This window comes from Podarcis raffonei, chromosome 7, assembly GCF_027172205.1.
Source record: "Podarcis raffonei isolate rPodRaf1 chromosome 7, rPodRaf1.pri, whole genome shotgun sequence".
Lineage (NCBI taxonomy): Eukaryota > Metazoa > Chordata > Lepidosauria > Squamata > Lacertidae > Podarcis > Podarcis raffonei.
Window position 1 is genome coordinate 90,677,383 of NC_070608.1, and position 144,179 is coordinate 90,821,561.

The following is a 144,179-nucleotide window of genomic DNA, read 5'->3' on the forward strand; positions in this document are numbered from 1 at the left end:
ACAGCTGTTCCTGATGCAGGGAAGGCTGTAATTACGGTGATATATTTCTCTTGCCTGGTGCCTTGTCTAAAAAAGATACAATATTGGGGTCATAGTTGTGTTAATATGTCTCATAGGTTAAAGCAACTTGGTGGTCAACAGTCCTTTCCACACAAGGTGAAAACATAGAGTTGAAACTGGGACAATAGGGATATGGCAGCAATTTCCATTGTGTGCTTAAACAAAACCTGCCGGTTGTAAATTACTGTTGTTAATAAGAGGGAAGCATGAGCTCAGAGAGCAGCTGTCATGTAAAAGCCAATATTTAAAGGCAATATGTTTGCATTACAATTATATTTACCTTTAACATCTTCTGGGCATTATTAATTTCCTGCATTATTGCCCAGTTTCACATTTTATTTTACATAATGAAGCTTTTTACTCCTCAGTGAACCCATAATTGCTAATTGCCACAGACAAAACTTGGTAGTGTGGCTGTGCATAGGAGGATCACAGATGCTGAAGGTTGTATTTCATAAGCTCTTTTTAGATACATTTAATTAAATCAAAAGTATCTAATCCCTTGTGATCCTCACAGGACAAAGTAAAGAGAGACTGGGAAAGAGGACTTGAGGATGACACTTTTAGAATTATAGGACGAGAAAGGATATGTGAGTGATTTCCTAGAGATCTGCATTGACCTTTTTTAGATTCTTGAACCAGCACTGGCTGGTGACGTTCAGGCAAAATTCACCAGACAAATGTGAATTTTTTATTACAAAAACATGGGTTTCAGCAAACTTTAAATTCATAACCAAACTTCATTTAAAGAGTTTTGGGAAGAAGGCTCAATAGAAGCACAAGTACAAACCATATACAGTGGTACCTCGGGTTAAGTACTTAATCCGTTCTAGAGGTCCGTTCTTAACCTGAAACTGTTCTTAACCTGAAGCACCGCTTTAGCTAATGGAGCCTCCTGCTGCCGCCGCACCGCCGGAGCACGATTTCTGTTCTCATCCTGAAGCAAAGTTCTTAACCTGAAGCATTATTTCTGGGTTAGCAGAGTTTGTAACCTGAAGTGTATGTAACCTGAAGCGTATGTAACCCGAGGTACCACTGTACATCCATGGAGGCAGCCCCCACCTGCCTGACCTCTTCCTTACATCTAGTCCAGGGAGTGGCACTGTCTGTCAGCTTCCTCCCCTGTAGTCTCTGTGTTCCCCTTGTTGTAAGTTACTTTGGGTTGCCTTGGGCAAGATAATGTAGCTAACAAATTTTAATAATAATAATAATAATAATAATAGTGACTAAGCAGAGAGGAGAATTAGTTGTCTCTGTCTACCATTGGCATTGACACCTGCGTCCTGTTTGGGCTCCCTGCTTTCTGCTCTTCCAGTCTCAGTGGGCACCATCTACATACATTAAGGAGAAAATGGAGAGAAATGTGAAAAGCAGAAGTGCCCAGTGGATGTGTATGATGATCAAGACTTCCATGCCACAGTCAGATGGACTGATGATTTAGGACTTGTAGATGACATGCTTTCTTGAGGATATTGATTAAAAGTATCAGGCTTTTGGAACTTTGCTTCCTGCAGATCTCAGCTCTTCTCCAGGGGTCAGGGGAGGGCCTTAAATGCATTTCGCTACCCTCTCTTCTCCCCAATGACTAGCAAACACAGAGTAAAATATGCAAGACAGTAAAACATTGCAGAATTAATTAGGCATAATAAAGAATCATGCTAATTGGCTTAATCTGCATAATGTCTACACAGAATTCAGGTTGTCTTGGCACAGAGTTTTGGTTTACTTTTTAATCTCAGAGAGTACACATAGTCTGGGTCTCCATGCCACTGGCAAGCTATTACCCTTTCTCTATGAAGGAGGGAAAGCAAGTTTCCATTGGAAAATGGCAAATGACAATTAATCATTTCCACCTTGTCTACTGGAGGGCTGACACTGTAACTGTTTCTGTGACTAATGCCTTGAGCCTTATTGAAATCTACATTGAATAAATGGCTGATAATGATCCTCTGTCTTCTGTTTGAGATGACCTTTCAGGGGAGGGGGAACCTGGTGAAGAAATGAAGTCCTCCGATCCTTTGCTTGGCACAAACACTTCCCAGGAAATCTCTAAGAACTCCAATCTATCTTCATTTATAGGTTAATTTGCATTAAACAAATGTCCCCGTAAGCAAACGGCAGTTAGCAAAACCATATGGGCATTTGCCTACCAGGGTTATTAATGTTACACATTCCATCTGGAAGCGTCCATTTGGAGAGACAATAAAGATCCAAGGTCACATTAAAACACAAAGTTGATTGCAGACAAGGCTCACAATGTATGGGATGAAGGCCATAAATGTTATGACAATTATAAATGACACAAATGCATAATACATAGCCCTCTTGTAACATGAACGCAAGTAACAAAAGAAAATACTGTTTTTGTTGTCAACTATTTTATTACAAACTCACAGTGAAGGGAATAATTTACTGGGGTCTCTCAAAGATTTGCATTGGATTTATTTGTTAATTGTCTGGAATCAGGAGTGAGCAGTGAAGGATCAAACTATGTGGAGTTACCTAGTGAAATATCAAGCAGACTGTAGGGAGCTCCAAAAACATCTCTCCAAATCAGATGAATAGGCAACAAAATGTAGTTGTGGGATTATGCACATTGGAACAAAGATGCTAGCCACATACAGTCGTGCTTTGGTTGTTGAATGCCTTGGTACTCGGACGTTTTAGCTCCCGAGTGCCGCAAACCCAGAAGTGAGTGTTCTGGTTTGTGAATGTTTTTTGGAGGCTGAACGTCCAACGCAGCTTCTGATTGAGTACAAGAAGCTTCTGCAGCCAATCGGAAGCCACACCTTGGTTTTCGAACCGTTCTGGGAGTCAAACAGACTCCTGAATGGATTAAGTTTAACAACCAAGGTACCACTGTATAAGGGGGTGGTATCTGAACTGGCATTGGCTAGAGATTACTGGAAAGAGATTAGAATCATAGACTCATAGAATCATAGAGTTGGAAGAGACCACAAGGGCCATCGAGTCCAACCCCCTGCCAAGCAGGAAACACCATCAGAGCACTCCTGACATATGGTTGTCAAGCCTCTGCTTAAAGACCTCCAAAGAAGGAGACTCCACCACACTCCTTGGCAGCAAATTCCACTGTCGAACAGCTCTTACTGTCAGGAAGTTCTTCCTAATGTTTAGGTGGAATCTTCTTTCTTGTAGTTTGGAACCATTGCTCCGTGTCCTCTTCTCTGGAGCAGCAGAAAACAACCTTTCTCCCTCCTCTGTGTGACATCCTTTTATCTATTTGAACATGGCTATCATATCACCCCTTAACCTCCTCTTCTCCAGGCTAAACATGCCCAGCTCCCTTAGCTGTTCCTCATAAGGCATCGTTTCCAGGCCTTTGACCATTTTGGTTGCCCTCCTCTGGACACGTTCCAGTTTGTCAGTGTCCTTCTTGAACTGTGGTGCCCAGAACTGGACACAGTACTCCAGGTGAGGTCTGACCAGAGCAGAATACAGTGGCACTATTACTTCCCTTGATCTAGATGCTATACTCCTATTGATGCAGCCCAGAACTGCATTGGCTTTTTTAGCTGCCGCGTCACACTGTTGGCTCATGTCAAGTTTGTGGTCAACCAAGACTCCTAGATCCTTTTCACATGTACTGCTCTCAAGCCAGGTGTCACCCATCTTGTATTTGTGCCTCTCATTTTTTTTTTTGCCCAAGTGCAATACTTTACATTTCTCCCTGTTAAAATTCATCTTGTTTGTTTTGGCCCAGTTCTCTAATCTGTCAAGGTCGTTTTGAAGTGTGATCCTGTCCTCTGGGGTGTTAGCCACCCCTCCCAGTTTGGTGTCATCTGCAAATTTGATCAGGATGCCCTTGAGTCCATCATCCAAGTCCTTGATAAAGATGTTGAATAAGACCGGGCCCAAGACAGAACCCTGTGGCACCCCACTAGTCACTCTTCTCCAGGATGAAGAGGAACCATTGATGAGCACCCTTTGGGTTCGGTCAGTCAGCCAGTTACAAATCCACTGAGTGGTAGCATAGTCAAGACCGCATTTTACCAGCTTCTTTACAAGAATATCATGGGGCACCTTGTCAAATGCCTTGCTGAAATCAAGGTAGGCTACATCCACTGCGTTCCCTTCATCTACCAGGCTTGTAATTCTGTCAAAAAACGAGATCAGGTTAGTCTGACATGACTTATTTTTCAGAAATCCATGCTGACTATTGGTGATCACAGCATTCCTTTCTAGGTGCTCACAGACTGTTTGCTTAATGATGTGCTCCAGAATCTTCCCTGGTATTGATGTCAGACTGACTGGGCGGTAATTATTTGGGTCCTCTCTTTTCCCCTTTTTGAAAATAGGGACAACATTTGCCCTCCTCCAGTCTGCCGGGACTTCGCCTGTTTTCCAGGAATTCTCAAAGATGACTGCCAGTGGTTCTGAGATCACACCTGCCAGTTCTTTTAATACTCTTGGATGCAGTTCATCTGGCCCTGGAGACTTGAATATATCTAGATTAGCCAAGTATTCTTGTACTATCTCCTTAGTTATTCTGGGCTGTGTTTCCTCTGCTGAATCATTTGCTCCAAATTCTTCAGGTCGGGCATTATGGGACCATAGATAACAGTTCTAGGGGTGGCTTCTAATATATATAAAAATATAATTAAACATCAAACATTAAAAATCTCCCCTGTACAGGACTGCCTTCAGATACCTTCAAAAGGTTATATACCGTATTTTTCGCTCGATAACACGCACCTGACCATAACACGCACATAGTTTTTAGAGGAGGAAAACAAGAAAAAAAATTATGAATGAAACAGTGGATGTATCATTTTTGTGCTTCATGCTGTGGCCACAGACATGTGATTTGACAGTGAGTTTGGGGTAGCCCAATGCAAAAATCCTGAGAATCCATGTGGATCTGTGCTTTGTAACCACGTTTTTGCACCATTGCAGCCCCAGGCAACAGTGGGTGCGTGATTTTTTTGGTGCAGGCTGTAGCCATGGACATGCTATGTGATCTGATGGTGAATTTGGGGCGACCCAATGCAAAGATCCTGAGGATCCATGTGGATCCGTGCTTTGTAACCACATTTTAAGTGGGGAGGGAAGGAAAAACATAGAAGGGACAAGGAGCACCGAGAGGGGTGTGTGGAGAAGCAGCTGGCTAAGAATGCAGGAGAGGAGTTTTACCGGAGGGAGGAAAGGAAGGCAAAAGTTCCCCCACCCACGCACCCACCCACCCAAGCTGGCCAGCCAGCTCTCTCTCTCTCTCTCTCCCTCCCCCACCTGCATGTTGCCTGCGAGTCCCTAGACACAGCAGCAGCAGCGCACGGAGAGGAATTAGAAGGAAGGACGCTCTGCTTTCCCCTCTGCTTGTCTGGAGGGGAGGGGTTTTCTCTGCTCTTTGTTCCGTTTGAGCAAACACAGTAAGGAAACAGAAGAGGGTGGGCAGTAACACCCTGAGGCAGAATGCAGGAAAGCAACAGCTTTCTCTCTCGGGAGGGAGGCTGGAACGCACGTGTGGCTGCCTGCAATCAGTTTACCACACCGAGAATGAAGATAAACTGGTAAAATAAGGGGGCTGGGTTAAAGCTAAAGGGAAAACCTCAAAGATCCCTCAAGAACAAGGCAGGGGTTCAGGGCTCCCAAAGCCGAGCTGCAGCCTTAGAAGGGAAAAATGGGGCTTTCGGAGGTGGTTTTTACTGCCCCGCTGCTTCCAATTTTTTAAAGGCAAATTGCAGGAGAAGATGCAGCAGTCAGTCACTCTCTCACTCCCTCCAAGCACCCACGCTAGCGAACAAACACACAGGCAACCACACACTCACAAAGCACACACACTAGCAAACACACAGTCGCGCTGCAGAGTGGCCAAACCTCCTAGCGAGCACTTCCCTGGCTTCTGCTGACCCCAACGAAGACGACCCTCGAAGAAAATGTGTGATGCACTCGGGCCAGTCGGCTCCAGGGACCACACATTCGCTCAATAACACGCATAGACATTTCCCCTTACTTTTTAGGAGAAAAAATCTTATAGAGGGAAAAATACGGTAGTTACTTATTTCCTTGATTCGTGGGTCGCATAACTACACACCCTCCAACATTTATCTGATGAAAATAGGGACGTCCTAAGGGACGTGGGTGGTGCTGTGGGTTAAATCACAGAGCCTAGAACTTGCCGATCAGAAGGTCGGCGTTTCAAATCCCCACAACGGGGTGAACTCTCGTTGCTCGGTCCCTGCTCCTGCCAACCTAGCAGTTCGAAAGCACGTCAAAGTGCAAGTAGATAAATAGGTACCACTCCTGCGGGAAGGTAAATGGTGTTTCCGTGCGCTGCTCTGGTTCGCCAGAAACAGCTTAGTCATGCTGGCCACATGACGCCGGCTTCCTCGGCCAATAAAGCGAGAGGAGTGCTGCAACCCCAGAGTCAGCCACGACTGGACCCAATGGTCAGGGGTCCCTTTACCTTTACCTTTAAGGAAAAGCGAGAAACCAAGATGACTTCTGTAAATCCAGGACTGTTCCCAGAAAATAGACACACTTGGAGGGTCTGCATATTTGTGACTCGTAGCAACAGATATTCGAAAGTCATCATGCCTCTGATACTGGAAGCAGAAGTTAGCCATCATGACTAGTAACCACAAACTCTTTTCTGTCCCAACGCATTTTATACTTCCATGAATTTACGGAGGCTCATACACACAGTTCTGTTAATCTCCTGTTCCCTGGTCAATCAGCTGCCTACCACTCAGCCAGTCTTAATCCAATAGTATAGGAAAGGCAAAGAGGTCGCTTCCATGTGTTTCTGGGCAGAAAAACCACATGACTGATATTTGACTATTAGGAGGACTGAAGGCTTTTAAGCCCCTGATGGTATATTTTGTGTCTGTAAAATAGGGATGTGAAACCTCAGGTCCAGGGGCCAAATGTATCATCCAGGCCTTGTCATCTGGCTCTTGGGACTCTTGCCAGAACACACACATCACCAGCCCTACTTCATGCCCTCACATGTTTTTGTAGTGCATCCTTGAACTCTGATAACAGCTCTTGAGAGCCAGTGTGGTGTAGTGATTAAGAGCGGTAGACTCGTAATCTGGGGAACCGGGTTCGCATCTCTGCTCCTCTGCCTGCAGCTGCTGGGTGACCTTGGGCCAGTCACACTTCTCTGAAGTCTCTCAGCCCCACTCACCTCACAGAGTGTTTGTTGTGGGGGAGGAAGGGAAAGGAGCTTGTGAGCCACTTTGAGACTCCTTAGGGTAGTGAGAAATCCAAACTCCTCTTCTTCTTCTTCTTCTTCTTCTTCTTCTTCTTCTTCTTCTTCTTCTTCGTTCCCTGGATGGAGGGGGGGTGTGTGTGAAAGAGGTGGGGGGAGAGAGAAGAAACTAGCCCACTGTATAAAGGTAAGGTTTCCATTGGTTGTTTTGCTCATTTTTGCCTCTGGCCACACCCATCACTGCAATTTGGCCCCTGGAAGGTTTTTCAGATGGGAATGCGGCCCTCAGTCTGAAAAAAAGGTTCCCCACCCCCACTATAAATGAAACACATAGACAAATAAATTGCACAATGTCCTCTTCCATTACAGTAAACGCCTTGCCCATTTTTCACTGGAATAGGGCAATACAAAATTCTTACCAGTAGCATCGTACATGAAAACAGTGTTTAATCTTGCCCCATATGAGACTTCACCACACTCCTGAAAAAAATGCCAAAATCTTATTGCTCAGTCTCTTAGACGCAACATAGGAAGCTGCCTTATAGCAGATCAGCCCATTTGTCCATCCAGCTCACTACTGTCCATTCTGAAAGGCAGCATCTCTCCACGGTCTCGGGCATAGCACCTTCACATCACCTGCTACCTGAACTTTAGCTGAACATGCTAGGGATTGATCCTGGGACCTTCTGTATACAAAGTACTGAGCTGTGGTTATAGAGAATAAATGGAAGTGAAGCACGCTAGACTGGCTTATCTGTGCACACTATAAAAAAATAGGGATAGGGATTTATTAGGGAAAGAGAGAGGCTGTTGGAGTACAGGGATAGTGCCTCTATTTTGTTTATTTTTAAAGAGGGAAATACCACTCACATTTTTACCACCGTGTTTCAGATACAAGTTAAACCAGGTCATCAGCTTAAATGGCTTCTGTGCAGGTGAGCACAGAAAAGAAAAGCACAAAGCCTCCAAAAGTCTGTCACCAGATCCCTTCTGTTTCCTCAAATTCCTCCAACGTTGTGCTGCATATTTTGATAGAAACTGTGGGGAGATATACAACAAAGAAACCATGCTAGCAGGATGTATTTGGTTTTCACCATTCCCATACCCTCCAACTGTCCTGATTTTCCAGGGACAGTCCTGGAATTATGAAAGCCATCCCAGCTTCTGATTTGATCCTGGAATGTCCCTGTTTTCCCCTCCAGGCCTGCTGCTGCCAGCTCCCTCCCTTGGGCAGCTCATAGCAGCTGCTGGACAGCAGGCAAGGAGGGGAAGAAGAAGCTACAGCCGCCAAGGCCCAGCCAGGTGTGAAGCAGCCGCTCTGAGGGCAGAGGGCAAGGCCGCCGGGGGGGGGGGAGAGAAGTGGAGCAGAGAGCAAGGAATCTTGATTTTTTTTATTTAAAAAATGCTTTGTGTGTTCATGTCTAATCTACTAGAGAATAAAATAAAATCAGGATTAAGGGGTTTTCTCATGACGGTGGAGGGTGTATGTGCTGGATCCCGTTGGTGTACTGGTGATGGCACTCGTCCTTCTTCTGATTGGAAATGCTCTGTGGTGGAGGACAAACAATGGGAGGCTGAGGAGGATCAGTTGGGGTGAGGGAGTGAGAAACGTCCCTCTTTTCACCTGAGGAATGAGGTGCAAGGGGCTACTGAAGAATCCAGGGAGCCTCCCTCTCCTGCTGAGACATGCTGCCCCCCCCCCCCGGTCTCCAATAACACATAGGATAATGAGGAGAGCAGAACAGAGGCTAGACGTGTGTAGACACAGCATGAGACTGCTTGGAAAACATGTGGGAGAGAAGGAGCCTTTGAAATGGTGAAAGGCCAGTCCTGGCAACTGTTCCATAGGGGCAAAACCCACTGGGAAGGGTTGCTGAGTTGTATGGCGTCTCCTTGAATAAAGAGTTAACTTCACTGGCAATGGAGTCCTGTGTATTTCGTGCTGACCTGTGTCTGACTCCAGCCCTGACACTTGAGGTTTTGCAGTAGTTATAAGGTAGACAACATTTTGGCAGAAGTAGCTTATTTATTATTTTATTATTTATTACATTTCTATACCACTTTTTTCTTCCAAGGAACTCAAGGTGGTCTGCATGGTTCTCCTCCTCCACATTTTATCCTCACAACCACCCTGTGAGGTAGATTAGGCTAAGAGATGGTGACTGGCCCAAGGTCCCCCAGGGAGCTTTGTGGCTGAGTGGAGATTCAAACCCTGGTCTCCCAGGTCATAGTCCAACACACTAACGATTATGCCACACATGCAGGGCTGAGGAAAAAACACACCTGTTGAAATGTCCTCTTCTATGAAACCATTAAAAGTTCAGGAGCCCTGTCTCCTTCATATATGGTCACCTCACTCATAAATGATATTCTGTAGAGGTCTAATGAGAGGCTTAGATTGTAGAAGGGGCTGTAATGCCTACTGGGAAGTGAGTGAGACTGAGTCTGTCTATGCCCAGTCTCTGAGGAGTGATGCTCTGTTAGAGGTGATCCTTGTTATACAGCACTCCGTCCTTTCAGTCATAAGTAGGAGGCACTCGCTCCAGGTTTCAGGCTAAAGCAACAGCTGCAGATCCGTTCTGTTGGGGCCTCACAGGCCAGACAGCGAGTGTTCCTCCCCAAGACTTTCTAAGTTGCTTAGGCTGAGTGCCAGCCCCACCAAAAGGCGAGCGCCACACAGCATAGCTGTTCAATGCCACAGGCAGCTGCCCCATGTCTGTGCTGTGTCTGAAGACACAAAGAGCCTAGATGAATGGCCTCAGCCTGAATTTCTTGAGTCGGTCACAAAGCCCTGGAAATGCTGGAGCTGCTATGAAGCTGCGTGGCTTTTGGGAGAGCAGGGGTATTATAGTTCATTACTGAGATAATGTATCTGAAGCACCGTGAATATGGTAACAATCTGTATACACTTTTTATTATTGCTTTCCTTTTTTTCTTTATTTCCACATTCTGAGGCTGGGAAAGAATGCCAAATTTAACACCAGTCACCAACATATAGTTTCACCTTCCTGTTACTATAGGCTGCACCACAGATTTACAGTGTGATCCTGTGTAATGTTCCTTCAGAAGTTAGTCATACTCAGTTCAGTGGTGCTTTTTCATCAGCAACAGTGTTTAGGATTGCAGCCCAAAACTACTTAAATGGACATTCCCTTTCTCTAGGAAACCCTGGAACCTCTGAAGGGGGCCTGCTAAGGATTTTAAAATGGATCTTTTTAGCACCCTCGTGGTACTATATTTCCCAGGATTCTTTGAGGCAATACATGGCAGTTTAGATGGTATAAAGCCATTTAGCAACAGGCTGCCTGTGGGACATATCCTATTGTTCACTATTAATAAGTCCACGTGTTATATGAAGAGGGTGATCAAGGTGATAGGATAGCCGTCTTCAAATATCTGAAGGGCTGTCACATGGAAGATGGAGGAAGCTTATTTTCTCCTGCTCCAAAGGGTAGGACTCGAGGCAATGGATTCAAATTACAATAAAGGAGATTCCAACTCCTTTCTTCCTCCTTGGGAAGAATTCTCTGCTGGGAAGAGCTATTTAACAGTGGAATGAACTCCTTCAGAAGGTGGTGGACTGTCCATCATTGGAGGTTCCTAAGGAGAGGTTGGATGGTCACTTGTCAAAGGATTATTTAGCTGTGATTTCTGAACTGCAAGGGGTTGGACTCGATGACATTTAAGGTCACCTCCAACCCTCCAATTCTATTATTCTTAGGAGAAATGAAGCCATGCAGCTGGCCACACTCCTGAGGTCCATGTGTTAGGTGTCAGGGCTAACTCTTAGAGAAAGGAGGGTGGCAGATGCTGCCTCCAGCAGAAGTTGACTATTCCTCCTGAACCACCTGGTCATTTGTTGGATGACAGAGCTGTGTATGTCACAGTGCCTATCCTGGACCCTCTAAACTATTCTCCTGCCTCAAATGCACTAAAGAAAATGGCCCCATCACCAGTGTTGAAGTAAAATTCAGCTGCCAGTCCAGATGGCTTCAGGTGGCTTGCTTGTCCCTTCAGGCAGCAAAATGTCTAGGGATGGCCCTTTTAGGTGAGGACATTTACATGGATGCTACGTGGGCCCAGTAATGTGTGATGTGGGCTTCTGACTGCTCTTTAATGCTCCAAAGTGGTTGCAATGAATTTGAGTGCATCTGAATCATACACCTACATAAATATACGCATGGCCCTATTTAATTACAGTGCTAGGAAGTCAGAATAATCTTTGAACTTTAGTATCAGTGATAGGAACATAAAAATTTTTAAACTTCTATTGAAACACCTCAAGTGCTTATTTGTAATAATAATGTGAAAACTAAGGTCACAATCCACCTGGAAGTTCTTCTGTGCAAGTCCCAGTGAGGATTACACAGGAGGGATTCCTTGGGTCTTTCCTTCTTGCATAGTTTTGCTTGCATGTTACCCTCTCTCTCTGACTCAAGGAATCAAGTTGGGAGAAAAGACTCCCATTTCATGTACGTTGAGAAGTTACCATATGAACTTAGAATCACTGAAATAATTTCACTTGAGAAGTAGAATGGGGTGGAGGGAACAGCACTCAATTCAGTTTGAGTTTAACGGAAAACACTAAATTAGTTTACCAGCTTTTTTGCAGTGACTAACCCTCCCCCTCCCCATCAGCTGATTTTTAAAAGCAGAAAGTTGTCTATGGGTTTCTTTTCTTTTGGGGAGTGGGGTGAGGATATGTGAATAGCCTAAAGCAGGAGCAAAAAAACGCCTGGCTTGAGACAGTGAGAACTCCAGGAAGCAAAGATAGAGGCAAACAGAGGGGTTAATTTAGCCGAGCATAGCTGCTGCTGTTTATGGTTGTCCCTGACAGCACGGCTGACTCGAAAGCACCTGTGTTTGCTCTCTAGCTTTCCCCAATCTGCTAGAAAATGGCCTGAGCATGTCACATGGCTGCCAGATAGGCCAAGCACCATGGGAATACAAAAGCCGGAGCTTTTAGCAGAGTTAATCATTAATGCGCCTTTTCTTTGTCCCATTCAGGAGTGCTGACAAGCGCTTTGATATTTCATATTTGCCATCAGGTCAATTTCAGTCATAACCAGGTACTAATTGAACACACTGACTCACAGCCCAGTTCTACCTGAACTGGAGGGTTTCTCTCCATCTGGATTCAACAGCTTTATTGCAGGGTGGGGCTTTATGGGGCTTTTAAGCCGACATTTACTTTTATGAATCCTGCACTCAGATCCAAAGTGAGTGCATATCAACATATTTTTTTTAATGATACTTATTTGTTTTGGAAGATGTGTTAGCCTGCTTTCTGTTTTTAAAAAAATCTCAGAGTGGTGTACAAGATTAATTTTTAAGTAATTGTTTATTATCCTTTTTATGATAATTACTTTCTCTCTCTCTCTCTCTCTCTCTCTCTCTCTCTCTCTCTCTCTCACACACACACACACACACACACACATATATATATATAATCAGCTGAATCATCTATGTATAAGAAAGTATTGTTTGAAAAGATAGAATTTGATCCTTGTCTCTATATCATATTACTCTTTAGATTTAATAATCTATCCTAAACTATGTTAATAAAGACCATATAAAGGGGCACAATCCAGCCAAAGTCAAGCACTTTTCAGTCCCATTTACTTCAGTTGAAGATAGTGGAGCACAAGCTTCAGCTTCCCATTCAAACCAATGGGACTTGCAATTGCTTAATTTTGTCTGCCCCAAATCTCAAAGCAGCCATAGCAGAGTTAATACAGAGTGAATCTTCAAATGCTGGGAGAAGAGAATTGTTTTTATGAAACAGCTGCCTAAAATTGGGCAATGTAGGTACTTGGTGGGCCCTTTGGGGGACGGTGTTCTGAAACTAACGCCAAAGCAGCATTATTCTGATCCCCAAAAGCTCCGATTCCCCAAAAGACCAGAATCTTGAGCAAGGCGTCTGTTGCCGGTAGATGCCAAAGTTCTATGAGGTTCCAATGGGAGAATGACATTGCAACAGAATTGCTCAGGGGGGCTGGCCATTTAGGACTATATACAGTAGTTAATGAAGCTTGCATTTTGTAAATATAATTGAATGAAGTTTGGGTCGCTGAAGGAAATTAAGCATCCTTGATGAGTTCAGTGGGGGGGATGAGTGAGATTTCCCCACTTGCACTCCAGTCTCAGACTCATGGCAGGGGCTGAAACACTTTTGGACTCAGAGACTCAGTGCATCTCAAACCCATTGGAATTAATGGGCCTAGGACAGTTGTGGTCTACTCTGAGTATGACTACCATTGGATACAGCCAAGAGAACGAATGTGGCATTCCAGGTTAACCACTAAGCCAAAAACAGCCTTTGCTGATGATCTGGTAATAACAGTGGAAGAACCGCCGGAAAGTTCAAAAGTTGTTTTGGAGGAAGTTGAACAATTTGGTCAAGTGGCAGGGTTTATATTGAATAAGAAAAAAACTAAAATGTTAGCAAAAAATATGGATCAAGGTATGATAGAAACAATGCAACAACAAACAGGGATAGAAGTGGTGAAAAAAGTTAAATACCTGGGAATCTGGTTAACCCCCAAGAGTATTGATTTGTTTCAGAATAATTATGTGCCAGTGTGGAAGGGAATAAAGAAAGATCTAGAGGTGTGGGGCCGAATGAAGTTATCCTTTTGGGGGAGAATTTCAACGATTAAGATGAGTGTGCTATCAAAGATGTTATTCTTATTTCAGACAATTCCAATAATTAAGGGGACAGTGATATTTAAAGAGTGGCAAAGAGCAATTTCAAGATATATCTGACAGGGTAAGAAGCCAAGAATTATGTATAAGTTACTAACGGATGCGAAAGAAAGAGGCGGCTTCGCCCTGCCAGACTTGAAATTATATTATGAAGCTTCATGTCTCTGCTGGTTGAAAGAATGGATAAAGTTAAAAAATACTGAGTTATTGGACTTAGAAGATTTTGATAACAGATTTGGCTGGCACGCATATCTATGGTGTGAGAAAAGAAAGATTCATAAAGGTTTCGAAAACCACATCTATAGAAGATCTCTCATAGAAATATGGGAGAGATATAGAAGTTTATTAGAATCAAGAACTCCCCACTGGCTATCTCCGTTAGAAGTTATGAGTCTTAAGAAAGTCAATATGAGGGGGAACTGGATTACATATAAAGAACTGATTATAAAGGAAGGAGGAAAATGGAAAATGAAATCCTATGAAGAAGTGAAAGAGTATGTGTATGATTGGTTGCATTATTATCATGTTAACGAAATGTTTAGAAAGGACTTAAAAGAAGGAAGTTATGAGGAAAAATAATCGAAATTTCAAATAGAAATAATAAACAATGAAAATAAAATTTTGTCCAAGATGTATAAAATCTTGCTAGAATGGTATACAAAAGTTTAGGAAGTTAAATCAGTTATGATACACTGGGCCAGAGATTTGGGTTATAATATACAGTTTAATGATTGGATAAAACTGTGGAATGAAAGTATAAAATTTACGGCATGTGCTGCATTAAAGGAAAATGTTATGAAAATGATTTATAGATGGTACATCACACCTGTGAAACTGGCAAAAATGTATAAAACATGTAATAAGTGTTGGAAATGTAAAGAAAAAGAAGGAACATTTTATCATATGTGGTGGGACTGTAAGAAGGTGAAGGGCTTCTGGGAAATGATATATAATGAGATGAAAAAGATGTTGAAATATACGTGTGTTAAGAAACCAGGGGCTTTTCTTTTAGGAATAGTAGGAAATGAAATAAATAGAATGGACTGTAAACTTTTGCAATATGCAGTAACAGCAGCGAGAATATTATTGGCCCAAAGATGGAAACAGGAACAACTGCCGACGCTCGAAGAATGGAGAATGAAACTGATGGAGTATGCTGAACTGGACAAACTAACAGGAAAGATCAGATATATACGAGATCAAAAGTTCATTGAAGACTGGGGAAAATTTTCAGACTATCTGAAATGTGTATGTGATGAGCAAATAACGCTAGTGGGATTTCAAGAAGTTCTGTAAATGATAGAGGACTATTGTATTGATGAAAACTAAGTGTGTGAAGGTTTATAAAATGCAATATAAAATTAGGAAATGCATATTTAAAAATTTGAATAATGGATGATTGTCAGAGAGGTTGAAGGAAGTCTAAAAGAGAAAATATGTGATAAATTTAGATTGGATACTATAAATGTATGTTGGAAAAATTTAATAAAAAATTTAAAAACAACAACCACTAAGCCAAAAACAATGATGGTCTTGTACAAAAGGGAAGGGAAACCGAATTCACTCACAGTGCGATGTAGGGGTCAAATGAGGGAATTCAAAGGAAACCTTGTGCTACATCCTCACCCCCCCCCCAGGTGTGGAATTCCTAAGGGCCAGGAGGTGGGGGGTGAATTTCTTCCTCTTCTCTCTGCCCCACAAGTTCCCCATAGCTTCCAACTTGTTTTATATACTTTCTCTCTGTGGAAGTGAGGGGATTTTTATTTTTATGAGTTTTGGAGACATGGTCTGGTTTTACTGCCCTTGTTTTTGTTTTTAAAATCTGTAAACTGCTGTGATATATCTGATGAAATATCATAGAAATAATTTTAAAGAATAATAGATAAACAAAATAGAGCATTGTTGCCATTGGAAAGCAACTTTTATTCTTTTATCTTTTCCTTCTGCTGTTTCTTAGTGTTTTACTGTTATATTATATTTTTTTCAGAAAAAGATATTGTTGGTTGCCTAGAGCTCTGTTGAGGAAATATGAAATATATAAAAATATATATAAATATATATAAATATATATAAATGTCTGCTTATAATAATAATGTGCAAAAAGTGTAATTTGCTTGGGCTATGCTTTTCTGACTGTTGTCAACCTTTCACTCCACTCTTTAGGGAAGACAGCCCACAGAGCGTAGCTTTCTTCTGTTCTTGGTTCTTTCTTCGCTTGCCCCAGAGCTGCCCGGCTATCTCAGCTATATAAAATGCATCTTTGCAGTGTTTGTGCAGCACCTAGCATGCAAAGGCACAGATTTAGCCATTGCATCCAGGGAGACTGCCATAACTTTATTAACAATAATGATCTAGATTGGGAAAAATGAATCATTTGACTCTGGCATTTCAATAACTTGTTGTTAACATGAATATTCAAATGCCATCTGTATTTTGTGCTTATTTGCTTCCCCTCCAGTTTTAATTTCATAGTATGAAAGAGTCCCATTGCAGCCATACAGACAAACACAGAATTCACACCCCCTATAAAAAAGTTTTCCCAGCATTAAACCATTACAGAAGAGGACATTCAAAGTAATAAGTCTTCTTTTAACAATGATACAGTGCCTCATCTCAGATTAATATTTCAGATAAGTAGATAGAGACTCGCTGAAGGAGGACATGGTTTAAACAAAGGTTTCTCTTGAGCAGGAAAAGGTGAAAGACAGATGGGTTGTTAAACATTGCCAGCATACTTTACGGGTGCCATTCAGCGGTCATTGCTAATGTTAACAAGGGGCATTGTACACCGACTCCATTTGCTAATTTCTAGGACTGAGCCAAAACAGAGGGAAGCATGTTTCTCTCCCATGAAAAGTGCTCATTTTAGGCATTTGAGAAGGGAGACAAAGCAGATAAATATTCTCATTGTAACACCACTGCTGTACTCCTCTGCACTTTCTCTGAGGTGACAGCAAGACTCCAAAGTGAGCCTTTTCTCAGCTCTGATCTACTGCCACTTTGACACCATTTCTTTGTTCAACTGTTTTCTTCTTCGGAACAGTAGTGCCATCACAGGGCCAAAGGGGGGGGGACCATAGACAGTCACATTTGGCTACATAGACAGATGTGTCACTGACCGCAGTGGCCTCACTCTGAATGAACTTTATTTCACCTAGTTGAGGTAGCCAAATCTGAATGGCTGCATAACAATATCAGTGTCTGCGAGAAGACCATTTTGAAATTTAAAAATGGCACCTGGCTGGGTGTTGAGATCTTCCAAAGAGGCACTTCTCTGTCTCCACCAACATATGATATGTGTTTTGCGCACCCAGACTTTAGAATTCCCTAACAAGGGATGCGGGTCTAGTCCCTGCATTGATGGCTTGCTATTCACAGGCAAAATCACTTTTATTGAAAATGGGTACTTTGCCTACCCAGTTGTTTTATTATTTTCTGCTGCTCTTTGTTTTATTTTGTACTGTATTTTTAATTTAATTAGGATTTTAACTGGCGGCAATTTTGGGGGCTTTTTATCTGCTCTTATCATGTTCTGATAGTCTTATTGTGTTGCTGCTCTTTCTGAAAAAAATATTGGCTATTTTTAATTGTTAGCCTCACTGGGCATTTTTTTATGGGGAGGTAAGAAATAAAGGTTTAAAATGCATGTCACATCTAGCCCCTAAATAAGCAAATGCCTTCCAGTTTTGCACAGATGAAACAGGAGCCCTCTGTGCTTCTTAACCCCTCTGTGTGCTTCTTAACTGTTCTCACACCAAGGATCATGGCCTGAGCCTCAATGCTCCCATTCTTGTACAACTCTAAGGCTGTTTACCACCTGCTGTTCATTTACTCTGCAATAGCTGTCCTGCTGCGGCTTTTGAAGCAAGCTGTGTTTGTAAACTGATCCTCACAATTAACATTGTCTTTATCACTTGTAGTTTTGACAGAATAGCTGCAACTCAGATACATTGGGCAACATTTACTAGCTGCTGGACACACTATTATAGAAGGAGATTCTATGGTATTCTGTGTTTGGATGTGTGCATCCATCTGCACTATAATCATAAGGCATTCACTGCACCATCATTCAGAGGTTAAGGCTCTGCATACATGCTATGAATTTGAAGCACATTTGAAGCATATCCCCCCCCCCCATGAATTCTGGCCGTTATAGAGAATTGTACCTTTGTGACGGGTAAACTACGGTGTCCAGAATGTTCTTTAAAGGTATTGTGTGCACAAAGTATTAGAGTTCAATCCTGTATCCACTTACTGAAGTGTAAGCCACAGTGATAACAATAGGACTCACTTTTGGGTATACATGGATAGGATTTTGCTGTAAATTTCCATATACACAGAGGCTGGGGGGGGCCCTCTAGTACATAAAGTGGTACCTCAGGTTACATACGCTTCAGGTCACAGACTCCGCTAACCCAGAAATAGTACCTCGGGTTAAGAACTTTGCTTCAGGATGAGAACAGAAATTGTGCTCTGGCGGCGCGGCAGCAGCGGGAGGCCCCAATAGCTAAAGTGGTGCTTCAGTTAAGAACAGTTGCAGGTTAAGAATGGACCTCCGGAATGAATTAAGTATTTAACCCAAGGTACCACTGTACATGAGGGACGCGGGTGGTGCAGTGGGTTAAACCACAGAGCCTAGGACTTGCCGATCAGAAGGTCGGAGGTTCGAATCCCCACGACGGGGTGAACTCCCGTTCCTCAGTCCCTGTTCCTGCCAACCTAGCAGTTTGAAAGCACGTCAAAGTGCAAGTAGATAAATACCGCTCCGGCAGGAAGCTAAACGGCGTTTCCGTGCGCTGCTCTGGTTCGCCAGAAGCGGCTGAGTCATGCTGGCCACATGACCCGGAAGCTGTATGCCGGCTCCTTCTGCCTATAGAGCGAGATGAGCGCCACAACCTCAGAGTCGACCACGACTGGACCTAATGGTCAGGGGTCCCTTTACCTTTACCACTGTACATGAAATATAATATTCTCTCTCTTTCTCTTCAAAGTGTTCATATCTCAGTATGGAGATATGAATTAAATAATCCTTATAGCAACCTTGTAAAATAGGTTGGGATTATTCTTCCCATACAGGAGATAGAAGGCCAGGGCTCAAAGTAGATGTTATATGGAGTTCTGATGTTTCCTCTCCTCTTTAAACCCAAAACAATCTGGGCAAATGGTAGCAGAGCTGAAAAAATGGCAGTCAGGGAGAAGCTGCTCTGTCTCCTCTGATCATTTTGCAGCTCAAAATCACCTTGTCCCAGCTATTCTTTGTTTTTCCTTTTACATATGGTGGAAAGGCGGTGGAGGAAATGCCAGGACACTGCAACACACACACACACACACACACACACACACACACACACACCGCCTTAGGGTGCAGAGGATAATTTTCAGCTGAAAAGGAACAGGAGAGGAAAGGGTTAAGAGCCATGGGACTTTCATGGCTCAAAGTGCTTTGAGTTAAACACATATGTATGTATATGCACATGTACACACATGCAGCCAAACACAGGGAGGCAGAGAGGAAGATTCCCAGAAATTTGTGTAACGTGTAGTTTTGAGGCTAAGATATAAACTCCTAGCCCAAAGTTTAGTCTCTTAGCCACAGTGCTATATCCACTTTTAATGCAAAATAAATGCAGAATTGGGGGGGGGTAGTTGTTTCAGATTAATTAATACAGAATGAAGAGGTGTGACCTGGTGGACAAGCCCTTGTGACAGCTGCCATTTAATGATAAGGGGAGTGGTGGACATGTGCAATTAGGTCTGGGATGAGAACTGTCACTCAGTAATGCAGGAAATGGCCAGAAGATGGATTATTTCTAGCGTTCAGAGTGGGGGCGACGGCTGCCCACCATCCCCTCTCCTTGCTCGCTGCTTCCAGGAGAGATGAAGGAGGAAGAGCTTGAAAATCTGAAACAGCATTTCAGAAAAGCTTGAAGAGCTGGTTGCTCTTCTTTATTGCACTGGTATTTATTTATAGGACGTAAGGACAGATTTTCTCCAAGTTTCTCAACTGCCTCTCCACTGAAGGCCAAACTTCATGTGGCATTAAATTATCAATTAAAAATAAAAACTGTGAATCTTTTTTTGAAATGGTGGCCATCATCCATGGCAGGAGACAATGAGGATCAGGACCACCCTTTCTTTACAGTCCATGATCGCAATGGAAATCTCTCTCACACGTCCACACATCCTTTGGAGCACACCAGCGAGGCTGAGAGGTGGGTCTGGTCATCTGCACAGCCCTGGGCATCCCTACACACTGCCCAGGCTTGTGCCCCAGGGAGGTCACTTTGGTGCTGCTAACACAGAGGTTTGACTTCTACCCCAGAGGCCCACTCCATTGTCTCTCAAGATAAACGAATGCCAACAACAAGACTTGCAAGCTGCTATTGGGCACAGGATGGAAACTGCCAGTCAGATTAGCGATGTTTAGGAAAGAATTAATAGTTTGGATGTATACACCCTTCTAAGCAGGGAAGTGGCCAGAAAGACATCTCATTCATGCCCAAATGATTAGACATTATTCAGGCACAGGGATCTTACAGGGTTTCCACTGTTTGGACTTGCATCTGGCCAGCCACTTTGTCCCCAGTCAAGACAAGACACAAATGGGGAAAAGTAATGTCCACAGTAGTCCTAGGTCAGAGGTCCTCTGTCCTAGGTGTGTTGCAAGAGGCTGGCTTATATTTGGATGCTATGGGTGCTGTAAATTCTTGCACTGAGCAAGGAGCTGGATTAAAAAACAAAAGATCCCTCCCAACTCTGAAACTTTAAAGGTTGGATCCAGACTAAGTGAGCTTAACTTAGGTCATCATGAAATTAATGGGAGTTAAGTTATGACTAACTTCTTCCAGTGATGTAAGTCCAACTCCTTTGGAACAGAATTTGGAATAGTATGGTGGTATTCAACTAAGTTTTACTCAGAGTCAGAGGCACCAACTTCTCAAGATGACTGAGGGGGCCCAACACGACGTCCTGACGTCACACGTGCGCTGGCACAAGGAGCCGGGGGCAGATCTGAACACCCTCTGAACATTGAGGGGGCCTGGCCCCCTAAAAAAATCATGGGGGTGGGCAAAAGACACATTTAAATTAATGAACATTACTAAGTTTCAGTAATTTCAATGGGTCTGTTCAGAGCTGGCTTAATCACTAGGCAAACTAGGCAACTGCCTACAGTGGCAAATTTTCAGGGGTGCCAAAAAGGGGCAGTAAAATTCAAAATTTGGCAAGCAATGGGAGGGGGGGCCACTGCCAATCCCAGTCTTTTCCATTAACTGAAATGAGGAGCTGCCACCAGGCTGACTCAAAACAGATTTGGGAGAAGTGAAGTCAATACCCCTCTCTCAGTGCCCAATATAGGCTCAGTACCCAATACAGTCATGGAGGACCCAGTACTGGCACCTTAGACCTCAAATCCATGGGGCAGGGGAGATGAGGTGAAGTCTGGCATGGCAGCTCAGGGTGGGGACTTGCATCCCACCCCCGCCCCCCCCAAAGCAATGGTCTCTCCTCCATTTCCAAGTTTGAGGAATTCATGCTATTCCCATGTTCTAAGGGTAGTGGGCAAATTGCTCTAGAATAAACAGAAGAACTATTCATAAGAAAAGAGTGGGGTAGAAACTCAGAGATCACCTAAGGCCCTTATGGGAGCACTGGGTCTACTCTGAGTAAAACTGCTGAATATGACCTGGGTAAGTTACACTGGCTCTCTGTAGTCAAGTTTGCTCTTATTGGCTGGTTCCAGCTTCATGATTCAGTGCTCATCAGTCAATGACTGCAGCGTCAGGTGGTAACTTGCACAGGTGACTGAGCCACCGCAGAGCAAACATCATCTCACATCACACCCAGCTTTTCTATGGAGTCAGATCACACTTTCAAGGGAGAGTCAGCAAATAAGCACTCAAGCAATCCCCCGGGGTTAAGGAGTCCCATTTTCATTTTAAAATTATGGTGGTGTAAAGGCTTATTCTATCTATCACAGTTAATCTGTGGTTCTTGAACAAGACTCTTTTGTTGTTTTCTCAACAATGGGAGTAATAGAATGACTCCTTGCAAGTTTTATTTGTGGCAACCAATCCCAAACTAGAAGACAAAAACATCCATGAGGTGAGCTGCATGTGTGAATAAGCCAACACAGATCATACTTCAAGTAAAGAACAAACTCTGAACAGTAATTAGTCTGAAATATGAATATATAAGGGGTGTGTGCATTGATTGGGGGGCAAATAATGAGGTGAATCATGGTGATTCAGATGTCTATCCCCTCCTGAGTAAAAGTGCAAAATGCAATTTGCCCCCAAGTCAGAGCAGAGCTCCCTCAAAGCTTTGTCTTGCTTGTTCTCTGCTTGTACTTTTCTGTACCAATAGAGCTCTATGTTTCCCAAAGCTCTGAGCACATGTGCTTTGCAAGAAGTGAGGTGATCCAAAATACCACTTGTGGGCATTGAAAAGATACTTACCATTTCTGCTGAAAATTCATGAACTGCTATTACAAACCATCTGCCCGCAGGGCACCCAAGAATGACTCCCATCTTTTGAGCTGTGTTACAGCAGGTTCCTGTCTTTGAATGAAAGCACCATTGAACCCAATGAAACTTACTTCAGACTAAACATGCATAAGAGATTGGGTTTTGAGCCTTTGATTTGGTCTATGATTCTTTGAGGCACCTTCTGTTTTTGCTTTCTCCAGTGTTCCCACCATTTCTTAAAAGAACAGCCTCCTATTCAATATCTCCTCCCCACTTGTTCCTGATGTAGATCTTCACTCAACCCTTCTTCCCTGGGGGTGGGGGGTGCTATTGTGTAGTTTGCCATAGGTGCCAGCCCTACAAACAATGCTGTATTGTGTTGCTGTTCTAACAAAAGCAGATTTGTCTTTCCGTGATCAACAGTAAAATGAATAGGAATCAAATTATAATATTAGCAAATCTTTTTCTTTATTTTAAGCAAAGAAGCCGTGTTACCTAAGGGGGGGAGACACTTAATATTGTATTGAAGCCATAGCTATTCATATCTAGTGTGTGTGTGTATGTGTATATATATATATCTCAAATGCTTCCACCAGCATACAAAGTCATTGTGGACTATTTGAACAGTGATCAAAACATTGTTCAAACCCAATGTGTAAGGTAAAGAGTTTCACCAGGAACTCCCAACCTTGCAGCCTGGGCTCAAATCAAACTTGGACACAAGCAAAGACCCTCCCCCAAGGAAGAGGTTGTTATTAAACTGCTGAAACAACCTTGGGGCATGAAATTTTGCACTTTGGGGCTCTGCTTGTTCTGGTCATGAGCACAAAGCAGGTCACCTTTCATGGGCATTCCCATTTAGTTTCTGAAACATCATTCAGTTGCCAGGTCTGTGGTTCAAGTAGCAACTAAGAACAACAACAAAACCACACTGGGAAATGGAAGGTGAAGGAGCCGCCTTGCAAGTCATGGTTCATGCCTATTGTTGCTTTGGAGGCACCTTGATTCTGCTTTGAAGTCCTTCAGGCAGACGCCTTGCCTACTTTCTACAAAGCCTGAAGGTCATGATTTAGGCACGGAACAAATTGTTCAAAAGCAGTAGAAAGGGTTTGGCAGGTGGGAAGGGAAATTAAATTGCAGAATTTATTGCAAATTGTTTTACAATGGACATTTTCAGTTGTCTTTTATTAACATATTTGAATTGAAGAAACAATTAGAGCAAAATGGTTGCTGCCTTTGATATCAATGTAGGCTGTTCAACATAAGGTACAGTGTTTCCCAAACATCTGCTAAGTGGGGCACACTTTTTTCTGAGTTAAAATTGGAGGCATGTTTTAGTTGTACTCCTTGAGAGCATTTAAAATATGAGCTCAAATGAGCCCATTTCCATTTGGCTTCCCTATGTGGTGCAAACTGGGCAACCAATGAATCAGAGATGACTGACTGATCCAATATACGCACACCCAGAGCAGTGGCTCATACTTTCTTTGCTTTCCCCTGCTCTTCCACGTGTACTATTTTGTTATTCTGTAAATGAAGTTTCTGTAACATAAGTTTTCTACACACCTCAGTATGCAGAGGTATTTGCAATCCCATCAATTGGCAGGTGAAATATGCAGATAAAAGGAACCATCAGCTGCAATCCATGACGCATGTTCCAGGAAGAAACGCCCAATGAACATAACGCAACTTACTTCCAAGTAGACATGACTAGGGTTGCACAGTGAGTTTCTTTCCTTGATGTAACTCTTTATGCCCTGGGAAGTTGAATTGACAGAGAGGCACGGCATGGCAAAAAAATGAAATGTGAATTTAATCATGGAAAAGAGTACCTCCAGAGAAACAGGCATCATCTATAGCTCCACAAACAGTGAAGCCAGTCTGGACTTTGCATAGCACAGCATTTTGTTATGGATGTGATGTGCCCCTAGGTCTTTTAGTCCCCTTTAATCCCAAAATGTTAATTGACCAGACATTCTCTCCAACCCATCAAAGGCTGGGATAAACCAAGCTTTCTCTTTATATGACAGACATCCCTAGCAGTTCAATTATAGAAGGTAACCTACAGGAGAAAAAATACTGCCAGCATAATTTCCTTGAAAAATGAGGGATGGCTGGTTATTCATTTTAGGTATAAAAACAATGACTTTGAGCTACTTGAAAAGAGGTCACGTGGGACAGATGCTTCAACAAGCACTCTAATCAGAAAAGCCAGATTATCTGACATTTTGGAAGGTAACTATTGCCATTTTTAGACTAGGAATTAAGTCAGACTTATTCTTGGCTGCATATTAGTGGGGTGCGGTTGTTCCGCACCACTGCATTTTTAATGAAGGTGCAGAACGGAAGAGAACTGCAGAGTGGTAAGCACAAGAAGAAGATATATTAAAGAGGGTTTGGTGGGGTGGGGAAATGGAAGGGGGAGGGGAGCAGAGATCAGGAGACATGTGCTGGAGCAGAATAACCTCTGGGACGCAGAAAAATAAGCGGGGTAGTTGAGAAATGGTGACACAGACAGACCTGTGGAGAATTGGTGGGGTAGAGACTTGGTCCAGAGAGACACAAAGGAAAGAGGGCAAAGGCTGTGAAGCACAGAGAAGAGACCAGGCATTATGGGATGGGAAGAGAAGGAGGGATGACTAGGCAGAAAAGGGGGGCAGACAAACATTTTGTGAAGTAGTGCAGAGAAGGAATCAAGTGCATGCTTTAGGGTGCAGAAAGATAAAGAGGGGTAGCAGAATGGTTTAAAAGAAAACACAGAGGAAACACTGCATTTTTAAAAAGGTTTTCCAGCACTTAAAATATTTTATTTGTTTCATTCACAAATGTATACCCTGCTTTCTCTCTCCACAAAGGGGTTGCTTCAACCAGTGTACAAATAAAAAGCAGGCATATCAGCTCCAATGATCCAACCAGCCCTCTCAAGTTAGCTAAACTCTCTGGGTGATCTGAGCTGGGTGCTACTGCAAGTGCAATAAGCCATTCTTATGGCTCCAGAATATGCTTGACTATTATTCCTCCCAAGGAGGAGAGCAGGAAGCTGTCACAGAGCAATAATCTGATGATGAAATAGTAGTAGCATGATTCCTTGTGGATTACAAGGACCTTGCGGAAAATCAGCCTTTACCACTAATGAGCCTTGCAGTCTCGCCCACAGTGGAAAAGCCCAGATCCTGCATTATATGGTCAACTGGCAGAAGCCAGAAGAGACTGTCATACACACTCCTAATACATTATCCCTTTGTGTTGAATTATAATTGCAGTGTGGTGCTTTGGGAGCTAATCTGGGCTGAACAGTGCGAGTGTAATTTAGGACTACAGCAGACACTTCACAGCTGCCTGAAGATGGCAAATTCAGGGAGCAGCCAGCTTGTTGCCTTGTCCTGGGGTATTAGGAACCCCAAACCAGTTCATGTGATGCAGAGGTGATTTCCTTAGCAGTGAGCTGCAGAAACATCTGGTTTTCTGTTTATTTAACATTTTAATGTGTGGTGGCAGGCTGTTCCTATCTCCACTCCAACACTTTGAAATGAAACCGTGGCCATGTTTCTCCACTCCCTGTTATTTCTGCTCTCCCAGAGGATGCCGTCTGCTGCTAAGGTCATGCATCTCCCTTGCTCTACCTGAACCAGAAAATCAGTTGAGGCCAGCAGCACTTGCAATGGCCACCTACCCCTGTTTTGGAGGAGGGGGAAGTAAGTTCTGCAGCAAATGCCAGCGCTTTTTAAAGTGCCCCCAACCTAAGTGTTCTCTGTAGAGAAAGTATTTTCAAACTTCCCCTCTTCAGAGAACCCTTTCCATACTGACTTGCCTACTGAAGAACCCCCAACACATCTGTCCTGTGCTGCCCAGGATTTGGGCTAACATTCTTAAGCACGATTCTTGTGAGATATTGGCCAGGCCTGTTATCCATGATGACTGAAACCTAGAACACACCCCAATCTCCTCCAAAGCTGCAGTTTGTGAGGGCAGATTAGTAGGGGTGGGCAAGCAGTTATTAAGGGAAGATTGTCGTTACAGGTCTTTTGATTTGAGTCTCCTTCTTGATTTGATTTGAGTCTCCTTCTTTGGAGGTCTTTAAGCAGAGGCTTGACAACCATATGTCAGGAGTGCTCTGATGGTGTTTCCTGCTTGGCAGGGGGTTGGACTCGATGGCCCTTGTGGTCTCTTCCAACTCTATGATTCTATGATTCTATGATTTAACAGACCTCTAAAAGCTTACACACTTGATCACAAGATGCAGTGTGCAGGTCCTGGCCCACTCAAATATTTTAATAGGGGGGGGCAAAGGCAGTTGGAGTTGGCCCTAATGCCCCTCAGAAACATAGTTTGGAAACCGCTGCTTTATTCCACATGCTTTATTCACAAGGCTCTGTACCCCAAAGAGGCAGAAGGATACATGAAGGTATGTCATTTTGCTTACAGTATAAAACAGAATGTCAGCCTCTGTTAAGGAAACCTTTCATGGCTCTAAATGCACAGCCTCATCCACTGGCTCTCTACCATTCTCTTCAAGGCTCACAGTTGGAGACCCTTGAAGAGTTGAGTTCCTGACCCAGAAAGGGCCACTTTGCCCAACCGTTAAGGCAGGGCAGCCTTCTGCCTGTCAGAGGTAGAACAGAGTTGCAATGGAGGCTATAAATAATTTGCCTAAGGGTCATGTAAAGGCTTGTGCGCTGGAATTGCACTTGCATCCTCAAAGACAATGGGGCCGTTGCGGTTGATTCCATTGTGCTGGATCAAACCCAAAAGCCTGTGATCACAGACAAGCTTTGAACCTTTTATTTTCTCTGAAGTCCCAGGTGCTTCATCTGGAAGTCACGTGTCTTTTAAGAGATCTGAATGCATTTATTCCATCAACTGTGTTTGTGAATGAGCACCTAGAGCTGGCAAGAAGCAGTACAGGTTTGTTTTCATGAAAGCACCAACATTTTAATTACTTTATTCATTTTCTTCAGTATCATTGCCACCCAGTGTAAGAGGGCAATAAAGTCCACAGCACTTTTTTGTTCCTGAGGCTTCAGTAGTGGAGATGGTGTTAATTCTTTTCTTTGCATTCTCATTACAAAGCTTGTCAACAAGCCAACTACCAAAACCACAATTGTGACTGTTTGTTTATCCCCCAGGTTAATAGAAATGGGTTAAAATGGAGCAAGAAGAATTTTAATCATATTTCATATCCACAGACTGAAGGATTCTAATGGGACAATAGTGCTGTGTCAGTAGGGGTTGCTTCACTCTCCATTAGCTTAATTCACATTTAAAAAATGAGTGGGGCATAAGAAATGTTTTGAAGGAAGTGTCATTTCCACCTGCTGGATCCAGTTGATCTTTTCCCTCTCACTCTCTGCCCTCCCTCTTGATCCGGCCCTCTCATACCATTCCCTCCGACCTTTTTTTCTTTCAACCATTCCCTCTCCTGCAGCCCATCTCCCCTTGAGTTTGCCATTCTCTCTTGTTTGGATCCCCATTCCAGCCTTCTCCTTGTTTTGCAGTTTGTGTGGAAAACTCTTTTAGACTGGCCCAAAAACCAGAACATCCAGCTTGTCTTTCTAGGAGCTGCACAAACTTGTTCTATGTTGCACCATCCTAGAGAAACCAAAGATCTTTCCTTCCTGAAGAAGGGGAAGGGCTGTAACATGGAATCATAGAATCATAGAATCATAGAGTTGGAAGAGACCACAAGGGCCATCGAGTCCAACCCCCTGCCAAGCAGGAAACACCATCAGAGCACTCCTGACATATGGTTGTCAAGCCTCTGCTTAAAGACCTCCAAAGGAGGAGACTCCACCACACTCCTTGGCAGCAAATTCCACTGTCAAACAGCTCTTACTGTCAGGAAGTTCTTCCTAATGTTTAGGTGGAATCTTCTTTCTTGTAGTTTGGATCCATTGCTCCGTGTCCGCTTCTCTGGAGCAGCAGAAAACAACCTTTCTCCCTCCTCTATGTGACATCCTTTTATATATTTGAACATGGCTATCATATCACCCCTTAACCTCCTCTTCTCCAGGCTAAACATGCCCAGCTCCCTTAGCCGTTCCTCATAAGGCATCGTTTCCAGGCCTTTGACCATTTTGGTTGCCCTCCTCTGGACACGTTCCAGTTTGTCAGTGTCCTTCTTGAACTGTGGTGCCCAGAACTGGACACAGTACTCCAGGTGAGGTCTGACCAGAGCAGAATACAGTGGCACTATTACTTCCCTTGATCTAGATGCTATACTCCTATTGATGCAGCCCAGAATTGCATTGGCTTTTTTAGCTGCCACGTCACACTGTTGGCTCATGTCTAGTTTGTGGTCAACCAAGACTCCTAGATCCTTTGCACATGTACTGCTCTCAAGCCAGGTGTCACCCATCTTGTATTTGTGCCTCTCATTTTTTTTGCCCAAGTGCAATACTTTACATTTCTCCCTGTTAAAATTCATCTTGTTTGTTTTGGCCCAGTTCTCTAATCTGTCAAGGTCGTTTTGAAGTGTGATCCTGTCCTCTGGGGTGTTAGCCACCCCTCCCAGTTTGGTGTCATCTGCAAATTTGATCAGGATGCCCTTGAGTCCATCATCCAAGTCGTTGATAAAGATGTTGAATAAGACCGGGCCCAAGACAGAACCCTGTGGCACCCCACTAGTCACTCTTCTCCAGGATGAAGAGGAACCATTGATGAGCACCCTTTGGGTTCGGTCAGTCGGCCAGTTACAAGTCCACTGAGTGGTAGCATAGTCAAGACCTCATTTTACCAGCTTCTTTACAAGAATATCATGGGGCACCTTGTCAAATGCCTTGCTGAAATCAAGGTAGGCTACATCCACTGCGTTCCCTTCATCTACCAGGCTTGTAATTCTGTCAAAAAACGAGATCAGGTTAGTCTGACATGACTTATTTTTCAGAAATCCATGCTGACTATTGGTGATCACAGCATTCCTTTCCAGGTGCTCACAGACTGTTTGCTTAATGATGTGCTCCAGAATCTTCCCTGGTATTGATGTCAGACTGACTGGGCGGTAATTATTTGGGTCCTCTCTTTTCCCCTTTTTGAAAATAGGGACAACATTTGCCCTCCTCCAGTCTGCTGGGACTTCGCCTGTTCTCCAGGAATTCTCAAAGATGACTGCCAGTGGTTCTGAGATCACACCTGCCAGTTCTTTTAATACTCTTGGATGCAGTTCATCTGGCCCTGGAGACTTGAATACATCTAGACTAGCCAAGTATTCTTGCACTATCTCCTTAGTTATTCTGGGCTGTGTTTCCTCTGCTGAATCATTTGCTCCAAATTCTTCAGGTCGGGCATTGTTTTCTTTATCGGAGAAGACTCAGGCAAAGAAGGCATTGAGGAGTTCAGCCCTTTCTGTGTCCCCTGTTTGCATTTCACCATCTTCTCCTCTGAGTGACCCCACTGTTTCTTTGTTCTTCCTTTTGCTATGAACATACCCATAAAAGCCTTTTTTGTTTCTTTTAACCTCTCTAGCAAGCCTGAGTTCATTCTGTGCTTTAGCTTTTCTGACTTTGTGTCTACACGTGCTGGCTATTTGTTTGAATTCCTCTTTGGTGGTTTCCCCCCTTTTCCATTTTTTGTACACATCCTTTTTTAATCTTAACTCAGTTAAAAGTTCTTTAGATAGCCACCCTGGCTTCTTTAGGCACCTTCCATGTTTCCGTCTCATTGGTATTGCCTGAAGTTGTGCTTTTACTATCTCCCTCTTAACAAACTCCCAGCCATCATGAACTCCCTTTCCTTTTAGTATTACTGTCCATGGGATCTCACCCAGCACTTCCCTAAGTTTTATGAATTCGGCTTTCTTAAAGTCAAGAAATTGAGTCCTAGTATGCTTGGCTGCTCCTTTCCGCTGTATAGTAAACTTCAGAAGAACATGATCACTCGCGCCTAATGATCCTTCCACTTCTACCCCACTAACCAGGTCATCAACATTGGTTAGGACCAGATCTAAAATGGCTGTTCCTCTTGTTGCTTCTCCCACTTTCTGGACAATGAAGTTGTCTGCAAGGCCAGTGAGGAATCTGTTTGACCTTATGCTCTTGGCTGAGTTTGACATCCAACAAATATCCGGGTAATTGAAGTCCCCCATTACTACTATCTCCCTTCCTTTTGCATGCTTGGCCATCTGTTCCAGGAAGGCATCATCTATGTCCTCCGTTTGGCTTGGGGATCTATAGTAAACTCCCACAATGAGGTCACTGTTATTCTTCTCTCCCTTAATTTTGACCCAAATGCTCTCACTTTGGCTTTGAGGTTCTAAATCTTGGATCTCTTCACAGGTATACACATCCCTGACATATAACGCCACTCCTCCTCCTTTCTTGTCTGGTCTGTTTCTCTGAAATAGATTGTATCCCTCCATTATTACATTCCAATCGTGGGACTTATCCCACCAGGTTTCAGTGATGCCTATTATGTCATATTTAGTTTGCTGTACCAAGAGCTCAAGCTCATCTTGTTTATTTCCCATGCTTTGTGCATTAGTGTACAGACATTGAAGTCCATTAATCATTCCCCCGTGTCTCTTATTTAAGGATTTTTTTCTCCCACCACTAGGTCTGCATGCTGTTTACTCCATTCGGTCTATGACATTTGGATGATCATCTTCATCAATTGATAGACTCCTACCTTCAGGAGCACTGTCTCCCTCCCCCACATTAGTCAGTTTAAAGCCCTCCTGATGAGGTTTCTGAGATTTTTGGCAAAAACATTCCTCCCAACCGTTGTGAGGTGCAGCCCATCGCTTGCCAGAAGTCCATCTTCAAGAAACTGCAGTCCGTGATCTAAGAATCCAAACCGTTCCTGTTTACACCATTTGCAAAGCCAGCTGTTCACTTCCACTATTTTTCCCTCTCTCCCTGGGCCACGTCGTTCAACTGGGAGGACAGATGAGATGACAATTTGTGCATTTAATTGCTTCAATTTCCTGCCCAGAGCCTCGTAGTCTCTTTTGATCTTCTGGAGGCTATTGCTTGCAGTGTCATTGGTTCCCACATGAACCAAGAGGAAGGGGTATTTTTCAGTGGGTTTTATGATTCCTTGCAGTCATAGAATCATAGAATCATAGAGTTGGAAAAGACCACAAGGGCCATCGAGTCCAACCCCCTGCCAAGCAGGAAACACCATCAGAGCACTCCTGACATATGGTTGTCAAGCCTCTGCTTAAAGACCTCCAAAGAAGGAGACTCCACCACACTCCTTGGCAGCAAATTCCACTGTTGAACAGTCGTTCAGTTACATCTTGGATCTTAGCCCCGGGGAGACAGCACACTTCCCGAGGCATCTTGTCGGGCCCACAGATCACTGCTTCTGTTCCCCTCAGTAGGGAATCCCCTATCACCACTACACGCCTCCTCTTAGGTTTGGTCGGGGTTCTTCTGTGATATTTGGTGCAGTGGAAAAGAAAAGGAAGATGGCAGGTCTTTCTGGTGATTCCTCTTCCCAGGCTGCACATAAATCTATGCATTGACTAGGTAAAAGGTAAAGGTAAAGGACTCCTGAATAGTTAAGTCCGTCAAACTTGACTATGGGGTTGCAGCGCTCATCTCACTTCAGGCCAAGGAAGCCGGTGTTTGTCCACAGACAGATCCGGGTCATGTGGCCAGCAGGACTAAACCACTTCTGGTGGAATGGAACACCGTGATGGAAGCCACGGAAACACTGTTTACCTTCCCATTACAGCAGTACCTATTTATCTACTTGCACTGATATGCTTTTGAACTGCTACGTTGGCATGAACTGGAACAGAACAATGGGAGCTCACCCCGTCACGGGGATTCGAACCCTTCTAAAACATACATAAGAGATTTGGGCTGTTCAGTGTCGCAGGAGGTTTTAAGAAGGAATCACACCACTAGACATTTTGAGCATGAATTTGATGTAAAGATAGAGTAGAATTTAAAAAATAATAATATAAATAAGAAGCTTACTCTCCTCATGCCTCAGTAAATAAGCAAGTTTTGCCTTGTCATCAACTAGCTCTTTAGAATGATACGGCTGACATACCGGTCACATGATTCATGGCTTTATTTTCTACCTAACCCTCTATCAAAAATATAAATGTGCTGATACAGGTATCCTTCCATATATTCAGGGCTCATAAATAAGCATGATCTTGTCATGACAGGATTAGAAGGCACACAGACTTCTCATAACTTTTTACACAAGTATCTATAAGGGCTGAGGCAGAGGGGACAATTTCTATATTCCATCACAGGGTTGAAAGGCACCTCTCCTTTCAGTGATTTCTTGACATTTACTGTGAAAGGGCAGATAAGTATTCACTTATTCCAAGGATATCAGCATGGAGCAAAATAAGATTGGTTATGTTGCTCTGTTTCATCATCATCTTCACCATGTGATCTCTCCTTTTCTAGAATGGTGACCTGAGAAATGTCAGGTGAGAATTCAACCTATGCGTTACCACCAAACTCTGACTAAAGGAATGAAGAAACTGCAAGAAGACTAGCCAAATCAGCCAAGGAAAATCCCCTGCATAAACAGGCCTCAGCTGGTCAGGTGATACTTCCCAACTATAAAAAAACAGCTTCCAAATCAGATTGCCCCTCCAGCCTGAGCAAAGGTGCCAACTCTATGAGGCCCCCAATGTTGAGAGCAATCCGTTGCAGAGGAGGCCTATCGCAGAGCCAAGCACAACAGGGAGAGCCTGTGGCCCCTCCTCTTCCTCCTCCCGCCATGGGCTGGTGGTGGTGGCAGGAGGAGGAGGAGGAGGAGGAAAGTGAGCACCAGAAAAGACAAGCCGCCAACCATTGAAGCCATACTGCCCCTTTTCTCCTCCAGCACCTCTGCGTCCCTGCACCATGTGTGTGTCATCGCGCACGCGCATGCCCCCCATCTTTTTCTCAAGTTGGCATTTGTGAATTTGAGAGACTAGACAAAGGGAGCCCCTTTTCAGTTTGCAACATGGAAAACAAGGGAGCCGGCCATGGAGGAAGATCACTCTTTTCTTCCATGGGAAATTTGCTGTGCTTCTGTGCTATGCGCTGAGAAAGGGGTACCTTTATAATCAGGCAGCATTAAAGTCAAATATGTGTATGCATGAGAGAGAATGTGATGTGTCTATGTATATGTTAAAGGGGGGTGTAAATTGGACAGTTAATAGCAATGAGCCATTGTATGAATTCACCAAGCCTCATGGGGAATGTGCACTTAGTCTGCCCATGAAGAGGGAATCGTGCACATTTCCTGGTCAATATACATAAAGTGTTGTGGAATGTGCATAGCTTGACTGAATTTTGTACATGCTCTGGGTAATGTAGAGTGTCCATTCAGTATGTACGGTCTCAAAGAAACATGACTTTTTTCTAGCTATAGTTCAGAATTGTGCTTTCTAGAGCAATGTGGGTTCCATCTTTGAGTTAGATATACATTTTCTCACAACCACTGTGACATTTCTCGTGTGTAAGGAATGCAGGTAAAGCCCTCTATGACACATGGTGCATCATCTAAAACCAAAGTCTTGCTTCAGGACTATTGTTTTTACTCATATGCAATGGTGGAAATATAACTGAGCAATCCATCAGCAAAGCCGCATTTGATTACAGTGTGCTGCAAACATTCTCTCTCAGAAATCACATTGACGTTGCATACCTGTGCTAAGTTCAAAAGTCAGGTGTGCTAAGAATGGTACTCAAGACTGGGCCTCTTGCTGCAGTCCTTGACTGTGGAGCCATCAATGCCACTTCAGCTTACTTCCTAGAACAGAAAAGGCACATTATATCATAAGAAAGTACAGGGGAACCCTTTTTTGGCAGTACATTTGAAGAAATTGAAAGTATAAATGCCCCATTAAAAAAGCAAAGAGACCCCCCCCCATCAGGAGTTTAATCTGCTAGTTGATGGAGGCGTGGCATTGGTAATGAAGCCTCTGGCAGTAACTGATTGGCTGAACTTCTCCAATCCTTAGATGATCAGAGTAGAGAGAAAGCTCTAAGGGAAAAGAGGTACAGGAGTGCCAACTTGGCCCCACAACTGTGGGTGCCTGGGGCCGTGGGTGCCCAGCCTCTTCATGGGGAACTTTGTGGGTGCTCAGGCACACAGGCCCTCAGGGAGCTGGCACCTATGAAGGGGTAGAAGAAGTCAGTACCTTATTTCAGATGTAACTCTTCACTCACCCCTTCTTTCCTGGCCAGGGAAGGGGGCACCATTTTGTGGTTTGCCCCAGGTGCCAAAACGTCTTCGGCCAGCCCTGGGCAACAGTATCATGAGCTGCGGCAGGAACATCTTATGGAGTGAAGAAAGGAGACAGAAGAACATTTGCTTCTCTAAGCTTCTAATACCCCTTAACCATTAAGGGAAGGGAGCTAGGAGCATTGCAGTTGATACAGCCTGAGTATGGTTTTTGTCATTAACAGCACCTGGTAATCTGAAGAAGGTTGTTAAAGAGGCTGCTCATCTCCCTTGCTGCAAGAATCCTCTTGGATTAGCAGGATATTGATACTTCTCCCGTGTCAGGATATGTTTCATGGGATTTGTCAATCTCTGTCGTTACCCACATTTAACTCTGATCTTATTATTGAATGATATAGATTGTGTGGTATACAGATATTGTAAAATTAAATGCATATAAAACATCCACACCATAGTTTAAAGCCCGTGGCTTCCCCCCAAGAATCCTGTGAACTCTTGCTTGCTCCCCTCCACAGCGCTGCAGCACCCTTGACAAACTACAGTTCCCATTACTCTTTGGGCGAAGCTACATACTTTAAAGGTGCGGTGTGGATAGCCATAGATTCTGTGCCCAGTCCTGCCTATGCTAGCATGGAGCTGAAACCAGCATTCCAGAGGCCAGTCTGGCATGTTGACTATGCAGGGTGAGGCTGCTTTATATCTTCAGGAGGTGAGCGGGGCGAGGCGAGTTTCCTGCCAAACCTGTTGATGTCCTTTCTATTTGGAGGGTTTCTTCCAGCCCCGCTCTCCAATCCTTTTAGAGCTTATATGGGTTTTATCTAGTTTAACCCGAGTGGAAATCCCGATTAAAACCCTATCCTGATCATGTTTATTAAACATACACTTGACTTAAGTGTCACCCCTAATTTAAACGCTGCATAACTGTATTTGCTCCTTTAATTCAATCATTAGGGACTCAGCAGTCTCTCATTGCCTCCTGTTTTGGAAATTAGCATCATAAGTAACTACCTATAAAGATCATCCAGCAATCATTATGTCTGGTTAATTAAATGCCAGGAGATAGTTCTGCTTATTCTTCCTGAGAAAGTTCAGCAGCCTTTCTGAAGCTGATTTGCTTCTGAGGAGGAAAGAGTTGTTTTTAAAAAAAAACTGCAAAAATTAATATTAGATGCTGCCATTGGTTCATCACTACGGTTAGTATTATTAACTTGCAAAATACTACCGCAATACACACCACAGAATCATAGCATTGTAGAGTTGGAAAATACGCCCAAGGGTCATCTAGTACAACCTCCTGCAATGCAGAAATCTCAACTAAAGCATCCATGATAGATGGCCATCCAACTTCATTTTGTTAGTTTTGGCCCAGTTCTCCAATCTGTTAATAACATCTTGAATCCTGATTCTGCCTCTATGGCATTGTTACTTCTCCCCCCAGTTTGGTGTCATCTGTAAATTTGATGCGCATCCCCTCAATTCCTTCATCCAAGTCATTTATAAAGACGTTGAACAGCAACACCCAGGACAGAATCCTACATCACCCCACTTGCCACTTTTTCCCAGGATAACGAGGAACCTTAGTGAGTGCTCTTTGGGGTCAGTCAGTCAACCAGCTACAAACCCACCTGACAGTGACCTGGTCCAGCCCACATTTTACCAGCTTCTCTTCAAGGTTATCATGGGGGACTTTGTCAAAAGCCTTAGTGAAATCAAGATATACTACATCCACAGCCTTCCCCTGATCCACCAAGCTTGTAACTCTAGTTTTCAAAAAGAAATAAGATTCGTCCGGCATGACCATCATGGCAGATAACCTCTATGCTGCAGGGATGTGGGAGCATACATGTGGGGCAGTATATATTGCACTCCCATAGAATCATAGAATCATAGAGTTGGAAGAGACCACAAGGGCCATCGAGTCCAACCCCCTGCCATGGAGTGTCTCTCAATGAATGCTGGACCTTGCATTATCAGCTATGAAGTGTGGGTAGGAAGGAGTGGGCAATGACTATGGGCCCTTCTACTAGTTAGAAGAGCAGATTTTGACACAGTTTTGCCAAACTGAGATAATTTCGTCTCATGAAACTTATAGGGAACCACTAGGAATGAGGGCTGGTCTTAGCATAGACATCTAGGGTCATCTTTCCTGGTCATGGTAGAGTGACTAGTACGAGGTTCTAATATGGTCTCCCATCCAGGCACTTGCAAGATTAAAGTCACGTAACTTTAGCAGGGTTGCTACACCATATCCCTAGAGAGCATGACCTCAGACTGATTGAGGGATTGCATATTGTTATGAATTGGGGGGGGGGGAGTTTAAGGCTATATGCTTGAGTCCTCTTCTTGGATTCAGCACAGATTCAGTTCTAGAATAGCCAGGCTACTTTCCTGGTGAGGTAACATCCCTCTAAGTATGGGCCATTAAGGTAACAAAGGAAGTAGCTCTGTGCCAGACAACACATGAGTGGGCCTCCCTCAACTCGCTGGTAGTTAGCAAGAAAAAGGCCAGAGTTGAGAGTTGATTTACAGTATTTGTGCTAGAAGTTAGGAGCTGGCAGGCTGCAGGCTGGGCAGCTGGAGACAGAACCAAGCCTGATTTCTGATGGAATCCAAGGCTGCGGCTATGAGAGAAGCAAGACCCACTTTGGGTGTTGATGTTGTGAGCTCCTCCACCATAGGTTGCACTATTGTGTAAATAAACCATATATCATAAAGACACCACAGTCTCTGCTGTCCCTCATTCTGAAGAAAACCAAACATTTATAGTACAATTCATAACTGCAAACATAATTTGGACATAATGCCACCAAATCAGGCCATTAGTCTATCTAGCCTGGTGCTGTCTACGCTGGCTGAGGCCCCTCCACACATCCGTTTGCCCTGTGATTTCAAGTGATTTCAACTCATGGGTCTGAGGGGGTTTGCTTTTTGTTAAAACATGTATATGCAACCCTTCATCCTATTTGGATTTCAGAGTGGTGTGCAGTATAGATAAATACAATAAAACAGAATTCTTTGAAGCAAATGAAGATTTGCACAGATAAAAATGCCTAGTCAAATAAAAATGCCTTTGGCTGGCACCAAAGAGATTATTGTGACGCTGGTGCTGAATAAGCACACACTCACTACTGGGAGAAGGTATAATTATTCAAAATAATATATAAAGAGAGACACAGCAAGATAATGGATATGCAATACATGCCACTGTTTGTTGGTGTTTTTTGCTGGTAAAATCAATTTAATCTTCTTGTTTTTGGAAATAATGCCCAATCCCATGTACTTCCACTACACTTGATTAAATAAAATAAAAATAAAATAAAAAATTCCTTCCAGTAGCACCTTAGAGACCAACTAAGTTTGTCATTGGCATGAGCTTTCGTGTGCATGCACACTTCTTCAGCTGAATTTTTTGTTTGTTTGTTTGTTTCAACTATGGCAGACCAACACGGCTACCTACCTGAATCTTGATTAAATAATTTGCGATGCCACCATCATCCCAAAACAGGTATGGTGCCTTCAAGGGACTCCTCCCTCCCTTATGGTGGAGCTACATATTACTCAAGACATGGAGCTGTTGCTGAAAATAGCATCCTTATGTCAAGCTCTCCTCCTTTCCCAGATAAGCGGCACATGTTAAGGTTTTGTTATCATTTCAGGTATCCCCCGGTCCCCACCAGCAGCAGTTATGATGTGGGGGGGGGGGGAAATGGTACCTTGCAGTGACATCACATGAATGATCTGCTATATTAGGAGGGAGAGGAATCACATTGAAATCCCCCCCCCCGCCATAGCAGCCTCATGTTTTGCATAATGTGAAATTCTGTCCTTTAGTGAGAGAAGCAAAGGGCTTTGCTTCTAACAGGTTTCTACATGTGGATCCCCTTGATGAATGAGAACCCCCTGCTCAGACTGGAGGTGTCTTCAGGACTACTCAGGATGTGGTGAGAGAGACAGAGTGGGCAAAGATTTCCAGCCACATTGGAAGTGAGCATCCTGAAACAATGTCTTGATCAGTGTATGACTATATCTGGGTCAGGGCTGATGTGGGGGTTTTCAAAGCACTTTTAGAGATACTCCCCCCCCCGCCCCCACCAGCCAAGGACCCTATCTCTGTGGGGGTAGCTTGGTGCTCATAGAAGCAGGGGATAACTGGAGATAAACAGGTGCTTTCTTCTTTTTAGAGGCACGTGAGGTCAGCTGTTAAGACACAGCAGAGGACAATAGGAGTTCTTTTGCCTTTCAGCCTTGCCTCCTGACCACCCAGTAGAGGAAAAATCCCTGCAGTTTCAGAGGTTTCACACTGGAAAAAGTGGTGCGCAAACATTGTGTTTCCTGTGAGGTTACACATTGACTGAGAATGTTCAATTTGTTCACAGTAAATCACTCTCTCGTGTTGCTTTTAAAAAATGACTTTCTACCTCATTCTACACTCATTCAAGTTTAATTAATCTTCTAACAAGCTATCTGGGATTTAAATTTGGAGGAAGAAGAGCCCTATGCTTTTCACTGATGTTATGCTGTAAAGCACTGTACATTGGTGATACTATAGAAGTACAGCTTTAAGGTCAAGACATGGAAACCTATACAAAAATCAGCACAAATGCTTCTTATGTTGGTTTACATGAAAGGCAATTTCCCTGGTTTTCATTCCACATAACAGATCATTAGTAGCTTTAGTATTTAAGCACTCCATGCAGATCTGACCAGAAATCAGATACTCAGTGAACTGGAAGTTCTGGACCAAATATTAAAAGCTAACACAGAAGTCAGACCACTTGCACAAGTCCGCTAGTGCAAACAGTTCACATGTTACATTTTAAATTCTGGTTAAGAAAATACCAGAAAGAAAATAGCAAAATATGGTAACAACTATCATAATACTCACACGTAACCATTTACATAAATGTAAATGGTTGGGTTTCCCCAATTGTGGGTGGTGTACAGATACTTTCATTACTGTTGGTTCTGCATTATTGTGGAAGAATGTGCCCATATCACAGTGCAGTGGCATTTTTCATGAAAAACAGCATATAAATCTTTTAACGTAGGAAAAATACGTAAATGCACACATACCATTCATTCACAAACAGGTGGCACTGTATGTGTACTTGGGACATTTACATTTTTAATACCCCAAAATCAATTCAGTTTTCTATATGTGAACCCTGTGTTTTTTATATAACCCTGGTGTCCTCATGTATATGTATCTGTGATAAGTTATTTTGCATATGTGGAAGCATTATATGTGAGGGATCTATAAAAGTCTGTGTGTGTTTATAAGCTATCGTGTGGGTGTCTTTTATGTGCTGGCAATTACTGAGCAGGAGGGGGGTGCATTTGACACCCTACGCTGCATGTTTCACACCACATATGATTATTATTCCTCAGGAGAATTTTATCTGATTGCCATATAACTACCTCTGAAATCTCTTCACTTTTTCAATGAAGCACGAAATAGGGCACTGCTGAAAACCCATTGCACTCCTATTCAGTATGGTAGACTGGCATTGAAAGTGTTTTCCATCCTACAGACATTTTTTTAGCACTAAACAAAGAAAAATTAACCGGAATCTTGAGGACTTAAACCTGCAGTCTTATGCACATTTCATGAAATGTTCTGCAGAATGGGCCTGATCAAGCCCCAGGTAAACACTGTAAATGGCGGAGACTGTGTACTACTCACTCAAAATCGACAAAATTGATATTGCTTAATTTTGGCTGGAACACTAAGCAATTTTAGTGGGGGATCTGGTTAAAACCTCTCTGTGACTCTTTCCATCTCTCTAAGAAAGCAAAGGAAATGGGAAGTAGCACAAATACGACAAGAAGCTGCAAATTTTTTTTCTTTTTCTTTTACAGAATATAGTTCTCATTTCGGAGTGGGAAAATGAAACCTACATTTCAAAAAAAATAGGACAGGAACTTATGCAGCAAATAAATACAGTAAACATGAATGGAGACTTCTGTGAATAAAGCCAGGCCCAAAGTTAGCTGGACTCTCTGCAGCTGTGTTCTTATCTGGCCGAAGGAAGTAGAAGAACAACAAAAGAGGCTAAGAAGCCCTGGCTGATGCATGGGAAAGCCATTGGCCGGCAATTGTGGCTGCCCTTCTGCTGAGCAAATAGTTCAAACTGTTCACTCCCATCTCCCATTCTCTCCCTGGGACATTGTTTGTGTCCTTGCATTTCATTCTGCAAGGAAGATTGCTCTCTGGGCCTATAAGCAAACAGTCCAGAAAAAGAGCCAACTAGCCGCCTCTTTTCCCTGGAGAACTAGCATTTTTAGTCCCAGCTCCAAGCTGTCAATGAGCTAGAGAGTTAATGTCAGTATCCTGAATTAATTGCTTTAAGCTGCAGCAGCCAAAATGTGTGCCACCAAATGTCCAGAAAATGTTTTTTAATAATGTTTCCTTTCATTTCTGTTTGGGGTTTCTGTTGTCGTTTTTGCTCCAAGCACACAGGCCCTCCCTCTCCACTGGAATTGCCTCCCCAACTATAGGTTACGCTGGCTAAAAGCAAAGCACTTATGGTGAATTACAGTGAACGGCTCGCAAGGTATCATCAAATGGAGAGAGAAACACTTACGTGTTCTGGGCTTGCAGCTGCCGTTGTCATCCTATCAGATATTTCACATTAGAGCCTTGACTATAGGAAGAAGGTGATGGATGAGAGAGTTAGGAATAAACAAGAGCATGTTTACATGTAAATATCTTTGAAAATTAACTTCCCAAAATGGTGTGGAAATTACAAAGGGGAAAAAGGCATATGAATGGTAAATCAATTTATGTTTAAACATGCTATATTTTAAAGTGCTCCCCTGTGCGAATGGCCCTCTTTAAGAGAATGAAATAATAAACCAATTTATATACCAATAGAGAGCTGAGATCCTGAGTGCCGTTGTGTAAATTTTCCCCCTTGACTTTTCATTATCTACCTGTGCAAAATCAATCTATATGTATGGGATCAACATACAATTGGAGAGATAAAAGGCGAAATAAAATGTGCTTTGCATATCCCCAAGATAACAGGCACGGTTCCTCATTCTCCTTTGGTTTCCAGGCAGATGCTTCCCCCCCTTTTTTAAAAAAAATCAGGTTGTAAAGGTAAAGGAAAATGAGGGGGCTGTGTGGTAAGTGTTTACTTCTTCCCCAGAAATATTGATTCTGTTAAATGAACTATGATTAATAAGTAACCAAGGAAATACCAGGTTAATTTTGCACATAATTTATTGTACTTCAGGAGAGTGAAAGGTATCTCCTATTTTAATTTTACAGGGTATGCTGCATGTGTTTTAAAGGAAATTTCTATAAAACACAAAGCAAGGGAATAAATCACTATTAAAAGAGCCCCATCTACTGCAACAAGAGAAGTTCGGCACATGCTTTAAGTCACTACGCCTGAAATAGATTTGACATAAATCTGCACAAATATAAGATGGAGAACAAATATAAGATGGCTTGCCCATAGTACATGTAAAAAGGATCTAGGGGTCTTGATGGACCACAAGCTTAACATGTGTGATACAGCAGCAAAAAAAGCTAATACTATCAACAGAAGTCTAGTGTCTTGATCAATGGAAGTAATAGTACCACTCTATTCTGCCTTGATCAAAACACACCTGGAATACTGTGTCCAGTTCTGGGTGCACAATTTAAGAAGGACATTGACAAGCTGGAGCATGTGCAGAGGAGGGCAACTAAGACGATCAAGGGTCTGGAAACCAAGCCTGATGAGGAACGGATGAGCGAGTTGGGTATGTTCCAACTAAACAACAGGAATAACTTTATGGCAATAAGAGCTGTTCGACAGTGGAATGACTTTTAAACAGAAATTGGATGGCCATCTGTCATGGATGCTTCAGTTGAGATTCCTGCATTGCCGGGGGTTGGACTAGATGACCCTCCAGGGTCCCTTCCAGCTCTACAATTCTGTGATTCTATTCTGCTGGATTCTGTCCTCTGTTAGCTACGCACTCACAGTAATGCTGTGTTCTCAGAGGATGGGGAAACACCATAGGTCCATTGTGTTCAGGCTCCTAAATTTCTTGGCCACTTTTGAAGGTCCATTGGGCATTGGGAACAGGGAACACTTATAATCAGTTCTCACGTATATGTTCATGTTTGGTAGTAGTTGTTGTGTAAAAGAGCATTCACAGATCGAGCACCAGAAAGGAGTGAGTTAAGCTGCAAGGCAGCAAGCATGCAATGGCTAAAAGATACATCAAGAGGTGTATAAGCATTTGTGAACTATATCATTATTTGCCCCTTAGAGTGTGTATGAAAATAACTGAATGTGAATTAATTACCTAGTTAACACTCTAGAGTGTGTTTTTAACACGCCCCTTCTTACGGCTGGGGGAAAGCGGGTTCCTCTGGTGCACAATTCCACAGCACTGAGGTCTGCATCTAGATATGAAGCCTCAAAGTGGAGTCAGTCATCTTGGTCCTTCCCACTCAAACACCATCTTCCCTCTCAGCAGGACAGCATTTCAGAAAGACATGTGCAGCTGGTGGCTCCAGTATTGCAATGTACTCTGGCAATACTATATCACAATACTACATCACTGCTGGGATGTATGAATCAGGCGTAGTACAATCAGAGTGGTTAAAGCATGTTAAAAAGAGAGAGAGACCTTTCAGTTAAGAGGTAGGAATTGTTACATTTGTGTTAAGATGCAAAGCTGAGACCTTATGCATGTAGCCAAAGCTCCACACTCGTGCACCTAAAAATATTAGGAGACACAAACTCACACAGGAGATTATAAATATTTCAATAAAATAAATAATATAAAATAGAGTTGTGCCATTTATTAAGCTCCACGAGCCAGAAGTTGCCCCCACATAGTTTGAAGTCCGCAAATCTTTCCATTTAATTCTAATGGGCCTGAGATCTTTATTTTCAGTGGTTTCAGATTCCTCCTACACTGGGCTTTAAAACTAGAACACTAAATGCATCACCCAGTACTTGAACATTTGTGAAACTCATTCCATCTTTCTTATTTGCTTCTTTAGTCTGCAAACCTGCTTTGTGTCAGTCTGGGGTGTGTGGATTGGCTCCCTGCAAACTTCCATCAGCCATCATCACTTCTTGGGCTTGGAGTTTCTCATTCCACCTGCTGAATGTGTGGGTGCAACTACAAAAATCTCTGAAGTGGGACATGGTTGGGAATGACTGAGCCAGCCTCACTGCCATCACTTGGCAACATCAGTCTTCATTTGGGTCCTATTGATGCGCCAACTCCAGGATGGGCCAGCTATTTGCCTGCCCACTTCTGACCGGGCCGACATGAGTGATGGGGCTGCAGGCATAGTAATTTCTCCACCAGTCCGCCAAGCCCCACTACTGCAAGGCCAGGGCTTGGATTGTCCTGTTTCCTACTGAGGGTGGAATCCAACATAGTGCTAAGGGAATCATTCTATCAGCTCAAGGATTTCTGCTTGCACAGCTGAATGTTCTTCCCTTCTCCTCCTGCTGTGCAGCCCCTAAATCTGTTCTGGTTGTTCCCCCAACCCGCTGGAGAAGAACTGGTAGTTTGGGGTGCATGTGCAGGGAGGGGGGAGACAAGGGAAGGTCCCTTTGCACAACTAGAAATCTTTGCTCTGAGGGAGCAGGTTAATAAAAGACCACCCTTAATTTGTCCATCAACATATGGTCTCTGGACTGGAATGAGAGGATTATAGAATAAAACACAATGGGTGGCATGTTTGGTCTGCACAAGCATTTCAGCTTGCCAAGTGTAAAGATTTCCCCTCTCCTCCCTGTGCGCTTTTTGTGGGTTTCTCCTGACCCCGTGAGCCAATTTGGGTGGGACATGGAGAAGGAGAGGGAAGAGCTCCATTGCACTAGCAGAAGTCCTTGGGCAGGGCTTCCATTGGCAGGACATGTCACGGGAACCCAGTGGAAACTCGGAGAAAGAAGTTGTGGAAAAGTGCTGGGTGAATAAGAAGGTCTTTGCTGAAAAGTCCATTGAGGAGAGCCTCGTGGGGGAGGGGGCTATGCAATGGCCAGGATGGCACCACGGAGAGGGCCTCTCCCTAGTGTCTTCCTGCCACTGTGGGGCAGACAGATCAGGGCTTCTGAAGAGAAAGTATGGGTAAGCATATGTGGGAGAAGGCACCCTTTCAAGTAACCTAATCCTAAAATGGAAAGGGGCTTCAAGATTGAAACAACAGCACTTTAAACTGAGCCTGAAAACAGATTGGGAGCCAGCACAGCTGATAAATCAGTGGCGTATTATAATACGAGGTCTCAGTCTGCAAACTTTGTGGCTCCGTTTTGAACCAACTTGTGGTTTTCAGACTGCTTTGAAAGGCAGCCCAACATAAAACACATTGCAATAGTCTCAGCAAGGGATTGCCAGAGCATGGGTGACTATGGCCAAGATATCTCCATCCAGATATGATTGCAGCTGGCGTGCAGCTAATAGAAGGCATTTCAAGCCATGATGTTTCTGCTGGAAGACCTACTGCCCTGACAATGGACTCAGTGGGCAAAACCCCGACAGAGTAATCTGGTTATCTTGTGAAGCAACATACACAAGGAGTCTCAGGTGTATTAAGGAAGAAGCTTTCATGGGCTACAGCTCAGCATCTGGTGAGGTGGGCTCTAGTCCACAAAAGCTTCTGCCAAAATAAATCCAGATAAAGTTGTGCTGGCCCAACTGTGTGTGCCCTCCACAGCCTGGGATGCACACATGTATTTAATGCATTTATTCATTCATGAAATTCATCTCCCACCCTTCCTCCCAAGGGAGCCCAGGGCAACATGGAGCCTTGTCAGACAATTGGCAATTGTGCTGATCAGCTGGCTGGTGGAGAAGTGGGGCAAGCGAGGCAAAATCCACAGCTAGGCAAATGACTGCTGGTTTTCTGCTTGGGGAAATATGAGTGCAGCCGGAGCATCTGGGTGGGGATTTGGGGTGAACTACACAGGCAAAACCAGTTTGCATATAAAGTTCCTTTTCCAACAAGGGATAAGCATGTCAAAAGCCTGCCTCACATGATCTGAAACTCAGGCAACCACTTTTACTTTCGATTGTTTTTTTACTGAGAGACTTACATGGGGGATGTGCTTCTCAGCTCTGCCCCTGATATCAGGTGAATTTAAAAGTGTCAGACTTTGCTCATTGTTCTATTCATGTCTATTTAGAAGGCAGACCTGTTTATAAATTTAATGATGAGAAGCTGAGGCTGGAGAATTTTGAACCACACCATCTCAGTCTGCAAGTGAAGGTCACATTTCTGAATGCTTCTTCCCTCTGTAAAATGCCTCTTGCCTTGACCAGCACACCAAGGAGACACCTAGACTAAGCCCTGCCTCCTAATTTTCTACATGTGGCGAGGTTACATTTTTAAAAGTTCAGCTCTGTATCTGTGGTCTGAAGTGGAATACTCCAGAATTCAAGTACCTTATTCTGTATAAACGGTGGATATGGCTCTACGAGTAAATGGGCATAGAATCGCAGCTTCAAAGGTCAAACCCTGCACTTTTAGATTCTCTACATAAAATAAAGGTTACCTAGAGACTCTCCTTCAATACCTGCCCCCCAAGCAGCCACCTGCCACATTATGGATCGGATGAAATTTTTAAACCCGTTTTCAAGAGCTGGCCCATTTTAGATGTTTCTTAAAATCTTATGCATCCTGCCTAAATGACAGTGACTGAAAATCACCATGCCTTTATTGTAGTGCAGACCTGATTAAATTCATTCCTTTATTTATTTGAACTATTTATAGAATTCATTTAAGGGTTCAAACCTGTCTTTAAATTGTTGTATTGAAAGGTTACATAAATTGGGCAAGGGAAGGAAAGATAATTAGTTCTGGAATGGAAGGAGTTTTGCAGCTTCACAAATCAGACTGACGGGTTTGTACCATTTGAGAAATATTCCCATTCCAATCCAAAGCCTCAAAGGCAATAAACACAATATTCTCCTTCCAGTCTACATCCTCTTTTGTGGTTATTTCTCCACATGATCATGTGTATTACTGTGCAATTATGATCCTATTATGATCAAGCCTTCAGTTTTGTGATTTCAGAGTTGACACCCTAAAAATAAAAAGCCTAATCCAGCGCTGCAATTTAACTTTTGGAAATGTGGCATTATCACTTGTCCAAAGTGCTATAACAAGGGTTTGGGGTTTTTTGTTTAGGTTCTTTTTTGGCAGTAATTCAAAGCTGAGAAGCTTTCAATGTGAAATATTATTCCAAAAAAATCAAACTGGAATGCTTTAGACTTGATTGCATCCCTTTGTTTGTTTGATTTTGGCTGCTCCCAGTTAAGTCCTGACAAACCCCAAATGCTTGCATGTCAGATTTCAAATGCTGCCAGTTACATACAACTAGTGTATATTAACTATCAGATCTGGTCAAAATACTACATATCATATCAGGTATGGAATGTAGTTAGATGCTTGGTGCTATTGGATGTCAGCTATCAAATACGGGCAAGTGCTAAATAGGTAGTTAATGACGAGGCTGGAGATTTTTGAACTGCACCATCTCTAGGGTCATGGTGGTTTAAGGGCCTGACTCTGCAGAATGTCAATCAATGAGTTGTAGTTTCTTTTACCATTTACTTGCAACAGAGAAGATTACACTCTCATGGTTTTGCTTGTTTGCCCAATTCAGCTGAGTGGATGCGATCCTCTTCCTCTGTCAACCCAGCTACCAAAGCAGAATCAAATGCATCTTATCTGCTGTTAACTCAGGCTGTGTTTGCAATATCTGGAGCCACACATTCAAGACATGGGAGGGAGAATCAAGATACAGCAGGTGGGATTGCAGCCCAGAGATACAGCTAAATCCTACCCTCAGCTATAAACTGTAAGTTGCAGGAGGGGCAAGTTGTTCTATAGCCAACATGAGAAAGCCCTGGATGTACAGTTGCATGACTGCAGCCTATAATGCCTTCTTCACGCAGGGCTCGGCCACACTTTCTCCTGGTTTATTCCATAATTTCTAGGCACAGGTTCAAGAAGTTTTCTTTTGTCCCACCACTTTCCCCAGGAAAACCCACTCCTTACTGCTGAAACAGAACATACGTCAATCCTCAAAAACCTGATTGTCATTTGTTCCAATTCAGCAGTAAACAGCAGGCTTTTCCTGGGGAAAGCGAGAGGACAAAAGAAAAACAAAAGAAATACCTGTGCCTGGAAATCATGAAATAAACAAATAAACAAACAAACAAACAAATTATTATTTTTATTACTATTATTACTATTATTATTATTATTATCATTATTATTATTATTATTATATAGAAGTGTGGGTGAGCCCTCAGTATACATTTTTTAACACTTTCCCAGTTTATTTAATTGTATTGTGATCCCAGTCTGGAACTCTTGTGATTCAGTAATGGGGTGTGGGATCTGTAACAATCAAAACCTTGGACTGCCTGATCCCTTACATCCCTGCCCGATCTCATAAGATTTTTAGGGGAACCTCTGTTGGTGGTCTGCCATGCGTCAGAGGAATGCCGTGCGGGCCTGAGATTAGACAGGCCCCCTCTTTGCTGAACTTCAGGCACATGGCAAATATTTCAGCAGGCATTTTCAGACCGTATTCGGGTTCCTCTTTAGTTTTATGAAAAAAAATCATTGTTTTATTCTCTGTATGGTTTATTTTTATGTACTCCACTTAGAAATGCTAAGTGGTCTATAAATGCCTTAGCTAAATTAAAATAAACTGTTTTCCACAAAATTGCAGTTCCTAGGGCTTAGGTGGGAGCCAGCTGGTCTCAGACCAAAATCTGTGTCATAAGAGCTTGAATTTCTACCAAGAATTTTCAGCACCTTCAGAAAAACCACAATTTTCACTATTCTTGAAAAGGTGTCTGTGACAGTTACACTGGTTTCAAATGAGTTTTACAATGTAAGGTCTTACTCTTAAATGAGAACAGGACAATTTGTTAGTGAAGCTATAACAAACGCTAACCCTGCTTGTTGGTTTTTCAGTATTTGCATCCCACCTTTAAAACAAACAAGCAAAGAAGTAAATAAATACCATGGCTGATTACGATGCATCATAAGCACACGGCACACAGATGAACTGAGCCATTGAGCAGGATTTATGCCTCCACAAGCACAGCCCAAGTCTGCAAGGGCACTTGCTGACAAGAAGGTCAGGCGAAAATGGGACACTTTTGATTAAGCAGCAGGTTCCAAAGTCAAATGGCTGATACCCCCTTCTCAAAGAGATGAAATAACACCAGCTTGCTGGGCATATAATTCAAATCAGAAAGATACCCCGATCAGCACCTTGTTTTAAAATGGGGGAGGAATGTGCCAATACAAATGTAGGGCTATGCACTGTGGCATCACCTCAATAGTGTAACAGGGTGGCAAATATGTGGTGAACTGCCCTGTGATCATCAGATGAAGGGCAGAATATAAATGTAATTGATTGATTGATTGATTGATTGATTGATTGATTGATTGATTAATAACTTGCCAGGGCTGCAGGCCTTGAAGTTCCCTTCCTTCTTTATCCACAAGCATTGAACGCCACTCTTTCCCCCTCTCTGGCCATGCGTCTTGAGGAAACATGTCATCATAATATTATATAATACAGAGTAGTACCTTGGAGCAAGTACAGAGTGCCTGTCCTTCACACTGGTAACAGAGGAGCAAAGCTTCCTTTCGGAGGTAGCAAGGTTCCCAAGAGGTCCTGTAACATCTCTCTTATTTAAAATGGAAAACTCCACTTGGTAGCCTTCTGCAAACACTGCCCAGATATTACAACTTTGGCTGCTGCTCTCATAGCACTGCTAAACATCATGTTGTTGCTCCATACCACAAGACTTGCCAGGAAAGGCATGGACCCCAGGCAACTCACCTCAGTGGAACAGCCCCTCTCTGACATGACTGAAAGCAATTTATTTATTTAACAATATGAAAACACAATACATACCATAAAGGTAAAGAAACCCCTGACCATTAGGTCCAGTCGTGACTGACGCTGGGGTTGCAGCGCTCATCTCGCTTTACTGGCCGAGGGAGCCAGCATACAGCTTCCGGGTCATGTGGCCAGCATGACTAAGCCGCTTCTGGTGAACCAGAGCAGCGCACGGAAATGCCATTTACCTTCCCGCTGGAGTGGTACCTGTTTATCTACTTGCACTTTGACGTGCTTTCGAACTGCTAGGTTGGCAGGAGCAGGGACCGAGCAACGGGAGCTCACCCCGTCGCGGGGATTCGAACTGCCAACCTTCTGATCGGCAAGTCCTAGGCTCTGTGGTTTAACCCACAGCGCCACCCGCGTCCCTCAATACATCCCATAATAACAAACAAAAACAATACCACGGTGGGGGGGGGAGCAGAGTTTAAATGGCTCAGGATGACAATACATCAAAAACCACTTCCTCCATGAAAGGCCCAGAGGGGGCAACAGGAGATTAGGACCTTTTCTGCACTGGCTCCCTGTTTGTGGAATGCTCTCCCCAGGGAGGCTTGCCTGGCAGTCTCGGAGCAACATGCTGCAGCCCCCAGAACGGAGAACAGGCATAGGCGTGGCTGGCGCACATCCCGGGGGCATGGTGTGTCGCCTGTGGGGGCAGTCATGGTGGCACCCTTTCCCCAAATTGTTCCCAGTACGCCAGTGTTGCCTGGCACCTTTGTTACACAACTTTCGGCTAAATAAATAATCTATGACCTTTATCGTTGTTGTTGTTAAAATCCAGCCCTTCATCCATAGATCAGGGCAGTTCACAGCATAAAAATACAAGATAAAAATATAAAATATATAGTAAGAACAAGAACAATACAATAACACACACCCCCAAAAAAACCATCCTACAAACACATTTAAAGGGTATAAGATGTTAATCAGCCCAAGGCCTGGCTGAAGTGGAACATTTTTACCTGGTGCCTAAAGGTATACAATGAAGGCATCAAATGAACCTCTCTTGGGATTGTAGAATGAAGTGAGAATTTGCATGCTTTAAAGCTTTGGGGTGGGGACCACCATGGGAGGGGAAAGAGGAAGTACAAGGTCTGGCTTACCTGGTAAACCCATGCCTAGGGTGTAACTACTTTCCCATTTCTGGGAATCTAGTTCAGGCTACTGATACACACACCTGCACATAAAAATTAGCACTCCATGAATGGGCTTTGGCTTACTTGCTAGTTCTCTAAACAGAGCTGGGGGTTTTTATGGAGGAGTATTTATTTGTGTGGGACCTACCTGTAGTAAAAAAAAAGTAAAGGTAAAGGACCCCTGGGTGGTTAAGTCCAGTCAAAGGCAACTATGGAGTTGCAGCGCTCATCTCGCTTTCAGGCTGAGGGAGCCACCGTTTGTCCACAGACAGCTTTTTGGGTCATGTGGCCAGCAGGACTTAACTGCTTCTGGTGCAACGGGACACCGTGACGGAAACCAGAGCGCATGGAAACGCCGTTTACCTTCCTGTCACAGCAGTACCTATTTATCTACTTGTACAGGTGTGCTTTTGAACTGCTAGGTTGGCAGAAGCTGGGACAGAGCAACGGGAGCTCACTCCATCGTGGGGATTTGAACTGCTGACCTTCTGATCTGCAAGCCCTAGGCTCTGTGGTTTAGACCACAGCGCCACCCACGTCCCCTTCTACCTATAGTATGAAGTGATGACCCAGCAAAACCACAGTAAGAACTAGGCCAAAGCTGAACCTTTCACCCCAGCCTGCATTCCACAAAACCTTTCTGGAGAAGCACTATAACCATGTGATGCTGCCTGAAAAGGGATTTCGCTGCTTGAATTCAACCATGCAGCCTGATTCTATTGACCCCTGAGCCCTGGTCTCTGGGCAAATCAAGTCTCACACTAAAAAGAGATGCAAAGGGACTGCATAGAAAGGGAGGGGCATGAAGGCAGTGCTGATCCTGGTGGCCTATTTGAAAATGATTGGGGTGCTGTAGCTCACTTGATAATGGAAAGCACTTTTATATTCCATTTTTATTTTTTAAACTCTGATGGTTTGCCATAGTGAAACTCCTGAAGCAGCTATCCTAGGCGTAGCTTATTTCAAAATAAAGGACTCGAGCCAGTGGCATAGCGTGGGTTGTCAGCACCCGGGGCAAGGCAAGTAATTTGCGCCCCCTAACCCGTGGATTTGCGCCCCCTAACCCTAACCCCCTGGTGTTGCGCCCGGTGCGGCCGGCCCCCCTGCACCCCCCACGCTACGTCACTGACTCAAGCAGTTTCTTGCTAGCCTAGTGCATCTTAAGGGGAATTCAGAGACTGTATTTTACCATAACAAACTTCAGACATGGACAAAAGGCACAGAAGGGTGGGGACCATCTCCAGCAGACCATCTACAACCAGGTAAGATTTATTGCAAAGAGCACTGTCCTCTCAGGTCTTCCTGCACCTTAAGCAAGAAAACACACTAAGGAACACTTTAGCACAGATTAGGGAGGCCTTAATTGCTTTTGCTTTGTAAAATTTAAGCACCTGGGTAGACAAGGAGGTTTCCATTTTAAAATTAAATAAAGTAAACCTGGCAAGACTGAAATCACACAACCCCTAGAGTAGACCATAAACCTGCTACACTGAAGGCACACCCCTAGGCATATTTACTAGGATACACATCCCCTTGGATTCAGTGGGGCTCCCCCTCCCGCGCCCCAAAGAAGTCTGCATAGGATTGCATCTTTAAACAGGTATTGTCTTTCTTTTCTTTTTCTAAAAAAAAAAACAGGGATCGAAGTGTCTGCGTGAAAACTATTTAAGCCCGTGCTTAAGTTTTCGCTCGTGTCATCCTTGGTGGAGCACATTCGCGGATGTCAAGTCAGTTACTAATGAGCTAAACAATTGCGCCTAGCAATTAGCCTCCCGGTAATTAAATCGCGTTTATGGGATTAACGCCCCGCGGTTCGAAACAAAGCTGAGACATGATAGGGAAATGCGTGCGTCCCGAAGCCTCGGCTGGATCCGAATCGCCTCTTGTTTGCTTTGAAATCAGACAAAGGATGCGGAAAGAATGTCAATTTCCCGAGACGCCTCTCCTTTAAATGCCGCGCCGTTTCCAGCGAGGCCAAGCGCCGCTTTCGCCTCCTTCTCCTGCGACCAGATACCAGAGGCGACGGGGGGCAATAAACCGGGAGATCTCTGTTTTGCAGGCTACTTATTACTTCTTCTGGCTGATAAAAACTTCTACTTTCCACTAATTTCACGGCGGGGACCGCGAGGGAGGCTGCGGGGGGAGGGGGCAAGAAATGTCAACACAGAACTTCCCGGGAAGACGCGAAAGTTGATTCAAACGGAAAACGAGGAAGTTGGGATTGTGAGAAAGAAAACGGTTCCGCTGTAGGAGGAAGAGCGATAAGGAAAGGAGAATTAATAGCGGCTGCTTCTCCGGGGAGACAGAGCCTCTTTCCGATGGACTTCTTGCCCAGTATCTCCAACGATCTCCGCTAGGATGGAAGCAATCATTTAAAGCAAACGACTCTTCCGGCTGAGAAATGAAGGGTACGATCCAGCCATGGCTGAGCATTTTCAATTGCCGAGGCGTTCAGTGGAAGAGAGAAACAAGCGTCTCCGTGCCTCCCACCGAAATCCGCTGAGACGCGCAGCCCGATCCTATGCGTGTCTCTTCAAGCAAATCTCGCCGGATTTCACGCAGGTCGCTCCCAAGTTAGGGTGACAGGACATGGAAAGTGTTGACTTGCGCCCCAAAAGGCATTGCGATTAAAACACCATAGAACTCTGATAACAAAATGGTGCGGAAATCTAGACGTCATTAAACCGTTCTCAATTCAGCCGAGATGTTAGGTTTCGTTGTGAACTTTGAGCGCTGTGGAGGATCTGTCTGAATCCCTCCCAGACCCGTGTCAAAGGAGAGCCCAAGCTTCCATAAGAGATGCATGGATCGGGAAACAGCAGGCCGGGAGGAGGGCTTTGGCACTTCCTCGCCCTTTCCCAGCGCAGGTCACGAAGACAGATGGAGCCAAAGCGTGGTTACTGGGTTGCACGAGCGCGAGCGCTGCAGAATGCGGATTCATTGACCTCTGCACACCTGGGCCTTTACCCGCGCGGTCTTGGCTCGTCATTGAGTTGCGGGGCTGGTTTTCAAAAAGGGAATTTGGAGGATAGGTTTATGGTCAGTTACAAGTCACAGTGGTGAGTAAAGGGATCCTGCCACAGGCAGAGGCAGAGCCATACTGAGGCAAATGGCAGGCTTGCCCGCTCATGGGGGGCATCTGATGAGCCCCCGTTGGAAGAGCCAGCAAAGCCACCCCTCTTCTGCTCCCAGGGTTAAAGGAGAGGAATAAAGGACGGCCTTCCCTCGCCCGGCGCTCCAACACCTTCGTCTGAGTGCATTCTAATCCGCGTGGAAGACTGATTCACACAACTCGGGGTGGGCATAAAACCGATTAATTACATCGCAGGAAAAGAGAAATCACCTCCTAAATGCCTCTTCCTGGGGCGACATTATGCGTGTAGAGCATATATTTAAACTAAATATAGTTTAAAACTATATTAAGGCAATACCTTAATGGCTATGTCAGCTATGTCAGCCCTCTTTGATAGGGCTCTCCAAGGCTTAGCAGCTGGAGACGTGTGTGGAATAAAGGGCAGGTCTGTAACAGTTTGCCAGTCCTGATAGAACCTCCCTGTACCCCTGAGCAGGGGACCCTGGGAACACAGAAAGGGTGGGCTTTTACCTCCATGCAACCCTTGTAGGCTTCCTAGAGACATCTGTCCTCCTTTGAAAACAGAATCGCTGCTTGGGTGGCCCTTGGCTCTGACTCAAGTGCTTCCGTTCATCTGTAAACTGCCAGAGATCCACTGACAGTCAACTGATGTCCTTCAGCCATGTGGTCCCCACTGCCAACACAGAGCTTAAGGTCCACAGGATTATGAAAAGCCTCATCCTGCAAAGCAACTACAGATGAGGCAGTCAACCTCTACTTCGAACCTTACATGATGGAATGTCTCCTTCCCTGGCAGATGCATACTAGTATATCTGGTCAGAAGTCTCCCTGACATGCTTATTTTCTACCTACAGGGAGTCGCTTTCCAACACAAGTGCCTCACCTGCAGTCTGAAGTGGTATAGCCCTGGCGGGGGTTGCCAACACCCTCCCACCCCCAATCTCCTAGTTGTGAGAACAGGGAGATAAAATCCAACCTGTAGAAGTAAATCTAAAAGATTAACACTGTCGCTCAATCTAATTTGACAAGCAAATTGAATTAAAGTGGACTGTGATTCACTGTCGCCAGTTAACAGGCTTGGGATGGCAAGAGAATTGTTGCTCTCCGGAGGGCAGTGAAGAAAAATCAGGAAGAACCTAATGAGGAGAAGGACACCATAGAAGAACTTCTTCATCTAGGCGATTCCCCACCCCCTTTTCCCTGTGTAGTATTACTATTTCCAGAATATTCATACCCTACGAGATACTTAAAATTCCTTATTCATTTAATCATGAAAGGGATCTTCTTATTCCAGATGCCAGAATATCTCCCATTTGTTGTAATTTCATCAGGAGATCCTAAAACAGTTGTATACCATCCTTCATTGTTTGGGGGATATCAAGTTGGTATACAATCAATAATCATAATAAAAATCAATAATAAAACAATTAACTACAGCCTCCTTGATAGCTGTAAATCAATAATAAAACAATAACCACAGCCAATCAAAACCAGCCTAGAACAAAAGAAGGTGCCTGCATCAAGGAAAACTGGTGCTGGAGGGATTAAGTGGGCATTATTAGACTAATACCCCCACTTTCTTCTATGGAGCTTAAGGTGGCATACGTGGTTATCTCTTCACCAGTTTATCCTCACCACAACCCTGTGAAGAAGGTTAAGCTGAGAGTCAGTGACTGGTCTATGTAACCCAGTAGACTTTTTTATGGCTGGATGAGGACTTGGACCCCATCTTGCGATTACATGGCAGCTCTTGAAGGGGTGGTCCTAAACTGGGGTGCCACGCCTGAATAAGCATCCTCTTTTGTTGTGGGGCACTGTTTGCTTTGGGAGGTACCCAAAGCAAAGCTGCAACAGAAGATCTCAAAAGCGTGTCAGACAAACTAGAAGAAACATGCAGCTCCAACCTATACAAGGCCCTTTTTGTTCAATGCAGCTTATTTCAAAGTGTGGCTAGGATTGCAGCTGTAGGAAAAGGAGCTGATTGATTACTCCTTTCCATCAATGGTACTCATTGAGCATTGGGCTACCTTGGAGACAGCAGGAGACTCTGAATCTCAGGGTTGCGGGTTCAAGCCCATGTTGGACAAAACAGCCCTGCATTACATGGAGCTGGACTAGAGGACGTTCACAGTCCTTTTCCACTCTACAATTCTGTGAAAGGCTCCTTCCACCCCGTTACTGATTAGAGAAAATGATTTCAGAACATCTTCTAGCTATTTCCCAGCCAGTCTTCTAGCTATTTCCCAGCCTTATATTACAGATTTGAGTAAAAAAACAATAGTAATGAGCTGTTAACTTCTCCTGGGTGAACATGGTTTTCAACTATGAGATTTGAATTGTGGTTGATCCTCTTTTTGAACAGAAAGTGGAAAAGAGCCATTTGTTTTATTAATCATTACATTTATATCCCATCCTTTTCTCTATGGAGCTCAAGATGGCATACAGGATTCTCACCATCCTCTTTGAACACCCACAACAGCCACCATGAGAGGTAGGAGGCTGGGAGGCAGTGACTGGCCCCAGGTCACCCCATGAGCTTCATGGTCGAGTAAGGATTTGAACTCTGGTCCCACAGGTCTCCAACATTCTAACCACTACATTACAAACATCTGCAATGCAAATGGACATTCTGGGGATTATTTTCCCCATTTCCATTATAAACCATATTATGTGATGGCAGTGCACATGTTTGCTCAATAAGATATATAGACCACAAAATATGTTGGTATTAAGCTTTGTGTGAGAATACACGTTTGTTTCCAGCATGGAACATTTGGGCCACCATCCAACTCTGTAATATTATACACAGTAAGTCCAATTGGGAATGAAGTCGAAGCAGACTTAGGGTTCCATTGTTAGTTGCTCTCTTTTCTCCCACGTGCTTAATGGAAGATGTACACTCATGAGAAACTTCAACACACAGGTGCAAAAATAATGTTGGAGGGCATGTCAGGTGTTAATTCACCCTAAGGTGGAGGAGCTGTCTCTGTGGTCCATCAGAGGTGCTTGGACTGCAGCTCCCAAGATCCTGAACCCTGGCCACTGGAGCTAAGGGATCCTGGAGTCTGACAATCTCTGGAGGACCATGTTAGCTATTCCTCTCTAAGGGCAGGGCCGGCCCACCCATGAGGCAGGGTGAGGCAACCACCTCAGGCAGCAGGATCCACAGGGACAATAGTTCCCACTGAATATCATAGAATCATAGAATTGTAAAGTTGGAAGGGACTCTGAGGATCTTCTAGTCTAGCACCCTGCAATGCAGTTGTCCCATAAGGGGACTGAACCTGCAACCTTGGCATTATTGCCACCGTGCTCTAACCAACTGAGCTATCTTCATTCTCCCTTTGTTCCATGTGATCTTCATTCCATCTTTCTTCTCTGGAGGGGAGGCACCATTTGGTGGTTCACCACAGCTGCCAAAATGTCTTGAGTAGGCCCTGCCTAAGGGATTGGCCTGGAGGCTTTTGGGAGCAAATGCCCTGGAGATATTGGCAGCCTGTAAGTGAGCTAACATTTTTAGAAACATCACTCAAGCCCCCAGCCCAACCCTTGCTGGTCGCTCTCCCAAGGGAGACTATAAAGGAGGCAGCTCCGCTTTTTAAGAAATTGAGATCCTGTGCACACTTATTAGGGGTGGGTGTGGGTGTGCGTTTCTTTTGTAAACCATGGAAGTTAACTGGTTATTTGCAAGTAACTTCCTTATGACTGCTGATCTCAACTACCTGTTTCTCGATAGACTTCCAGAACTTGGCTTATGGTCACAATGAGCAAGAGGTTAAAAGTCTGTCCAAGGGAGTTAAATTAGCTTCGTTTGACCTGGATCATCCCATGCTTAGTTTTAAATAGACTTTTCAGAGCTACCATTTAACATTTAACTTACTCTTGGGGACGGCGCTTCTCAAACCTCATGAGCAAAATGTCAACGTTATGTTTCCTTTCTCGCGAGAGCTCCGCTAGGTTGCTACACCTCTAACTGGGTCCTCCCTCTGCGGCTTCAATTGGATTTGCATTTGTTAAAAGAAATGGTTAACATTCAATTTCATGCTTGATTTCTACTGTAAATACTGAGCCCCATCTTCGCTCCCCCTCCGTGCTCACTGGGCCTGAACAAGCCGAAAAATGCTTTTCGGAAAATCACGTTTCGGAGTCTGCAAACGCTGCTATCAGCAGACTCCACCTGAAAAATAGTTTTGCAAGACGGAGCACATCCCCAAAGACATAGTCCTCCTCTCGAGCGTAGCTGCGCGCGGCACTTCTGCGCAAAGCACTTGGCCGGCGGGGGGGGGGGTCGGGATCGCTCTTTTTAACCCTTCGGTAGTCTACGGCTGGGATTGAGTCCGGTCCAACCAGTGGCTGCAAATAAACCTGGATCTCTCCCTCTTGCCAGCGCTTGTCTACGAAAAACTGAGATTTTAAGGTTGAGTTTGCTTGGAAGGAAGGCCCGGGGACACCACGAGAACCTTACCTCCAAGAAAGCTTAGGAGCGCCCACTTGAAGCTGGTGAGACTTCATTGGCAGCAGGGGTGCCAACTTGAATAAATTAGCGGGGGCAGGTAAGCTCCATCCCGCATAATTGATCACATAATTATGCACACGCACACCATTTGAATGGCAATGCCAATCAACTGGGGGAGCGGACCCCTCAAATATTTTATGGGGGGGCTGGGTCTTCATAGGAATTGGCTCCTATTCTGCGCAGTAAACAGCACTGCCCGCTCGTCGAACCTTTCCACCTGGCACAGGCGAGGCCTTCGCCACGGTCAGCACCAGCCTTTGCCCGGGGGCACTTCCGTCAGCTCTAACTGAACGAGCCAGCTAACAATGCGCGGTGGCAGGATCCCCGCTGCAAACGATGCGGAGAGGAACATTCTGGAAAGGAAGGAGAGGACCTGCAGCGGGCAAGCGTCGAAACTGACGAGACTGTGCCTGCGCTTTAGGAGGGGGGGACCCGCCTTTGGAGAAGAGTAATAGGACGTGGATAGGATGGCAATTTCTGTGCATGCCATTAGTAGTTTTGGAGGAGAGGGCGTTTGGGCAGGGACGACCTATCTGCTCCTCAGCAAGTTGCGGTTGCGGTTGGTGTTATTTATGCCCTTTCTAGACAGACCGTCGATCCTCAGATTCCTCTGGGAGGGGCTCCAGAAGTCGATAAACCACACAGATCGAATCGATGAAACAGTGCGGAAATGTGAATGTTCAAAGCGAAAAGAGCCTTGCCCTCAAGTCCAGACGAACCTTTTCCTACTGACAACGAAGTGCATTTCGAAGCCTGAGCGCCGCAATTCATCCCTTGAATGGAAGGGGTTTCAGAGCTACCCCTTTCCACCCACCAGCGAGAGCTCATGCAGCAACAGGCCACGGAGTACCCCGCCCTTCAGAAAAGACTCTGCAGCAAGTTCCCTCTGAAGGGGTTGGAGAGCTGGCGGGGACCAGTGATGCAGCTGGAGCTACGCTGGACAAGTCCAGGCCGCCCTCAGTCAAATGACCTCCCAGAGATGCTCGGGGCAGCCGCCAACACGCCCCGGGGCAGCACTTGAGCTGGCCATGCCGGGGCTGACATGATTCCTGCAGCACCTTTTCTTCTTCCGTTTCCAGAGGGCAGCAGACAGGGCACGTCCACATAGTTAGAGATGTCCCTCTTATTATGTTTGCTTTAAATATACATTTCCTCCTGCTTTTCTCCAGCAAAATGGTGATTCTTCCCAATAACAAAAACCACCAGTATGGTCCTTCAGCCCTTGTGGCAGCCCCCGCCAGCACCGCCTTCTGCGGGTCTTGCTTCAATAGAACCGAACAACTCCTTTTTCAGTCCGTTGAAGACTGGCGGAGAACGAAATGAGCACCCTCGAGCGAAGAAGCAGCTCGGCCTGAGAACGCAGATGTTAAGTCCCACCGACTTCCATGCAGGGTCTTCGCCTCCCATAACGCCCACCGTCAAGACTGGATTCTAAACCATTGTTCATTTATTAAATTTGTATACCGCTCTTCATCTGGAGATCTTAGGGCGGTTCGCAGCACAAAAGTACTATATAAAAACACAAAATACATAATAAAAACAAAACCATCACCCCCCTCCCCACGGATGCTTTGGTTAGTTGTCATCGGTCTGTCTCGGGAGACAATGGAAGAAAAGTGCGCCTTCCGGGGTGAAGTCCCACTGTTGGAGAGTTAGGGCACTTTAATGGGTCGATTAATCAGCTAAGTGTCCTGATTAATCGGAGGAAGCCAACCGGCCAGGACGAATTTTCATCCATGGCTCTCGGAATGAAGCGGATACCTCTGAGGATCCCTAGATTCTGTTGTGTTACTTGTGAAAGGGAGTGAAAAAGAAGACACTAAAATGATTTTTAAGCTTTTCCCTGATAAACAACAAGCTCACCCACACGTGGCTTAATATGCCTGAGGCACCTATATTTTATTTAAAATGTTTGCGTACCTTTTCTATTTAAACCTTTTAAAGCTGTATTGATTAATGGGATTTGGGCAATATGCTGATATAAAAAAGAAAGAAAGAAACAAGCAATTATTATATTGCTTTAATAAACCGTAAAGTATTTAGTTGTTAAGAGCCCTGGACACCTTGACGCCTTCACAACCCAGATAACCTCCCCACACAAAAAGTTCCACATAAGTGAGTACCCAAAATGCTTCAACTATTTGTTATCATCATCCTCACCCCCCCCCCCCCCGCTACAGTGGGTTTGGTTCATCCTGACCATTGCAGCTCTCTCCCTGGGTTAACAAGACCCGTTGGGATTCAATATACGTAACCGGGCTGCAGAATTGTCCGCTTCTCTGGCATCAGCGCGCGCGCGCAAAACACGCGGAGGACCCCTCATTTTTGCTTTTTTTCTGGCTGCAAACGCTCCTTTTGCAAACCTGCGGGCCCCCTCCCCAGCCTTTGGAAGTAAGCTGGAGACCCCATGAACGTAACACCTGCCAGTCAGGTGTCAGAGCACCCGCAGCAGCTCTAAATGCCCACTTGCTGGATCTCTCTCCCACACACGCACATCCATGCACCCCTCTTTGTCCTTAGGAATTCGTCGCGAGACGTTTTAAGAGGCAGCGAGGGGAGGTGTCGCTTGCTGCAAGCGGCTCGGTTGGGGGGGGACGAGGCCAGCTCCTTGGAGATGTTTACCCAGAGAGGGTGGAATCTAAGGACGCTCTCGACAATCAATGGAGCCTTGTCTCAGGTTACCGAGCTGAGCTCCCCTAAATGAGTCCAGCAGGCTGATAACCGCAGGTTAAAGGCACCTGAGATAAACGGCTTCCAATGGCTTGATGTCAGAGAAGATAAGCAGGGGCGGGGGGATGTGCTTTTTATCTGCTGGAACTAGAGCAGGTTTTATTCACCGAGTCGCGATTAGAGAAGGATGAGAGTCTTTTGTAAGGTTGCATAGGACGGAGGCCAAGGAAGGATAGCATCGCAATTCTCCCTTCTTCTTGGGGCTCCATGGAAGGGAGGTGCTGGAAAGAGTGGGGCTGTCCTCCTGAACTACAGCCCCCCACTCCCTGCCTACTCCTAGGGGCCGAGGTCCCTTGCTCCCCCAACAGGCGACAGTCCCACGGGAAGACCCTGGAAAGCGCCTGCCGGTGGTGCGAGTAAGTGAACTCGATCAACCCTTGGTAGAAGACGGGTTCATACGTTCATGATCTTTCCGAAAACCATGCTATGGAGCGCTTGGAAGGAAGGAGATGAATCTCTTGAATCACTCCCATGAAGTGTTCAGACCTGCTCCAACTAGCCTAAGGGCGTCACACTTTTAGATCTCGCAACGACCTGCTTCAGCGTTCAGCAAACAGTACCTGCGTGCAATCCTATGCATGTTTACTCAGTGATTAATCTCATTGGCTTTGATTGGGTAAGGGCTTCATTAAGAACCCTTACCCCAAAAAGTTGTGGGGTTTTTTGCCTTCTGCTCAGGGTTGCAGATGGCTGGCTACTGAACCGGCTAGCGCCTGCCATTTACTCCGAAGCAGACGAATTGACTTTCGATCAGACGTCACTTTGAAATGAATAGCTTTGCGCGTCGGCGCTTAGCAGGCCCTCTATTAAAGTTACGCAGACTTACATTACTTTAAAAGATTCAATCAAAACATTTATTTCCTCAATAAATATCTGAACTACAATAACGGTAGTAGTTATAGTAGCCCACCAAATATAAGAATTGTTAAGGCTGTAATACTATGCACGCTTACTTGAGAGTAAATCCCAATTGATCTCACTGGAGTTTACCTTCCAGTAACCATGCGTGTCCAGTTGATTATAACCTTGTTGTGTCCAACTCTTATATAATTGTATCAAGTAGACTTAAGATGCTTGTTTTGGGGTGGGATGTGGCCTTCAGCATCTAAACTGCAATCCTGTGCACACAAACCTGAGGGTAAGCGTCATGGGACTCTGTGAAGCTTACTTCCGAGTAGACTGTTGGTCATAATCTGGTTTGTCCTGCGAGACAAAACTCACTTGGCTTCAGGAATTTGTGTCAGATCCACATTTGTGGATTATCTTCTCCCCACCACCCGAATTTCGAATTCTAGTGAAAGTCAGCCAGATAGGGGCTGATGTTTTTTCGGGAACAAATCCCGCTGAGATCCGTAAAATTCACCTACAAGTCTATAGGGTTGCTGCCGGTATTGTTTGCATATACCAAATATGGTATGAAACCTACGGAAAGATGGAATGGGTTTCACACACCTAGGAGCTAAAGCGTAACTTCGAAGCGATCCATTGATTTCCACGAAACATTCTTCCCTATTAACTTGCTTAAAGTCTCCCAGAAAGGCGAAGGCCCCGCGCAGGTGGAAGAGAAAGTGAGGGACAGCAGAGCCGAAGCTGGATCTAGAACGCAAATGAATGAGTGGATTATTCATTCTGAACGGCATGGTTAATTAAGGCTTCCAACTTAAACATACTTTACCAGAAATTAAGTCCCACTGCATGCGACTCAGTCCACAAATCTGGACTGATGCTGCGGCCACAGGCTACATAATATTTCATCGTAATCGTGTGTGAGGATGCCAACTCTTCAGCGGGCATCTGTACCTGCACTTTTAACAGCAGTTCCGTCTGCAGCAAAGTGAGATGAATTCCTCTCACCTCCACGAAAGAGGGTTGCAGATCAAGCCGCTGTTAGAGGCACAGCAACCAGATCTGATTGCAAAGTTGGCTGCCATTTAATATGAGATTAATTTTGCTCTAAATAATTCTTGTTCTTTGGGTGCTTGTTTGGCAAGGCCTCTTCCCTGCTGGTAGGAGAATTGCTTCCCTTCTGAATTTTAACTTTTCAAAGATTTGGGGAAAGCAGAATGAAAAAGTCAGGACAGACAATCATGGCTTTGAGTGCAAATTAACCCAGCGCCTCCACCTTTAAAAATGGTATCAAATTGCACATGGCCCTTGATTTATTGTCTCTAGCCTGGGGTTTTTTAATGCATAGCTTACTATGTTTTAATTTTGCACCTGTTTGTTTGGGGGTCTAGAGGACTTAATGCTGGAATGCAAACTTTTTCTTTTCTTTTCTTTTCTTTTCTTTTCTTCTTCTATCATACCAAACTGACAAAGCAAACTGGCTAGAAGTATCAGTGAAATGAAATTGCTTTTTTGGTATTGATAAGGATTAAGCAATTGGAGGGAGCGAATAGGTATTTTCATTATTTACTTTCTAAAATATATGAATTTCTATGTTTTTATTGCCAATTTTGCTAAAAATAGTAAAAAAAAATCCTTTTTAAAAAAAATCCTCGTAGAGAGTTCAGTATCATGTAGGCATGTAAAGTATAACTGCTGAACCCAGTTGGCCTTACTTCCGAGTAAGAGTAGGAAGGATCAGACTTCAAAGCTAGCTGACCACTTGCTTCAGTGGGATATGAAAGATTCCTAAACCTGGACTGGATAGCAGGGTGCGAACCTACATACACTTTCCAAACAGTAAGTCAATGCGGCTTACTTGCAAGTAGACATGGGTAGGATCGCACTATTGCAATACACTCGATTGCATTTCTACTGAGAAGTAAAGGAGAATTAAGTTCAATTAGACTTACTCTCAGGTATATGCGTATAAAACCAACTTTACAACGCAGCTCTATTTATCTGTTCAAAAGAAAGGCCGATTTAGTCTGCCAAATAAGTCTGCTTAAACCAATTGCCATGTACACTAACTCAGGAGTCAGTCTCACTTTGTTCAAGGGCCCGTATCCATTTATTTTACTAATTAGATACATCCAAATGAATTATTATATTTTCACTACACACGCGCGCGCGCACACACACATTAGTAGCAAACTGCTCAAGCCCTTCTCAAACTGACAGAACAAGAATAAGGCTGTCAAAAGAAAAATTCTCGTTTCGTTCATATAATAAAATAACAGAGCAAGGGACCATAAATCACCGAACGACATATCTCCCCGTTTAATTTTTACTTTTTCGAAGGTTAGACGTTGCCGAGGTAGTTAAACTGGTGGGGTGAACCCCTTTTCTTTCCGCCCTCCCAACCCACAATTATCCGGCTTCCTTCTATGAAGTTTCTAGATTAATATCGGTGGAGCGAAAGGCGAGAGAATTCCCCGCTTGAACGGCAGGATTAGGAATATTTCTAGAAGAAAGAAGAGGGTGTGAATTGACTTTAGCCTGCAATCGTCTAAAGCGGAATTACAGCTTGTAAAATAGGTCTCCATCAGTCTCCCGGGAGACGGGCTCAGTTCGACTTGGGTGTTCCAGCTCCTTCTTACCCCTCGCAATAATTAGCTCCATCTCGGTCCCAAGCGTGTGTCTTCCCCACCCCCACACCAGGGTTTCCTTATCCCCAATAAATGTTGTTGCTGTTTTGCCCGGCCCCCAAGTCCAACAAACTTCTGGGGCACCCCAGGGACTTGCCCTGTTTACGAAGGGGTGGCGGCAAAAGATGCAAGATGCGAAAAAGAAGAAGGTTTTGGGTGCCCAACTCAGAGCTTGCGGCCGCCCTTGGGGGCTGGTGGGTTTGCCTTTAAGAAAGGAGAGAAGGGAGGGGGCGAAAGTGAGGAGTGTGACTTTCTTATCAAAGTGCGGGAAATGTCATTTTCTTTGTGCTTTGATGTCTGGTTGTCTTTCAGCCCATCCTTGCATGTCATTACCAGACTCCCAACAGAGAAAGAGGTGTGGGGCTTTTTTTGGTTTTGTTTTGTTTTGATGGGAAGTAAAGAAAAGAGTTGGTGGGGGGAGGAGAAGACGAGGATAAAATAGGGATGCACAATTAGATGATTTCTGCCCTTCTATTACAGCGGTGAATGGCAGAATTCTTGACAGAGTAGCGAACCGGCGGGTCTATTCTTAACTGGTTGAGTTAACATGTACGGGTGTAAAGCGCCAGGGGCGGGCGGGCGGGCGGGTGAGGTTTCTTGTTATTTCCCCCCTCAGGTCTTTTTCCTTTAGAGAAAGTCGACTTCTGAAGCAATTTCATCCGTTAAAAAAAGGAAAGGAAAGGGGAAATAGTCTGTTAGATCAATATTGAAGCAATGTTGCATGAAACCAAGTCAGGATTAGTCCAGGGAGCCACGTTGTTTCTGTGGGTCCAATTCAGCCACCCCCAAATCCCAAAATATTGCTAGTCTCGCAGATTTCCAAAGAACTAAATCCCCTCCAGTTGAGTGCATGTTTACCCGATCAAAACCGTGATGAATTTCAGTTCAGATCGGTGGAGCTGACTCCTCAGTTAGGACACTTGCTTGGGAGTAAACTCGGTTGAGCACAGAGGAGTCTACCTCTGCGTCAGCATGCATAGTTTGGGGCTGCAAAGCTGCAGTCCTTCTTCACCCACTAACCTGCGACTATTGACCTCAAGAGGCATTGCATTTTTGAGTCCATATGCTTACTTGGGGCTAAGCCCAGTTCCACGGGGTTTCCTCCTGAGTAAACACGCATCAGTAGAGGCTGCGTGTCAGTTCGACTTCTCTGTCCAGAAAAGGTTTTAAATGTTCGAGACTGCAAAGCTGCCTGGCTAATCCCCTGACAGCCGAGCTTTCTGTATACATGGCATTAAAACGCATTGACGCAGCGCAGCCGCAACGCTCTTTTCTCCTTCAGGATTAATAGGTGTTCTGGACACTTGGACTTAGGGTGAGATGTGTTGAAAAGGAAATAAGACTCCTAAACCTCTATGAAAGTTTGAATCGCTGGATAATGAAGAGAACAGGACTCCTGCACCTCCAGTTGCTTCACAGAAAAGGGAAATTTACTAACTATAGGTTGCATGATAAACCATAGCAGCTGAAATGTCCTCTCTCATGCAGCAACTAAAGGGGCACGAGCGCTGCCTTCTTGGTTCACCTGACCATTCTTATTACTAGGGAAGTGCATCCCATTGAAATCCATTTAACTTGCCTCGAAAAAACTGCGTTTCCCCTCTGGGGTGCGTCTTTTGTGATTCAGGGAACTCCTTCTTTGCCAAAGTCTTCCGCCACCTTACGGTGCTGCGCCGGGTCCCCAAAAGGAGATTCCTAGGTGTGTGTGTGTGCTGTGGAGGGTTGGGGTTACCCTGAACTGTTCATCGAGGAAAGTCTCCAGGCAGTTAAAGAGGGTCAAACGCTGCTTACACTTGTGCCACCTAAACAGAGAAGAGCAGGAGGCCGAGGGGCATCGGCCGGGAGATGGACAAGGAGGGGAGTCCTGAGGATGGAATGGACTAAACTGCCCTAAGGAGGGAGGCGGTGGCTTTCCGCTTTATATACAATGCTAGACACGGTTGCCATAGCGGCGAGGACGCATCAGCGTATGTATGCTTCTTAACGCAGCAACGAGGGCGCAGGGGGGCACCGAGGAGGAGCGGGGCCGGGGACGCAGAGGGGAGTCGGGGGGCCTCGTCCTCCTATCCCATCTACGGTTAGCTAGACGAAAAAAGGCGCAGCGCGCTTTCTGGGTCTTGGTTGATCCACGTCGCCTTTGCAACTAAGCGCCCTCCGCCTCTGGAATGCAGCGTCGGATTGTTCCTTTGGTGGATGGAATGGAAATGTTTCTTTACAATCAGCCTAGACGTTCCCACCCCCTTCCTCGTTCTACCCCCCTTGCAAAATGCTGCCTTGCGAGCTCTTAACCCTCATTGTATGTCTCCTGTGCCTGCCTTGCCCCTCCTAGGCGCGCCTCGCGCCTCTAAATTTAGGACAGGGTTCAACTAAAGATAGGCTCCCGGATCCACCTTCTACCACAGCAGGAGCTATTTGGGAGATTTGGTTCTCTTTGGCTTGAATGGGGCAGAGGCGCAGCATCCGGTACTTGTAGGCCCCCTGACTATCTCCGCCGCCCCCCACCAAAAATGCTCTAAACTGACCTCTTGGAAGCCTCCGGGCTTACAAGTGCTTAACTTTGGTTTGGAAGTAAAATTGGTGGGAGGGGAATGAAATTTAGATGGTAAACTCCTTGGGGCGGGAACCTAATCCCCTTTATTTATGTGACTCTCGGCTATGTGACTCTTGGTCGCCATCACATTATGACGTAAGGGTTAAAAGGGCGTGGAGGGGGGGGGGTCGAACCACAGTTTGCTTTAGTTCCCTCCAGAACTAGAGGGGATTTCTAAAATGAATAGCTCTGTGGTGTCTTCTGCCTTGACAGCTCTGCCGACTCCACCTCACGCCCCAGTCCTCGGTATGCTAGGTGCTGGTTGTGATTACTCAGTTCCTAGAAAAAACAGCACTCTGAACATACTCAGAAGTGATGTGAGCATGTTCCAGAGCGGAGCCGTGAGACTGGGCCCAAATTCAATAATTCGCTGAATTGTCCGAATTCCATTTTATTAATAATCATTAAAAAGGCCGGCGGGGGGGTGTTGCCAGCCCTGCTGCTGTGCTTTTAAACTGTAGCCTGGCGCAGTGAATTTTAGCGAAGTTTCTTGGTCTGGCTGCACAGGAGCAGTAAAAGAAAATGTTGGCAATCTTGCTTCGAAGGGGAGATTGGTTTCTGCCTAGACGAAGTATGTTTACTATTTATGCACTCATTTTCCTTTTTAAAAAAATCTTGCCAAAAGAAGGATAAGGATCGGAAACACAAAATTGCCCATTTGGCAGATTAAATCTATTTCCAAGCGTCGGCTCCTGGCGCTTTCTGCAAGCCTCTCGCCCGACTCTGAAGAAGCTGCACCTTGCCTGCCTGACCGCCTATCACAAACACTGAGCGCCTCTCCCAGCTGAGATCAGGCTGCCTGAGCTTCCTGGAGACGAGGCTGGAGGTGATTTTCTTCCCTCAGCCATCTATCGAAAGACCCGAAGGGAAGGACGTGGATAGACACTCATTTAATGACAAGTAATTGACAAATCCGAGAGGCCGCATTACGAGTGGTCTAGGGGAGTATTAATTATTGAAAAACCATTAGCCTCTGTGTGTGTCCTGCAGAGATCCCATCTTGTTCTTGAAATATAAGCTGTCACGTCAGTTTAGATGGAGAGGAAATCAGATGAGGAACTCCTCCCCCTCCCTCTCTCCGCCGCAAGCCCCACCCGGAGGGAAACGGAGACCGCACCGCCAGCACACAGGCTTCCTACCGAGAAGACCTCTCGCTTTCTTTCCCGAAGTAACTCCTCTGGATCTGCTCGCCTTTCCCCCGACACTGCTCCCCAACAGTTGTCGTGGCCTTGGATGGCGTTAAAGAGGGAGGGGGGAAGGCCTTGCAAGTCAAGGTCACCGAGAGTCAAATCCACTGAGGAGATATGGCGTGTCGCTCCACTTTTTCCTAAAATGCCGCCCCCCCCCCCAAATAGAGATTACGATACAGAAAACAGCTTATCCCCTCTACATCTGATGTTCTGAGGGGCAGAGATTGGTCGACCAATTTAAAAGCTACTGAAAGACGTGGGTCCTAGCTGAGGTTTTTGGGGAGATTACGACTTCACTTCAGTTTTGTATCTGTAAAATGGGGGGAGGGGTCTTTAATAAAGATATATGATAAATGGGCAAAGGGAGCAAAAGCCGAAGTTAATCTCCTTCAAGTCAACGTTGCCCGAATATGCTTGGCTGGGCTGGACTGAATCTCGCCCTTGTTGTCCGAGCTTTCCCTCCGTGCTCAAAGCTCTTGACCACTCATCTCTCCGTTACTACACAACGTACGACCTTCGGGTGGTGTTGTGGGGCAGAAATAATTCCAAAGCACTTTTCACACACGCACACAAATTGAAAAATGCACATTTAACTCTCTTTTTTAACCAGAGCTACTTCGCAAAGCGGTGTAGGAAATTTGGAAATGCAACCGCCCTGCCCAGGGATCGTGGCGGCTTCGCGCCAAAGGTTCGCTTCTCTGTACTGTATAAGAAAGAGCACGATCCAGCGGGAAGTTCTGAGCAAACCGAATCGGAATGAATGAGAAATGGGCAAAGGTAGCGCAGACAGGAGGACTTCTCGGTGCGCAGCTGAGAGTCACAGTGCATTGCAGACTACGCATTGCCCCAAAGGCCCACGTGTCCAGGGGTTGCGACCTCAGGCTTCCGCGGCCACACAACTGTCCCACGAGCCGCCTCCATCCCGTTCAAGTCCTTTGCAGTCTTGGGAATTTCGGTTTAAAAAACCCAATTTTTAAGAAGTGTTGTAACTTTTCAAGCCATTTCCCTGCGGTGTGATCCTATGCCGGCGTACTTGGAAGAAAGTCCAAATGTCCTCATCTGGGCTCACTCCCAGGTAAGCCTGCACAGCGTGGCGTCCTGCTGCTTCTGAAGCAGGAAGGAAGGAAGGAAGGAAGGAAGGAAGGAAGGAAGGAAGGAAGGAAGGAGTCGGCCGAGGGCGGGTGGCTGGCGCAGAAGCCGAGAAGAAGAGCACAGCTGTTAAGACCCGCCAGCTGCTCCGAACTTCAACGAGGTCGATTCCGAAAAAGGGAGAGGCGAGGCGGGTAAAAAAGCTCGCCTCTCCCAAGCAGAAGAAAAACCTGCTGGATCAGGCCCAACGGCCCGCCAGAAAGCCCACTGAGCTCAGTGGCACTTGCTTCCGAGTAAGCCTGCATACTCGTGCTGCATGATAAGCCAGCACCTCTCTCTCATCCACTTTTTCTGTTCCGCACCCGCTCCTTCCCACAACTCCAGCCAGTAAAACTTAAACAGCCCAGGAGGCCGCTTGAGAATCAGGTCGCCAGGACCTTTAGGGGACGATCCCGGCTTCCTGATGACTATGGGGCAGCCCCCAGCTCACATTCCTCCGCTGGGGAGGAAGGTTTCTCGTAGCCACGGGGAACCTAACGCACATTTTAAACCTGTGGTTCTGGGGTCGGGGGAGATGACCGCTGCCCCCCCTCCTCTAGGCCTGATTCTGACCGGGGATCAGCAGCAGGTAGGAATCAGGCAAGACTCTCAGCTGCCTCTCCCGCCCGCTGCCAGCAGCGCAAAACAACAACGACGCGCACCAGCACCACCAAACTTAAAAGTCCCTACCTGATGCCCTGGAGCTGCCGGTGGCAGAAGCGACGGTGACGAGCCCAGACGCCCCGCTGACTGCAGCTCGGCGGCAATGCATCGCGGCATTTATTGGAGCGACTGTTGACTTTAGCACAAAGCAAAGATTTCACTGCCCGCTAGTTTAAAAATGAATATTTTACCAAGATATCGATCAGCGTTATAAAATTCAGTTAAGCACAATGGCTCGAAAGGAGCAGAGAAAACACACGCACACGCACACGCATGCACGCACACGTACACACAGGCAGAAGCGTTCCTAATATCTGTGTAAATTTGCTGAAGAATGACGTGCTGCGTGAAGTTTCCCTCCTGGAATTTGGCGTTAAATATTTAGTTATTTATTTTGTTGTTGTTGTTGTTGTTGTTGTTAGTTTACTGGTTTTGCCTATTCGCAGATGGCGGGGACTTAAATCACCAGCGGTTCAAAAAAAATAACGGGAGGTGGGGTTGAATGAGGAAGGCAGACCGTGTGGTCCTTTGCAACGCGACCCCGATCTAGCGCGTGAAGAGGATGTGAAAGGAGGCCGAAGAGGAAAGAAGAGACCCCGACTCTAAACTACATCTACACGCGCACACACATTCCTCCCTCTCTTTTTTCCTTTTTGAAAAGGTCTTTTGGCAGAGGTATATATCTTATCGCTCGGGATCAACGGAGTGGGAGACAGCTAAGTAGTTTAAAACGACCGCAGGCGCGATGGGACCGGCCAGGTTAGAGCATCACATTCGCGTCCCATTGTCCGCGCAATCGCTGCCATTCCAGGCCTCCATTCTTCTGCGCGACGGGAGCCTTTTATGTGGTAATGAACACACATTTTCCGCTTTGCTTCACAACGTGTGTGTCCTCGCGCGACACAGGCGGGCGGCGGGGAAGCGCGGCCGAATGGGGTCCTCTCCACCCACAGGCCTGTTTTTTAAAAGGTGCCTTTTGGGGGCCCCCATTCTTCCCGAAAAAACAATGAGGGGGGATTTGAGAGGGATTCGCACGTTTAGATCACTTCTTAAATCTATAAACGTTGTGCGGGGGGTGGGGGTGGCCGAGGAGTGGACAGACTGTTGTCCGGAGCGAAAGCAATTGATATTTTATTTAAATAAATACATATTTATTCATATAAATAAATAAATAAATATCCAAATAAAGCTGCTTCGACGATGCAGCCTGAATTAATAAAATTAGAATGTGGGAATAAGGTTGGCCGACGGGCCAGCTTTCTATGCCCTAGAGAAAAATACTGGCGATCACATTTTAATTTATTTTTGGATTTCAAAAAGCAATCGCGTCGCCTCCTGCAGATTGAATCTGAGGCCTGAAGAGGGAAGAGTCGAGAGAGGTGTGATCACTAAGGTGCAGATGACCAAAGTTTTGATATGATATGACGGATAGACAGGCAAATATTAGGGCAGAAGAGAAATTTACTAGCAGTCTTCAGTCTGAATGTTGCCTTCATTCCTTTCATGGTAAAAGAGCATTCACCAGGTTGTTGGAGTAAATGTAAAAAAAAAAAGTTTATTTCTCACATTTCAGGCTAGGCCTTCTACAGTCCTAAGACATTCTGCTGAACATCAGGATTCACCATATTTCTGTTACCTTAAATGTACCCACATCTATAGATCAATATCTATAAATTTGGGCAAACAACTACACAGGTGGAAATACAAAACTTCACAAACTAGCATCCAGGTAAGAGTGGCACTTTCCTGACAAGGTATGGCTTGCTGCAGCCATCCAGGTAGGCCTGGAGCACCCGGGAAGGCTACATTTATGAGGGCCGGGTGTGGTTTTATGGGCCGGTTTTTGTTTTGTTTAAATGCAACTGTGTTACAGTATTTCTCAAGTTTGGGTTCATGGTGTCAAGTCATTTACACCTGCTTTGCATTTAGTCAAAAATTCCAGCAGTAAAACTGAAGTACTCAAATGTCAAATCTTCCCCAAAACAGGGAACCTGTGCACCAACTGGGCTAAGCCACTGAAGGTCTGCCAAATTCTCCTTTACAGTCAGCTTTCCTGCAGAGTTACTTGGAAGAAGTTGGTCATGCCCTCACTGGAAATAATCTGTTCAACCAGGCCTTGGGCTGATTAACACTCTATGTTTTTTTAAAATGTGTTTGTGGGAGGGGGCGCTTATTTGTTCTTGTTTGTTTTATTGTGTATTTTGTATTTCATGTTGTATTTTCATGTTGTGAACTGCCGTGATCTTTGGAAGCAGAGGAGTATACAAATTTGATTAATGATGAGGATGATGTCAATTAAAACAAGTAGGGGCATACTCCCCAGAAAGTTTACTGGCATATATATGTATATTGTTCTGTCTGCATTGGAAGGTGAAAACAAACAACTATTACAGGTTATTATTTGTCTATTTATGCCAGGGTGGCTCATAATAATTTAGGGAGGTTAGGGCAAATGAAAATTTGACTCCACACAAGTTAAAAAGTGATGGCGGTGGAAATCTGTAAATTACTTGATTCTGTATGTTGGAGATGTACACTAGAACAACCTGTATCCATGTGGTGTTGTCACATTTGGTGGTACTGCAAAAGTGTGAGCAGGCTTTGGATTGGAGTAAAACCAGTGGGACTTACTCCCAAGGCATTTTCTAGAAGAGGGTCATAATCCTCCACAGGCTAAGAGCAGACTTTATGCATAGTCGACTTGAAGACTATGGGTGGCTACTGGAACACCAGCCGCTGGCGTGTCTCGACTGGCACCATAGAGGTACATTTCCAGGGGTTAGGAAAGTTAAATCTGTGGTGTTTGATTTGCAGAGGTTCGCAAATATGAAGCTGTCCTCCCCACTTTCTGACGAAGAAGACGATTATTTCCAAAAGGCGATCTTATTAAATTCCGTGAGAATTACTTCCAAGTAGAGATGTAGCTTCCAAGTCCTGGGAAGGAGATGCTTTTTCTGAAATAGTTCTATGCACCAAGTCTACTACTGTTCGTTCTCTCTTGTGCGCCACACATCACTGTCTCGTCCCAAAGTCGAGCTATGATTGGCATGGGGAAATCCGACGCCCACACATTTGTCAGGGAAGGATTTCACCTGCGAGTGAGTGTTGTATATGAAACAACCTTTAGCGAGAACGCAATCGGATACTGATCTTTCAGAATGCACTCCGGAGGAAGCTGGAAGGCTGCTATAGAGCTCTCATTTGCTTCCCATCCATTTATTCGTGCAGCAAATGACCCCCTGCGAAATGAGTTTCCGGATCCTGAACATATCCAGTTTAAAAGCCACATGTTCTGTTTATACATCCCACTTTAACCAACCACCCTTAGACTCCCAGCCCTATAATTACCGGTACCTGCCTGGAAGACCCATTGAACTCAGTGGGATTTGACATATGTAGGATTGGAATGCAAACGTTCAGCAGAACTGCATTGTGCGAAGCGCTCTCTTTAATGAATTTACGCGGCGCCCTAAGCCTAAATACTCGGAGGACGACTCATTTCCGTTAAAAACTGAAATTCTATGCATGTTTCTTCTGATGGCGTTCAGACTAACTTCTGAACAAACATGCAAAGGGCAGGATGGGCTACAATCCTAGCAAGACTTTCTGGCAAGTCCCAATGAACTCCACGAATGGGGTCGGGCTGTTCTGTGGGAAGGGGATAAACGTTGCCAATTGTGTATTAAAATAGCACCTTGTCCTAAATCGTATTTATTCACGTGAAGAACGTTTCACCAAATTCAGGAGAGGGGTTCTTCTTTCTCTCTCTCTTAAAATAAGTTTGCAACTCTAAAGACTGCAGGGACCAAGGCTTCAAAAACTCACCTACTGATCTGGGAGCAAGTCCCACTGATTTAAAGGACACTTATTTGTAGACGATGATATTTAGTGGCGCTCCCTTTGAGTAACTGTGCTTAGAACCTTTGTTCATCTGAGCTCCAGTCAGGGAGCATTGGAAGAAGATCTCAACTGGGTTCACGCAAGCGCTTGCTTGAATGCATGTAATGGAATCTTTGAGGTGGTAAGAAAGAGTTGCTGTGGTCAGAGTGGAGGCCACAGTCCGCACATGCAAGTCGTCACATGATGAACGGAATCAAAGCCAATCCTTCACTTCTAAGTAGACGTCTGAGTAAAGGTTTCCATACGCTCTGTGCATCCATCCATTAGGCTGCCCGATTTTGCATTTTCCTCCTTTTGTTCGCGCTCCAAGTGAAATGTCTCAGAACATCAGTCTCGCGCCCTACAGATGTGGCAGAGGCAGAGCACAGTGGCTAGCAAAAAAGAAAAAGAAACAAAAAAACCCCTCAACCAATACGTGTTTATTCGGTAGCGAATTGCCTGACATTCAGTGGACCTTACTCCCCGGTAAGTGCTCATATCCGAGCAGCCTGAGGTAGGGATGAGGACCTCCCCTCTTATTTCTGCCCTGAATTCCTTAAGTGGCAACTTGTGATGTTAAGATAATACTGACCTACCTTGCCAGGCTGGTGTGAGGATTACAAGACAGAGTATTATGTGAACTGCTTTAGAAACTCTAAAGTTCTGCTAAAGGGCTGGGGTTAAACTATTGAGTTATGCGCCACCGGCAGTTTCTGCCGTTTGGGGTCCGGAGTGTGAGTGCCTTGGACGATAGCCTGGGAGACCAGGGCCAGAATCCTCACTCAGCCGCGAAGCTCCCTGGGTGACCTTGGGCCAGCCACTCCCACTCAGCCTAACCTGCCTCACAGGGTTGTTGTGTGGCTAAAGGGGGGGGGGGAGCCATGCTCACCACCTTGAGCTCCTTGGAGGACAAGGTGGCATATGAATGTAGTAAATAATAATAAATAAGAAACGAAGTTTTGTTTGACTTCCGTTGGCCAGGTAATCTTCTCTACCTGAGTGTAGTTGGAAACCTTGGGATTCAACCGAGGTTAGTTCCCATGAACTGACCATGAACCCTACACCTGCTTCTTGGGAAGGATGCCCCGTTTATTCCAAGTGGATCGATTCCCCATCCAGTGAGCCTTCGCTGGAAGCCTTCCTCCTCCTAACCAGGCTCAGTGCTGCGTCTTTGAGATCCTGCTAAGCTATGCCCTCGAAAGGCCAACACAAACCCCCCTTCCTAGGGGGGAGCTAGCATCAAACGTCTCCCTTCCGGGTGAGCCTTCTGAGCAAGGGCGCTGCAGCCTGGCTAGAGGTGCGGCACAACGCGTAGCGCGCCTACTCAGAAGTATGTCCTCCGCAATTCAATAGGTCTTACTTCCAAGTAAGTATCACAAGATATTCAAAAGCCATTGAAGACCTTACTCCTGAGTAAAATATGCATAAGGTGACGCGCATCAGTTTCACTGAAAATGAATTAAATTCTTACAATACCCCGAAGTTAAACTTACCGTTTTCAAGTGTTTTCAGGATCGGTGTGAAAGGGAAGAATACAGTTGGCTGCCTTTGAAGAACTGGTTCGAGATCCACCACCGTCCACCTGGACTGGGCGAGAGTGCTTGTAGTCAGTCGAGAAAATCCACTCTGCCGACTGAGTTTCATTTGGACTCGGCAAGCGAAAGGAAGCTCGTAACTCCCCTTCGCCTTCTGACCAGCTCCTGCCACAGGCAAGGCCTCTCGTGTGTATGTGCTGTCACTGTTGCGCGTGTGTTGTGCGCAGATTTCTGCATGAGCAAGATGGGGACTGATTGGAATCCCATTTACTCATCCCTCTTCTCGCGTCGCTATGAGTCTCCAAAGAGGAGCCCCGAAGTTTATCCAAAGACGACTTAGAGGAAGAAGACAGGCCTTCTCAGTGAATACGGCTCTGGAGGGCGGACAGAAGAGGAGGAATATAGGAGCATCGAGCTTTCAAACAACTTCCGAATTGCCCAGCATTAGGTTAAAGCCGTCCTTCTTGCTAACTGCGTTTCAAGTAAGCTAGAACCCAAATCTTTAAAGAAAAAGAAACTAGAATTCGAGTCCATCTAACCAATTTGTTTTAAAAGTCCCGAAACTCTTAACCCAACCAGGCGTGTTTTGGTTTCCACTAGGCACTTGAGGCTTCACGCGCTTTCTCTGATGCAGAGAAAGGTTCTAGCAAGCCACACTCAGTTCATTCTGAAAGGCAAGAGTAGTCTCGGTGGGTGATAGTCAACGTTCCTCCTACTCAAGAGTAGACCCACTGAAACCAATGATTTATGCTTTTCAAGCCGCCACCTCCCGCGTGGAGTATGATAATGTGGCTTTAATAGTAGTTGTACTTCAGGATTGCTATATTGGCTGCGATTGTGTGGAACGCGAGGCTGAATATCAGGTACAGTCAAAGATGAAGCACTTTTAAGGCCGGAGATTGAATGAGATATGCGGTTAACATTATAAGTGAAATCAATGAGTCATAAAAATACTTTGGCTGAATACTGTGCTATTATGTAAATGATTCCACTATTATCCTGATGCCCAGATGTCGAGAATACCCCTTTTAACAGAGGTTGCAATCCTAGTCGTGGACGGGAGTCAGCGGGGATGTCTAGGCAAGTATAACTCGTGGGAGCCTGCCCGATTGCAAATGTGTAAGGTAACCGATGGGTTTTCCTATCAAGTAATGTTCACAGGATCAAATAAACAAAGCAATATTTAAAGTCAAGTAGGCAAAGCAATAATATACATAGAGTACATAGAATAGGCAGCATCTATATATATAGGCCTCGACTGAGAGCCTAACAACCCAGTCACAGAATCGTAGCATTGTAGAGTTGGAAGGGACCACGTGGGTCATCTAGTTCAACCCATTACAAGGCTGGAGTATTTTTTTTGTCCAACCTCTGCCGACAAGAAAGCCCCTATTTTCAGTCCGACTTGTCCTAGGACTTCCATGGGCTGCAACTCAGGGAGTTGGCAGACTTTAGGCTTTTCTGATCTATTTTGCTTTTTACTAGAATCCCAAGATCTACCAAACAGATTCTAGTGCCTCTGAGCCCATTCGGGGCCTAGGAGTTGGTCTGCAGTATCAGAACTGAGCTGAACTCACAGTCCTTTCTCACAACCCCAAAACAACCCCCCCAGCCCCCTTCATTTCAGCAGTTTACTTTGGACGAAGCGGGAAGTAATTTTGCTAAACAGTTGGGAGTCTGAAACCAAACTGCTTGGGAATCTAGTGCATATCAGGCAAAGATTTACCGTAGATTCAGCTCTGTCTTTACTTGAGAATAAAGTGTATATTTGGGGGTAAGGTTGCAGTCCGATTCACAGTTTAGACGTGGAATGGTAAGCGTGCCAACAAGATTTGATGATGTATGAAACATGATACTCCAGGTTCATATGTGCATTTTAAATACGCATGTTATTCATACAGGCCATCTTGGAGGGGGGCTACTCTAAGCACAGTAAGCCCACTGGCAAGCAATATCAAGAGCTAAAATTAGTTCGTTATCTTTCCCGCATCTCTTTGCATTATACTGGAAAATAACAGACAGGTATTATTGTTTAAGTTAAGAAAGGGGGGGGGAAATGTCCAACAGCAATTTAATATATGGTTTGTGAGAATTTGGTCGGTCCTTACCAGAATACACATCTATAAACCATAAATAAAGCGTACAAAAACGATAAATTAATTCGATCGGAGTCGTTTACTCTCCCGGTAACATCAAAACTTCCTGTGTCAAATTACAATCTAAAGTCCATTTTTGGGTACCCCCCCCCCCCCGAGTTCACAACGCTACAGTCTTTTTGATGCTCAGTTTTGAAATCTAACACCGGTTCACACACACACTTATTTCTGTGTCACTTTCACACCCAAAAATAGATATATTTAACTCCCCGCAACAAACAAAATAAAGAAACAGACAAGGAGACTCCTAAAAGGAAACCTCCAACTCATATAAAATTTAAATCGGTGTCTGAAGAAAAGTGACGGCGGTCAAGAGCCGAAGCCCGCGGAACTGGATGTTTTCCAGGCCCCACGGTTGTTGGAGATCAATCCTGTTTTCCCGACGCCGGCGAGAAAAGAGTAGAAGAAAAAGGAGCTTTAAATTACACAACAGCAAACGTCGATTAAATATTACGGGAGCCTTTTCTAAACTAGGAGCGGGGCGCGAAGTCCAGGATTCTTTGCCAAAAGTGGTGCGCGGGAGAGGTGGGGTCAGTGCGCTCCTCATAGAAAGTTGTCCTTTTCATTTAAAAAATAGGGCTAGAGAATCTTTAGTTGATACAAAGGCGCCGGAGCTCCCAGGTAGTGGGTGGAGGCCACCGGATTGTTTGAGTCCGATGGGCTTTGGATACGGATTGGGATCGGGAGGCGACGCCGTGGAATAAACTGACCTGGCTTTGGGCACCGTTTGGATTCTTTCCAAAGTCTACATCATATCTCAAATCTCCTCCTGCCCAGAGAAGTCTCGGGTTTGTCCTGGGGAGAGAAAGAGGGCATTGGCCCTTAGGGGGTGGGCAGAGCCGAAGGGTGGGGTGCCCTTTAGGAAGAGTTCATGATGGGCCTGGAGTAGACCCCTTGGTAATAGGAGGCGTCTCCGGCCAAGGGCGAGGTCTCCAGGGCGCTTTTGTTCGTGACGGAGCCCATGGCCAGGCTGCCGGGCACCGGCGAGCCGTAGCTGCTGTAGTGCATCACCTGCTCGTAGGCTTTGAGGTCCATTTTGTGGTGCGGGTGGTGCGGGTGGTGCGGGTGGGGGTGGTGCTGGTGCGGATGATGCGGATGGTGGGGGTGCTGCTGCTGCTGCTGCTCTGTGGAGGACATCAGGTTGGTGATGGAGAAGGGGTGGTTGAAGGCGTAATGGTGCTCCGCCTTGAGGTGCGCCTCGTGGGAGAGCCCCGCGTGGGCGTGATGCTGCGCCAGCAGGTGCTGCTGCTGCTGCTGCGCCGGCGACGGGGCGGGCTCCGGGTGGCCCTTCAGGTCGGCCAGGGCGCGCTTGTGCTCGTGGCAAGGGGAGGCGCTGGAGTGCGGCGATTCCGGAGCCCCGTTGGGCAGGTCGCGTTCCTGCGGCGCCTGCGAGGCCGCCTTCTTACCTTGCGACGGGGCTCCCGCGGACGAGGCAGGCGAGGCGCCCTGATTCTGCTGCTGCTGCTGTTTGGAGCCCGGCGGCTTGTCGCACTTGAAGCGCTTCTGGCGCCGCAGGTAGCAGCCGTTCTCGAACATGTTGCCCGAGTCCGGGTGCAGAGTCCAGAAGGAGCCTTTGCCCGGCTTGTCCGGCGAGCGCGGCACCTTGAGGAAGCAGTCGTTGAAGGAGAGCGAGTGGCGTATGGAGTTCTGCCAGCGCTGCTGGTTCTGCCGGTAGAAAGGGAACAGGTCCATGATCCACTGGTAGATCTCGCTCAGCGTCAGCATCTTGTTGGGCGACTGCTGGATGGCCATGGTGATGAGGGAGATGTACGAGTAAGGCGGCTTGGCGTGCGTATAGCTCCGGCGATAGCTCTTGGCGTCGCGGGAGCGGCCCAGGCCCGCCGCTTGCCCGTACGCGCCGCTGCCGCCGGCCCCGACGGGACTCAGCGCCGAGTAAGCGCCCAGCGCGCCCCCCATCGAGCCGGCCTGCGCGCCCAGCGGGCTCAGGCTGGGGCTCAGGTGCGCCGCCATGCTGGCCATGGCCCCCGCGCCCGGAGAGAGGTTCATGCCCGCCGGGCCGGCCGCGTAAGACATGCCCATGGAGCCGCCGGACGCCACCGTCGTCATGTTGCCCGCTGTGCCCATGGCTGGCATGCTCATGTAGCTGTTCATGCCCAGCCCCGCGTTCATGGTGGAGTAACCCTGCAAAGGCGACAAGAGCGGGGAGCCCAGCGGTTAGTGGAGGTGGCCCACGGGTCGTCCCACCCGAGACCCCCAACTCCCTGGCCACGGGATCGTGGGCAACCCAGCCCTCAGCCCCAACCACAGCGCATTTCGAGGGAGCTTTCTTTGGTGTAACGGTCTCCTTCGGAGTCTGTGTGATACAATGCTGGAAGGTGAAAGTACCCAGCGCCCCAGTGAACATGGTCCAGGCACTCTTGGGCCCCTTGAATTTAAATGGAAGGCTACAGCAGGTGCTTGAATCTGAGGGGCAGTTAAATTGAAACCGGTCAGATTTACATCCGAGTAAACACGGCCCGGAAGCTGTACGCCGGCTCCCTGGCCAATAAAGGGAGATGAGCGCCGCAACCCCAGAGTCGGTCACGACTGGACCTAGTAGTCAGGGGTCCCTGAAACACGGGAGAGGATCGGCTTGTAAATCTCGCCAAATACAATTTAAAAAGGGGCAGGGGGAGCGCCTAACTTAGACTCGATCGTGTCTATGGTTAGGAGAGGGGTCCAAGCATTGCAAACTTGGATCCCAAATGCGCTAAGCTGATACATGTCCCAGTGAAATCGATGACATACAAAACAACAACAACACCTGTTAGGATCTGAACCTTAATGCCACAGGAGAAAGTCGACCACTCTGGTCATAACAGTATTCCTGCACCCTCATTTTAAAAATTCCCGTTGGCTTTAATGAGCCTTTGCCCAAGTAACGTGTTTCTTATTGCGATGGAAGAAAAGGAGGACCCAGGTGGGTGTTTAAAATATTTCCTTGTTCGTTGGCTGGGGAATTGTTCCTGTTAAAACCCAAATGCTAATGCAAATCTACCAGAAAGCAAGCCCGCTCTCTACCGCACACACTTTCCCGGTCTAACCGTGCAATCCTATGCTTGCTTACTCAGAAGTAAACCCCACTGTGTTTCGCGGGACTCACCCCCAGCTAAGCGCGCAGAGGATTAGAGCCTCAGACCCCCATATCTGACTCCCCCGAAGCCTTTCGGTTTCCAATCCTTAGCGATTCTCTTGGGTTTCAATGCAATTTACTTCCCAAGTCACTTGTGTTATAGTTTCTTAACCCAACAGAAGCCGGGTCCATCAAAACGACTCGATAGAATTTGTGTTTCGTTTCGGTAGGATTCGATTTCAACCCGAATTTCTCATACACTGACTAGGGAATATCCGTCGTGATCTTCCGACAACTTTGTTTCTTTACTGCGGGGGAGGATTGCATCGAAATCACTTGGGGGTCAAGACCTCAGCCCTAGGCAGATTTAAACGCCATGGAAATCGGCGTGGGGGCTCTGTTCAAAATCCAAGGGTAAAAATGGGGCTGACGGCTCCAGGAGGGAACCTGAAATGTGATTTGACTCAAGGAGGGAAAAGATCTCGGTTGTCAAGACCCGGCTGTTTTCTGGAGCAAAGGAAGGAGGCACGCAACCGGGAGAGCGGCAGGAGCTTGTGCGTAAAGCTTTGCTCCGCTCATTCAAGAAAGAATTCTTGTCCGGCTTTGGGTTTCATTTGCCCCCAGACTCCGAGCCCTCCCAGGGCGAGATTTCGAGCAATAAATGCGCCCCCTCTTCCCCTGGTTCCTTATAGCTCCCCCCTCAAACGCCCTTCCTCTCCCCCCCAACCTCTCTCTGCCAAACACAACTTTGTTAGGATAGCGCGGCTAGGCATGGCAAAGGATTTGGAGGCTTCGCAAGTCAATATTTGATCACAAAGTTAATATTATCTCAAGGCTAACACAGTGTTGTATAAAAAGAGGGCGAGAGGGAGAGAGAGAGAGAGTCCTGTTTTTTAGCGGGAGGAGGAGGCTTGGGGATTGGGTGGGGGACCCACACACAAACAGAGAGAGCGAGAGAGACACCCACCCACGCAAAGAGACAGAAGTTGCCATTTACCTCCGGCTCGCCGTAGTAGTTGCTCCACTCCGTGTGCTCGTGTCCTTCCATTTTCACGACTCCTAGCATACTGGAAGCGGAGTGCATGGCAGTTTAAAATTTAACAGCCACAACAAGCGACGACAGAGGGAGAGAGAGCAATCCAAAAAAAGGGGGGGAGAAAAGGAAAACACCCTCCTCGGTAGCCCTCCCTCCTTGCCTCGTTCCCTCTCTCCCTCCCTCCCTTCTCCCTCCGTCTTTCCTTCCTTCCCTCCCTCCCTCCTTCTTCCCCCTCCCTCTATGTGTGTGTTGGGGGAGGGGGAGGGTGGGCTCGCTTTGCGTGGGGTTTCTCCCTGCCCGCTATTGCGGCTGCCGCTGCCGCTGCTACTCCTACTGCTTGGGTGGGTTTCGCTGAGAAGAGTTGCCCGGAGGCGAAGGCAAGGAGGAGGAGGAGGAGGAGGGTGGAAGGAGGAGGAGGAAACGAAGTGGTGCAGTGACGTGGGTGCCGGAGTGATATAGCAGCCAGAGGCCAAGCTCGCCTCCAATCCCCAGGTCTAGGCAGGCGATTTGAATAATCAGCTCCCACCTAGGGCTCTCCTCGCCAAGACGCCGGCTGCTGCCCTTGAGCACCCGTGGGCGCAACCTGGGGGGAGGCTTTCTGCCCCCCTGTTCTGGGACTAAAATCACCTTCTTATGCCATACCCTGGTCATGAATCTGGAAGGACTACCTCCCGGTTTCCTACGGACTTGGATAGTTTCAATGCTCTAGTTCACCCATCCGCACGCCTCCCTCCAGGCCGTGCTGCTGAAGAACATTTCTACGGTTGCTTTCATGTTTTGCGGTGGATTGCTCAGAGGGGGCTGACCCTGTATATCTAGGGATTTTATGTTACGATCGTCATCAACAATCACAACAAACATCTTCCTCCAAGGAACTTGCGAGGTTGAATAGAAATGCTTTAAATGTATGTATGCATACAATATAGTCAAGCCAGGCACATAGTTCGTTGATTACTATGGGGATTTAGACGTTTGCTTAAGGTTGCGCAGTCCCATGCACACTTAGTAGGTGGTCCTATTGGAATGTATAGAATGTATTGGATTGAAATCAATAGGACTGAAAAGTCCATGCCTTAGACTGGATCGCACCATAGGCAGAGAAAAGAAATAAAGTTGATGCTTTAACCATGGTCTTCAGAAGGTAACTAAGGAAAACTCCGGCAGCCACAGTCCATATTTCGACTTCGGTTGAAATGCTTGGATTTCAAAACTTCCAGAGGAACTAGGCTGATAGTAATCACATTGGCCTAGCCATAATAATTCCCATCCACTTCCCAAACTATTCGTTTGGCATAAAGGGCGGACGGGGGTCGTAAGGAAGGCATTTCATTTCCCTAGTTCTAACTCTGCTAAAGATTTCAATAGAAGATTGACTGGTTCGGTGACAGCTAAAATGGAACCTCTGCCCTCAGGAGCAGTATATCTTTGAGTACCTGCTGCTCTGGACAACCAACAGGAAATGGCGTCAGAAACAGAACGCGGCCCTTTGGTGATGCAGCAAAGCAGTTCTCCCGCGGCCCCCTTGCGCTCCTGGCCATCCGGAAGGGCCTCGCGCCCTGGGCATCCACCGCCGCCCCCGACCTGCCTTCAGAGCAGGCGGCCAGCAGGAGCTCGCCAGGTGTACCCGGCACCCTAAGGGTGACCCATCGCCAACATTTCGTAACTAAAGCAAACCGCCTCGAAGTCACCCAGCTGGGCTAGTGCGAAATGTTCCAGGAGAACCGCTGAAGAAAGACTGGCAGGGACTCGGTCGGCCAGCCGCACTGAGGCGCCTTGGCAGCGAGCGCAAGCGAAGGAGCGGGCGCGCACGAAGAAAGGAACGGTCAGGCGACCCCAGAGCAAAGGGCTTCAGCGGATTGAGGGAACCAGCTTTGAGCCGGCAGGTCGGCCTCACGGAGACCTTAGCCCGGCGACGTTCAAGGGGCCCGAGGCTCCAGGATCGCCACAGTCAACTCTAGGAACGCAGGAAGCGTCTAGAGAGCGTGACTCCCCCGGCAATTTCTGTTGAAATTGTCGGGACGGGAATGCGCTTCGGAGCTGCGCCATCGTCCCGCACGTTTCAGCGGGAGACTTGGGCGTCTCTTTGCGTGCAAAGGCTCCGTGGGACTTGAAAGTGCTTAGCGTGGAGTTGCACCCTGTGGTGGGCCGGCAGGCAGTGCCCTCTCTTCCGCCAGAATCAGCTGAAATGCCCTCTTGTTTCAGCAGGAGAGAAACGTTTCATCCCTTTCAAATCCGAGGCCTTCAAAGTACCTCGTTCTGGCTAGATCCCGCACTAAAGCATGTAAGCTCTCAAGGAGAGTTGGGGAAACGGATGACCTCCAGGTGTCGCTGGACTCCAGTTCCCACCATCCCTGACCATTTGCCGGGCGGACAGGTGCTGATGGGAGATGGAGTTCAGTGTCATCTGCAGCGCCACAAGGCCCCCTCCTTTGGTCTAAGATGAAGGCCTGCTGTTCAGGCAGGTCTGGTAGTCTATTCCAGAATTATGATAAAGAGCTGCTGTCGCCGAGCAGGAAATGTATTGCTCAAAGGCGCTTTTTTCTTATTCCTGGGGAAGTACTACCAGAATCAAGGCTGCGCATGGAAAAGAGGCTGGAGCTTTCTCGGATGAAAGGAGCAAGCGATCCAGGGTTTGCTTTAATGCGGAAATGTCTGCTCTCTTGTTTAAAAGATGGCATTCGTGTGAGCAAGGATGCCACTGGAAAGCGAACTCTCCTCGAATGTGGCATTAGCGCTTTCTTCCCTTCAAAGCGATTCGCAGGCGCGCGATCTCAGTCAGAAGTCACCCTATTATAGCAATGCTTTCCCGGCGGTTTTAGCGGGCAGGAGGCTGGGTCTTGGCGCGGACCTTTCCCGAGCGCCACCACTCGAGAACTTCCTGGCTCGCTCCTTGATCTCCCATGCATTCAGGTGGACTTAACTTCCAAAATCAACCTACAGTATTTGGGTTCGTGGCAAGGAAGGGGCCACTTCGGACGGGGGAGGGATTCAGAAACTCACCAAGCCCTCATCAAAGTGAACGAGCTTTGTTCAAAAACAAAGCAACAATAAGTATTTGTTGCCTTTCTGTTACTTTTTAAAAAAAAAAATATCACAGCAAAGAATAGACTAAAGAATTGACTAAAACGTTGGGAGGACGGGACGGCAGGTAAGTCCCGCCCTGCCTAACCGATCACAAGACTTGGCGCACGTACACCATTTGAATGGCAGTGCCCATCAACTTGGGGGAGGACGGCCACCCCCTACGTATAGACTCCACTGTGCAGTTCTCTTGCGCGAACCCTAATGATGCGTCAAAGAGGCGCATCTCTGATCACTTTAAGTGTGGTTTGAAAAGAACAACTACACGTGCGCTGACGTTATCAACCACCTATTGGGGGATCTTTCCTTTCCTTTAATAATAGGGATCAGTATGTGTAGGACATGTGAGCAGCTCCGAGATTTTGATGCTCCTGAAGTGGAATAATTATAAATTGTCTGAAACACTCTGAAAAGCGGATCTCCCCACCACCACCACCGCGCGCGAAGCAGAGCCACTGGATTGGCTGGCTTGTTGGCAGGGCAATTCAGCGGATGCATCAATGGGCAGGTGCTGCTTCTGCACCTGGAGCACCTGGAGCTGCAAGGAAAAGGGTGATTCTTCAGAGAGGAATCCCATTTGTCTCCTCCCATTGTTCAGACACGGCAGGGGAAAGGCGGGCAGGCAAGCAAGCAGCGCTCACTACAATTTGCCAGGTGTCTTCCACTGAAAAGAAGGGAGCCCTGTCTTTTTTCCCTTACCTGAAAAGCCAGGTCAGTGCCAGCTAGCAAAGGAGCGGGGTCCCCCTCTGGCTTTTCTGAAAGGGCCCCCCCACCTCCTCACTCCCTTGCACATCAATGAGCACCCCAGGAACCGATAGCTTGTAGCATGGCCCTGCCAAAGCAAGCCTCTGAAACTCATGGGTCATCTCCACATTTATTTATTTATTTCATAAAATTGATACACCCCTTGATTTCTTTTTTTAAAAAACACTCTTCAAAAATTGCCTCAGTTTTCTGAGCAGCTGGGTAGGTGCCAATCCCATAAACAATTTTTTTTGTTTTTTAGGCCAAGAAGTGTTTCCTTTTGTCTGGCCTAAACTGAATCCCAATTCGCTTCCCTGGTGACCCAGAGCTCTCCTCTCCCAAATAGCCACTGCTGCCTTCATGTCCATACCACCCATGTGGCTTCCTGCTGGTTTTTATTTATAAAGCCATAAGTTGTCTAGTACAGGTGTGGGCAGAGTTCAAGTTTGTTGGAAGTACGGTCGTCGTCCCCCCAGAACCCTAGGATCTACCAACCAGAGCCAAGTGTAAAAGAACAGGTGCCTCTGGACACATTCTGAACCTGAACCTGATCAGTCTTTCCCAACAGAAATCAACTCCTGGTTAGCTTTCCTCATTTCAGCAGCCTAATTTAGATGGGAGAAGTTATTCAAAAAATTAGTAGCAAGAAACTATTGCAGATCTAGTGCCAATCACTCAGAGATCTACCAGTAGACCCAGATCTACCTCCCTCCCAACCCTGGTCCATGAGGGTACCTGGGGGATCCTTACTCTCTTATGAACCAACCCAGGAGCTAAATTCTTCAATGACAGTCTTCTCCAGATGCCACCGCCTGTCTGGCCACCAGGGACATGGCCTATTCTGGTTGTGAAAGTCCAGTGGCTCACAGCGACCCACTTGATAACTTTATTGTTATATTTTAGGTGCCAAGCAAAGGCTCTCTTGTTTCTTTGGGTGACCTATTTGGGTGCTGGGTTTTACCGCATCAGATGGTTGCATTTTGCCTCTTTGTGACCTGTTGCTTTTATGGTTTCTTCTGTACTATAGTGTGGTTGCAGTTATGCAATGTGTACTTTTGTGACATTGATTTTCTGAAAGTGCTATTTACAGCAGGGTACAAGTGTTTTCAAACAAATAAACCTGTATCAGCTTCAATGAAAATTTGGAACATTTGTAGCTGAGGCTGGTCTGGGAATCCAATTCCTTTTGTAGATCCAGTGAAGGTTGGATCCATTTGTATTCATGACACCACTCATATCCTTTTCTTTAAATGCATGTGAAAGTTTAAGAAGAAAAGAAAAGAAAACGCCCTGAATTTTCTCAATCAAGAAAATGGATCTCTGGCAGGTGTGAGAAACAAAGCAATTGCAGCAGGAAATTTCAAGCCAAGCCCCCTTTTTTGGTTGAGGAAGTGCAATCTTTCAGAGTCCCCAGGGATCCTCAGAGGTGTTAATCTCTGTTTTCTTTCCAGCAGCTCCATAGAGTGAATCTGAGATCCACATCTACAGTGTAGTGTGACTGTTCCAGGGAGTCTCTTTTGCAAAGTGTAAGAATCCATAATGGCTTTCCTGTAAATGGTACCTAGGGACTGATTAATCCTGTTATAGCTTTACATTGCTGTTAGGTCCCAATAAACACTTGTGGGGGGAGGTTTAGCTCTCTCTTTCAAAAAGCTAAAACATCACAGAGTGGGTGGAAATTACATGCTGATAGGCAAACCATGAGCTTGTCCTGAACTTTGGAAGAAGAAAGGAAAAGGAAACTATGGGGATTAATATACAGAAACCACTGATTACACTGGATTGTGGAGTAGCTTCGATGAGCAAATTGAGGTTGTATCTATTAACATTCATCTCCTAATGTCTTGCCAGGAAGCTTTCTTTTCCCCCAAAGAAAGGCTACCAAAGGCTAGTGGAGCCCATGAATATCTTTACAAATGCTTCAAAGCTCCTGGGCCTGACCACAACAGAGTTTCAGCTGCTTTAACATCAAGCTCAGTAAACAGATTATTAAAAGTTTGAGATTTAAGAAAAGTTTTTTTAAAACGATGCTTTTAATTTTAATATTCTTTATTTAAAAGAAAGAGAAAAGGCAGATAAAATTCTAGCATGATTTTAAAATAGCATACAAGGAGAAATGTAACCTCAATAGAATTGCCGTGTACCTTCTCTCTGATACCTCCAAAGGTTTGCTCCAAAACACTGCTGTTGAGCAGTTCCAGTAATTTATATCTGAGAATTTAAGGGGTCATTCCTGAGCTGAAACGACCCCTTCAAAATACAGGGACATGTGTGGTGTTTTTAAATCCCTATAGTTTAAACCAACAAGGGGCCAGGCTGCCTTTGCGTTGTCATCACGGACCCCTCAGCTCCCCCAACATTTGCCTGATCAAACTGATCAGCTACACATATCAGTGTTGGCCCACTCAGCATAGAGTTCACCATTATAACTCCATCTTTGTTTCTTGTAACTCGGAAACATTTCTCATTTTCTGACAGGTGGAACAGAAGGGGAGTGTGACCGGTTTGCCTCAGGGGTGTCGCAGGGGGCGCTGCAACTATGATGTAGAATGCAAGGTGAGAGGCAGGGTGTGCACACGCCGAATTTTGGCATTGCACAGGTTGCCACTGAAATTTGAGACCCCAAGGTCTGCCACTGCATCCAATGAAGCTGAATGTTGGAAGATTTAGGACATATGAAAGAAAGTACCTTTTCACACAATGCATTGTTAGACTATGGACTTTGTTTCCAAGGGAAGCAGTGATGGCTTCAAAATGGGATTCAACAAATTCATGGAGGTAAAGGCTATCAAGGACTACTAGCCAAGATGCTTCTGAATACCAGCTCCTGGAAGCCACAGGAGGGAAGAGTCTTCTTGTGCTCAGGTCCTGCTCCTGGGCATCCCACAGGCATCTGATTGGCCATTGTGAGAACAGGATGCTGGGCTAGATGGGCATGGGCCTGATCCAGCTGGGCTCTTCCTCTGTACTTATGCATAAATGGTCAGCTGCTACCATAGTTTTTTGTCCTGGATGTTCAGTACAGAGGAACACAGGAAATTGCTTCATACAGAATCAGACACAGCGTTGCGTCTATCTCAGTATTGTCTACGCTGACTGGCAGCAACCCTTTCAGACAGTGAGTATCCCCCAGCCCTACCTGGAGATGCTGGGGATTGAAGACGGGACCTTCTGCACGCAAGGCAGACGCTCTTTCCCTGTGCCCTGGCCCTTCCCTGAAAAGAATGTCATAATGTAGTGAATGCATGGTCAAACAACTTACATTGTTACATTGGCCTACACCTTCACTGCATGTTGAGATGTTCTGTTCTGAATCTGTATTCAGAGCATTTCCATTGCATTTAGGATGTTCCCTCTATCTTCACCCACATTGTAGTGAACCCAGCTCCTCAAGGTTCTGCCCTGAATGGCTGGTTTAGATGCCAGAAGTGGCCAATAGCATTGGGAAGCGACTGATGGCGTTGGTTGCAGGAGCAGCAGCTGGGGCAACAGCAGCAGTTCCATGAAAATAATTGTAAACAAATATCTGTCATTAATGTAAAACAGTCTCTTGCTCCTCATCCTACCTGTGGGACAATAACTAAAATCTGAATGCAAGATTTGTGTTTTATGGGCAGGCAGTGTTTGCATCCTGCTTAGGAGGCCAATTTTTCATGGAGCGTAATTTTTTGTTTTCTAAGACACAAACCCAGTTAAGAAGAAGAAAATTAGAAAATACCCATTACTACACTGAGGGAAAGAAATTTGGTGACCATCTAATTAAGAGACAGATTTCTGATAATAGAAATCATATGGTAATTGTCACAATAATACAATAATTATTTCTTAATTATTTGAAGAACTCTACAGCTCAGTCTTTTTTCTTAAAAAAAGCAAATTTCACGTTTAATGGGTCATCTTATTTTCGGAACATATTTTCGGAAGTTGCAACCATTATGATCAAACCATCATTTTTGCAATTTGCACAGACTGGACACAACGGAACAAAATTTATTCTTGGCTAAGTACCACTGAAAGCAATGGAACTGGACTTAATTGTGATTAGTCAAGACGACTGATTTTTTTAAAAAAATAATTTTTATTAACCGACCAATCAAATCAAATCAAATCACATCACATAAATTATGAATTACAAAGCCGAATTTTAAATTTTTGTTGGGGGGACCCATATTTCAAGTTCCGAAGGGGGATTCCGATTATCTTCTTGCTGCTGCGTTAATATCCACAAATCTGTCCAAATAATGTTCATAATTCTATCCAGTCTTATCTTGCTGTTTCCACATCTCATCTTGTTCATATATTTTTCTTTTTTTCTTTATGATCTCTTCTGATAATCTCCTTAAGCAGGTAAACACCAATTATAATCCTGTGTGAATTTTTCCGTTTGTCCAATCATCATATCAAGATGGTTTCCATATATCATCACTTTCATAAATAACAGCACTCTTTCCATCATTAATCTCGCAAATCTGTCGCTCTTTAGTCCCTCTGAGGAGGCTCACCCACAATATGAAAACAGATCTGTTCCTCCTCCCAGACGTAAGTTTTTTGACAGAACTTGCCAAAATGGCGACGCTATTTTTTGCTGCGTCATTCCAAAGCTCTTATGCTTTCCACGATCTTCTTGAAACATGCTTTGGTTAAAAAAGTATCTCCACACAGTCCTAAATCCACAGCTTAAGTCATTTAAACGGCATTTCTGATTTGTGAGTTTTTTTGGGGGGGGATTCTTGGTTAATCACATAGAGAAAAGAAAGGAAAGTTTTCCCCCCTCCCCCATCCAGTCCCGTTGCTGGACATACCGAGCCTTGGTGTGTCTTCTCATGATTTATTCTTGTTCCTCCGACCCGTCTTGTTTATCAGAGATCTCTTCAGTTAGCAGTCTTTACTCCCCCTTCTTCCTTGAAATATGTGCATTAGCTTCCTCCTAATTGTTTCTTTTGATGTTGCTGCAGCTAGAGGCGCGAATCAGAGACAGCGTCCAGGAGCGCCGAGATCCGCACAAGGGCTTTCTGCCTAGTGCCCCCACCCCCACAAATTTGGGGGTGGTATAGGGCACAGCAGGCAAGGGCAGTCCCCGCCACACGCTTGGGGGGGGGCAGGGAGGCTGTTTACTCCCATCACAGCCTCTTAATTACCTCGTGTGGGTCGGAGAGATGTTATTGTCAGCCATCTTCCAATGCGCCCCTAGTGGCCCCCCAAGACAACTGATTTTAATGGGGCTTAGGTCAAGTTTTAATTTCATAGTTTTGGGAGCAGTATGAATGTGACATCTCCATGGCTTCTTACTGATACAGTACCCTTGAGTGAGCCAAAAGGGGTAGACTTACCATTTCTAGGGGGTGGCTTCATGGTTTCAAGAGTGTAATATCCTTCTCAGGATTTCCAAGGGAAATTCAGCAAAACCTAAAGGGGTGAGTTATTTTACACAAACTCACAAACTCCAGCCTTCACGCTTATTCCTTAAATTTATACACCTGCTTTCTACATTACATTCTTCCAGTCTCTGAATTTTTTCCTTTTTTCTTTCTACAGGAAAGATTGCCTGAGAGGGGGACACTAACATAATCAATTCATAGAATCATAGAATCATAGAGTTGGAAGAGACCACAAGGGCCATCGAGTCCAACCCCCTGCCAAGCAGGAAACACCATCAGAGCACTCCTGACATATGGTTGTCAAGCCTCTGCTTAAAGACCTCCAAAGGAGGAGACTCCACCACACTCCTTGGCAGCAAATTCCACTGTCAAACAGCTCTTACTGTCAGGAAGTTCTTCCTAATGTTTAGGTGGAATCTTCTTTCTTGTAGTTTGGATCCATTGCTCCGTGTCTGCTTCTCTGGAGCAGCAGAATAAATTCAATTTATTGTATATAGACAAAGGCTGTGAACAACAGAGGGCAAATATTAAGACATTCATCTAAATCACACAACATATCTTTAAAATTACACAGCATAAAATTTTGAAATCACAATTCATTAACATAGCTGGAGCAAAGCTTCTTAGCTGCCAGAGCAAATTTGGCCACCAGATGTGAAATTCGCAGGTATTTATCAGCTAAGAGTTCAGCCATCACTTGGGGGGGGTTATCTGAGACTGAGTAGGGAATAGAAGATAAAAAAATTATCTAGGTGCCATATAGAGATAAGGACGTGAAGACAAGTGTAATAAATATATCTGAGGCCCCACAGAAAAGGAAATTAGAACCCTGTTGTGAGGCTACCACCCTAAAATCTGCCAGACCTGCCCCGTTCTTCTCACTAACACCGCAGGCTCTGTTCCATGGTGAGCTGGTAGTGCTGTCACTCATCCCTCCTGCGAAATGTTAGCACTGGGATTTCATTTTTCAATATTTTATTTCTTATGAGAAAATATTGGCAAGCTTTATTCATATTCATATTAATCATCAATCATTGATTAATACATGTTCTACTTATAGATGAACAAATCTTCCAAAACAGGAGCAATCCATAAATGATTATGAACATTGCTTCAGGAAGGGAGTGCCAGAATATGTGCGGCTCTGATGCTGAAGTGGCTGCCAAACTCCATTCTATGCTCACCTTGGCACACGGGGCTCTCTCTCCTGGAGTTCTTCCATGGACTGTCGGTGGCAGGCACCCAATGGTTCTACTCAGTGCTTTTTTTCCTGGGGGCATGCAGGGGTATGCATACCCCTAAACATTTTGTGAATCTTTGTACTTTTGTCCATTTACTGTATTTCCCCCCCTGATTTGAACTATAAAATGGTGATTTTCTTGAGTCAAAATGTGAGTACCCCTAAACATTTTTTTAAGAAAACAAAAGCACTGGTTCTGTTCCTTCTTCCTAGGCCATTTATAGAGAGTAGCAATAGAGGGATTTTAGCAATGGGAAGTGACATGCAGGATATCCCTCCTCGGCTGCTTAACATTTGCCTGAAGCTACTGGATGACGACATCATCAGGGGTTTTGGAATGAGGTGCCATAAATACGCTGATGAAACCCTGCTCTTTCTCTCTACTGCATCTGCATGTGGAGAGGTGATGTTGGATCCAGACACAACGGAGGTACTGCTGTGTATTGTTGGTTCCCAGGTGCAAGGAATTGGAAGATAACCTGGTCTGAATGGGTTGCCCTCCACTTGAAAGAGCAGGTATATAGCTTGGCTTCAGGACCTATCTTTGTTGCTTCAAATCCAGGTATCTCCAGTTGTGAGGCATGCCTATATGCAGCAACAGCTGGTTCACCTGCATAAATAAATTCTGGCCACAGTTACTCATGCTCTGGTCATATTGGAATATTGTAATGTGTTTTTCACAGAGCAACCCTTTGAGACAGTCCAGATGTTGCACCTGTTGCAGTGTGCAGCACCCTAAACACTGGTGTGCACTGTTGACCAGACAGCACTGGTTCTAAAAGATCTGCATGAGTTTGCCAATTTGCTTTCAAGCACAATTTAATTTGCTTAGGGTTGACACAAAGAGCTTTCAGTGTCTTGTTTCCAAATACCTGAAAGAGTGCCTTCTACAATATCAACCAGGTTTTATGATTGGCAGGGGAAACCGTACTTGTGATCCCACCCCCAAGTTAAGCATGGGGTGGGGTGATGGTGTTTGAGAAGGCCTTGATGGTGGTGCCCCCCAGATTGTGAAATGCCTTTCCCTCTAAGGTGCACCAACATTACTTTTCAATGGTAGGGAAAGATCCATCTCTTTGCCCAGGCCTTTGGGGATGGGTGAAGCAGTCTGGGCATATATTTTGAAGACAACCACCTCCTTCTGCAGAATGTTGCTTTAGTTGTTTTACTACTATTATGCATGTTTAATGATGTTATGCAGTTTAGATCAATGCTGTATTGTTTTATTTAAGTATGTACTCAGACCTGGAATCATTTAGTGAAGGGTAGGTTATAAATGTTGTGATTTAATTCAGTTTAGTTAAATACAGGGAAGGCAGGGGAAGCTGGGGTCACTAGGAAGAAGAATAAATTGTGCTGAATCGTCTTTCCAAGTTACATCTGCAGAAACCAATAGAATGGTAGCTTTCAATATTAGTAGGCCATTGCAGCAATTTTTACACACACACACACACACACACACACACACAGAGAGAGAGAGAGAGAGAGAGAGAGAGAGAGAGAGAGAGAGAGAGAGAGAGAGAGAGAGAGGAATCTATAGTTCACAAGCCAGCACTGTTTGGCTTCATGGCCAAGTCTGACATGACATAAAAAATCACAGTCTCCCCGGATCTTCCCCATCCATCAAATCACCTGTGGGATCAGAGCTGTAACAGCAGGGAGGGAGGAGTTTTGAGTCTTTCCCTCACATTGTGCCTTCATTTGAAACCACATACAGTACACAATCTGAAGCTGTACCCATCATGGAAGAGCAGCTGATAGCAGCTTTGGAGGGGAGTTTAAATCTGAAAAGTAACGTGGGGGAGGGTTAAATAAATATCTCCCCAAGCATTCCATCCTTTCCCAAAGTGCCTCTGCACAGATCTTCCACATCACATCTGCTTTGGTCCTCATCCTCACCATTCACAAACTGAGATTGTACCTGAACACACCCAACACTGCCCTTTATGTGTGCAGTGCAGGAGAAGATCAGTTGTGGTAAGCAATCGGTCTTTCAAGGGAACTAGTTCACCATTACCATTTTTCTCAGATGCCTGACCAAGTTTATAAGGCACCCAAGGGTGTTTCATACACTGTTTGGAAACCTCTGTGCCAGTACAATGCATTCAGTTTGCTTCCAATAGCAGATGCCTGACACATACTAGAATTTTGGAAATAAGCACAGAGGGTGTGTGCGTGTAAATTGTCTCTGAGTTAGCCCGTAAGCAAAACAACCATTGGAACTTATGAAAAATTATGAAAAGCCTCCAAAACAAAATAAATAGCATCCATCTGTTGGCTGTTTACTGTATCCCACATGACTTCCACATGTCTGATGCTCTCATCTCACACATTTAGTTAGGTAAACAAGAAACGCAGAAGGCTGGTGCAAGGTCCGGAACAAAAGATTTGGTATTAAAAATGTAAAGTTAACACACTCATCTCGGGACTGTGTTATCTCACTGAGCATTTTGAATGTTAAAGTGCCACATCCTTGTGTGGTATGAGAGATGTTTTGTCCTTCTAATCCATGCTAAGAGCTAATCACAACAACCTCTCATTTCGTTCACCTTCCTTCCTCTCTCATTTATAGCTACTTTTCAAGTATAGAAACTTTTTTTAAAAAAGATATTTATTAAAGTTTCAAAAAAGGTTACAAAATAAGAAAAAGAAGGGGGAAAAGAGAAAATACAAAAAACAGAAAAATAAAAACAGTTAAAAACAAATCAATCTTTTCATATCTTGTCTTTCATTTACTTGTTTCCCTGACCTCCTCACACCTCCCTTTTTTTGTATTCCAGTTCAGTTAGTTAATTCAGCAAATCCTTTCCCTCCTTGTTTTTAATCTTAATCCTTTACCTTGATATATTATAACTTTACATTCTCACCTGTTAACAATCCATTTTTACATACTCCTTTATAACATTGCTGCTAAAACCACTTAACTTCATTCCGACATCATTCTAACCTTCATTAATTTTGCAGTATTTCTGTAGATAGTCTTTAAATTTCTTCCAATCTTCTTCCACCGACTCTTCTCCCTGGTCTCGGATTCTGCCAGTCATTTCCGCCAGTTCCATATAGTCCATCAACTTCATCTGCCATTCTTCCAGGGTGGGTAAATCTTGTGTCTTCCAATACTTCGCGATGAGAATTCTTGCTGCTGTTGTTGCATACATAAAGAAAGTTCTATCCTTCTTTGGCACCAATTGGCCGACCATGCCCAGGAGAAAGGCCTCTGGTTTCTTCAGGAAGGTATATTTAAATACCTTTTTCATTTCATTATAAATCATCTCCCAGAATGTCTTAATCCTTGGGCACGTCCACCAAAGGTGAAAGAATGTACCTTCAGTCTCATTACATTTCCAACATTTATTATCGGGCAAATGATAGATTTTTGCAAGCTTGACTGGTGTCATGTACCACCTATAAATCATTTTCATTAAATTTTCTCTTAAGGCATTACATGCCGTAAATTTCATACCAATGGTCCATAACTGTTCCCAGTCAGCCAACATAATGTTATGTCCGACATCTTGTGCCCATTTTATCATAGCAGATTTCACCGTTTCATCCTGAGTATTCCATTTCAACAGCAAGTTATACATTCTTGATAATATCTTAGTTTGGGGATCTAACAGTTCTGTTTCCAATTTTGATTTTTCCACCTGGAAACCAATTTTCTTGTCCAAATTGTAAGCCTCCCTTATTTGATAATAATGAAGCCAATCTCGCACTTTGTCTTTTAGTTTCTCAAAGCTCTGCAATTTCAATTTATCTCCTTCTTGTTCCAAGATCTCCCAATATTTTGGCGATTTGGCCTCCATATTGAGCTTTTTCTGAGCCTTCGCTTCCATCGGTGATAACCACCTTGGGGTTTTATTTTCAAGTAAGTCTTTATATCTTATCCAGACATTGAACAGTGCTTTCCTGACAATATGATTTTTAAATGCTTTATGTGCTTTGACCTTATCGTACCACAAATATGCATGCCACCCAAATACATTATTGAAACCTTCTAAATCCAAAATGTCTGTGTTCTCAAGAAGCAGCCATTCTTTCAGCCAGCAAAATGCAGCTGATTCATAATAAAGTTTAAGGTCTGGCAGGGCAAATCCACCTCTTTCTTTTGCATTGATTAGTATTTTAAATTTTATTCTGGGCTTCTTGCCCTGCCAGACAAATCTAGAAATATCTCTCTGCCACTTCTTGAAACAGTCCATTTTATCCAAAATTTGCAATGATTGAAACAAAAACAACATTCTTGGCAATACATTCATTTTTATAGCAGCAATGCGGCCTAGCAGGGAAAGCTTCAAATTTGACCATATTTCTAAATCCTTTTTCACTTCTGACCAACATTTTTCATAGTTATCTTTAAATAAATTCAGGTTCTTAGCAGTCATATTAACCCCCAGGTATTTTACTTTCTTAACCAGTGTTAAACCTGTCTCCTTCTGAAACCTCTCTTTCTCAATCGGTGTTAGATTTTTCTCTAGAACCTTAGTTTTTAACTTGTTCAACTTGAATCCTGCAACCTGACCAAATTCTTGAATCAATTCCAATACTCTTTTAGTACTAGATTCTGGCTCCTGTAATGTCAGTACTAAATCATCTGCAAATGCTTTCAATTTGTACTGTTTGGCTCCGACTTGTATACCTTTAACCAACTGGTCCCTTCTAATCATATTTAAGAGAACCTCCAGGACCGAAATAAAGAGCAATGGGGAAATTGGGCAACCATGTCGTGTCCCTTTCTCTATCTTAAATTCCTCCGTCACCACATTATTAACAATTAGTTTGGCCTTTTGTTCTGAATAAATTGCACCTATACCATTTCCAAAACCTTGACCAACCCCCATCCCCTGAAGATTCTTCTTCATAAAACTCCAAGAAATGTTGTCAAAAGCTTTCTCTGCATCTACAAATATCAAAACTGCTTTAGTATTGATGTTCACTTGTAGTTTTTCTAAGATATTAATTATATTTCTCGTATTGTCAGACAAATGTCTGCCCGGGAGAAAGCCTGCTTGGTCTTTATGTATCTCCTCCCTAGTACTTTTTTTAATCTTTTAGCCAAAATATCTGCAAAAATTTTGTAATCCACATTAAGCAGAGATATGGGGCGGTAATTCTTAAGTTGTGTCTTCTCAGACTCAGTTTTCGGTATAAGTGTAATGTAAGCTTCCTTCCACGACTCTGGTGCTTTTTTTCCCTTCCAAAATTCCATTACAAACTTCCTTTAATGGTTGTATTATCCAATCTTTCAAGGATCTATAATATCTTGAAGTTAAGCCGTCTGGTCCTGGAGATTTACCCAGTTGCATATTCTGGTATAGAAACTTTTCATCCTCTTGCTTTCATTTTCAACTGTAATCTTATAAACCCGATAGAGTAATAAGAGCTTTGGCTTATTCATATTAGAAATAATTTGAAGACAAACAGGAAGAAGTTGAAAAATTCCAAAAATATAGCCATTTTGGATGAAAATCAGCAATGTATCTCCTGCAATCTCAAAGACTGTGGCTGTGTCCCTATACATCCTTAGCCTAATTTCATGTGAGTCCACAGGGAGAGGAGGAGAGCAGAATGGAGGGAAAACTGGAACGGGGGAGCAATATAAACTGTTGGAGGAGCTGCTCTGCAAGTGATCAGTTCGGACCTCTAGCAAGTGGGAAAAGAGAAAGAGGGAGCATTTCAGAAAGAAAGAAGTGTAGCCTCACCCACATTTTACACCCTCCCTTCCCTACAGGTGGGCGGGGTTTGCGGCACCGAGCGGGGGCTTACCTGGATGGGTGCCTCTCACCTGCTTGGCTTGGCCTTTGACCTGCCCTCAGCCAGGGAGGACAATGGATGGCCGGCCGGGGGTAGCCAAGCCTCACTTGATTTTCTTCCTTCCAGGATCACCCACCCACATTTTACACCCTCCCTGAAAATTAATAATTTCTTGCCTCCAAATAATTTCATCCTTGGTCAGTGGCCATCAAGTTAATGAAATTTTTTTCTTTACAGAGTAATATTTTGCATTCCAGGTCAGCAGGCGCTGCTGCGGTCATAAGATGGTTGCTGTATTCAGAATCGGGAAGGAATTTTCCCTGCATTGCCAGGTTTCACCTTCCCGTGGCATTTCGTCACAACTTTGGCAGTTTTAGGCCTTGGCAAGGTATCCTTTAGTCTATCATCAAGTTGAGGGGGATGCATTCATGCTCCCTTCCCAAGCGGCAGCATTTGCAGGGCCTGTTAAAGGGCAAAAACCAGGGGTCCCTGGCCCTAGAGCGGCAGCATGTAGGTCAAACTCCCAGGACGAGGTTAGTGGAAGGGCATGCTGTGTAAGTTTGTGCTTTACAGTCCCCTCTCACTGCATCTCATCAGCCTGCATATCCTCAGCCAGACGGGCCGAGAGGGTTACCTGCCAAGGCCTGTGCCAAGTTTCCCACTCCCGAAGCTCAATAAAGTTGTGGCCAATTTGAACGGTCTCTTGTCTCATTCTTTGGGGGAAGGGGTAGGCACCACAGACAGGGTTTAGCGCGTGTGCCCACAATTGACTCTGGCTCCACCACCAACTGGTTTCAGCATCAACTGCAACTTGTACAGAGCCCCCAAAAGATTATCCCCAAGGGAATGTGGTCCTTGACAGAAAGGTTTCCCCTGTTCACACTTATTGTTGCCTAAGTTACATTCAGCTTTATGAAGATAGAATAACAGCATGTCAGGTTAAGTGGTGCAGTTCAGGGATCGCTTTACAACTTCTTTCTCCTAACTATATAACTCATTCCTAAGGCCCACTGAAATTGGTGGAACATGCATTTCATTTTGCACTTTCATCCACCTCTTAGTCCACCAGGAAGTGCAGTCTGATGATAAATAAGTCCTGCAGATTTCAATGGGGATAATCCCAGGTATACATAGGACTTTTCCAGCTGCAATTACAATTAACTCTCACTGCAGCTCCACATACCTTGCCTATTAGCATAAGCCAACCTTCTCCAGAAGTTGTGGTCCTCTGACTCTCATCCCCATGCCCAGCCAATGGCCAGGGGTGATGGGAGATGCAGTCCAACAACATCTAACATTGAAATTTCTTATGCCCTTCAAGGGCAGAGAAGTGATTTTATATCTAAAACGAAGTATGGGTCTGCTCTTAGTTCTTCATAAAATGAACTGGATGGAACATGCTACCTCATGATGTGGACCAGTCCCTGGTCATCAGCTCAAATGCCTTCAAAGAAAAAGAGGGTTGTACAACTTCATGGTTTGTCAATGGCCACCAGCCAATAAGTAGCTAACTGGAGCCTCCATGTTCATAACTGATTGGCAGAAGAGGGGAGGGGAGGGGAGGAGCTGTGGCCATCTTCTTCATGTCCCACTTATGAAGCTTCCCAGGGGTATCCAGCTGGCCATTGCTGGAGGCAGAACACTGACCCAGACGGGATGTGCTAATCAAAGATGGGCATTCTTATATCCAGATGGCTTTCTAAAGTAGTTACCCCCTTTAAGCCTTTCTTGAATTTTTACACACAAACTGTATCCAGGATTAACGACCAGCAATGGAAAAGTAGACAGGGTCATTTGCTGCTATGCCACATGTTCTGCTAACAGTTTGTAAAAGCAGCCAAGATAAACTGGAGACCATCTGCCCTTTCACAGTTAAAGCCAGCAGCACTCAGACTGTCATTAGTTATGGTCACAAATGTAGTCATATAACATTCATAGTGGCTGCAGGAGTGTCCCCCTTTTCCTGACTGTATCCTCTTGCAAATACTTCTCCATTAACTTAAATGAAGAAAGGGCAGGGAAATCAAACAGGATCTACAGGTTGAAGTTCTCCTCCACCCTAAACACTGTCATCCCCACTATCATGTGTGTGTGTGTGTGTTGCAGGGAAGAAATTGCCCATCAATGGCTCCTTTCTCTTGTTTCTTCTCATCTCCACCTTCTTGCTTCTGCCAAACTACTTGATGGGTGTCTGGAGTTAACATGCAACTTGAAAGCCTAACTGAATACCAAATCACTCATTACCCTGTGTGTAATCTCACAGAGACTCTGAGTTTGGAAAATAACAAAGCTATGTTTATTAAAGGAAATATATGCTTGATAGGAAAGATCCTAGTCCTAGTTGTGTCAACCTAAAGTGGAGATGCAAAGAGCCATGATTGCTCTTTCATTTCTGTTGCAGACACACACACAAATATATTTCCTCTCCCAAGGTAAGGATGAAGAAGCAGGAAAGTAGGGTCAGCATCCCTAACACTGGTACAGTCTAACACTGGAGGCAACATCAAAAGTAAAGGTACCCCTGCCCATACGGGCCACTCTTGCCAGACTCTAGGGTTGCGCGCTCATCTCACTCTATAGGCCGGGAGCCAGTGCTGTCTGCAGACACTTCCGGGTCACGTGGCCAGCGTGACAAGCTGCATCTGGCGAGCCAGCGCAGCACACGGAATGCCGTTTACCTTCCCGCTGGTAAGCGGTCCCTATTTATCTACTTGCACCCGGGGGTGCTTTCGAACTGCTAGGTTGGCAGGCGCTGGGACCGAGCAACGGGAGCGCACCCCGCCGCGGGGATTCGAACCGCCGACCATACGATCGGCAAGTCCTAGGCACTGAGGTTTTACCCACAGCGCCACCCGCGTCCACACAGGTTAAAGGATTTTAGCACAGGTTAAAGGATTTTAGAACATTAGCACAGGTCTAGAGAAGTTGGATGTTTCTTTATCTCCTCTTTCTGACACAGACATATCTGCTTCAATACAAATTGAGTTGCATTCCTTTTTTTTCCAAAAATTTTTTATTGGTTTTCACAACATTATAAACAAACAAACGCATAAGACAAACAAACATAAATCATAGATTTATTGAAAATTACACTTGTTAACATTGTTAAGTGACTTCCTCGCTTCCCCTTGGTTGAATTTCATTGCATATCCTTTTAACGGTTTTCGAAATCACAGTTCTTATAAAATTTAACTTAAACATTAACATCCTTAGATCTTCACATTATGAAATTAAACATATTAATTCGACACTTAACGTAAATAAAATCCTGAGCCAATTAAGTATCTGCAAGCTGTTTTCAGTTAATTTAACTTAACATATTAAACTAAGTAATCATTAAATTTAATCCACTCTTCCTGATACTCCTCCTCCTTCTGGTCGCGGACTCTTCCGGTTAGGTTGGCTAGCTCCGAAAAATCCATCATCTTCATCTGCCATTCTTCTATCGTTGGTAATTCTTGGGTTTTCCACTTTTTAGCTAATAAAATACACGCAGCAGTTGTGGCATACAAAAATAATTTAACATCTTTCTTGGGAAATTCCAAACCTGTTATTCCAAGAAGAAAGGCCTCTGGTTTATTTATAAATGTATATTTCATCATTTTTTTTAATTCATTATAAATCTTTTCCCAGAAGTCTTTCACCTTGGGACAGGTCCACCACATATGATAAAAGGTTCCTTCCTTTTCTTTACATTTCCAACATATATTGTCACAGTTATGATAAATCTTTGCTAATTTTACAGGAGTCAAATACCATCTGTACATCATTTTCATTGTATTTTCCATTAACAGAGTACATGCGGTGAACCTGACCCCTTTCTGCCAGTCTTTCCCAATCCTCAAACATTATATTATGTCCTACATCTCTTGCCCAATCTTATCATCACAGATTTAACTTGTTCATCTTTTGTATGCCACTCCAACAATAACTTATACATTTTAGATAAAATTTTACCTTTAGTATCCAACAACTCCGTCTCCAGCTTAGATTTTTCAAAAGCAAAACCATTTTTCTTATCCAATTTATACAATTCATTAATCTGGTGAAAATGTAACCAGTTTAACTTATCTTTAACTTCATCAAATGGTTTTAATTTCTAACCTTCTTCTTCTTCCATTAATAAATCATAATATCTCAACCATTTGGTATCCATATTTAATTTTTTCTGGGCCTTTGCCTCCATTGGTGAAAGCCATCTGGGTATCTTTCTTTCTAAGAGATCTTTGTATTTTATCCAAACATTATACAACGATTTCCTAATTACATGGTTTTTAAATGCTTTATGGGCTTTTACCTTGTCATACTATAAATATGCATGTCAGCCAAACACATTGTCAAATCCCTCCAAATCTAATAGATCTGTATCTTCTAATTGCATCCATTCTTTAATCCAGCAAAGTGCAGCAGGTTCAAAATAAATTTTTAAATCTGGCAGGGAAAATCCCCCTCTTTCTTTAGAATCCGTAAGTAATTTATATTTAATTCTGGGTTTCTTCCCCTGCCAGATAAATCTGGATAATGCTTTCTGCCATTCTTTAAAACATTTGACATTATCTATAATTGGGAGGGCTTGAAACAAAAAAAGCATCTTTGGCAGCACATTCATCTTACTCACAGAAATCTGGCCCATTAATGACATTTTTAAGTTTGACCATATCCCCAAGTCTCTTTTAATTTCATTCCATAATTTCTCATAATTATCTTTATATAGATTCAAATTTTTCCCAGACAGGTTCACCCCCAAATATTTAACTTTTTTCACAAAATCTAGGCCCGTTTTTTCTTGTAATAGTGTTATTTCTTCGTTATTCAGATTTTTCTCAATTACTTTGGTCTTGCTCTTGTTAAATTTAAATCCTGCTACCTGACCAAACTCTTGTATCAGCTCCAGTGCTTTGACTGCACTGGAGTCTGGATCTTGTAATGTCAAAACTAGATCATCAGAAAAGGCTTTTAATTTGTATTGTTTTGAACCTACTGTGATACCTTTGACTCATTCATCCTTTCTAATCATATTTAGCAAGACCTCCAGGACTGAAATAAACAGCAGAGGGGAAAGTGGGCACCCTTGCCTGGTTCCCTTCTCAATTCTAATTTCCTCTGAAACCACATTATTTACAATAATTTTGGCTTTTTGTTCTAGATAGATTGTTTTAATACCATTTAAAAAATCATGGTCTATCCCCATACTCTCTAAATTATGTAACATAAAACTCCAAGATACATTGTCAAAGGCTTTCTCTGCATCAATAAACATTAACATTGCTTTACAACTCTTTCTTGCTTCTAACTTTTCCAAAATATCCACCACATTTCTAATGTTGTCTTCCATATGTCTTCCAGGAAGAAATCCTGCCTGGTCTTTATGTATATACTCAGATAAAACCTTCTTTAGCCTGTTGGCCAGTATATTTGCAAAAAAATTGTAATCCACATTGAGTAGGGAGATTGGTCTGTAGTTTTTAACATTGGATCTATCTTGACCCTGTTTAGGAATCAGAGTAATATAAGCTTCCTTCCAGGTTTCAGGTGCTTTGCCCCCTCGCAGAATCGAATTAGATACTTCTACCAGAGATTGGATAAGCCAGTCTTTCAATGTCTTATAATATTTCGCTGATAGACCATCAGGTCCTGGTGTCTTGCCAAGTTGCATTGAGTTTATTGCCTGTTCCACTTCCTAGTTTGTAATTAGACCTTTTAGTAGGATCTTTTTATCCTCCAGAATCTGTTGCAAACTATTAATCTTTATAAATTGCTCGATTTTTCCCATGTCTTCTTTATCCTTTTTATACAGTTGTTTATAATATTTATAAAAGCATTTTCTAATGTCCGCAGGGTTCTCTACAGATTTTCCTTCTGTAACAATGTTTGTAATAGTACTTTGTTTTTGTCTCTTCTTTAATTGCCAGGCTAGTAATTTCCCACATTTATTTGCAGATTCAAAATTTCTTTGTCTCATCCTTCTTATCTTCCATTCAATTTCTTGATTTACTAACTGTGAATATTGAACTGTTCAATATTCAAATTGAGTTGCATTCCAACATTTCCAACATCCTTGTAATGGTTCAAATGTCTTCCACCTCCTTTACTTCATCCCTATCTGCCTGCACCATCTCTTAGTCTGAGTGGCCACATCACCACCACACCTGGGACTTAGCTCTGTTCTACATGCAACTGGGGCCAGCTCACTTTGTAGCACTTTTTGGAATGACCACTATTGTCAGTTGGCGCTGCTACTGGAGAAGATGAGCATCCATCTGCCTCGACCTGGGAAGAGCTCCTTGGACACCCTCATCACGTCTTTGGTAGTTGATCAAAACATAGCTACTCCAGTGCCTCCATTTTTGCTGCTGTTGAGAATAACAGAGCCAGGAGTTGGTTCTGTCTTGGCCTAGGGAAGGTCTACCCCATACAACATTCAGCATTCGTGGGACTTTCCCCCATGTCTGCCAAAGACAGTGGTTTCCTCTGCTGGTCACCACCAAAGAGTGACCATTGGGAATCTCACTACAGAGGTAGAACAAGAGCACAAACTTGGTTGACCACAAACTTGACATGAGCCAACAGGGTGACGCGGCAGCTAAGAAAGCCAATACAATTCTGGGCTGCATCAATAGGAGTATAGCATCTAGATCAAGGGAAGTAATAGTGCCACTGTATTCTGCTCTGGTCAGACCTCACCTGGAGTACTGTGTCCAGTTCTGGGCACCACAGTTCAAGAAGGACACTGACAAACTGGAACGTGTCCAGAGGAGGGCAACCAAAATGGTCAAAGGCCTGGAAACGATGCCTTATGAGGAACGGCTAAGGGAGCTGGGCATGTTTAGCCTGGAGAAGAGGAGGTTAAGGGGTGATATGAATGCCATGTTCAAATAGATAAAAGGATGTCACATAGAGGAGGGAGAAAGGTTGTTTTCTGCTGCTCCAGAGAAGCGGACACAGAGCAATGGTTCCAAACTACAAGAAAGAAGATTCCACCTAAACATTAGGAAGAACTTCCTGACAGTAAGAGCTGTTCGACAGTGGAATTTGCTGCCAAGGAGTGTGGTGGAGTCTCCTCCTTTGGAGGTCTTTAAGCAGAGGCTTGACAACCATATGTCAGGAGTGCTCTGATGGTGTTTCCTGCTTGGCAGGGGGTTGGACTCGATGGCCCTTGTGGTCTCTTCCAACTCTATGATTCTATGATTCTAAGAGCAAGTGAGAGTATGCATGGCTTCGTGCCTTTAATGGTGTGTGCAGGGTGAGAGAAGCCTATTTTGTTGGTAGCCATCTGGTGAGAAGAGTGAATTGGGAGTTTGATGTCCAGGTGACAGCTGGATGTCAATTGAATCCAGCTGAGAGATGCCAAATTACAGTTTTTGAAACAACTAGTCCGCTTTATTCTCCACCCCATTGGAAATACTTTGAAGACATGAGACCTATTTTATTATTTACCACTCACTTACTCCTTTCCAACCTAGTGTTGTTTATATATTGGTTATTCTTTTAATTTACCAATTCATTGTTACTGCTCTTCCTGTTCTATCCTAGCCATATCTATTCATTAGTAAGTCTTATTTAATTCAGTGAAGCTTACTCCCAGGTACCTGGGGTTAGGATCACAGCCTTAAGTAAATATCCTTGTAGGTTTTGTAATGGATTTTAATTGTTGTGAGCTGTTTGGGAGCCAATTTGGGCTGAAAATCAGTCTGTCTTCCCCTCCCCCACTCTCTCACTCTCTGAAATGAATATGCCAGAAAACATTAGCACAAAAAGCTACAAGCCTCTGCTGTGTAACCAGTATGTGCAAAATATACTGCCAAGTCTTCTTTGCTTGGGTGAAGCTGCAGAAAAGTATTTGCTGCCCATAGCCATCAGTGATGGCAAACATTCCTCAACAGAATAGGCACTTGGATGCATCATTATGTGGCACAGCTGTGACAACCTTGGTTGGTTCTTGGTTTAGAGCCTGTCACATGTGTTTACCTGCAAATGAATCTCAAAGGCCACAGAGATGGAGCCGTATCCAAGAAGATCCAAAAAAAGCAAGCCGCTATTTTAAAGCAAAAGGATGACACATCTTGACCATTGACTTCCTATTCACATGAGCAAACAGCTCCTATCTCAGCAGTAAGGGGTTCCCCCAAATAAAAATTCTTTGCATTTAAAGAGATTCTTTCTTGGCGAAAGAAAGCATCTTGGATGGGATGTGTGTACAATTAAACAAAGCAAACATTCAAAAGGAGACAAGTGCATTTATATTCTTCTTTTGCCTTCCCAGGCAGAAAGATGTAAGTGAATCACATGCCCAAAAGGTCAGGAAGGGCCAGATCTCCTGCTGGGGAAAACTTGCTATGAGATAGTAACTACATAAGAATCAAAGTAGCAGTTTCAAGTAGAAAGTGTGACATCTTTACCCTCAATCAACTATAGTCATTGGTGTTGTTAAATATTATTATTTCCCTTTTTTCAAAATAACCTGTGGACATTTCTGCATGTGTGTATGTGTGTGTGTGCGTAAGTTTCAAATCCAACAATAAACCACATTTTTATCCTAGCTTCCTCCAAGAAGTTCATGGCAACATGCATGTACCTCTCCACGCTCGCCATTTATCCTCACAACAGCCCTGTCAGGCAGGGGAGAGAGAGAGAGAGGTCACCTAGTGAGCTTGCAGATTATCAATAATTTGATCTATACTGGGTTTAGTGGTTGCCAATTAACTAGAAAAACAAGCCAAGCTTGCTACTATGTTTTTAACAGCAGCTTGATCAAATGGTGAGGCTTTCTGAGACCTATTGTATCAAAGGCACAGGAGCTGGGCAGTGGTGGAGGGGTTTTTTCCAGTGGAGAAGGGAAACTGAACTGCTTCAGGATATCTAAAATAAATAAGGGCATGTTCCATTCTGAGTATTATTTTCTATATACATGCCATACTTTTTGAGCCTCTCATTGCAACAGGCCAAAAAAAGTACTGAGCGAATTCCCCTTCTGCCGCCTCTTCCCTGTCACCCTCACTTTGCATTGGAAAAGCAGTGGTGAGATTTCAGAGGTGCCCATCCAATTTACACATGCGCTTCCTGATCCAGGAGTGTTACATGCATGGCATAAAGCTTGCTTACATATGCAGATCTCTTTGGCTGGATCCAGCATCTGTGCCTCTGCTGTCTCTCCCACAGTCTACATTTAGATTGTAAGCTTCACTCCAAATAAGTGAAGATCTAATTATTAGAGTGATAGACCACCACTCTTGACACTGCAATGTCACCCAACATGTATTTACCCAGCCGAGCCCCCACTTAGGTTCACTCCAAGGGCTGCTCTTCTCACTTCTAATTTTATAGCAAATGCAGAAAAGACACTCAACAGTCTCTGCACATTAGCACCTCATCAGCTTCCTGCTGGCCCCAGAGCCTTCCTTGCTAAGGAAATAAGGTTTTCCTTGTAATGCGGATGCGATCCTGCAGAGAGGAGGAAGGGCGCTTTCTGGCTGGGCTTTAAGCACAGCTGCCTTCTTTCCCTCTGCTGCCAGAGGTTTAGGAGTGATGGAAACAGAGTGTGATTCAGGTGAGCAAACAGTATAGGGGAGGTGAAAATTACACTTGGCAATGATGTATATTCTGTCTCTCTAGGAAAGCATTTGAAACCTTCTGTAGTTTGCAGCAGCGATTTTCTTTGAGGGAACATCTTTTTCCACATTGACCTGTCTACCTGGGAATCCTAGGAAGTGTGTGTGTGTGTTGCAAAGAATTCTGGGAAATGCTCCAGGTCAGGATGCACACTTGACTTGCCTCCTCCTCCATTATCTCCCAAGATGCCAACTCAACTCCTAGCAGCTACACTTTGCAGGGAAAGTTCAGGTGTCTGATCAGGAGGATCACAGACTTCCAAGGATATTTGTTCACCACTGTTGGTCTCCTTGAGGAACTCCTGGTGGATCCCCAGAGATCTGGAGGAACACAACACAAATGACCATTCTGACCATCTTTGGTTTGAAGCTTGCATTGCAAACAGCCTCATTAAACCTTATGCTGAAGGCATGCTCTTCTGTTGCAAATACTGCAGGAAACTGTAACCGCATGCAACTTCAGCTTTAACTGCAGCAAGGTGGTCAAGTTGCTGTGCAAGTGCCCTTAGAAGACACTCTTTCTGCTAGCTCCAGACAGAAACTAACTGAGCACAGCATTGACTGGCTGGCTCTCCTGATATTGCAAATCCACCTCTCTTACTCCTCAAGCAGATGTGCAAGTTTAGCAAAATGGATTGAGATTTCTTTTTTAAGGATGATGGACTTAATTGTCCTAATTTGCAAGGAGCTTGTCTGAGGCGGGCTGCTTGAAGCATGGGGGGACGGTCAAACATAAGAGGGAAATAAGTTGGATTCGGAGGCACTAAGCACATGCCTTGTTTGAGGAGTGATTGAAGATATGTCAGGAGGGGGTGGACAGATTGCTCACCCAGAAAACAGAAAACAGAAAACAATTGCACTGGGCTCCTGTTTGTCTGGATGCACCCAAAGGGCAAAGGTCCGCAGTCAAAGAATGGTGCGAGGGCACTTAATGCTGCTACATTGTTGCAGATTAACAGGGTTTAGCTTGGTCAGTTCCTAGATGGGAAACTGCTAGGAAACCCATGGAAATAGGTGAAAGCTGACATAAGACAATAGCTAGGTGGATGAGCCAGGATGTTGTTCATGCAAGATGGCTCTCCTGTGCACATTTAATTGTGAGTAAGCTCCACTGAACAGAGCAGTACTTACTTCTGAGTAAACATCAATGGGATTTGGCTGCTGCACTTCCCAGCTGTAAGTTCACTGTCAGACCTTGACAAGCCACTATTCAGTCTGCCTTAATTTCCATCTGCCACAGGAGGATTGCATTCTCCATTTCACAGAGCTGATGCAATGTATAGAAAGTGTTCTGACCACTTTATATAGAGTCATAGAATTGTAGAGTTGGAAGGGCCTCCCAAGGGTCATCTAGTCTGACCCCCTGCAATGCAGGGAACTCAACTAAAGCATCCATGACAGACAGCCATCCAACCTCTGCTTAAAAGCCTCCAAGGAAGGAGAGTCCAGAGGGAGTCCATTCCTGTTTGAAATTGTATTTAAAAGCATTGACCAGGCAACTTGGAACTCCTTTCCTTCGTGCCCCCCTGTCTTCTTTCTTTCTGCTCTGGAAAAACACAGCTCCAAGCCCCCTCCAGCACTGGGATGCTGAGCGCTCTGCTAGGATCTCCATAACTGATAGTTTTGTGCTTTTAACTCTCTGAACAAGCACCTTTGGACAAGGAAACGGCGCCTTTCCTCCCGAGTGCCACTGCCAGCCTTGTTTGAATGAAATAATTCTATTTGACTACGATAGTCTATTTCAACAGTTTTAAGTTGCATGTAGTTATTTCAGGTTGATTCTGTTTTAATTTAATCACTTTAATGGAATATTGCATTTCTAGATATAGGAAACCTCCAAATTGTCTGATTAACATTTTAGAATCAATACATTTAACAGGAAAGTATACAATTACCCAGCCAAATTACCCCAAAGATCAGGTGGGCGCGAGCTTTTCTGTCACTTTGGGAAGATGCAATAGGGTGAAAAACTTCAGCCGTTCAAACCAGATCCTACTTTTTTGTAGTTAATATGACAGCAAATTAGAGATACAGTATCCCATGTATAGAGCCATATGTCTGTGCCTTACAGGATCAAAGCAGATCTATAGGGTTATAGATTCATAGACACAACAATAGTAACCTTAAAAAGGCAGAATTCCGATAATAAAGTATTCACTAGTTTTAAATGTTCACTTTCAACCTTTACTTGCTTACCAAAGCAAAGGGGCTGCTGAGGTATGACATGGCTACTCTTACAATTCGTGTCCTTAATTCAGAGATGTTCTCTCTTAGTTGGCTAAGCTATTTGCTGGTGTTTATGACAACAGAGAATAGGAGAATAACAGAGAATTGTTACTGTTATTGTTATTGTTTCAGATCTGTGGCCAGTCGGTTGATACCCACCCTGCCACTTCCCTGCCAGACAAACCTATAGGCTTTATGGATTTTGACCAACTTGCTCTTCCTTGAGAAGGAAGTTGATTTTATGGCTGCTCCAGGCAAACCTGAATTCCATCACATACATACATACATACATACATACATACATAATTACACAACCAAAGTGAACAATTTCCACATAAATAACAAGATCTAAAATAAAGATACAAAAAAACCAACAGCAACAATGCCCCCCCACAAAAAAACCTCCCCAAACAACGCCCCAGCCCAAGAGTCTGTTCAGCAGCCTCAGCTTTTGCAGCTGGAGTCAATCCAGGCCCCACCCTCCCAGGCTAGGTGGGGAAAGGCTAGCAAGGCAGGGAGCAGGTCTTCAAGGAAGGCTCAGTGGGAGCTCCGCTGGTACTGAAGAGCCTTCCTGAGAGCAAAGTCCTACCTCTCTTTTTTTTAATGGTGCAAGCCCAAGTAGCCATTTTAATTTAGAAGCGCTGAGCAGGTGTCGTCAGTACTTCATTCCAGACACGACTTAAGGACAAGCCTAGCTAACGAATATTAAACCCATAAAACATGATCCTTGGAAAGATCTCCAAAGAGCAAAGCCTTGTCCCTGCTGCCCATGCAGGTCCTCCTTCAACTCTAGCCAAGTTAGGATCTCAAATAACCATCAAAGTAATTCAGGATATTTGTTTTATTGCGTACATTATTTGTAAACCTTCACAAGATACCTAGAGCAAAACAGGCCAGAAAAGTGCAGCACTGGAAATAATAAACAATTAAAAGGTTTTTGGGTTTTTTTAATGTTCAGGAAGATTCTTGCCAGGTTCACACATTCACGAGAAGCTGTACCTACAACCTTTAAAGCAGTAATTTTCTCTCTCACGAGCTTGCAGGACTCTGTTTCACCAATGCTCCCAAAAAGGTACCTGAACTCTTTCTGGGGTAAATAGTTAACTCTAAGGCTTGTTTTGCTGCCTCCGTAGTAGCCCAGCCCCAGTCTGCGCAGGGGAAGGGCAGTTCCTACTGTGACCATCAGGTGCAGTGGTTGTATTGAATTGTGGGCCACTTGACACCTGTGACTCCATGGTGCTAATTATCTAAGTGGAAGAGATCCTGGCCTCATTCTGATCCCAGCAGAAAGGGCCCTGCTGCAGTTATCAATAAATCTGTCAAAGTCTATGCTTTTGGAATGTGGACTTGGTTAAATATCTCCACCTAGGGGCTTATCAAGAAAATTGCACCTAATACATGGTCATGGTTAATTCTAGCACAGAAATAATTGTGCCCCAAAATTCTCCCTTGTCAGTTTTGATGTCCTATATTCTCCAACAGACACAGGTGGCGCTGTGGTGTAAACCACTGAGCTTTGGGCTTGCCAATCAGAAGGTCGGCAGTTCGAATCCCCGTGATGGCGGTTAGAATCCCCGTTTTCGGTCTCAGATCCTGCCAACCTAGCAGTTCGAAAACACGTCAAAGTGCAAGTAGGTATCGCTCCAGAGGGAAGGTAAATGGCATTCCGTGTACTGCTATGGTTTTGCCATAAGTGGCTTAGTGATGCTGGCCACATGACCTGGAAAAACTTCGGACAAACATCGGCTCCCTCAGCAAGTAAAGCAAGATGAGCGCCGCAACCCCAGAGTCATTCACAACTGGACTCAGGTGTCAGGGGTCCTTTACCTTTACCGTTTATTCTCCAAGCAAATAATCACTATTCAGAATCAGCATTTTTGCAGCCATTTTTGCCGCAGATTTCAATTTATTTGTCTAACTCACAACTGTCATGCAGCAGCAGTCAGTATTTGACAGCTTCAGAATTGCAGCATTTAGTATGACAGTATCTGAGAGCTGACATGCAACAAATGTCAGCTTTTGACAGCAGCTGACATGCAGCCATCAATATCTGATAGTATCTGAAATCCGACGTTCAAGACAGTTTGGTACGTTTTATACTACATTTATTCAAGCAACCAGAATACATCCCCTTGAAGCAATGAACACAACCCAAATGGCCAATGCTTGCATTTTGAGCTCAACTTTCCATTCTGAAATTTGAGCACCTGAGCAACAAAACATGAAAACTGGCCAAATTTGGACTTTTGTGGAATTTGGTTAGTTCTCTACTCCAGCCTTTCATATCATTGACCCCCATGTTGTTGATGGTGACATGTCAACATTAAAACAAAATTTAAAAAAGCTCTTCTCATGTTGCGTTTTTGAGGACCTTAGAGTGATCACCATTTGAATCATGCTCAAAGTATTGTGGGATGTAAAACACAGGAGCAGTCAATTACAACATTCCTAGAGTGTACATGTTGAGAAATGGGGAGGAATGTCTGTCCAGCCAGCAGGTAAACTTCCTGGGACAGACTTGTGACCAGAGGTGGGTGTGGCCTCACAGGGTAAAAGCACATGGCAGCACAGCCATCTCTCTCTCTTGCTCTCTTGCTCTCTTGCCTCTCTGCCATCTTCCTTCGAAGAAGCAACATCTAAGGATGCCCTCTTGGCTCCCAGCCAAGAGAGCAGAAAGGGACTACCTTCCTATAAGATAGATTCTAAATGTATTTTACCTTTTTTAAGCCTGTCTGCCTTCTGGGATCCTATTGTGAACAGAATGTGAGTAAATTCTTTTATACTTTTATAAAAGACTGTGTCGTGTCTTCTATTTTAAGAGGGAACAAAGGGGAAATTACCAGAGTAATTATTATAGAGGTTCTAGCGAACCAGAGCACGTGTTACCGTTGCGAACTTAAAAAGGGGAATGTCTAACTCTGCTGATATTTTGGGAACTTGTTAGCACAAGTTGGATAAGGATATAATCACACAATATAACCTCTCCTGCATCCCTGAACATTCCCACAAGTATGCCCATTGAAACCAATGAAATTTATTTTAGTGTGTTAACTTTATGACTAATGTTGGATACTACCCATAATTCAATGAAAAGAGCTGAGAAATGTACCTAGAGCCCCAGTCACTTTGAGGTGCAGCTCACAGAGCACAGAGGGAACTTAGGGCACCAATTGCAGCCTTGAGCCCTCCAGACCTGCTGAACTGCAGTTCCCATCATCACCCCAGCCAGCAGTTACCAGCTGGCACTGATGGGAGTTGTGGTTCAGCACATCTGGAAGGCACTGTTTTAGTGAAGCTTTGCAAGGCCAGTATATCCAGTCAACAAGAGACAGGCATCTCCACCTCACAACCCCTCACAGATGTTAGTCACCCCTCCAGCTATCTGCTGGGAAGAAGAATAAAGTGGTTGTTTCATTTGCCTTCCTTCCAATACCTCCAAAAGGAGGACCTTTTATGTTTGGGAAGAGAGGGTGGGATTGGCAACGCGTATTTTGTCCGGTTGTTTTTATTTAGAGAACAAAATCAGAAGATTTTGAGTGAGTTTCCGGCATTTTCCGGGAAAGTTTTGATGTGGGGAGATTAATCCTTAGGGGTGTTTTCCAGTCAATGCTTCCATTTGGCTCTCATGGCTATTGCCAGACCTAACACCCACAAATTGATGTCATTGTTTATTTTAAAAAGACATCCACTTGCTGTCCCTAGATTTTATGGTGGTATGTTCCATAAGTTAATCGGCCAGTGGCTGGGGATGATGGAATGTGGAGCCCAACCACTTTGTGGGGGGGAGTCCTGGTTTCCCACCACTGCTATAAAGCATCACACATATCAATAGCCCTATAAAGATGAGAGAACTGTTCTCTCGTATGGCAAAGCACTGCTAGGGAGCCACCTAGTGACCAGAAGTGAAATAGAGCTTTGTCTAAAAAGCAAGGTTTTTCCCCAATCCGAGGGACTGGACCTTTGTCACGTGGCAGTGATAATCTTACTTGAACAGCGTCGACAGGCAGGATGCAGTGCCCTCACTTCTCAGGTAACATCCCTGGAATGTTTTGCACAAGAGCAGGCAGCGACTTTGCTGCTCAGTTTAGACAACTTATTGGATCGGGCAGTGCCCTAGCTGGGGAGGGCGGGCTTTAACCAGGACTTTTGCTCCTGGTGAAGCCCCCAGAAGGGCGCCCTTGAGGCTCCCAGCCTGTCTGATGAAAACCTGGAGAGGCAACAGGGAACTCTTTCCCCTTTCCCTGATGAATAATATATTGCCTACTTTTTTATGCCCTTGAAAAACAAATGTGTTGAGGTTTGCGCGCGTGCGAATGTACATGTGTGTGTGTGTGTGTGCACGCACACACACACACACACACACACCAAACTGAGTCTTTAACCCGGGTAAAAAAAAAAACTGAGTCTTTAACCCGGGTAAAAAAAAAAAAAAAAGACCCTGAGGTCAGCCTTGAGCTGGGTATTTCTTTTTTTAAAAAAAAGATATTTATTAAATTTTCCAATTTTTTAAACAAACAAAAAAGAACCAAAAAAAACACCAAAAAAAACATATAGTTCATAAAACATACTTTTCAATAACAAATTTCTCAGACCTCCTCATACCTCCCCTTCTTGTATTCCATTTAAAATTATCTGTTCAGCAAATCCTTAACTTAAAGCATTACAGCTTATAATATCACCTTATTTTCCAAACCCTTTTTTCCCCATCTATGTTCCTTTAAGGGTATTTCAGTCTTTGGTTCTGGTATCACAATCCTGGCTCTTGCCTTGCTAACTCAGTGCAACAGTTCATGGAGATGGGCTATTTAAAAGACAACCCCAAGTTCTTACTTGAGGGCTGCTCATTTATTTAACCCCACCTTGAAACGTTTTGGCTTGTTCATATGGGAAGTTCAAACTGCCTTTGGCAGTTCACACCATATATTCACACCATATATTGAAAGCATATTTAGTGTACAATTAGAGCACACGGCTTCTCCCAAGGAATCCCAAGAACTGTAGTTTCTCCCCTCACAAAACTAGAAGAGTACTCTTTGTGCATTAAAAGTGCTTTAAATGTATGGTGTGTGTATGATCTTAGATCCTGCCTGCTGCTCACTAGAGGAAGTGGAGGAAAGAGAGTTGTGACTTGGGTGGGCATTCCCAGTTGATGGAGGCTGGTCCTCATTCACACTGGAAAGCTGGCCAAAGAGCAAGAGACATGACCATTGCACTTCAGAGCCTTTCTGTGTTTTGTAGTGTAGGCTTTATTTCTGCGCTCTCCCAAGCCCACATTCCCAGCATGTTCATTCTCCTGTCTCAGCAACATCTACTCTGGCTTGGTCATATCCACAGAAAGGAAGATGGCAGGATCCCTAAGGACATGCTGTGGGACAGCTGACTTCAGGCACCAGGCCCCTTGGCAGACCAACACCATGTTACAAAGATGTCTGCAAACATGTTCTGGAAGCTGGCAGCATCAACCCCACCATGTGGGAATCCCTAGCACATGACTGCAGTGCCTGGAGACAAACAGGCATCTATAACATCTATTTCAGTGACCAGAGGACGGATGACCGCTGGGAGGAGCACAGAGAGAAAAAATGCCATGGTGCATCTGCAGTGGCTCAACTGGATGCCTTCCTCTGCCCCAGCTGCAACAAAACATGTCTCTCCCACATGTCTCTACAGCCACAGCAGATCTTGTAACCTTCCAGCAGTTTGACTTTACCCCCAGAGGTGCACTCCTCCATTGTCTCCTGAAACAGAGAGATGCTAACCATTCCTGTTAGCAGTTTTGGGCAATTTTAACAGAAAGGTGGGATCTAAAACAAAGGAACAAATCACTCCTGAAAAACAGTCTGCTTCTTCCTGCAGTGTCCAGTAGATGGAAGCAGTGCATTGCAGTTTTTTCTCATTAGCTGAGTGAACTCCTAGATACAAATCTTTTCTCCATAGGTCTCAGCCAGCTTCTTGCTGTTTACAGCCCAGCCACTGCTTCTTCACTGCAAGCCTGGTAACAACACACACAACATTAACAGGATGTTTTTGACTATGTAACTTCTGCTTCAAACACAATTCAACATATAATATCTCACAAAGTATAATTCCATAGACCAATGCATCTTGCAAACAGAACATAGCAAGAGAAATTAAAGTCCAATGGATGGTCAGGAGATAAAGTCCATTCGGTTCCTAAATTGGACTTTATCTCCTGACCATCCATTTATGTTGTGTGTGTTGTTACCAGGATTGTATTTACATAACCTAAGGTCTAAACCTTAACTGGATGTGCTTGCAGTGAAGTGTTTTGCGCCTTCACTGCAAGCAGCAAATGCACTTTGCAGGAGAGCATTAACCCTTCTCTCCCGGCTGGCTCCCTTCCCACCACAACAAATCCTCCAAACCAATTGTCTTTCATATGATGATGATGATTAAAGATTTTCTTGTTTTACAGAAGTATGTGTAATGTCTCTCGTATTTTTTCCATGTAACAATTTTACAAATCAGTTTCATTTGTTGAGACGTTGGGAAGAAAAGGGGTGGAGGGGGGAAGATGGGTGGGGGTCGGGTGGCGATGTTTCTATTTTGCTTAATGTATGTGGGGTTTGGTGTCAGCGTTACTCGTGCTGGTTCTCTGCTGTTCACTTGTGTTCCTTTGGTGGTGAGAGAGGTTGGGGTTGGCCCAGGGTGTGGTTGTTTGTTTGTGATTGGCTGTGGTGAACTTTGTTTTTGTGTGTGAGTGGGGTGGGTGGGTGTTTTGGATCAGGTTAGCCATATTGATTTGTATGCTGTTGGTGGATTATTGTCAGTGTCTTGTTGGGCTGTGTATGTGATAAAGGGGAGTCATACTGGGGTAAAGACATCTTCTTCTGTTTGTCCCAGTGTCAGTTTCAGTTTGTTGGTTAATTTTTCTAGTAGGGCTGTTTCCCATACTATTTGGTACCATTGGTCCATGCTTACTCCTGACAGGTCTCTCCAGTATCTGGTTATGATGTTTCTGGTTGCTGAAAGTAGGTGGGTTATGAGTGCTTTGTGGTGTAAATGGGCATTGTGGTCTTGGAAGATGTTTAGTAGGGCCAATTCTGGGGTGATGTCTAATACTTGCTTAGTTATTTTACATATTTCTCATATGGCTGTTGTCCAGAATAGTTGGATTTTGGGGCATTCCCACCACACGTGGAGGTATGTGCCTGTGGAGGTGCACCCTCTCCAGCATGAGCTTCCTGGGCATATTAGCGCTAGTTTTCTTGGTGTTAGGTACCACCTGTAGGTGAGTTTCAGAGTGAGTTCTTTTCTTTTCATTGATATGGATTTAAAGGGGGGTTTAGACCACATTCTGGTCCATTGAGTGGGGTTAATCTCATAGCCTATGTCATTCTCCCATTGTTTTTTGATTGCGTCTAGGGGGTTTGTGGGATTTTGGAGTAGTATTTTGTATATTGCGGATACCATCCCTTTACCTGCTTACAAAACAGCAGGAATCTGGGCCAGATACTTCACGTCTGTGGTTGATTGTGATTGTGAGCCTTGTGACTTATTAGTACAGTACCAATCTTATGACCATTAACAATCAAAGCACAATTCTGTGATGATTAAGAATTCTTTTTTAAAGACACAACGCATGATATAACAGGCATTCACACTAAATGTACGCATTACACCAGAAAACTCAGGCCAGGGGCAGGGGGCATCTGCAGGAAATACAGGAATGCTGGAAGCTGACTTGTACTGAGTCAGACCAGTGGTCCACCTAGCTCCCTATTGTCTCCAGTGACTGGCAGCGACTCTTTAGGGTTTCAGACAGGAAGTCTATCCCAGCCTTATCTAAAGATGTTCAGGACTGAACCTGGGACCTCCAGCATGCCAGACAGATGCTCTACCACTGAGCTATGAATTCAGCAGCTTCTGTGGGGAGGCAGTGCTTATGAAAGCATGGCTCATGCTCCTCTGAGAGTCCTGGGATAGCTCAGTCTGTTGAGCATGAGACTCTTAATCTCAAGGTCATGGGTCCAAGCCCCACATTAGGCAAAAGATTCCTGCATTGCATGGAATTAGGCTAGAAGACCCTTGGGGTTCCTTTTGACTCTACAATTCTTTGATTCTGGTAGGCCCAACTTATTCCTAGGTGGGTTGCACAATAAGGGCTTTTTGTTTTCAATCCCTGGGCTGATAGCAAACCACCACTGTTAGGCAGCCCCTTTAAGGAACAAGTTTATTCCCCCTCTCCTTCCTCTGTGTGAGGCTTAAATTCTATTCAAATACATACTGCCTTTATATACCTATATTAACCTTTAAAATGAGGATATAAAATCACCTTTATTCCATTACGGACCCCAAGGCACCCTGCATGTAATTCCCAGGTGATCACCCATTCAGGTACTGGTTAGCTTCAGCCTCCTGTGCCATCATGCAAATCTAATTATCCAGCCCATCAGCTGTCATCTCAATAAAGAGGAGAAGGAACATGGTCCATGTTTAAGCTGTGAAAGAGCAGCATTCAGAGAATGGAACTGCTTGTCTTTCTTTACTCCCATAATTCCATGAGAAGCACCATGGCAATTTAATGGAGTTCTGGTATCTCTGCAAATCCCAGCCACCCATTGCTGTGATCCCAGGGTCACTTTCATTTCATTACTGGTTTTGATGAACATATTAATCAGCCAACATCCTTACTTAACTGCCTGTGATTTTGCTAAGCATTTCCCCTTAAGCTGCAAATGGCAAATCATTCACATGTTATGATGGATGGCAATTTTAATATTGGCCTTTCCCGAGTTCATTTATAGGAATTACTCATTTGTTGATCGGTGGGTTTAGCTAATCACATGCCCATCTGCAGGAAGAGTAAGGAGGTAGACAAGGTGCTTGTGCCTGTACACCCAATATGTGCCTCTCGACCCCTTCCCTCTTAAATATAGAAGAGAGTGATGGACTGGTTGGGTTCAGAGTGTGGTTAATCCTTCATTGTAAGAGCGGGTGGTCCTTGGAAGAGGCAGTGATATGACCACTCTTAAAGAAACTGGCTCTGGACCCCATGATTTAGACTAAATACCAACCAGCTTCGAATACCTGCTTCCTAGGGAGAGTGTTGGAGAGAGTCATGGTGTGGCAACTGTAGGCATTCTTGGAAGTCACAGATTAGCTAGACCCATTCTAGTCTGGTCTTAGGCCGGGTGATGGGACTGAGTTATCCTTGGTTGTCCAGATTATGACCTTTACCAAGAGCAATAAAAGAGCAGTGTGAAGTTGCTGCTGCTTCTCGATCTCTCTGCAGCTTTTGGTACCACTGACCATGGTATCCTTCTGGACCAGTTCTGTGGGATGGAAAATCAGGGCACTGTGTTACAGTGGTTCAGAGGCACTGATTTGTGACGGAGATCGGGGGGGGGGGGATTGCACGCACAATGTCCCAATGTTGTATCAGGACATCAGGAGGAGTGGTTCCTATGTCCCAGAAATGGGCCTATTGCCAGCCCTGGAAAGGGTTGCATTCCTCCTTAAGGAGCAGGTCTGCAGTTTGGGGGTGCTGCTTGCAGGTATGTTCTGATGGGTTGCAGCACTCTGCTCTGCCCCCCTCCCCTCATGAGCCACTGCTGGATAAAAGCAGTTGATAATCTTGCAGGGCTGTTGTACTGTCTCATATATACAACCCGAGCATAAGATGGAGGAGCTCATAGCATCAACGCCCCAACACATCTTGCTTCTCCACCCCCTTCTCCTATCTAGCAGCAACCTCAGAGTTCCCCTGCCAATACCTTCCTCTTCCGTTACAAGGGTGGACACTCTCCTTTGAAATTTGGAAATAGAAAATATGCTTATTTGTGCCGTTTGCATTAATTTCCTCCCAAGACCTCTGCTTTAACAGTCCCCTTTGTGTATTTTTAAATATTTCTTTCTAACTAAAACTTGGCGCATGGAGAAAGAAAACACCACCCGCCCTTGTCATGTTATCCTCTCCGGGTCACATCCCTTGTTGACAGAGGCCTTCCACCGCACACCCCATATTAATCACGTGAGCAGACTATGGCAGAGCCTCACCCCGGATAGTCAGAATGGTGTACATTACAGTTTGCATACTGAATGTAATAACAGTGATAATAATAGTATTCACATTGTGAAAGACCTCTTGCCTGAATTTGTTTAAGTGTGTTTTGGGGTCAAGTACATTTTAATCATCATCTGGATGATTAAACTTGCAGTTATTAAAATGTTCAAATGATTTGTGGAATGTTTATCCATGGGATCATAGTCCCAGCATGAGGTTTTTGCCTCAGAGGTTAAAATGTTTCAGACAAGTGAGGAATTCAATCTCATGAGATTTCCATCCACACAGTATGTGGGGTCATTTGTTATCCGAGAACTGAGATCATAAAATTGTGTTTTAAAAACATGAGCTCTGGCAGCACATCCTGTAAGAAATTGATATGCCTGCGTGCCTTCATGCGTCACTGTGGAGAGGGCAGTGGGTGGCTGCTGAACTCTGGCAAAGGACTTTTGGTGACAAAGGTAAGCAATAGCTTGCTGCTTCCATGGGAAGAAATCTTAATGATTCTAAGATTTTCACAGACTAATTAGGTCCTTTCACAAACTGGTATGAGTGCAATAAGGAAAGCAACTAAGGCTGAAATTCTATGCATATCTTCTGTGAAGCAAGTCCCATTGAGTTCAATTACAGCTCACAGTCACCCCAGGGATCAGTGGAAGGTGGGATGGCTACACACGCACCACAGCCTGCTTTCTTTGGTCAAGTATAACAAGCTACAAACTTTTGTAGCTTACTGAGCTACAAACTTTTGCTCAGTAAGACCCACCGAACTCTGAGCAAACACAGGATTCTGCAGAGGATTCTGCAGAGAAAGGGCAAGTGTTACTTCAGAAATTAGGTGCTTGGTTGGAGTGTCACACAAAAGGCAAATCTTTGAGCAGAAAGTAGATACATGTTTAGGAGAAAAGAAACCAAGAGGATAGATAAAGAAAGCCTGAAACTTTGTGGAAAGATACAGCGTTTCCACCCTGCAAATTTCAACCAGTCTCATGCCTATTCAACTGTGATTGCTTGATTTCATCACCCCCAAGGGCATTTCCAGAGCTCAGTGACTTCCATTCCTTTCTTTTTTATTTAACAGGATTTATATTTCTCTTAAGTGGGGTACATAAAATGCGAGTATTATCGATTTCAATAAATTAGTTCTTTTATGTCAGCTTCTTTTCAAGAAGTTCCAAATATAAATAAAAGAAAGTTTCCAAAATATACATTATAAAATAATGTAATGATTCCAGACAAGATGGAGATTCTCTTAGTGGATGGATCTTCTCCCTGGGTTAATGCTAAACTGGGCTGTTCCTCTCCAGAAGGAACAGATTCACAATGTAAGGGGGCTCATTAATCCATTTCCCTCCCTTCCACCCGCTGCAGTTGTAAGTTTCCAATGTGGCATGGAATGCCACCAACCATCTTGGGCTGTTGTGCTGGTTGCTCCCTTCCCTGGACAGAGACAGCCCAGACTTTGCAGGCGCATTGGCCCCTTCTGCCAAATTTCGGAAGGAGAACTGCTGTGGTTTTCTTCCATGGCTGCCTCTTGTGAAAATCCAATCATTCCCACTGAGTTGGATCTTACCAGTTGCACAGATAATCCAAAGAGAGATTTGCTTAACCGAGCTTCTGTTCAGTGGATAAGATCAGATTTTCACAAGGCTCAGCCATGGAACAACCAGAAAAATTCTTGGACCCAGGGGAATTAGTCTGTGTGCTATATCAGGGGTCAGCAAATTTTTTTACCCGCGGGTCAGTCCACTGTCCCTCAGACCTTGTGGCGGGCCAGAGAAGCAGCACTGGGGCGGGGGCTGGAAGAAGAGGCGAGGGGAGCAAGCAGTCCTCCTCCCCACCTCCACCCCCACCTGCTGCGCTTACCTTCCCAGGGGCTGCCACTGCCACCACCACCTCGGCTGCTGCTTCTCGTGGGTAGGCAGAGCGAGCTCGTCCGCTCCGCTCTCTGGCCCACAGGAGCACCAGGGCGGCAGCGGCGGAGGGAAGATGAATGGTGTGAAAGTGCTCAGCCAGCTCAGCCCAGCCCCCTTCCTCCTCTAGGCAGGACGGGTAGAAGCCTGGAGGAGGGAGGGAGGAGACGCCACCTCGGTGTGGGGGGGGGAATGGCACCACCCGAATGAACAGAACCCCCACGCTGATCCATGGACAGTCCAAGGGCCAGATCTTGAAGGCAATTGGGGCTGATCTGGCCAGTGGGACTTAGTTTGCCAACCCCTGTGCTATATGATCAAAATACGGCTCAAGAGAAGGTATGGATGTGCCCTAGGAACCTGTCACTACACTTGCACATATTCTTCCCAGGTGCCCTCTCTCCTCCTCTCCCTTTGTGCTCTCCTCCGTTGTCAACAGTGAAAGGGTGGAGGCCTGTTGTCTCTTTGCTTAAATTACTCTGCCAAGTGCAATGGGTGTTCATGAGGAAGTCATTATGCTATTGTTATTATGCCCTGAGTTTACTATTTTTGCTCAGGAAAGTGTACCAGAAACCTCAAGATAGGATAACAATGGATTTGGCACCAATTCCAAGAGCAGGTTAGTGCTTCTTGCTCTCAAGTTGGCTCAGGCCTCTCAAGATTGACCTTTTCTCCAGATGTTGCCCCAGAGGTGATATTTTGCTGTTCTTTGAGCAATACTGCTGGAAGAGACGTGATGAAAATGCAGGATTTGTCATTTCTTCCAACTGAAAAAGATTCAGCATTGATTGTTCCTTTTGTATCTGGCTCAAATTAAATGCAGCATTGATTGTTCCTTTTGTATCTGGCTCAAATTAAATGCCACTCAAGATAAACTCCGGAAACACTCGCCCTTCCACAGTCTTTCAGGCATGAAACACAGACAAAAAGTGTAACAGGAAAGGTTCCCTCCCTTCCATTCTTCACAGTCTTTATCTTCCTACTAAATATTTCTGCCTGATTCCGCTGTCATATCGGGAGAAACTTACACAAGACAGGGGAGGAGAACCCAGCCCAGAAAGCTTTGTTGGGGGATAATAGGTTACGGTAAGGAAGGAGACCAAAAAATGGGGAGGGGTGTCTTGAGAGGGACATGCAGCGCTGGTTCAGGCTATTGTGTACCCTAGTAAGGCTAACTACTTGCAACCCTCCCCCCCCAAAAAAATTTGCTAACTTCAATTATGAAAAGCAGATGTCTTGTTGAAAAAATGAAAGACCAAACTTGAAACTGCTAAAGAGAACTTCTCAGTGAATTGCACCCTGTCAGGGCTGAGCCTTACAATTAGACAAGTGGCTCAGGTGGCTGATGTTGGGAGACAGGGAGTGGGGGCAAGACGAAGGATGTTGTCTCGCTGCCATCCAGTGGCGTAGCGTGGGGGGTGCCAGGGGTGCCGGCCGCACCGGGCGCAACATCTGGGGGGGCGCGAGTCCAGAGGGAAGGGACAAGTTCCTTCCTCCGCCGGGCTCCCCGCCGCCACCGCCAGCCTTCCGCCCTAGCGCGCGCGCCCCCCCGCCGCCGCTGCGGCTGTGCTCCACTCACTGCTCGCAGGAGGAGCAGCCGCTGCAGCAGCGCCGACGCCGCCACCGACGCCTGGCCGGGCACCGGCAGCCTCCGCACCCCGCCGCCGACGCCGACGCCATCCCCTCGGCCCAGCCACAGGCGGCGGCTGCTTCTGCCGACTGGGAGGGAGGAGAGCTCCGAGGGGCCTCGACGCGCCCTGCGCTCCCCAAAACCCTCCGAGAGGAAGCCGGCAGGCTGGCAAGGGTCTCCCGGCGGAAGGGGGCGCCGCTGGCTCCGGCTCTCAGCGCAAGTCTCAGCCGGGGGGGGGCGAGGACGGAGCGCGGCTGGAAGCCCCCGGAGAGGCGCTCGCCAAGCCCGGATCTGGAGCGCCTCGGAGCGCGGGCTCCACCTACAGCCCAAGGAGAGGAGGGGGCGGGGAGGCGCCCGAGGGGAGGGGGCTTCGGCTGCCTCGGCCTGCGGGGGCTCCGCAAATAATAAATTTAATAAATTCCTGCCGAGCCTTTGGGGGGGGTCCTTGGCTCCTTCGCTCGCCCCCAGCCCCAGTGGCATAGCGTGGGGGTGCAGGGGGGGCCGGCCGCACCAGCCGCAACATGGGGGGGGCGCGCTCGCACTCGAGTGCTAAAATCCACGGGTTAGGGGGCGCAAATTACTTGCCTTGCCCCGGGTGCTGACAACCCACGCTACGCTACTGCTGCCATCGTCAACTTCTGCCACTCCTTTCTGCTTCTGTACGTGGGCTTGGGGTGGCCTTCGCCTCAGGCAGCAGAATGTCCTGTCCTTAATGGCTCCCTCAGCTTTTGAAAAGGCAATTGAAGTTCTGAGGTTTCTCATGTGCTCAGCAAGCATAGCCAGCTGATAGATTTTGTCTATGTGAAACTGTTCCGCATTCTCCATGAAAAGATAGCAAATTGCAATAGCACTGGGTGTGGCTGTGCTACCTGCAGAAAAAAGTAGCAATTTCCCAGGACAAATACAGCACATTCAGTGCTTTAAAAGGTGATATTTCTGCAATGGAATAGTGTGAAGTGGAAAATCCAGAAGAAAGTGCTGTGATAGCAACAAGGATTTGCCCCCGCTCTCCTGATGAGATTTTTTTGCTTTCCTCTGCAGCGTCTGGCAACAAGCAAGCTGACTTTATTTTTTTTTATAATATTTTTATTAAGAAGTTTTTATAACCACAAAAACATAACTTGACATTACAATAAACACAACAAATACATAAACAAACAAAAACAAAAACAAAACAAGAAACAAGTACAATTTCATATCTTATTTTCTTATGCCTTTCTTCCCCGACTTCCTCATGCCTCCCTTTTCTGTATTCCAAATTCTAATCAATTATTCAGCAAATCTTCCCTTATTTTGATTTAATTTTAATTTAATCTTCCTTATTCTCCTTGTCTTAACCGTTACTAATAGTAACCGTTTACTTTCTGGTCCAACATCATTCTAACTTTCATTAATTTTATAATATTTCTTTAAATAGTCCTTAAATTTTTTCCATTCTTCTTCCGCTGCTTCTCTTCCCTGGTTTCGGATTCTGCTCGTCATTTCTGCCAAGCCCATGTAGTCAATCACCTTCATCTGCCATTCTTCCAGAGTGGGTAGATCTTGTGTCTTCCAGTACTTTGCAATAAGTATTCTAGCTGCTGTTGTAGCATACATAAAAAAGGTTATATCCGTCTTTAACACCCCTTGGCCGACAATACCCAAGAGAAAGGCCTCTGGTTTCTTAGAGAAGGTATATTTAAATACCTTTTTCAGTTCATTATAGATCATTTCCCAGAATGCCTTAATCTTCGGGCACGTCCACCAAAGGTGAAAGAATGTACCTTCCTTTTCTTTACATTTCCAACATTTATTATCAGGCAAATGGTAAATCTTTGCAAGCTTGACTGGGGTTATGTACCACCTATAGATCATTTTCATAATATTTTCTCTTAAGGCATTACATGCCGTGAATTTCATCCCGGTGGTCCACAACTTTTCCCAATCAGCAAACAAGATGTTATGCCCAATGTCCTGAGCCCATTTAATCATACTTGATTTGACCGTTTCATCTTGTGTGTTCCATTTCAGCAGCAAGTTATACATTTTTGACAAGTTTCTAGTACTTGGTTCTAACAGTTCAGTCTCCAATTTTGATTTTTCCACCTGGAAGCCAATTTTACTGTCCATTTTAAACACTTCATTTATTTGATGATAATGCAACCAATCCCTCCAAGCAAGCTGACTTTAAATGGATATATGCTTTGACCATTTTGCCAAGTGATTAACAGCACTAAACTAAAATCTCCCACACCTGTACTTGGAGTGCCTAAGAATGTGGCCTTTCTCCAAAATATAAAGAAAGAGATAGCAACACATATATAGAGGCTGGCACATGTATGTGTGTATCCAGAATCCTGCAGGGCTGGGGGGACAAAGTATCATAGAGTTGAAAGGGCCCCTGAGGGTCATCTAGTCCAACCCCCTGCAGTGCAGGAAAAGGCAGCTGTCCCCTACGAGATCAAACCAGCAACCTTGGCGTTATCAGCACCAGGCTCTAAGCAACTGAGCTATCCAGCATCTGCAGAGTCTTGCTCGTGCCTTTGCTGTCAGCCAGCATCAGAACTCAATTTAAAATGTAGGTCACCATCTGTCAAAGGCATTCCCAGTTGCATCTGTCATTGTTTAAGCTAGCCTGGGTGCCAGCTCAAGAGTTTGTTGTTGTTGTCTGTGGCAAATTAAAATGTTGACGTTCCCCACTCCTGTGTCTCATTATATGCTGAGCACCACAACAATCTCATGTGCTGGTGATCAACAATTCACTGAAACACTATTTTCTCATTGGTCTTCTTAATGTCTGTCACTTTTTCCTGATGTCCCTTTCTAGGTGTGCCTATGGGCCAGGCAGCCGGTGGAGGTCAAAAGGCTCTCCATCCTGTCCTTTACAAAGAAGGAGACATTACCTAGCTGACTCTGCCCCCCTCCTCCAACAACGGCAGGCAGGCACACTTGGAATAGTGGTCTACAGTTGTCTACTTTGCCACTAAAATTGGGCTACTGCTACAACAACAAAAATCATGTTTGGCTGATCTACCCACTTTAACACTACAAAGCACCACTGCAGCAACTGAAACTCTGTATCCTGCTTTTTTTCATCCACACCAGTGATTAGTTTTCATAACCCTATAGGAAATGTGGTAAAATAAGTCTAAATTAGGAGAAAGAGGATCCAAGATTAGGCAATGTGCCCAAAAAGTACCCCATGGCATTTTCATTTTTAATACCTGATATACTTGTAGGTCTGGGCAGCCCAAGACATCCATACCCGCTAGCCAGGCTTGTGTTCCAGGGAGGTCACTTTAGTGCTGTTAACACAGCAGTTTGATTCCCCCCCCCCCCAGGCACACTCCATTGTCTCTTGAGACAGACGGGTGCCAACAAAAAGTACAGGAAATGCCATCAAGAAGAAAAATCACTTTGTTTGAAGAATACTTTATCTTACTGATAGAATATCAGTTTGAAAATCATTTCTATTAAACTTCTCCTTTTCTAAGTTTTACTTCTCTAGCATCTTAAAGTCCTGGTCTATTTTCTGTAACTTTGCCTTCTGTAGGGTAGAACAGCAGACTAAAAATGTGTTTCAGTAATTTTTTCTTTTCTTAGCAACAGAATATCTGCTTATTTTGTCTACATTGGTCAGAATCTTTGCCTAAGGTGGATGGAAATGTTGACAAGCTGACATTTTCAATAGACCAGAGGCATGAGAAAGTGTGCCTTTGTGTCACAAATATTGACAATCTGGCATTTTCCATACCTTGAAAAACTAACTGAGTGAAGGAATCTGCCAAGTATTGTTTTTGTGCCATTCTACCCCTGGCTATCCTGAAGGATCTGGGATCACAGCTAAGAACAGATCCTTTTCTTTAATATTTGTACAACATTGTTAGCTACAAATAGTAACTGACAGCAAATATTTAGAATGTTGCTTCTTAAGGGACAGCTCATGAGATAGAGCATTTTTTTTAAAAAAACCAACCCATAATTTTATTAATCTAGATTTTCAAGATAGCGATAGAACATGAGACTGTTACTCTCAGGGTTACAAGTTCAAGGGGGCTGCACTAGGTGATCCTCCTGGTCCCTTCCAACTCTAGGATTCAAGCTTCAAATAACTAACTCCAGGTTTTGGTCAGCATGTCTTTGGCTCTCTTTTCATCTTTAACAGTTCTACTAAGTTAACATTGTAAGTACTTGACCATTATTATTTCACAATAAAATATTTCACCTACATTTCACTAGTGAGTTGAGCAAGTATTTATCACCCAAATACTCAGCCCTAGTTGGATTTTTAAAATGCAGTCATGGCCCCACGTTAAGGGTGAGTTCAGCATGAGCCATCAGGTGGGGGGAAGTAGGTTGTATGGCTCACAATTAGAAAACAGTTCAACAGACCAATTTGAAACTTGGTCATGTGGGAGTGGTAAGTATGGGGAGAAGCCCTGCCAAATTTGAGGTAGAAAGGGTAAGAAACGGCTTACTCTGAACAAGTTAAAAGTTTGATGAGATACTTCAGCAAGTGGTCTATGGTTTTCTTCCATAGACTTTGCTGGGGTGGCTTTCAGGAAAGATTTTTCTGTTTGCGCTGCATGTTTTGGGAAACAGGTTGTTGTGTTAGGTCAAGATGAACATCTAGTCTGTGAACATCTAGTCAAGATGAACATCTAGTAGCGTAACTTTTATTTTATTTTATTTTTACTAAAAATGCTTTTTTTGTGGTCAGTGGAAATGCACAAGGAAATCCCCCCACACTCCAAATGCCTGTGGAGAAAAATGGTCAGGGGAAGGGGGAGAGGATGGCTCAGCCACCGGCAGAGCTGTAGGATTTCAGTTGGACCCAGTGCCACCACCAGCAACACTTTGCACCATGAGCGTAGCCAAGGGTTTGGGAGTGGGCAGATCCTCAGATTTGTATTGATTTAGGGGGCAGCTGCCCTCCTGCCCCTCTTGGCTACTCCCATGCCCTGGATGGTGAGTGGGGGGGGGATAGAGAAGTTCAGGGGGCAGGAAAGGGACAAGGAGCAGTTTGGTGAAGTGATTTTAAATGGGAAATGATGTTAAGACCACCCTTCCTCAGTGGCTCATCTGGTCAAAACTGCAGCCTTCCAGTGCAGCCTTTTGTTTAATACACTTTCAAGATGCCTTTGCCTCTTGTTTTTAATCTGTAAACTACTTTGAGTCCCATCAGGGGGGAAAGCAGGGTATAAATAAGTTAGCAACAACAATTTGCACTATGAAAGCTGTCGTTTTTTTCTATTTTCTGATGTTTCAAATGTTCTATCCCGTATGTTTATTCTTTTCTCTCCTTTTTGTATGCCATTTTGTGAATATAGTGAAAAGTGAGGTAGGGGTGATATGCGAGAGCACAGGCAGGCAGTTTCCACTCATTTCTGAAAAGCGCCTGGCAGGTGGAACTCAATGCACATAGGACAACCAACATGCATTCATAGAGAGACAATAGTTAACTCTCTGTAACCAAATGTTTTAAAACTAATCTAAACCCCAAAGCTTACATGAAGATTAAAAAATCCAGTCTTCCTACAAAAAATATTTTCTCTGCCAGCTGTTAAAACAATGCCATTACAAAATGCTCAGCTGCCCATTTGGTGGAGAAAAACAGAGAATACCAACTGCCTAACTCCCGCCTGAGTATCATATGCCATTTCACCCAAAGACTTGCATAGGAACCTTTAGAGCAGGAGCAGCCAACACAATGCCCTCGTGTTGAGAGGAGTTGTAGTATAACATCTGAAGGGGGACATGTTAGCCATGTCTGTTTTAGAAAATAGGTTTTCCATCTTTTCAGAGATGTACCCTTAAGCCCTTTGATAGTACAGCCATGACCGGCATCCAACAATATTCCAGCCAACTAACTTGAACTGCCTCCACGGAAGTCTCCTCATGCTTTTTATGAAGCATCCAGACAACAGCATTGTCAAATCATCATTCAGTAGTTTTAGTGTTGCCCTGCACATTTTCAGACAGTGTGTGAAGATTTCTATTTTTGCAATAAAATGACCCATGCAGACAGTGAGAATACCTAGGAATGTTCACACAGCAAAGGAGTGCAGCCAAGGAAGTGTGGGGGAATGAAGAAATATGATCGCCACCTTGGTTCCACAAGGCTGCCTGGCAAGAGCAGCTGCATTGACCCGCTGCGAGGTTTTGGGGTGAGAATATATATCTAAGAGAAGCTTGCCAACATTTGAATGCTCCCTGAGGAAACTGGATTCCTTCCTGGAAGGAGGAGCAAAGCACAGCACCTCTAGCTCAGCAAAGGGATATAGAGAATAACAGCTAATTTCATTCATTAGGATTTCCAGGCAATTCCTCCTCCAAGACATGACCCTCTTCAGAAGGCATGGGTGTCTGCTGCAACACCTCTTCCTCCTGAGGTGGTTGGCAGCCTTTGCAGCCAAGTCACCTTCTTTTCTGTCAATAAATCAGTGTAAAGGTTCTCTACAAAAGGGCAGAAGTAGCCTTTCCATATCTGCAAGGATAGATTAGCTAATCTTCTTTAGCTAAGACATACATTTTGCATTCTTGCTAGGCAATTTCTTCCAATTGCAGAGTCACTTCTTCCTGGATGGAAAAGTACTACATCCTTTCCACTCTCATTTTTGCCACACAATGTTCAACTTTTTGAAAAGCATCTGTCAAGTCACTAACATATTCTTGTGTAAAGTCACTTTTCTGTATCAGTAATGCAGATTTAGTCAGTTCTTGCTGCTGGATGTTAAGAGTCACCTAGGGAGCTCTGCATATGCCATCTTGGTAGTCAAGATAACCCCACAATTAATTGGTAGTAGTTGTAATCATGAGCTCATATATGCTTATATTCACTTGCTTTGATAGAGGCAAATTGGCTGCTTTGATGTTATCCTTATCTGAGGGCTCTTTTTAAAAGAGAGAGATTTGATCAGTGTTTTGCATTAGTTTTCTATCTTTTGTTTTTTGGAATTTTTATTAAAATTGGTTGTATTTTATATTGTTTTTAGGTAAACCAGATCCCAGGGAAGGGAAAGGAGATGAGGAAGGTAAGCACCATATTTACTCAAGTCTGAGGTGCCATTGAATCTAATGCACACCTCAGTTTTCAGAACCTTGAAACGAAAAAAGTATATGCTGGCAAATGTAATTGTGCCATTGAATCTAATGCGAACCTTAATTTTTGAAACATAATTTGGCCAAAAAAGGTGAGCATTAGATTCAAGTAAATACGGTAATTACAACATTGCTCCGTGTTACTGAAAATGATTTGCATCCGCAAAAAACACCACAGCAAGTCACAAATCTGGGTATCCTGGTATTAAAAACAAACAGGCCTTTCTAGTGTGATCTGTGTATATAATGAAATTGAGGCTAACAACCAAATGAAGATTTTTAGTTGATTAATAATTGGCTTTAACTGAATAAATTTAGGGATGAATTGCAATATTACCAAATCCCCACAATATGGTGCCTTTTTGAGATACTGAAGATAACTCACAATTTGATTTTTTTTAAAAAAGGCTAACACTACCAGAGGAAATTTTTGGTAAACAGTGTTAAATGGAGCTATTGAGTTTTCTAAAGCAGCTAATACCTGGATAACGTTCCTTCATATAAGCAGAATTACGGTACCTATAAGCACACAGGAACCTCTCTGCCATATATGTTTACAAATGCAATAGCTTAGAAAAAGTTCTGGAATTATTTAGCTGTTAGAAATTAACAGCATATTAAATTTTTATTACATAGAATCAATCAATGATTAAAGCTCAGGGATCCATTGCTAATTATATAATCAAATACTCTCACAATCATGAATTCTGATTTGTATCACTTGAATTCTGAGATTTCCCCCTTTTTCATGTGATGATGTGCTTAGTTTCATTCTACGTTATGCTTATCAGGAGTGCCAGCGTGGCCCTGGACCTGTGGGTGCCCAGGGCAGTGGGTGCTGAAATTCATGGGTAATTTTGCGGGTGCTTGGGCACCCAGGGCCCAAGGGAGCTGGCACCTATGATGCTTATATTACATAATATAAATGAAAAAAGCTTTAAAGTCATGTTTATTAGCGGAAAAGTTCATATCTACCATAGTACAGTATTTTTTTCTCTTATTTCTCTTATTTCTTTCTCACTTATTTTAAAGTAACCTTAAAATAAAATGTAAACTCAAACCCCACCAGTTTAAATTTGTCTCCACTGATCAACAAATTAAAGCTTTTGTTGATTCATCTAGCAGTAAAAACCAGTTACAGATAGGTAGCCGTGTTGGTCTGCCATAGTCAAAACAAAAAATTTTTTTCCTTCCAGTAGCACCTTAAAGACCAACTAAGTTAGTTCTTGGTATGAGCTTTCGTGTGCATGCACACTTCTTCAGATACACTGAAACAGAAGTTGCCAGATCCTTCTATATAGTGAGAAGGTGGGGAGGGGTATTACTCAGAAGGGTGGTGGGAATGGGTGATTGGCAGATAGCTGTGATGAGCCAATATCAAGGTTGTTTAGTCAGAACTGTGCCAAGCAAATAAAAAGCCTAAACTCACTCTTTACCAAGAACACAGTGCGAGGCTGGAGTCATAACTCACAAAAGGCACAGATGAGATAAATCTTTAAAGCAGACCTTCTTCAGGGTCCTCTTGAAGTTCAGATTTGTGTTCAGCTCTTCCAATGTGAAGCGCTTAGCTTAATGCTCTAGGCTTGATTTGATATGGAACTGGTTTTAAAATTGGATCTGAAGTCTATTTTACCACTTTTAATAAAAAAAAAAGTCCGAAATGAGGACATTAAACACCACAATACAGATTTCCCCACCATGGTACTGAGAAGCAAGAGGAAAGGGCATGAACCCACTTTCAAAGACATCAGTGAAAATTTTGCAATGGAAAAGAAAATAGGATGAAGACAAAAGAATTCAGTTCAGCAAAATAAATGTTTGAATAACTACAGATTATGTTTCTGAATTTGACAATGTTAAATAATTTGTTGTTTTGCAAAACAAAAACAAAAAAACCCCACAGCCTGAAAATGAGATTGTAAAACAGATATTTCACTGGGATGAGGGGGGGAAGTATGGCAGAGCTCCACGGCCCGCTGAATCTCTGTGCAAACAATAATGAATAAGATAGACCAGTGGTTCCCAGTTAGGTAATTATGGAGGACCCCCTATTTTTCAAAAGCCAAGGCATGGACCCCCTACTTTTGAAAATTTTTGTAACTCTATGGTAGTTACCTCTGCAAAGCATTTTTTTAACAAAATGTGGGGGAGCCCCTAATAAGCAAAGGTTTTTAGGTTTACTAAAAAAACAGACCATAAAATCTGTGATATTACCATGCAAAAATGACAAAAAAGGGGGGGCAAGGGATGGGGCCGTGAATCCACTGGGTGCGTTCTGACCCCTAATTGGGAACCACTGAGATAGACCAACGGTCTGACTCAGTGGAAGGGAGCTTCCTCATGTTGCTGCTACATAAAACACACCTTCTTAACTGCAAATATGCAAAACTGCTCCTGCCACATAAAAACTACACGTTGATCCTAATTAGAAGTTCTACTGACACAGTGACCATTAAAATAAATTGAGAGTTGCACAGTAGTTCTGTATCCTAAGTGGTTGATGTGGCATAAGCTTTGTAGCAAACACCTTTTATCAGATGCATGAAGCAGACTGAAAATACATCAGTATCAATACATTGTAATAAAATACAGCCCCTTTTTATTATTATTTATTTTAGGTAACCAAGTTTTCAAAACTAACAAAAAGTCATTTTTAGAAGAAAGGCACCGTTAGTTTCATGTCTGGTTGAGAGAGAAAAAGAAATCATGAATGCTGCATCTGGAGAAAAAGCAGTTGGAGCAGAAGTCCTAGAGCTGAATGCAGTCCAGGCGCCCTCCTGCTGCGCATTCTCTCTCGCCTTGGGATTCATGTACAGGGAAGTGTCACACACTGACATTGACCTCAATGCATGGCATTTGTAGGACCACTCTCAAGAAGCGGTGTTTGCACAGAGGTTCCGAGGGGAATTCGCAGGCATTTCCCATCCAGTATTCAAATAATTTAGCTCTCCCGCATTCCCACTTCTTTCCCTCACATGTGAAGGTCCACATTTTCCGTCAGGAAGAGGCGCTGTTTGGGGTGACTACTTGCTGCAATGGCACCCCAGTCTCGTATTGTTGGCATTTGTAATCCATTACGGTGGGTAAAGTGCAGTGTTTTTTCACCAAGTAGCACAAAATCGCTACTAACGCTATAACCATCAATGTGGTACTAACAATGATAGCAATCAATACCCCTTGGTTTCTGCCAGCATCTTCCTCCTTGGGTGGGATAAAGGAGGGAACTGAGGGTGTGGAATAAGTTTTAGCATCACCAGAGTACTCTGTTTCATCTGGTGGTTCCTTGCACAACTGCCCACCTGGACAGAGACACATATAGCTGCCTGGCACGTTAATGCACTCCAGTTTCTGGCAACTTCCAGAATCACACTCATCAATATCCACGCAGACCTTTGTCCCATCTGGGTCGTCTTCCAAGATAAAGCCATCTGCACAGTAGCAGGTGTCCCCGGTGTGGGGGTCGCACTCAGCTGCGCAGCTGGTCTCATTGCAGAACATCACACACCTATTCGGCGTTTGGGGATGGGGCACATATCCTTCAGAGCAGATGCACCCATACTCTCCCTCGACATCTGCACATTCGTGCTCGCACATTAACTCCTCGCACTTGCGATTTTTCAGCAGGCACCTGCCCTCGACCAGCTCATAGGTGTCATAGCAGCGGCACTCGAAGCCGCCCTGGGTGTTCACGCACTCCTGCTCGCAAGGGCTGGGCTCGGCCCGGCAGTCGTCCACGTCCAGGCAGCTCCGCCCGTCGGCGCCCAGCGCGTAGCCCACGCTGCACATGCAGAGGGGGGCGCCGGCCGAGGCCACGCAGTGCTGCTGGCAGCCGCCGTTCTCCAGCCGGCAGTCCCAGGCGCCGGGCGCCGCCGAGCCCCACCGCGCCGGGCCGCCCCCGGGCGCGCCGCACTCCAGGCGGGCGTCCAGGCCGGCCACCTCGGCCGCCGTGCCCGGCGGGGCGGCCAGCAGGTCGCTCTCGCGGGCGCCGAAGGGCGTCAGGTAGGAGACGGCGGGGGCGGGCGCGGGCAGCGCCAGCGGGTCGCACGTGCCGCCGGGGTAGCTGTACTCGCAGAGGAAGCCGGCGGCGTCGGCGTCGCAGGCGCGCTCCTCCCAGCTCAGCCGCTCGTTCAGCAGCGCGCACCGGGGGCCGCACGACGGCGCCGCCGCCTCGGCCCAGGCCTCGTAGTCCGTGCGCTCGTCGCCCGTCACCCAGAGGAAGCCGCGCAGCTGCTTGGCCGGCTCCACGCACGACGAGCCGTCGGGCAGCCGCAGGCCCAGCCACGCGCCGCCCGCGCGGCCGCCCAGCAGCACCGCCGCCGCCTCGGCCGCCACCGTCGAGCGCACCGTCATCAGGTGCCCGCCGCCCGCCGCGCACCCCTCGCTGGCCTGCGCGAAGCTGCGCGCCCCCCAGAACAAGCCGTAGCACACGGCGCCCAGGCACTGCGCGCCCGAAGGGGCCGACGACGCCACGCCGCTGCTGCCTCGGCCGGCCAGCGCCGCCGCCGCCGCCGCCAGCAGGAGCCTGGCGAGGAGCCGCATCCTGGCGGGCGAAGCTTCCCGCCCTCGGCGCGCCGCGCTTATAACGGCCTCCGGGCGGCCAGGGCTGGGTGGGGACGGCGGCTCCGGGAAGGGAAGGGAAACGCCGCCCGTCGGGAGGAAACCTCCCGGGGCCGAGGAGTCACGGGAGGGGGCGGAAGGCGGGGCTCCCGGCTGCGGAGGAAGGGCCGCCCAAGCAGCGCGCCCGGCCGCGCCCGACCCGCCCTCAGCCCAGGGCAGCGCCTCACGGAGACCCCGCCGCCGCCGCCTCCGCCCAGGGAACGTCCCGAAGAGACGCCTCATCCCTGGCAGCAGGGAAACGGCCACACGTGCAGCCCAGACCTGCAGCGGGGAGTTCCGCGAGGGGCGGCCGCTCAACACGTGTTTGCGTTCCAGTGGGGAAGCGCGCGAGAAAAGTGAGTCTGGCTGCGGGTGGCAGCGCGGACTCTGCTTCTCTTGCGCTCCCTATCCATTGCGCCACATGCACAAACTTTTGAAGCACAGGCCCGCACTTTCCCAGTCTGTATTATTTTGTGTTATTTTGCCTCGCTGATTTCCAAGCCGAGGAGTATTTAGGGGAGCCTGACTGGGTTCCCGCATACTGTGTGCTGAGCTGAGGGAGGTGTTGCAGGGCGTTGCAACTATGGCCCAGGGCATGCACAGAACAGAAGGCGAAAGGCAGCGATATGAAATTTTGGCCTGGCTCAGAGCACCACTGAAATTTGAAAGATCAGGTCTGCCCCTGTCCCCTGGAAAACCTCTTTAACACTGAATAAGAACAAAGGGCAGTTCAGTTTTTCCATGGATTGCTGTTTGTTTTGATTCAGCAGCAAAGAGGGGGGTTTTGTGGGGAAAGGCCAGGCAAAAGAAAAAAGTGCTTGGACAGGGAAAGGCAGCACAAAGGCAAGTTTGGATGAGCCAGTATACAACATCAGGTCTTGCTTGTATATTTATGTGTGCATGCTCTCAACAGAGGTTACCTCACCTGTCCACTAGGGAGGTTCTGCTGCTGCTGCTTTTAATCTCTTAAAACGGTGTTCTGACTTCTTCTTTTTTAAAAATATTTTTTTATTAAGGATTAAGCAGTGAGTGGACTGATCATACCACTTTCCTTTTCAAAAGGCTGCTTAACAGAATGGATTTGGTTGTACTTCATATATCTCTGTCTCTCAAAACATGACCAGGAACAGCACTTGAGACAGGGCACAGGCCATGAGGCAGCCTGATTGACATAGCACAAGAACTAGGCAATATTACTATTCCTAATTTTCCAGTGGGATGGGATAGAACGTGCCTTGCCAAAGGCCATCTACTGAGTTCATGATAGGACAGGTTTGGTACTGGGGTGGGGAGATCAGTCTCTTTGCTGCCGTATAACACCAGCTCACTCAGGTCAGTTATGGGAAATGTAAAGGTAAAGGGACCCCTGACCGTTAGGTCCAGTCGTGGCCAACTCGGGGGTTGCGGCACTCATCTCGCTTTACTGGCCGAGGGAGCCGGCGTACAGCTTCTGGGTCATGTGGCCAGCATGACTAAGCCACTTCTGGCAAACCAAAGCAGCGCACGGAAACACCATTTACCTTCCCGCCGGAGAGGTACCTGTTGATCTACTTGCACTTTGACGTGCTTTCAAACTGCTAGGTTGGCAGGAGCAGGGACAGAGCAACAGGAGCTCACCCTGTTGCGGGGATTCGAACCGCCGACCTTCTGATTGGCAAGTCCTAGGCTCTGTGGTTTAACCCACAGCGCCACCTGCGTCCCATGGGAAATATATGGAAGTGCAAAAGAAAGAAACTTAGGAAATTGCCACCACCTTCCAGAGTGGCCCCTGCCTCCCCCCATCTGCCACCACAGGGGCATCTGTAGGACCACCTTGCCCTGGGAAATGGAGAAGAAGCAGTAACAGATTTTTCTTAAGGTGTCTTTTCCATTTTCCTGTAACTTTTTTTTTTTTTAAAAAAGATGCTTATTCTTGTAATAACCTTGCATGAACCACTTTGTAAGGTCTGTCTGAAAAGCAGTATATAGATACTATAAATATATCACTCATTCATTCAGCTTATAACCCACTTTTATTTCCCCAGTGGAAATGCACAGTGCCAAACTGCATCCATCAACAAGAACATTGCAGTGGAACTCATAAAATCGCTTTGGATCTTGCTGGCTCAGCTCCCTTGCATTAACCACGAGCGGTTCTGCATGGAAGAGGCTGCCGGCTGCTCCCTGCTTTCCCACTTCCATCGTGAGCTGATGGAAGAGTAAACAACAGAGATGACCCTGAGCTGGAATCTCATCAATCACTTTCCTGGCCTGTTACTAAGGAAGGACCTTGGCCATTTTGCAATGACTTCCCAGCATCAGCCAAGACTCTTGTGGGAACAGGAAGTAGAGAAGTAGATATATTTGGGGTGACAGTGAGGGAAGGGTCCTGGAATGCAGCTCCCAGTAACAGTTGGTAGTGACTCCCCACAGAAGACACTTCAGAACCAAGGATTCCCGGGGGGCGGGTGGAGAGTCATGTGCGTTAAATGTACAAAATGTTAAAGACTATCACAGCTACATTTTAAGAAATGGGATGTAGAGTCATTTGCATCTTAACCATGGAAAACTGGTGGTTAGCATCCTGTGTTCCCTTTTCAGTAGCTTTTGAAAAGGGATTCAGAGAACATCATAGGTGATAACCGGACACATCACATGAGGAAGGCAAATGGAACTGGGCCAGTCTGCCAGTATCACAGGGTGACCCATGATGCTCTTGGATGAATGGGAGCAGCAAAGCCCATAGACTTGACTACAAAATAGAGAAAGGCCTGATCACAAGGTCAGACGCAGAACCACAGCAAGGCAACAAGAGGGAGAACCGCAGTTGGTGCTAGGGAAGCATCGTACTCTAGACTTGACATGTGGGGCATGTGCCAGAAAGGTTTTCTGCTAGTGAAAATGGGATGCCGTAGAGAGCATATGCTGACTCTTTCCCCTATGAGGAAAAATTACAACATTTGGGGGCTTTTCGTTTAGAGAAAAAGTAAGAAAGAGGCAGGGCATGGTGAGATGTATGCAATTGTGTGTGCTGGCATCTGTCTGTCTCAGGAGACAGTGGAGGAGCGCACCTTTGGGGGTGAGGTCAAGCCGCTGAAAGGTTGCAGCGCCTGCTGCCTGACATGTTTTGTTGTAGCTGGGGCAGAGGAGAAAAGTGGCTGGAGAGTTGTTGTCTATTTGTCCTTCATAATAGTGGAAGTCAGGGGCCCCCACTGAAGCTGAATGTTGGAGGATTCGGGACAGACAAAAGGAAGAACTTAACACAGTGCATAGTTAAACTATGGAAGTCACTACTGCAAGAGGCAGAAAGACGGGCCGCTTAAAAAGGGGCTGAAACAAGTCCAGAGAGGATAAGGCTATCCATGGCTGTTACTCATTACAGTTTTACACCCCCTCCAGGATCTGAGGTTGCATGCTTCCGTGTCCAGCTTGTGGGCTTCGCACAGGCATCTGGGTGGCTGCAGTGAGAACAGGATTCTGGCCTGATCCATCAGAGCTCCTCTTATTAGTGAGTGAAGTGCATACGCACCACAGTACAGACCAAGTTCTGGTGCACAGAATAGCTATGTGTCTTTCATTGTCAGATGCAATCTTGTAAAAGGGAATCCAGAGAAATACTTCATCCATTACACAACATTACATTACACATTGTGTTTGTTGTGGTTACGGTGAGTGTTGCCGCGTCAATGTTCTCATAAAAGTATGAAGGGGAAATGTGCATTTCTGAGTGCTCTCCCTGCATGTTTGGGGATGCATATATTCATTCGCACGGGGATTGTAAAGTTGGAAGGGGTCACAAGGGTCATCTGGTACAACCCCTGGCAATGCAGGAATCATTTGCCTAACGACCCTAAGATTAAGAGTCTCAAGATCTAGGGAGTATTACATGTGTACATTTTACAGCAAGCATCAGGGGAGTTGCAACAAACATAATTGCTGCCTAAAGTAACACTTTCAAGAGAAAGTCTTGCACAATACATCCACTTGGCTTCATGTTGGCTCTTAATGCTGCAGCTGTTGGCTGTGATATTAATGCTAAATGTAATCCCCCCCCCCCCGGTGTTTCTCATTGCCAGAGCCTCTGCAGCAGCAGCAGCAGCAGCAGCAGCAGCTGTGGAGCTTGTCACATTTGCCCTCAGTCCCCTCTTGTGCAATGGGAGAGATGCTTTTTTGCCTCCCAAGATGCCTCATGGCACCCTCTGAGTAAATGGTACTTTTTGTAAGATGGTGTTCATAGGAGCATGACACTCTCAATAGGAGAAACAGCTGCCTGCGTCAGTTTGTAGACGTTTAGAAAGAAAAAGAATTTTGAAGTTTCGGAATCCCCCCTCGGTCTCCAAGGGCGAGGTGGTCTGGAGTGATTCAGAGGAGCTGCAAGGACTGCCAAGGAGTGAGCACTCCTCCCAAAAGCGCAAGCAAGCAGTCAACACCCGAGAGGGAACTGGCATCTCACCAGGACAGAGAGCAGTGCTGTTAGATAAAATGCTGAATAATCCCATGGCACATCTAAGTCCAAGACTGCACATGCAATACTTTTAAAGCACGTTTAAAGTCCAGTTCCTCCACTAGAGATTCCTGGAAACTCTAGTTTGTTAAGGGGCTGGGAATTGTGAGGTGCTGCGAGAGGGTAGACAATGGTTGCCAGGATTCTTGCGGGGGGGGGGTGTGCTTTAAATGTATATGCAGCTCATATATTCATTCCTTTCCTGTAGCATTTTAGACAGTTAAAGGGGTTCTCACTGCAGAACCCTCTTTCCAGTAGGTGTCTAGACAGGAAGAGTGCCATGTGGCCAGTTTCCCCTGCACTTAGCAGTTAATGCCATCAAGCTTCTGCTTCCTAGTCTCTTGCTTTCATTCTCTGGATGCTGGGAGGGAGTCCACTGCATTTATGGGGGGGGGTGTCTTTTACAGCCTCAGTCTTGGCACCACCAAGCACCAATTCTTCATATAGACAGCAACAATTGTCCACTGTCTATATTTGCCACAGTCTGACCAAGGCTAATGCTTTAATCATTTTCTACTGTGGTCTTTATGGTCCCATAAAAGACTGCTTGGTTTTGGCTACCTGGGCCTGGAGGAGCAACATGAGTACGAAGCCTCTGTTATCCTCCTCACTCTTATTTTTATGAGAAGTCATTCTCTCAATGGTGATAATTAAATAGAACCTCTAGCCCCCCTACTATTTAATTTTTATTTCAATAACTTAGTAACCACTCTCAATAATCCAGAATTCCACCCCCCAAAGCTAGCAAATCAGCATATTTCAGTTGGCTGTCACTGAAACTGCTCCCCCGTGGTACAGCTCCACTGTTCCTTTGCAACCAGTTCCAGTCAGGATGGCAGACAGCAATCCTGAACACTCTTCAGAAACTGGGTTTTGCCCCTCAAGCCCTTCTAAGTCTGGGCTTGGGCCAAGCAAAAGATATGGTTAGGCAAAGAATTATCAACACCAAGAGACAACAGGAATGCTGAAGGTGCCCCGACTACAAGATTGTAGAAATCGAGAGAGATATAGCTGCACTGGCAGCATCTCTCTTTTTTGTTGTATCAAAAAATGCAAGAAGGGCTTTTACACTTTCCAGAAGCTTGGCTCTGCCCTCGCCAGTCTTGGAAAGATCCTTCAAAAAAGTCCCATATGACCAGAGAATTTGTGCCTGTCCATTGGGGGATATAGGAAGCCCTGCTGGTGAGGCTTGCTGACTTCCCAGTAAAGCAAAAAATTTGATCATCTCCCGTTAGGCAAAGATAACAAGACGGACTTCCGGTTAGCGCCAGCGCTTAATGGCGGATTTCTCCCGGAGCTCCGGGAGAGATCTGCTTCGTGGGTTCGGGTCCTGCAGCCACGGCGGAGCGAGGACCCTCAAAAATCACAGGCGCGTAGCCTGTGAACTGGAGACTCGGCGGGCACCTTTGCGCCCCCCCCGACGTTGTGAAATAGCCTTTTTAAAGGCTACGGAACAGCGGAGGGTGTGTGGAGCGGTGCTGAGAGTCGCTTTCACCCAGCCTGCGAAGCGAAGCCGCGTCGCCATTAGCGGAGAGCGCTGACTTCTTCCGGTGAATTTGGATTAAAAAGAACAATTTTCCGTGAGTAGGATTGAACTTTAAAATATAATTGGACGTTAAAATTAAAGAAATTGGGCACCGAGACGGACAAGCACTAAAAAGGAAGTCTGCTTTCCGTTCTGTAGCAAGATCAAAGCGAAAGGCATTCCAGCTGTAACTTTTTGACAGGAGAGTTCTGCGAACTAAGAAATCCACCACCAAGCAAAGAACTCCCTCCCCCGAAGGCAGGAGGGGGGGGAAGAAGACTTTAAAGTGCTTTCCTGCCTGCTTAAAAGAAATTGAACTGTTTACCGCTGCTCCTTTACCTGGGGGTCGGACTGCCGGAGAAAAGGAACCGGCTAAGGACTGCCGCTACAAGAAGGTTAAAAAGTAACTGTAATATTGACTTTGGCTACTCTCAACTTGAAATACTTTATTTTGTTGCACAGTAAGTTATTTGCAGGATACTATTGATCTGGATCTTTTATAAAGAAAAAAGAATAACTGAAAGGGACTAGGAGGGCTTTTGTTTGTTTTTTGAAAGGTGTGGGAACAATTTGAAGGCAAAGAATTGATTTTACGCCCTCTAGAGGACTTGTGAATAGTTTCAGCAACAAGTGGAGCTTAAAACTTGAGATTTTTTTTTTCTGACAGCTTAAGAGTGTGGGAATGACCTTGAGTGAAAGACTTTGTTATGGCAGATGGTAAAGAGAAAGAGGACTCACAAGAAACAACCTTGAGATCTGGTAGACAATACAAAGTCGATCTTTCTATGCAAAGAAGGGCCTCTGTATCAGGAGCCTCTGGAACTGCAGCTGTCTCAAAGGCAAAAGTGAAAATAATGTCTTCAGAAGAAGCATTTGCAAAGGCATTGGGGAAAATAAATGACTCTTTGGAGGAACTAAAAAAGCAAGGCGCTGAAACAAATAAGAAAATTGAAGAAATCTCTGGGAAAATTGATTTAAATACAAAAAGTATAACTGACCTTGGGAACAAAGTGAACTCTAATGCAGAAGCAATTGGGAAACTACTGGAAGATTCATCTACAACACGAAAGATAGCTGAGGAAGCTAAGGAAATTGCAACTGCTGCCGAGGAAAAGTTTCCACCGGTGTACAGGAAACTAGATGAGTATGAGCTGGCACTCTCTATGCAGGATATGCAACGCAAGGAGAGAAATTTAAGGATCAGACTTGTGCCGGAAAAGGAAGGAGACAACTTGGTGGATTACTTGACAAAAGAATTCTCTGACTTTTGGAAGCAGGAGCTGGATAAGGAAGAATTTAAGATAGAGAGTGCATTTAGACTGGGAACAAGGCAGAGGAAGAACAGACCCAGAGATTGCTTAATAACTTTAAGATCAAAGGAGGAGAGAGACAAAATACTGAACCTGCATTATCAAACAACCCTTCGAATTGAAGATTTTCACATTGAGATTTTTAAAGATATTCCCAAAAGCATTTTGGATGCAAGAGGTTTTTACAAGGACTTGGTGACACTGCTGAAAAGGAACTACATACCATTCAGGTGGGAGTTTCCCCAAGGCTTGTCTTTTAAATACAAGGGGAAGAAAAGAAGAATAAAGACAGTGAGTGATAAAGACAAGTTCTTAGGAGAACACGAAGAAGACCTACAGAAAGAGACGTTTCCAGGACAAGGGCATCCTTCAAGCAAGGGACCACTAGATACGGATACGGAACCACCGACAAAAGAGGAACAACAATTGGGAGCTGTAGGAGGAAAGAGTAAATAATCCCATCATGCCTTTGCAACTTCTAACCTGGAATTGTAACGGTTTAAATATTCCCAGAAAAAGAAAAAATATATTTCATGCTTTAAAGAAAGACCAATTGGACTTGATTTGTTTACAAGAGACTCATGTGACAAGAGCACATAGAAAATTATTAATAAATAAAAGATTGGGACAAGAATTTATATCTTCAGACAGAGTAAAAAAGAGAGGAGTGGTGATTTATGCAAAGGAAAATTTGCAACCGAAACAAATTTTTAAAGATGACCAAGGAAGATATTTGGCAATTGAAATTCAATTTCAAGGAGAAAAGTTTTTGATAGTGGGAATTTATGCACCAAATGAAGGGAAAACTGAATTCTTTAAGAAGTTGCATGAGACTTTGATGGACTATATGGATTACAATTTAATTATGATGGGTGACATGAATGGAGTAGTTTCAACAAATATGGACAAAGCACAAAGACAGGTAGTTACAAAAGATGGAAGACTACCAAAAACTTTTTTTGAAATGACTGACAATATGGACTTGATTGACATTTGGAGAACAAAACACCCATTAGAAAGAGAGGGAACCTTCTTTTCTGAAGCCAAAATGACATGGACACGGATTGACCAAATTTGGGTGACTAGCAGTATGGCGTCGAACATAAAGAAAGTGGAAATCTGCCCAAAAACCTTCTCCGACCATAACGCAGTAAAGATGGTGATGAAGCAAACAACAACTGGCTCCTTCAGATGGAGAATGAATGACACCTTATTTAGAGACGAGGAGATTTGTAAGAAGGCCCAAAAAACTTTGAAAGATTATTTTGAAATTAACTTAAGGACTAAAGTAGAAAAAAGAATAGTTTGGGACGCAAGTAAAGCCGTGATGAGAGGGTTTCTGATACAACAAAATACATTAAAGAAAAGAAAGCAAAATGAGAGGAAAGAGAAAATCTTGGAAAAGATAAAAGAAGGGGAAAGGAAACTAAGATTGAAGCCAAACTCGCAAGAGATTTTAAGAGAAATTAAATTATATCAAACACAATACATGGAACTGATGAATCAAGAAATAGAATGGAAAATTAAACAAATGAGACAAAAGACTTTTGAATCTGCAGATAAATGTGGCAAGTTATTGGCTTGGCAAATAAAGAAGAGACAAAAACTCAACACGGTAACAAACATAGAAGTGGAAGGAAAGAACATATGTAACCCAGCGGAGATTAGGAACTGCTTTCAGAGCTACTTTAGACAATTGTACACACAAGGGCCGCAGAAAGAAATGGATATACAACAATTCCTCGAGAAAAATGGGCTGAAAAAGATTTCGCAGGAAAGTAAGACAATTTTGAACCAGGAGATATCAGCACAAGAAATAGAAGATGCCATTCAAAGCATGACGTTGGGCAAATCTCCTGGACCGGATGGACTGACTTCCAAATATT

At 44.9% G+C, this 144,179-nt stretch overlaps 2 protein-coding genes and 2 long non-coding RNA genes across 6 annotated transcripts; 1 reads left to right on the forward strand and 3 right to left on the reverse strand.

Annotated features, from left to right (window-relative positions):
- Positions 1-26,703: 26,703 nt before the first annotated feature.
- LOC128418086 (uncharacterized) lies at positions 26,704-70,132 on the reverse strand. Of its 3 annotated transcripts, XR_008331657.1 has the most exons (5): positions 70,047-70,132; positions 41,127-41,186; positions 34,527-34,635; positions 34,003-34,107; positions 26,704-27,287 (listed from the first exon to the last, which is right to left on the reverse strand). It is a non-coding gene; the product is annotated as an uncharacterized LOC128418086 (long non-coding RNA). The 3 variants fall into 3 exon arrangements; XR_008331655.1 differs by lacking the exon at positions 26,704-27,287 and having other exon boundaries at positions 33,870-34,107; XR_008331656.1 differs by lacking the exon at positions 26,704-27,287 and having other exon boundaries at positions 33,870-34,107; positions 34,499-34,635.
- A 4,944-nt stretch (positions 70,133-75,076) lies between these two features.
- Positions 75,077-77,483, forward strand: LOC128418087 (uncharacterized). Its single transcript, XR_008331658.1, has 2 exons — positions 75,077-75,264; positions 75,411-77,483. It is a non-coding gene; the product is annotated as an uncharacterized LOC128418087 (long non-coding RNA).
- FOXA2 (forkhead box A2) lies at positions 76,597-81,850 on the reverse strand. Its single transcript, XM_053397515.1, has 2 exons — positions 81,660-81,850; positions 76,597-79,731 (listed from the first exon to the last, which is right to left on the reverse strand). The coding sequence occupies exons 1-2, from the start codon at positions 81,744-81,746 to the stop codon at positions 78,448-78,450; spliced, it is 1,371 nt and encodes a 456-aa protein (XP_053253490.1). The 5' UTR covers positions 81,747-81,850; the 3' UTR covers positions 76,597-78,447.
- Positions 81,851-132,961: 51,111 nt separating this feature from the next.
- On the reverse strand, positions 132,962-135,330 carry THBD (thrombomodulin). Its single transcript, XM_053397511.1, has one exon. It carries the CDS (start codon positions 135,216-135,218, stop codon positions 133,377-133,379), a length of 1,842 nt encoding a protein of 613 aa, XP_053253486.1. The 5' UTR covers positions 135,219-135,330; the 3' UTR covers positions 132,962-133,376.
- Between the last annotated feature and the right edge of the window lie 8,849 nt (positions 135,331-144,179).

Excerpts from the sequence above, each read along its gene's own strand:
- FOXA2 (XM_053397515.1), bottom strand. The coding sequence starts at position 81,746 with ATGCACTCCGCTTCCAGTATGCTAGGAGTCGTGAAAATGGAAGGACAC. Across the intron at positions 79,732-81,659 it reads ACTACTACGGCGAGCCGGAG|GGTTACTCCACCATGAACGC; the intron begins GTAAATGGCAAC and ends TCGCCTTTGCAG.
- THBD (XM_053397511.1), bottom strand. The coding sequence starts at position 135,218 with ATGAGGCGTCTCTTCGGGACGTTCCCTGGGCGGAGGCGGCGGCGGCGG.